At 37.6% G+C, this 115,461-nt stretch overlaps 2 protein-coding genes and 1 non-coding gene across 5 annotated transcripts; 2 read left to right on the top strand and 1 right to left on the bottom strand.

Moving 5' to 3' along the window:
* Nucleotides 1-12,367: 12,367 nt before the first annotated feature.
* RAD50 (RAD50 double strand break repair protein) lies at nucleotides 12,368-96,516 on the bottom strand. 3 transcript variants are annotated; one of them, XM_036224182.1, is made up of 25 exons: nucleotides 96,434-96,516; nucleotides 94,178-94,261; nucleotides 74,632-74,783; nucleotides 71,521-71,706; nucleotides 70,973-71,177; nucleotides 61,280-61,408; nucleotides 60,879-61,044; nucleotides 59,021-59,214; nucleotides 58,405-58,611; nucleotides 57,120-57,302; nucleotides 56,521-56,678; nucleotides 53,945-54,120; nucleotides 53,210-53,447; nucleotides 47,865-48,054; nucleotides 47,370-47,496; nucleotides 46,755-46,948; nucleotides 44,809-44,919; nucleotides 44,301-44,393; nucleotides 44,113-44,226; nucleotides 35,716-35,843; nucleotides 33,637-33,861; nucleotides 17,165-17,250; nucleotides 16,480-16,622; nucleotides 14,085-14,218; nucleotides 12,368-12,715 (listed from the first exon to the last, which is right to left on the bottom strand). In XM_036224182.1, exons 3-25 carry the CDS (start codon nucleotides 74,697-74,699, stop codon nucleotides 12,529-12,531), a joined length of 3,642 nt encoding a protein of 1,213 aa, XP_036080075.1. In that variant the 5' UTR covers nucleotides 74,700-74,783; nucleotides 94,178-94,261; nucleotides 96,434-96,516; the 3' UTR covers nucleotides 12,368-12,528. The 3 variants fall into 3 exon arrangements, with proteins under 3 accessions (XP_036080075.1, XP_015973886.2, XP_036080076.1); XM_016118400.2 differs by having other exon boundaries at nucleotides 96,064-96,444; XM_036224183.1 differs by lacking the exons at nucleotides 70,973-71,177; nucleotides 71,521-71,706; nucleotides 74,632-74,783; nucleotides 94,178-94,261; nucleotides 96,434-96,516 and adding an exon at nucleotides 63,224-63,244.
* On the top strand, nucleotides 59,274-59,413 carry LOC118605876. Its single transcript, XR_004952274.1, has one exon. It is a non-coding gene; the product is annotated as a small nucleolar RNA SNORA42/SNORA80 family (small nucleolar RNA).
* Nucleotides 96,517-102,872: 6,356 nt separating the features above from the next.
* Nucleotides 102,873-106,669, top strand: IL5 (interleukin 5). Its single transcript, XM_036225068.1, is given in 7 exon segments — nucleotides 102,873-102,880; nucleotides 104,882-104,967; nucleotides 104,970-105,029; nucleotides 105,032-105,240; nucleotides 105,439-105,471; nucleotides 106,336-106,464; nucleotides 106,571-106,669. Coding segments are annotated over 7 exon segments (624 nt in total).
* Nucleotides 106,670-115,461: the final 8,792 nt, after the last annotated feature.

A 115,461-nucleotide genomic window follows, 5' to 3' on the forward strand; every position in this document is an offset into this window, starting at 1 on the left:
CTGAGCGTTAGCCCAGGTCAGAGAGTGTGACTGTTCCCAGTGCCACTGAGACCTGGGGGACCACGTTTGCCCATCAGTCTTCATGCGACCAACCCCTGCCCTCAAGTTCCCCTTCTCCAGAATGAGGGCCTGCTCTGAGTCCCCCATGAGCAGCCCACCCTCTGCAGGGACTCTGGCAGGTAGCCATTTTCCTGCTCTTCCTTCATTTCTCTAGAAGCCTTCCAGAAACTTCCACAACAGAGGCTGCCGCATTTGCCTGTTGGGTGCTGAGGTCAAGCCGTCTCCCTCTCTGCTTCCTCCCCTAGCCCTAAGCTACCTGCCCTTCCAGCCCCCCTGCCACCTGCTCACTTAGGCTCCTTTGTCACCCTCTATGGAGCTCAGCCTCCAAAAAGGGTCTTCCAAGAGGTGCTGGAGCTGTCCCTCCTTCTTAGAAGCCTCACAGCCTTTGGGCCCTTTCCTCCCACCCATTGCATAACCCCCCACTTCTCTTCTGTCCAAACCCCAAGCTTCCCACCCAATTGCCGGCCCTGATTGCGGAAGCCAGCCCCTGCGTGGCCCCTCCGTGCTGCCGCTTTGTGGGCCTCAGTATCCTCGTCTGTAGAATAGGGCCAGTGGCATCTCATGTGGGGTCTCAGTGATGGGGAAAGGAGTGGGGAACCACCATGGGCTGCGCAAGTCCCAGAGGCCTGCTCTAGGGTGAGTCAACGCCTCCCCACTCCCCAGGACAAGCAAAACCCAGGCGGGGAGCTGTGGGAGGGGCGCCCCCGCGCGTGGGAGAAGGCGCCCTGGCCCAGCGGTCGCAGCGATGCCCCGCGGAGATAGGGGCGCGGCTTTATGTAACGGGAGATGGGGCCGATATGCCGGCTTGCGCTCGGCCCTCCTCCGCGGCCTCGGGCGGTGGCCGGTGCCGGATGGAGTGCTGAGGGCGCAAACCCGCTCTCGGCAAAGCTGCTCGGCGCCGGCCCCACAGGTCGAAGGCCGGGCGAGGGGGCGGAGATGGGCCCGGCTGTGCACGCGGGCCCTGTGGGCCCAGAGCGCACCGGCGGGGGCGTGGCGCAGGTTCAGGTGCCCGCACCTGGGACGGGGTCCCCCGGGGCCGATGACCCTGCTGGGGACGCAGCCGAGCTGCGCCGCCCCTCTTCCTGCCCTGTCACCGAGGGCGCCCGGGCCGCGCCTTCGACGGTGGCTCGAGAGACCCTGCGGGCCCTCAGCCACAGGACGAGCCCTGCTGGTCACGTCAACCCGTCTGTGTTGCTATTTCTGGATTTTCTGCGAGGCTCCATTCACCCTCGATAATTGGGATCAACACAAACTACAGAAGGGTTGCTCCAGCACTCGACACCTGTGGCTCGCAACTCCCCCACGGCCCGCAGCGTGGACCATCGGGTCTGGGTCTGACAGGTGCAGACCTGGCGCTCAGCACCCTTGGAGGAGCCTGGCCCCGGGCGCGCTGCGCTGCCCCAAAATGGGTGGGGTGGGGCGTGGGCACCCCTGGGGCTGGGACCGCCCTTCCTGTGGACAAGCCCGCCCTGCGCAAAGTTTACGAAAGCGTCTTTCTCCAATTTTCTCCAACTTTGGGTCCCTATTGGAAAGAAAATACGTCCATTCCTTAGGAGTAGGGCTGGGGGAGTTGTTTCAATAATTTAAAATATCCAACTTATTAGATTTTTATTTTTATGGACATTTTAAGTGCATGTAAAATTTTTAAATCAAATAATTAAGGAGGTCGATAATGAAAAACAGCAGTTTCGAAAATCGGTTCTGCATGGTCTCGCATTTCGGCGCATCTCGTGAGTGGGGCACTGCTGCCCTACTTTGTTTCCTACTATCTTTCTGGATAAGTCTGTTTAGCTAATGGCCTGACGGAAAAGGCAGGCAGACTTACTGACCATTATTAACAATTCAGGTTCTCTACGCTCCGGCTTCATTTTCTGGCTCTCTTGGCACTACTTTGTGAGGACTGGGGTTCAGGGAACAAAGTAAAAAAGCTAATATTCTAATATTACTGACGTGAATAATAAACTGTTCTTTGTCTCAGATCCAAGAGTCTTGTGTGTCTTCTGCCATCATCCACGAAAATTGTGAGCAACTAACTTGTTAGCATGCAAGCAGGGTAAAATCTCAGCGTTCATTGTTGACAGCAGCCCCCGACTCTTAACCTCTTCTCCAGAGGAACCTCCTCCTCATTTCTAAATTTCTTGACCGTAGCCCTCGTCTGTGGTCTACGATGGATATTTACTTCTCTTGAGTCCTTGCCATTCTCCCACTTTAATCCTTCCTTTTCCCCATCCTACCAATATACAGAGGTCATAATTTGGGTCAGTCAAAAGCCTTATTTACCATTTACATAATTATATTAATATACTCACAGCCAAAGCACTACGATTATTTTTATTTTCTCTCAAAACTTTTTCCCTCTGGATTTAATAATTGTCTTGTTTTTCCATTTGCTTAGTTTTCTATGCCGATCTCAGTGATTTAACCCTAAATTCTCGGCCACTTATATAATCTCTTCTCAAGAGATTTGGGTAAATAAGATTTTCTCACAATTTCATCTCCCTAAGAAAGTCTTCCCTGGAGGCCGCTGACCTGCTGTGATATGGACTGCTGCCCGTTGACCGCCCCCCTCTCTATGCAGTGGTTACCCTGATGTCGTCTGTCACCACTGCCCTGGAATTCCTTGGCCTCTGTCCTATGTGACACTCCTGTTTTTTGTGTCCCAGGTCTTCCTCTTCCTTGAGGGGACACATCCTAATGAACACAGAATTCTGGGCAGGAAATAATTTCCTTTCAGAATCTTGAATGCCTCCTGTCTTCCAATATTGCCGTTTAGAAGTCAGAAAGCTTTTTTGAATCCAGAACTTTCCTCTGTCTCAGGAAATCTGTAGACAATTTTCCTGGTTCCCACGTTCCAAATTTTACAATTATGTACCTTGGTGTCGTTCTGTTTTCATCTATGATAACGCAAACACAGTGAGCCCTTTCGAAGTGAAGACATGTTATTAAATTCTGGAAAATTGTCTTTTAAAAAATAAAAATTTCTGTTTTCATTTATTAAATTTTGTAAAGTCATTAATTTTAAAACTTGGTTTTGTTTTTTAGAGTTTTAGATTCGCAGCAAAATTACAGAGAGTTTTCGTATACTCAAGGCAGATACTCGAGGTCCCCACGCAGGCACAGCTTCCCTCGTTATCGCCGTCCCCCCACAGGGTGGTACATGTGGTACAAATGATGACCCTTCACTGACACATCGTTATCACCCAGAGTCCATAGTCACATTAGATGTACCTTCTGTGGATTCTAACAAGTGTATAAGGACATATCCATTGTTCTAGAGTCATGAGTAGTTTCACTGCCCTAAACATCCTCCATGCTCCACCTATTCATCTCTCTCTTCCTCTTTAACTCCAGACAATCACTGATCTGTTTACGGTTGCCATGATTTCGCCTTTTCCAGAATGTCATATAGTTGGAATCATACGCTATTTGGCCTTTACAGATTGGCTTCTCCCACTTAGTAATATGCCTTTAAAGCTCTTCTGTGTCTTTTTATGGCTTGATAGCTTATTTCTCTTTATCACTGAATAGTATTTCATTGTCTGGATGTATGGTGGTTTATTCATTCACTTACTATTGAAGGACACCTTGATTGCTTCTAACTATTGATAATTGTTAATAAAGTGCTATAAATATCCATGTGCACGCTTTGTGTGGATGTGTTTTCTGTTGGTTTGCATAGAGTATGTTTAGTTTTCGTAAGTGGAGGTACCATTTTACATTCCTACCAGTAATGACTGAGAGTTCTTGTTGCTTTGCATCCTCATGAGCACTTAGTATTGTCAGTGTTTTGGGTTTTGGCCTTTCGAAGAGGTATCTCACTCTTGTTTTAATTTGCATTTCCCCGATGACATATGATGCTGAGCATCTTTTCATATGCTTACTTGCCATCTTTATATTTTTTCTGGTGAGATATCTATTAAGGTCTTTGGCCCTTTTAAAATGTGGGCTGTTTGTTTTCTTATTGTTGAGTTTTAAGGGTTCTTTGTATGTATTGGATAACAGTCCTTTATCTGACAGGTCTTTCCCCATTATTTTCTCCCAGTTTGTGATGTGTCTTTATTCTCTTGACAGTGTCTTTTTAAGAGCAAAATTTTTAAATTTTAATGAAGTCCAGCTTATCACTGATTCCTTTCATGGATTGTGTTGCATGTAAAAAGTCATTGCCAACCCAAAGTCATCTACAGTTTTTCCTATGTTATCTTCTAGGAGTTTTATAGTTATGTGTTTTACAGTTAGGTCTGTGATCCATCCATTTGAGTTACCTTTTATGAAGGGTGTAAGATCTGTGTTTAGATTTTTTCTTTTACATGTGGATATCCAGTTGTTCTAGTACCATTTGTTGAAAAGATTATCCGTTGTGTTATTTTTGCTACTCTGTCAAAGATCAGTTTATAATATTCATGTGGGTCTATTTCTGAGCTCTCTATTCTGTTCCACTGATCTATTTGTCTCTTCATTTTCCAATGCCATGCTGCCTGATTACTGTAACTTTATAGTGAGTCTTATGTCAGGTAGTGTCAGTCCTCCAACTTTATTTTTCTCCTTCAATATTTTGTTGGCTATTATTTTGCCTGTACATCTTTCTCTACCCATTTGCTTTTATTCTGTTTTATATTTAAAGCAGGTTTACATTTGGGTTTCACTTCTTGATCTACTATGACAATCTGTAATTAATTGGTGCATTTAGGTTCTGATGTTCAAAGTGATTATCGACAGTTAATATCTGCCATAATTGTCACTGTTTTCTATTTGTTGCCCTTGTTCTTTGTTCCTATTTTTGTTTTCTATTTTTTTCTGCCTTTTTTTTGTTTTAATTGAGCATTTTATATGATTCAATTTTCTCTTCTTAATTAGTTAGCTATACTTCTTTTTGACTTTTTTTTAGTGGTTACCCTAGAGTTGGCAATATATATTCACAACTAAACCAAGTTCATTTGCAAATAACACTGTACCACTTCATGGGTAGTGTATCTTATAATAACAAAATAATCCTAATTCCTCCCTCTCATCCTTTGTTTCATTATTGTCATTCATTCACTTTACATAAGCATGTATGCTTATGTATGCATATATTTATATAAAGTATATAATTAGACACATTGTTGCTATTACTCTTTTGAACAAATTGTTAGATCAATTAAGAATAAGAAAAATAAATGTTTATTTTACTTTCACTTATTGCTTCTCTGATGCTCTTCCTTCCTTTATGTAGATCTGAGTTTTATCACTTTTCTTCTCTCTAAAGAATTTCTTATATCATTTCTTGCAAGGCAAGTCTATTATTAGCTGATTGCCTCAATTTTTATTTGAGAAAGCCTTTATTTCTCCCTCAGTTTTGAAGGATAATTTTGCAGCCAATGGCCGTTTGTCGAATTGGGGGGCCGCCCGTGCCAGCTTCTCTAAGTCATTTCTGGCAGGTGGGGCAGTTTCCCCAGAGAAGATCCACCCTGTCTCAACCTGGCTGCCAGCACTTTGGCAGCCAAGGGCTGGTAGAAGGCTGGGAGCAGAGGTATCAGCATCTGCTAATTGTTCACTTATCACCCTGATTTCAGCACAGCGAGGCTGCCCTCAACTGTGCCTAGAGTCCTTGGTCCAGATATGCTCTCCAGAGGAAAATACATCCATCTTTTGCTGGAGTAGGGTCACTCAACTTTGAAGACTGGAAATTAGGATCTGCTTCTTAAACCAAGTTTCAACTTATCATCATTCCCCATCCAGAGGTACTTGGTCTTCTGCCAATTCCTGAGCATTTGGGGCCATCTGTGCATCAGAATAAGTCTTTGTGGCTTCTCTGTGGCTGGTTTTGGATTCAGTTTTCTTGGGTCTACCAAGGAGTCTGCCTGCTGACAATCTGCTTTCTACCTTTCAACATGCTATTGCTATTGTCCCTTTCTCCCATTTTGGTGGATTTAAACCTTATAAAAATTCAGTTGGTGTCATTTTAGTGGATTATCAAGTGGGAGTTTATGTGTTTGTTCCACTGTTTTTCCTTGGAATATATGTTTTTAGTGTAGAGAATTTATGAAAGAAACAAGCAATGAGAAGCAAACACTAATCTCACACCCCTTTGATCTGGCACTGGTAAACTTCAGTATCCTTAATAGCCCTTTTACTATGTACATTCATATTCTATTACAAAAATGGGATAATACATTACATAACTTTTACTATCTTTTTTCACTTAAACAAAGGGCATCCTCTAGTTAGTATTCTGCATTTAAAAAATTATACAAAAAATGTCATTGCATTAAGTGCAGATATGCAAATAAAGACACCCCCCCCCCGCCAAATTCCAGCTACTGGAGATAATAATCCCTGTAATATTTTATCTTTCATTCTAGTCGAGGGATGTGTATATGATAAGTATTTTATTTCCAAACTAAAACTGAACTCTTTGCCTTTGTAAATATTCAGCCTAGTGTAGAAGATATGTTTTAAATGAATGATTACAAATAATTCACAGAACAATTACAAGTTAATTTATTCATTCAGTAAACATTTATTAATTGCTTGCTACGTGCCAGGCACTAAACGAAACAGCACAGTCCTTCCTTCTTGAAGATACATTCCAGCAGGAATCAAGTCACTAATTTTTAATTTGTTTTCTGTTCAGATTTGCTGTTGGGCTCCTTGAATTTTTATTTCAGTTATTGTATTCTTCAACTCCCTAATTTCTATTTAGTTCTTTTTTAAAAATATAATTTCTATCTCATTAGTGATAGTCTTTGATGAGCCATCATTATCATACTTTAATTGTTTAGACATGGTTTCCTTTGGTTCCTCGAACATATAATTGCTGACTAAAGTCTTTATCTGGACTTTCTCAGGGAGTTTCTATTGACTGATTGTTTGGGCTGTGTATGGGCCATATATTTGTTTCTTTGCATGTCTAGTAATTTTTTGTTGAAAACCAGAAATAATGTGTCAACTCTGAAAATCAAATTACCCCTTTCTCAAGGTTTGTAATTGTTTGTAGCTGATTGTAATTGTTGCTGGTTGTTATTGCTACTTATTGACTTTCCTGGACTAATTATGTAAAATAAAATTGTATTCTTTGTCATATGTGGTCACTGAAGTTTCTATTCAGCTTTGGCGGTAAATTAATGATTGGATAGAGATTTCTTTTTATAGTCTTGAACTAGTAAGTTTCTAAGCTTTTGTTGAAGGTGTGTGTGTGAGAGAGAGATGACTGATTGATTGATTGATTGGTCATGTTTTCAATGCTCCAACAGTCAATTTACAACTGTACCTTAGCCTTCATTTCTTGGATGAGTAGTGTCAAGAATAACCAGGTCAAAGCTTAGGGACAAAGCTCTGACACACATATGAACTTCTAGATTCTCGTGAATGTGTTCAAGCTTGTCAAAGACTGCATGGATATCTCCTTCCCCGATTTTTCCTTTCAGGTTTTTCCTTACTCTCATGTTGGCCCCAACTAATAATGCTGGCTCAGGCAGCTGCAGTGTTAACCAATTACCACTGATTGCCTACAGCAGGTAGGACTGTGTGGCGTGAGCCTGCGGTCAGGTCAAATAAAGACAGGTAGTGAGGATAGAGAGTTTAAGGGAGCTGCCGAAATGTCAAATTGCGGCAGTTCTCTGGGGCTGAAGATTGTCGGGAACTCCAAATCCATCCTGCTTCCTCCAGCAGCTGTTGGTTTCCACAGGTACTATAGTTATGTTGGTTTTCAAAGCTGCTACAGAGACAGGGATAGGGGAACAGGATTAGGGCAGGTTAAAATTCACTGGCTTTTTTCAGCTGTTTTCCTTAAATAAACACTTCTTGGTTTGTTGCAAGCCTTTAGTTAATTTCCAAAGTTCTAAAAAGTTTATCTTGACAGTTTTTGCTAGTGTTCTCATTGCTTTTGTGGAGAAGATTTTTGGCAATCCTTACTCTTCCCTTATGGAAATAGAAATCCTTAAAACCATTTACACTGATGCTTTGGATTCAGCTCAACACTGTGCGTTCTTTACATAGCCTTTCACCATTCTGGATATGCAAACATCTTTCTCAACAGTGAGAAACTTGGTTCTTATTATATACATGTGTTTGATTTTGATATATAAAGGGTTTTCAGAATTGCTAACCCACACTCTAGTGAGAAATATTTAAAAAGATGACTAGAAACTATGTTGAGAACAAACTGTAGGGGCAGGACCAAATCACTCAGAGCCATTAGGTGGTTACTTATTCAGATTAGAGATGGTGGTGGCTTGGACGAGAGCAGTGGTGGTTTAGATGGTAAGGCATGGTCAGATTCAGGATGTATTTTGAAAGCTGAACCCATGGTATTAAATTATGGGTTGGATGTGGGATATAAGATTAATAGAAGAACGAGGGATGATGCCGACATTTTTGCCTGAGCAATTGGAAGAATGGAGTTGCCATTAATTGAAAGCCTATGGGAGGTGCAGTTTCCGGGGCGGGGGGGGGGAGGAAACCACTTTCAGTTATTTTAAGTTTCAGATGTCTATTAGATATCCAAGTGCAAGTAGATGTCCAGTAGGCAGTTTAATGAGAGTCAGGAGTTTGGAGATCTGAACTAGAGACTAATTCGAGGAGCAGCATCCAAGTGATTATTAAAGTTGCTGTCAGGGCCCTGCCTCTATCCTAAGAATTTCTAGTGTGCTCCAGTCCACTTCTGCTTCTAGCTCTATCTCTGCCAAAAGGCTTTTCTTTTTTCTTTTTACTTGTGGAAGGCATCTCTGCTGGTGTGTATAGCAAGCCAGTAGCTAACTTGCCTGGAATAGCCCTCAGCGACTCTCAGGATTGGTATACACATACCCAGCTCTCTTGCCTCTCAGATGACATAATTCCAAGGCATGTATTTTGCCAGATTTCCTAGCATCTCTCTCTGTGGGATTAAGCCACAGTCGCCTAATATAATGGCTGGCTTAAGAACACACTCTTCGCTGGCTGTCTTCTCTCCGTAGTTCCTACAGTCTCCTACTGCTTACTCTAACTCAAATCGTTTCAGATTCTGCTTCTGGGAGAACCCAAATGGAGACAATAATTTTAAGGCTGAGACTGGGTGAGATCACCAAGTGAGACGAAAAGAGGTGCAGGCTCAGACTGAGCACTACAGCACTGCTACATCTGAAGGTTAGGGGAATGGGGGACCAGCAAAGGAAACTGTGGTGCTGGGAGGAGGCTGGGGGTTGTCAGGAATGTTTGAGAATAGAGAGGGGCAAGACAGTTGAGGGTCTATGCAAGACAGCGATGTACTGATGAACTGCAGGATTTAAGGTACACAAGGAAAGAAGGCATGAGGAACAAGTGGTTGAATCGATGAATTGAAATCCCGGTGGGCTAAAAGAATTGCTGGGTTGAAGACCTTAGGAGTGCATTGTGAAGTACCAGGGGGCTGCCAGGGACTGAGGTGCTTCACAATGAGGCTGTGGAGGGTTGCAGTTAGTCTTTAAAAGAGTTGGACCCTGGATTAAGACCGTGGAGTGTTTTCTCACTGGAGGAAAGAACAAGGAGCTGAGAGGCCATGGGGTGGAATATCATTTGGATACTGAAATCACCAATGACTATGAAATTAGAATTGGAGAATGACAGCGATCTGGGAGCTGAAACTGTCAGTGAATAAGGGGGAGTGACTAGGCTGTGGGCTAAAGATAGCTGCCAACAAGAAAAAGTACACTGAAGATATGAAATTTTTCTTGGACACACCATACTATGTTCCATGCTGTTTCTAAGTAGTTTATAGTCATTTAATCCTCATGACCACCCTACAAGATAGGTACCGTTTTTACTACTTTTACAGATAAAGCAGCAGAAGCAACAGGATAAATGACTTGCCCAAGGTCCTAAAGCTAGTGAGTGGTGTAACATTTGAGCCCAAGTAGTCTGATTCATATTCATAACCTCCATCATGTAAAGCCCATTCATTCCACATGTGAATGGGGGGGGGTATTAAATGGAGAAGCAAAGATAACAATGATCTAGAAGCATCAATGAAAAGCAAGAAGGGCACCTGCCCCACCTACATGCCCTGTGATACAAGGGGAACAGGAGGGAAAAGAGCCCTGGGTAAGCTGCAACCTTAGGGGAAAACCTGACTCAAATTTGGGAAGTCTGTTTTGATTTATAAATGCCTTTATTTATGTTGTATTGCCTTTGTCATTCCTTATTGCAATGGCTAGACCTTTCGGAAACACGTTGATAGAAGGTAACTGGTTTTAGTATTTAATGGAAATGTTTCATTTTTTGCTGTTGACATGAATTTTGAATTGATGGCAAATGACATTAAGAAAACATCCTTTTATTCTTTGCAATATTATCGGTTTGCCAAAGCTAGATGTTGAATTTTATCAAGTAATGGTCAGTGTTAGGTGTCTTATCAGAATTTTTTCCCCTTTGGCTTTATTAATGATGATTTTTGTATGAACAGATATCTCATTTTCTGGAAGTCTTGTGCTCTTGGGATAAAAACACCTTGGTTATTTATATGTTTACTATATGACTAGGACTGGTTTGCTCTTCCTTGTGAATTCCTGTATCTGTGCTGAGAGTTGGTCTGTCATTTTTTTCTTGATACCTTTGTCAAGATCTTGCTAGCCTGGTAAATTTCAAAGCTAACTAGGGTGACTGAACACTGACTGTCATGAGAAGGGGCTTTGGACAGAAAGTAGGTGGCTGAATGGCAGCTGTGCTGCTTGGCCCATTCATCCAGGGATTGGGCGAGGGTCTGGCCCAGACTCTTTCAACAAGGGTTTTCATATGAACCACAGAACACAGGAAATTATTTAAGTCACTATTTCAGTTTGCTCAAGGACAGTAATAACTAGTATCATCTTAGAAGCACAGATATTGACTACACACAGTGATACTGTATTAGTTTCCTACTGCTGCTGTAACAGATGAGCAAAATTTAGCAGCTTAAAAAAACCACAAATTTATTCTCTTATAGTCCCAGAGGTCAAAAGCCCAGAAGCAGATTTACTGCGCTAAAAGTTAAGGTATCAGCAAGGCTGGGGAGGATAAAATTGGTTTCTTTACCTTATGTTAGCTTCTAGTGGTCGCCTGTATTTCCTGGCTTACAACCCTTCCTCCATCTTCAAAGTGCATGGCTTCAGTCTGCCATCTGCCAACACGGTTCCTTTCCCTCTTCTGCAGTCATCTCTCTGCCTCTTTCTTATCAGGATACTATGATTACATTTAGGACCCAACAGGATAGGCCTCCATCACACCTGCAAAGCTCCTTGTGCCATGTAAGGTCACATCCACAGGTTCCAGAGATTAGGACCTGGATCTCTTCAGAAGCCATTATTCAGCCAACCACAGGTACCTCAGGATTTTAGAGCTTAATTATCTTCTAGACCCTGGCTGAGAAAGGCTGTCTAGACCATATCCTCATTAGGTCTGCAGATGGCCCAGAACTGTGACACATGACTGACAAACTCTGAATGATAAAACCCCACAAAGTCTAATTCAAAAGGATGTGACTTGGTAGCATTCTTTGTGCAATGCTTGTAAAAGGCTTACAGATGTCAGCTGGAAACTCCAAGAAAAGTGTGATTGGTCTTTTATTAGAAATGAAATTTGGAGTGAAAATGAGAGGCCTGCTCTTCCAGATCTGGTTGGACTCCACAGGGAGCAGGTCATGACTTCGCAAATGAGCTCTGCTTGCATTCCACCCTGGAGCACACTCAGCAATCAGGTTTGATGGTAAGGCTGAGATGATACACACACAGTACAGACATACAAGAGAGTTAAAGCCTTCTTCATGATGGCAGACCAGACCCCAAGTGAAGAGAGGCCTTGCTCTTGGTCAGAGTTTTCCAAAGGTGGATGTGCACAGTGGGGAACTTCCTCTCTCTAGAGAGAGCCCCGAGTCTGGATGACTACCTACAGGGGTATGTGGGGAGGGAAGATGGTGAATATTTATCTTGGTTACTTAAGGTTCCCGCCCCCATTCAACTATTTAAAATTTAAGTTTGGGAAACTGAGGCCCACGAGAGTGGTTACTTGGTTGGGTTTATAAAGGGCAGAGCCATATATTAAAATCTCATCATTTATGATCATATTCAGAGTCAATGATAATTCAGTTTAAAACAATTTCCAAGGAAATAAATTATTTGGTAATACACAACCCTGATTCCTTTTAATACCCAGACCATAAACTATCACGGCAGTGAGAACCTACTTCTCAATAGTGCTTTTAAGAAGTGAAAGATAGTAGCTCCGGTGCCAGGGAAGCACACGTTTATCCCTGGAGAGAAGAGAAGCTGAGTCTGACTGTGCTGCTCTTGAACCCTGCAGGTCTATCAGGGAGGGGATGAAGTTCAAGAATCAGCCCAAATTTCATGTGAAACAATTTTAATCATTTTAGAACCTCTCAGACATTCAAAATCCTAGACACAAGGCTCCTTTTAAATAATGTATTTTCTGACTTAGTTGATACCAGAAATAAGTAGTTGCCTGAAGACCTGTGTTTCTAAGGCATTTAAATCCTGAATATTTTTAATGAACATAAGATACCAGGGAGTTGACATTGCATTTCACAATCTCTGAGCACTGATCAATGTTCTTCTTAATCCTGTAGAATTTTTCCACATATTCAGACCGCCCTAACAGCTCCACAAAATCTTCGTCATGAGTGATTACGAGAAGCTGGAAGTTACGTTGCTGTGAGCGACTTTTTATTATCCTGAAACAATATATTTAGAACATTTTATTACTCAAGAGCATAAATAACCCTTTTCTTTATTTGAAAAAGCCACCGAGAACCTTGTCCAACACAAGACCGTGTGCTATGTGATGACCAGGCTTTTCCTGTGCTGTTAGTGTCAGAGCCTCTGAGAGCCCTGCAGGAAGTCAGAGCAGGTATGGGGCAGGAGACCCAGGCCTCCAGCCCAGTCAGGTTGGAGTCCCACCTCTTCCCCAGTGGGGATGCATGGCTGGACTCTTCACCTAGGTCTGGCTTACAGAGGGTAAGAATACATGATTTAGTTTCCTCCAGAATACAAAGTTCTTAACTATAACAAGTGGAAATGTTTTACTTAGTTTTTCTTTATATCTATACTGCTCGACTTCAGGAGTCTGATTTAGTCCTTTGCCTGGGGGTTTCTTGACCTGTGACTAGTTTTCTCTGGAATAAAATAAAAATTTTGTTAAGAAGACAGACTACAAGCAAGGGGAATAACATATGTTGCCTTCTTAGGAGCTGGGTCTACTTAGAATTCTGCCACTACCAGTCACTAGATGCATCATTAGTATGACACACAGGGGGCCTGAGTGGGTGTACTGAGAACCTTTGTGTTAATTATCTACATGTTGAGGCAACTAGCTATGAAACTGAGACCTGAAAGACTTTTTCTTTTAATTAACCACTTATTTATCCCTTGCCTGGAGGGATGCACTTAGGTTTCAAAAGCACTAGCGCTTACTTGCTGGTCACACAGGACTCTTGGGAGATGGCTGGAGAGAGATGGCCCTGTGGCCCAATCCCTATCAGACAGAAAATGTTATCTCTGCCAGCACAGTCTTTAAGCAAGGGCTGCCCACTTCTGGAGACTGCCCACCACAGGTTAATGTAGTAAAAGGTGAGTGCGATTTTGCCCTTTCTGGATTCTATGTAACCACTAATATACTTTTTGAATAAGAGCTTTCATTCCTTGTAGATGTCTGATGCATGTGAAAAGCTGAGAGACAGTCCAAAACCACTATTACCACCTAGAAACGGTCTAGCAAATCATGCTACCCTGTCATGACATGTGAGTCCTCCTAGTGGGTTTACAGGAAAGCCAAACCAAGCCAGAAAACCCTCACCACAAGCTTCCCCATATACACCTTGGAGAGCTGCATGATGTGTCTAGAGCTGCATGATGTGTCTGGAGCTGCTGTTCACCATCTAATTCTTTTTAAAAATCTGATGAATTATCAAAAGGTAAGGCCTAAGGTCTGGCACAGACCAGCTTCCCCAAGGAAGACACATCTAGAAAGGGGTTTCACTACAGAACTTCCTTAATCAAACTTGGAAAGATATCATAACCAGTCCCCAAATTTGAGAAACTTACTCAACCAGAGCATGTGCAAGAGATTCAATGTTTTCTCGGTCCAGATTTGTTGTTGGCTCATCCAAGGCAAGAATGCCACAGTTTAAGCAGAACGTCTCAGCCAGGGCCAGGCGAATAATGAGCGATGCTAACACCTGGAAAATACCAAAGCTGAGCTGCACCGCACAGACCCTTTCCTCATTCACAGTGGGAAAGCAAACACATCTGGCTTAATCTCTTTAGACGGGAAAGGTCATAGGGTCACTCACTGCTTTTATTTGGGAGAGCCTGGCCCTATGACCAGATTTAAGCCTTTCCAGAAGGTGAACCATCAGGTGCATTATCTCAGCCTATCATTTGCAATAAAATAAAATGCTAAAGGCAATGCTGATCCCCTGGCCCCACCCAAATCACATCGACTATAACAAAACTTGAAATCACAGGTGTGAATCAGAAAATGCATTACCATTTAGCTGAAACTAATAATTTAATAATGGCATAAAATTAATCACCTTAAAAATTCATGACCTATTTTATTTTCCTGATGAGATTTGTTAGAAAACTTGGACACATTACATTTTCCAGAACCTCAGAGACCTTTTCTCTCATAGTCTTCCTTAAATCTCTATGTTCTATAGTCCAAAAAAGGCATCTAACCCACATCATACTTTAACCTACACATATGTTTGTACATATAATTTTGAGAGAGAGAATGAATTCCTGGGTCAAAAGGAATTCTGCATCAGGAGTATAGAATCGTAGTTTATTTAAGCTTACTTACAGGAAATCTAAGCAATCAAAACAGGCACTTTCAAGGTTAACAGAAATCTAATACTAAATTCCTCAGACGCAGCTGAAACCTTCTGAGGATACAATGGACACAGAATTAAGAGTGAAGGACTATTCTAGGAAGTCTAACCTATCTTTATGTGAGGTGTAAATCCCCTCTCCCTCTGAATTTGTGAGTGAAGGAGCTTCAGTGAGTGAGCTTCTCTTTGATGCCCTGGGCAGGCTGGCAGACTGCAGAGGCCAGGGCCATATCTTGGCCCTTTGGGCAGACACTTCCTTCCTGTATTTGAATCCCACTGCTGCCACCTCCACCACCACCTACTCAGGGTGGAGTCTAATGGAGCTCCTGGCCCATCTACCAAAACATTTGCCTGTCTTCTCTCCCAACACCAAAGAAACATTTATAGCTAATTAGTTTTCATAATTTAGAATAGCTACAGCAAATCTTTTGTTCAGAAATTATTTTTGAAAGTATTTTTAATTCAAAGAGATGTTTCAAACTATATTTTCTTATTCATTAATATCACTAAAAATCACCAAAATAGAGGATACTGACTATAGATCAAAATTTGTCATTTTTTGCAGACTACGATTAAGATAATAATCTGCAGATGTCTTAAATTACCAGTTGTCTGGGCTGACAACAAAATACATGCATAGAGTATCTTTAGGCAAAAACTGAAAACTACTTATAAAAACAACTCAGACAATATGAGCATCTATTTCTAGAATTTTAAAAATTTGCTAAGAAAATCAGGGCTCCAAAGATGTTATCAAGTGTAATCTTTTGCCAGTCTGAAAGGAGAAAGCTCAAGAATCTGTGACATCTTGGGTACAAACCTGTGCACAGTGAAAGGACTCAAGCTTGTTTTCCAAGGATGTGGGTCCTACTTTCCCAACTTTTAAAAGCTTCATTCCTCTTCCTGATTTGCTCTGTGCACCATATCCAACCAGAGCCTCATGTAGAGCCAGGTGGCCTGGCCCAGCAGCTGAATCTGTGTGTGCGTGTGGTGGTGGGAACAGAGGCACCCGTGGGTATCCCGGCCTTCTTTTAGATGGTCTGCACAACCCAAGACTAGGCTGGGCATGGTGGTGGGGGACTCAGTCCTGTAATGGGGCTGCTTTCTCAGTGAGACTCTCTCATATACTGTAATGCCTCATTTGGCTCAACCTAGGATCTGGATTGCTAATACCGTATGTCACTGATTCTAAATCACTCCACACCCTGCCTTGGCTTTTCTGAAATCAGGATGCATCTCACAATTACACTTGTATTTTTCTTTCTTGGTGGCACATAAAATAATTGTCTTAAAATGACACAGTAGCCTTATTCTCATAAGTAGGGCTGTGAAACAATGAATGGTCTTCAGCTCCTTGTTCTACATTTAGCCTATCCTGTAAGAATGTTTCAGGCCGTTCTCCCAAGAGCTTACTTTACATAAAGTTGAAGGAAATTCTGGTAGAACTGGGAGAATGTAAGAAGGTAGCTGAGCCTGAGTCACTGTGAATGGCGGTCAGAAGCACTGTAAGGAGCCTCCCACCATTCAAGGGTGGTTCTACCACAATGACATTTGTGTCTGTCAGTTTTCTGGGTAAAGGTGGCTCCCTAGGTTCTTGTGATACCTGCCTTTTGTCCAGCACTGCATCGTCCTCGCATATCCAAGGCTGTGTCTCCTTTCAGCATCACTACTCTGTAGTTGTAATTCCGTCTTTTATCAGAAGCTGATATGTTTTCATCGGCATCAGAGCGAATTTCTATATATTCGATATCTGACACAGGAAGAAAAAGATTTTAGAAGAACCTACACTCTGTAGCCTTTTGTCATTTGCAAACATCAAGTAAGCCTAAGAGTGACGTATGAGGTTGACATCACAGGGGAAAACCCTGGCTGGTTTGGAACCTTTTTCTCTGGCTGAGGATTCATGAGGATTCCTGGGCTAGAAGCAATCCAGGTACCCCAACCCACGGTCTCAGCTCTTCCCTTCTTAGTTCCTCTATTAAGAATTTCCTCCTGATGGTGTTCTTCTTATCACATTTTGGCTTATCCTATCTATACTTCAACAGAACCTATTATGTCATCAGCTAAATATAATGTGCACCATAGCCAAATATGTAAAACCTATCAGGCTTTGGAATAGAAACCTTCGCATTTTTTTTTTTTTTTTTTTGCTATGAGATGTTGTCAAGATAAGAATTCTTAGAAAACCTCAAAGAGATGTTCAGTAAAAGGTCCAGGCATGATGAGAAGTGTGGGGCAAGAGCTGGTGACAGGGCTTTGGAAAAAGCACTCGTCCTACATCATGTTAATTACCTTGTCCACGATAGGTACTTCGCCAAAGGTCACGAATGATTTTATTGATTTCTTCCATTTTCATACTGTGAAATTTCATTATTGCTCTGGAGAAAAAAGCCATTGGTACTTTAATGGAATAATAATACGGTTATATACCATTACATGTATAAGAATTTATTTAAAATATACAATAATGTATATAATAATAATGTAACACCATAACAATAACTTGCCCAATATTTTCAGTGATAAAAGTAGGACATAGTAAGAGCCAGAAAAAATGGGACCGAAACCTTGCTGTTTGGCTAGTCCCGAAAACTGCCAGGCATATTTCCAGTGCTTCAGGGTTGTTATGCTACCCTTCTCCATTTTTACTCTCTCTGATATGACAAAGACCCCCTTACATTTTCTTAGGCTTATTGAAAAGGCTGTTTCCACTGATGCCTACTGGTTACAGGAGGACCTACTGAATGGATGAGAGTGAGTTAAAGGGGGGAGGGATACAGGGTCCCTCAATCTGTGGGAAATAGGCAAAAGACTTTGGAACTGCCTTTTCCCCCTTCTATTACTCTTAAGGTTTACCATATTCAGCCTCTCAAGCTGATTTTATTTCTCAGATCTGTGAACTTTTTATCAATTAGAAGCTTTGGTCCAGAAAGAGTGATTTAAAGGCTTAAGCTGAGCTGAACCTTAAAACTTTGACTTTCCCTTCCGAGTAGAAGATTCAGAAATCCTAATTCCAAATATGAGCACCCACCCTGTCCCCGTACAACACTCTTAAAAAAACTAGTAGTTTCTGAACACTAAAAAGAAGGAAAGAAATGTAAAAACAAAAGTAGCTTGTCAAAATCTAACATTGTTTTTACTATAGTCACCTTTCATCAAAAAGCCCTTAGGTTCTTTGGAAGTGGGTTTATGAACTAATAAATGTTGCACCAGTGACAAAAAGGCAAACATCACTGCCATTACCATACAAAGGATGTGAGGTGGCTTTACTTCCATTTGCAAGGCTCTTATCTGATATATACAAAAAAAGAAACTGAACGTAATGCTATTGCTTCTGCATAATCATTTCATGATCTCCTAGTTCACCAGCAAAAGAGAAAGAAATGACTCAACATAAATACATTTTAAATATCAGATGAAGGATTTTGAATAAAGACTAGAAAAAACCATATTCTGCTTGTTGATGAGGATGCAACAAGCCTCCATTTTCTACTTTATACATCTAACTCAGCATAACATTTTATACTTTCATATTTGCTAACAAAACAAAACAAAACAAAACCTTAGAGAATTTATAATCCATAGCTTTATACATTACAACCCTGATTTTTCAAATGACTTTTTAAAACGGCACCTTTCCATTCAAGTTAAAAATCTTCCATAAATAACATAAACATTCCCAATGTGGGTAACAAGTTCTAGCTGGGAGACAGGTATCCAAGGTACAAACACTGAGCCACTGCTGTGGCTCCCCCTGTACAAAAAAGGTGGTGCATCCTAGCCCATGGGTAGGTCTGCTGCGACAACAACTGCAGGCAAAAGCTCTAGTCCTGAAAAAGCTCCAGACTCACTAAGGGGTGTGCAGACAGAGTCGATGCCTATTGCTGTTGGCTGAACCATTGCTTATCTCTGTATCCTCTCAGTCTGTCCAGTGTGGACTTTACGCTTCACTGTGCAACAGCAGGGGATGATTCAGGTAACAACATTAATCCACTTAAGGGAGTAACAATGATAACAGTGATTATTATTGATGAGCATTACCTTCTATGAGGCACAATTATGCTAAACAATCATATCTCATTTAATCCTTACGACAAAACTGGGGGTTAGGTCTGGTTATTCCTATTTTACCATTAAGAAAAGTAATATTTGATGAAGTTAATAACTAGCTCAAGATCAGAGAAAAGTAGCCAGGAAATCAACAGTCCTTGAATATGATATTTAAATAGGCAATCAAAATGCCACCCTTAAAGCCACCAAGCTCAGATAGTTTTATGAGTAAATGTTATCAAATCTTCAAGGTACACTTAGCTCCTGAGTACACTGTTACACAGCAATGAGAAATATAAACAAAAATTAAAAAAAAGTATAAGCCTATTTTGCTTCTGAATATAGATACTAAAATTCTAAATAAAATCAAATTTAGTAGTGAGGGTATGAAAAAGAACATATCATTATCAAGTAGTATATCTCAAGAAAGCACGAATAGTACAACAGGAAAAAATTTAAGATGACTAATTGAATTAATGAATTAAAAGAAAAAAATTGATTATCCCAAGGGCTGTCAAAGTATTTGTTATAATACTAAGTTTTGATTAAAATCCTCAGAGAAAAATAAAATTTCTTAATTTGACAAAATGACCCTATCAGATATCCACAGCAGCATCAAATTTCATGTTAAATTATACAGAAGGGTTCCTCCTAAAGCTAAGAACAAGAGATAGAGCACTCGTATTATGGTCACTCTAAAATAATGTCCTGGAGATCCCTAACAATTCAGCAAAAACAATAAAAAGAAATAAAGAATAAATGAGGGGAAAACAGCCCCTAAAACTTGTCACTGTTTCTGCAAGTGATATAATTGTACATTTAAAAAATCTAAGAAAGCATCTGAAAAGCTATTAACACTAATCGGGTGGTCAGGAATAAAATAAACAAAAATAGTTTTAGTTTCTAGTAAAAAATAGTTTTAGTATCTAGTAGCAAAATCCAAATGCAAATAATAATAATAATAAAAAAGGATCCTATTGACAGTGGCAGTAAAAACTATGAAATACCTAGGAAGAAATCTAACAAAAAGGTATAGGATCTAAAGGAAAAAGCTATAAAGCTTTACAAAAGGACAAAAAGAACTGATTAAATAAGACAGACATACTATGGGGGTCCAAAATGAGATTTTCAATATAGCAAAGTGTCCAGTCTCTACAGTAATCCATAAAGTAAATGCAATCCAAACAAAACTCTCAATAGGATTAAAAACATTATTTAAATGAAATCCATAGGTGACTAAAGTTTATATTTCAAAAGAATAAAGTCAAAAGATACAAAAAGAATAAAATAACAGTACTAGAACAGGAATAAAAATGAAATAAAATCAAAAACACATAGAACTTCAGTTTATAAATGACATTTTAAATCAATAGGAAAGGTTTTAATAGTGTTAGAGGAAAATTTTAAAATTTATTATCTATCCATTATCAAACCTCGACTAAATCCAAATGAATTAAAAGATTAAAAGTTAAAACTATCAGAAGAAAAACATTTTTATAATCTTAAAATTGGGAATCCCTTCTAATTAAAAAGCCATAAAAAAAAAAATACCAAAGATTTGCCTACCTAAAAATTAAGTCACAGATAATACCACAGAGAAAGTCAAAGGACAAATGATAAAGTAGGAATAACTACCTACAATATATATGAAAAGGATTAATACCCAAAATACTTTTAAAAAGTGGTATAGGGAAGGGGGGGAAATGGCACAGATGACAGAGGCTCTGTACATCCCTCTGGTGACCAAATCAAAGTTGTGATGGAAACAAAGAACCAGCAGCAAGGAAAAATCGCCTGGGATCTAGATGAACAAGCCATACAACTAGGGAGAAATCCAATAAATTACCCTGCAATGGCAGAAGGCAGGATGTGGCAAGGACGAGGGGCTGCTGGGTCCCAAGTGGCTGAGTGAGACAGAGGCTGTGGCAGCAGCAGATGCCTCTCAAAGGGGCCGCGTCCACGAGTGGATTTTCACAGTCCACGAGTGGATTTTCACAGTGACGGACCTGCTCGCTCTGAGCACCAGTGCTGATCTGGCTGTGCACAGGGGCACCAGGGACTTACAGGGAGACATTGTCGGAGTGAATGCCCAGGTGACACACGTTCTGAACAGAAGTGCCAGCAGTATCCACTGTTCCCTGTTGAGCACCCCTGCTCTCCCAGTGCGCGGACACAGCGCCACTATAGATGAGAGGTCATCAAACTGGATAACAGAGGTTGCTTTACCCCAGAGGATTCCTTGAAACCCCACCTCCCCCAACTCACAGCCCCACCTAAGCCACATCCAGGTGTATCCTCAGCGAGTCAGGTACTCCTTGCTGGGCAATGCCTAGACTCACACTCTAGGCAGCTGGCCTCAGTTTCTGATGTGGCCTTTTGAGATAACTATAAGCACAGAATCTGTGGATTGCTTGTTGAATCTTAACAGGTGGCCCTGGAGGGGCAGAGGCTTGGGCTAAGTTTGGCCTGTAGCTGAACCCCTCTCACGAGTGTGCCACTGGACACTTACTTCACAAATCCACACTAATAAGAAGCAGAAACCATACAAGAGAAGAGAACAGAGATCCAGATACAATGGAGTCAAGTAATCTAACAGATGCAGAGTTCAAAACACTGGTTATAAAGATGCTCAATGAACTTTCAGGAAGTGTAGATAAATTCAGTGAGAACTTCAACAAAGAGATAAAAAACATAAAAATTGAAATGAAGAACACATTATCTGAGATGAGAAGTATATCAGTGGAATAAACAAAGGAATAAATAAAGTGAAAGATCAAATGCCCTAACTAGAGGATGGGAAAGCCAACGACACTCAATCAGAATGGCAAAAGATGCCAAGACTATAAAAATAATTTAAGGAGCACACGGGACACTAATAAGGGTCCAAATATCTGTCTGATCAGCATATCCGAAGGAAAACAAGATGTTGAACAGCTGTTTGAAGAAATAATGATGGAAAACTTCCCTAACTTAGTGAAGGAAATGGACATAAAATCCCAGGGAGCTCAGAGAATCCCAAAAAACAGGGATCCAAAGAGGCCCACACCAAGACACATCATAATGAAAATGCCAAAGGTTAAATACGAAGAAAGAATATTAAAAGCAGCAAGAGAAAAGCAGATAGTTCCTATAAGGGAACACTCATAAGACTGGCAGCTGATTTCTCAAAAGAAACTATGTAGGATAGAAGAGCTTGGCACAAAATATTTGACGTAATTAAGACCCAGGATCTACAACCAAGGATACTTTCTCCAGCAAAGCTATCATTTAGAGTTGAATGATAGATAGAGAGCTTCCCAGACAAAAATAAACTAAAGGAATTTATCACCACCAAGCCAGTATACAGGAAATGTTGGAGGGAATTCTTTAAGAAGAAAAAACATGTATTAAAAACAAGAATAAATAATGGTAACAACTACATTCTTATCCACAAGTACTTCAAATAGAAAAGAATTAAGTGCTCCAACTAAAAGATAGAGTGGCTGAAAGGATGAGAAAACAAGACCCCTACATATGAAAAGGAAGGAGATGGAAAAAGATATTGCTTTGATGAACCTAGAAGGTATATAAGTCAGACAGAGAAAGATAAACACTATATCATTTCACTTACATGTGGAATCTAAGGAAGAAAAAGAACAAACTAATCAAAAACAGACTCACAATTACAGTGGACAATTTGGTGATGGACAAAGGGGAAGGGAGATGGGGGATGAGAGAATGGAGTGAAGGGTTAAAGAAGTAAATTAGTTGCTGAAGGATTGTCACAGGAATGAGGAGCACAGCATAGGGAATGTAGTTAGCATTAATATGTTGGCTAGGTGGAGGGTGGGGAGGGAGGGAGCAGTTGGGGGAATCGTTTTATGAACTATATAGATATCTAACCAATGTATTGTATACCTGAAACTAATTAAAATAAATTAAAGAAAAAAGTGGTACAAATCACTAAGAAAAAGACAACCAAATAGAAAAACTGGCAAAGAGATACAAATAGGCAATTCCTGGAGAAGAAATACAAACAGCCAATGTATGAAAAGAGGTTTAACTTCACTAGTAAACAGGGAAATGCAAAATAAAGTGAGCATTTTTTGTGCAGCAGATTGGCCAAAAAAGGGTGATAACATGAAATGCAGACGTTGACAAACGGTTACTTACATATATGAACATAAGAGATTTTCATCACACTAACATTTATGAGTGACCTTGAAGGTCCATGACCTTCATTCTGTAATGATCATTCTGCTGAGGCAAGGATGTGAATTTCATTGACTGGCAACTATTGTGAGTGGTCATCTAAGTTGTTCCAGCCCTACCATGTGCTTAGAGTGTGCATGTCACTCAGATGAATGCATACGTTAACTTGTATGAAATGCTATGTTTTGTGAAAACTGATTCCCAAAGAATGTGAAAAGGCCTAAAGTCTAAGAATATCGTGGTTTATAAATTATTTGTCTTATATTTAGATACTCAAGAATCTGAAAGACTTCCTTAAAAATTTCAGTAATAATCTATGGCATTTTGAGAGTAAGTGATGGCTTTATTATTATTGATAAATTTTAGTGATCCATGAAAGTCTTAGGATGTGATCCTTACAAATAATAAGGGCCTACTAATTTCCTGTTTGAAAGAGGGCACTGTCAGGCCAGAAGGACAAAAAAGACAGAGTGAAACTTTTCTATATGATACTATAATGGTAGATACATGTCATTATACATTTATCCAAACCTACAGAATGTACAACACTAAGAGTGAACTCTAATGTAAATTACAGACTAGATGATTATGACATCTCAATGTAGGTCATCAAATGTACCACTCTGGTGAAGGATGTTGATAGTGGGGGTGACTATGGTTGCTGGGTGGGGGGAAGTATACAGGAAATCTCTGTTCTTTCTGTTCAATTTTGTTGTGAACAAAACTGCTCTAAAAATAGTCTATTAAAAAAGAGAGAAACAGAAAAAAACACATGCCAATGTAATGTGTGAAGCTGTCTCTATCCATCTCCATCTTCTTTCTTTTCACAGACATCCTCTTTAAATGCTAGGCTGAGTGTACTGTCCTTTAGCATCTCTCTGCACCATGGCTTCTGTCCCAGCAATGAGATGATTTTCCTTTTTGTTCTAAGCTGTCCAACTGTCTTCCACCCTCAGACATTTAATGAAAAGTTTATGCAACCTTCTGAGTTATCTTCTTCCTAAGTATACAAGTATTCTAGCTTGATGTCACAAATGAAGCATGTTAGGCCTCCCCAGGACAGTAGTTGCTGCTGCTCTCAGGCCACTTTTTAAAGCATTTTCGGACTTTGCCATTAAAAGAACTGAATGCTGGAAATAGAGTCATTAGAGAGCTGGTATCTAAGGGGTTGAAAAAATATCTCAATAGACCAAAAGCCTCGTCTGCCAGGAAGAGATCTTTCCAGGTCTTGCTTCTTTCATTATTTAAACCATCTCTGGGACTCAAGATAATAAGGAAGGTTAGCTACCATTTTGTAAAATCTGAACTGCTGCTCAATCAAAAATGCACATACAATACTCAAATTAGAAGTGCACATGAAATGGTAAATCCTGACTGGATTTCCATAGTCTCAAGCTATTTCATTGCATAAAATATTGATTAAAAGAGCCAAATACAAATATGACTTGTTAATAAAAAATATTAATTTGTAAGTATGAAGAAACTAGTAAGTCACTGAAAATTAAAGAGGTTGAAAAAAAGCACAAAAGAATATACGTACAAAGGACATTTTCCGACATCATCTTCATCCTTGTATTTAAAACTGTATCAACTTTGAGATATACAAGTTGCTAAAGAATTGGCTATGACCACTGCTATTCATTATCATATTAGATATCCTTCCTATTGCACTGGTACTACTGTGAGAACTTCCTGTCTCCCTACATTAGGTCAGCAGAAGCCCTCTCGTATAAGGGAAATGGTATCATGAGTATCATGTTCTACTGAGTTTCATATTCCAAACTAATAAAGATTTTCATTACCGAGCGAAACTCGAAATTCCTAAATTGCCACACTTACATTGCACATTTAAAAGAAAAATGACCTTTTTCGATAAAACTCTTTAGATTATTAAACTAAATTCTTAAAACCCTTAAAACTATTGAACTAATTTCCTTTAGCCAGACTCCCCAAAATTCAGCTTTTTAAAACTTAGACAATGGTTCAACCACTATTGCAAGATAAACATTTGGTTAAAAAAAAAAAAAAAACTGCAGTGAGTCTGAAAAGCTGCTGGCTATCTTTTGGTTTTACAATCTGCCCACTTGATGCTACAAGGGCTGCTGATGTAAAACTGTACCCATGGTTAGGAGGAAAATGGTTGGACATGAGAAGTGAGCCCTGCCTGGCTAAGTCCTCTGAGCTTGCAAGGAGCCAGGGTCTGAACAAATTTACAGAGAACTGGCTGCCTTGGCTGCAAAACTGTAAAAGTTACAAGTTTCCACTGAGTCTCAGAAGTGTGGCTTAATATGTAACATTCCATGTTTGGTGAAGAATGACAGTGTGACATTGGGCATAGAAAAGTGATATATTCTAAAGTCATTTGATTCTAATGGATGTATTCTGTTAAGGGAGCAAGGAGTAATACATCCTAAATGATGGATATTTTCTCTCATCTGGTGTAAGTGTATCTGACCATGACAATGCTTATAATCAGTGATGTTTTTAGATGATTACTAATAACAGATGGTAATCAGCTTTTCTTGAAAATGCATTGCTAATTTCCTGTGTTACCTTAAATAGACAGCTGAATGCAACAATTACACTGACTGCATGCATCATTCTAAGAGGTGAAACAATGAGGGAAATTTTGGACCTCACTTTCTTCTATGTGAGAAGGCAAAGCTAAAAAGGCTCACAGTATGAACCTTCAGAAGGCCTTTTTTGTAAGAAGCAGCCCACAAAGACTCAATTTGGGGGAAATAGGTACCACTTCTTTTCTTCTCATTTAGTAGAATCCATCTGGTTACTAGATAATGGAAATGAGTAAACAGCTTGGCTTTGTTCTTTAAGTAAGCCTAAATTGCTGTAAAACAGCCCTGTACCTCTCCACCTCCACAAGCCCCTGACTGGCCACATCAAGGCCCCCTCGCACACCCTCATTCCTCTCAGTGTGATGCCCCTGTGGCTGAGGCACTTTACTGAAATGCCCTTCCTTCATTATTTAAGGCCAAGGTCAAACACTCCCATTGGACTGTTACCAGTTTGCAAGAGGGCAGAGTAGGATATCTCTGTCTTCCCAGAACCTGATGAGAGGACAGAACAGGGATTTTGGAACAAACGGGTGCCTTATTGCGGGAATTCTCTTTTTCCTGCTGTCACTGGCTCTCAGGGTCTGGCGGGATAGTTGCAGGGCAGGCTCCTAGCTGTAGTTTCTTATTCAGTTAATATATCGAAACCCAGAATTCCCTGTCAACGTACTAATAAGTGGAAGAGCTACCTTGTATCAGAATAAGTGCAAGTAAAATTTAAACCAAAACCAACCTACCTACCTAACTAGGCCTCTCATTCCCCTCTATCACCACATTTTTCTGCTCCCTTTCACAGAACTTTTTGTATGAATTACCTATACTCATTTTCTCCAGTTCTTAACTACACGTCATCCTTTCTTCATCCAATTTCAAGGCTTCAGTTCCAGCCAGGCCATTGAGATTGCTCCTGAAACTCATTAACCATCTCCACTGTCATATTCAAGGGTCAGGTCATTTTTTTTTTTAATTACAGTATTTCTGATTTTTAAAGAAATTATCTAAAATTATAGTCAACATACAATATTACTTTAGTTTCAAGTGTACAACATAGGGATTAAAAATTTATATACCTTACAATGCGATCCCCCCTATAAGTCTAGTACCCATCTGGCACCATATTGTTATTACAATAATGTTTTGTTTTGTTTTTTAGAATCCATGCATAGTGAAATCATATGGTATTTGTCTTTCTCTGACTTATTTCACTTAGCAAAATACCCTTTACATTCCTCTATGTTGTTGCAATGGCAAGTTTTTATTCTTTTCCATGGCTGGGTAATATTACATTGTGTGTATGCATCACAGCCTCTATCCATTCGCCTAGGTGTCTTCCATGTATTAGTCATTGTAAATAATGCTGTAATGCACATAGGGGGGCATATATATTTCTGAATTAGTGTTTTTGAGTTCTTTGGATAATACCCAGAAGTAGGATTGCTGGGTCACATGAGTTTTTTTTTTTTTTTTTGGGACACCAGTTTACAATCTCACCAGTAGTACATGAGGGTTCCTTTATCTCCATATCCTCACATTCACTTCCTTTGTCCTTTGATAACAGCCTTTCTGACAGGTGTGCGGTGATATTTCATTGTGGTTTTGATTTGCATTTTTCTAATGATGAGTGACACTGAGCATCTCTTCATGTGCCTGTTGGCCATCTGTGTGTCTTCTTTGAAGGAATGTCTGTCTGTTCAGGTCCTCTGCCCATTTTTCAATTGGATTTTTTTTTTTTTGATGTTGAATTGTATAAGTTCTTTATATATTTTGGATATTAACCCCTTATTAGATATATCATTCGTGAAGATCTCCCATTCAGTAGGTTGTCTTTTTGTTTTGTTCATGATTTCCTTTGCTGGGCAAAGGTTTTTTTAGTTTGATGTAGTCCCATTTATTTTTGCTTTTATTGTCACTGCCCTAGGACGCATATGCATAAATAAATAAACAAGTAAGATCAATGTCAAAGAGTTTATTCCCAATGTTTCCTTCTATGAGTTTTATGGTTTCAGGTCTTACATTTAAGTCTTTATTCCATTTCAAATTTATTTTTGTATATGTTGTTAAGAAAGTTGTTTAGTTTTTTTGTTTTTTGTTTTGCCTATCTGTCCAATTTTTCCAGTGCCATTGTTTGAAGAGACTATCTTCCCCCCCCCCCATTGTATATTCTTGTCTCCTCTGTCATAGAGCATTCATATAGGTGTGGGTTTCTGTTCCATTCATCTATGTGTGTTTTTGTGGCTGCACTGCACTCTTTTGTTTACTATAGCTCTGTAGTATAGTTTGAGGTCAGGTAGTGTGATACCACCAGCTATATTCTTTCTCAAAATTGCTATGGCTATTCAGGGTCTTCTGTGAGTCCATATAAACTTTACAATTATTTGTTCTAGTTCTGTGAAAAATGCTATTGGTATTTTGATAAAGATTTCATTGAATCTGAAGATTGCTTTGGGTAGTATGGACATTTTACCGATATTAATTCTTCCAATCTATGAGCATGGTATATCCTTCCATTTATTGGTGTCTTTTCTTTTTTTCTCAATATCTGATTGCTCGCACAGATCTTTTACTTCCTTAAATTTATTCGTAGGTATTTTATTACTTTTGATGCAATTGTGATTATTTTCTTAATTTCTTTTTCATAGTTCATTATTAGTATAAAAACAGAACTGATTTCTGAATATTGAGTTTGTATCCTGAAATTTTGCTGAATTCATTATTAGTTCGAATAGCTTTTTGGTGGAATCTTTAGGGTTTTCTATATATAGTTATGTCATCTGCAAATTGTGACAGTTTTTACTCTTACTTTCTGATTTGGAGGCCTCATTTTATTATTTTCCTGTCTACCTGCTGTGGCTAAAACTTCCAATACTATGTTGAATAAAAGAGAATTGTCATCCCTGTCTTATTCCTGATCTTAAAGAAAGGGTTTTAGGGTTTTACTATTGAGTATAACATCAGCTGCAAGTTTATCGTATATGGCCTTTATTATATTGGGGTATCTACCCTCTATAACAACTTTGCTGAGCTTCTATCATAAATAGATGTTGAATTTTTCAAAAGCCTTTCTTGGATCTATTGATATAATCATATGGTTTTAATCTTTCATTATGTTTATGTGGTATATCATATTAATTGATCTGCGGATAATGAACCAAACTTGTATGCCTGGAATAAATCCCACCTGATCATGGTGTATCTTTTTACTGCTGGATTTGGTCTGCTAATATTTTGTTGAGGATTTTTACATCTATGTTCATCAAGGGTATTAGCCTGTAATTTTCTATTATATAGTTCTTTTTCTGGTTTTGTTATCAGAATAATGCTGATATTGAAGAATGAATTTAAGAGCTTTCCCGCCTATTCAATCTTTTGGAATAGTTTGAGAAAAGTTATTCTTTCTTGAATTCTTCCTCCTCTTTCATTTCTGATTTATTTGGGCTCTGTTTTTCTTGATGAGTCTGGCTAAAGTTTTATTAATTTTCTTTACCCTTTAAAGAACCAGCTCTTGAGTTTTTTTCTGTTATTTTTTTACATTCTATTTTTCATTTATTCCTTCTCTGATCTTTATTCTTTCCTTTCTTCTATTCGCTTTTGGCTTTGTTTGTTCTGTTTCTAGTTTCTTTAGGTGTAACACTGAGATTTTTCCTGTTTTCTAAGGTAGACCTGTATTGCTATGAATTTCCCTCTTAGAACTGCTTTTGCCGAGTCTCACAGATTTGAATTGTGTTTCCATTTTCATTTATTGCAAGATATCTTCTGATTTCTTACCTAATTTCATTAACCCACTGATTGGTTAGTTGTTCATGCCACATTTGTTTTTTTTTCTAGTTTTCTCCTTGTAATTGATTTCTAGTTTTCATACTGTTGTGATGGGGGAACTGTTTAACAATTTCAAACTTCTTAAATTTGTCAATCTCTCCTTTTATGTCTATTAACATTTGCTTTATATTTTTAGGTGCTCCTATGTTGGGTAATTATATCCACTTGTTGATCTCTTTATTACTACGTAATACTCGTCTATGTCTCTTGTTACAGCTTTTGTTTTAAAGTCTATTTTGTCTGATGTAAGGCTTGCCACCCCTGATTTTTTCCATTTTCATTAAATTTATTTTTCCATCCCTTCACTTTCATTCTGTATGTCTTCTGATTTCCAGTTGAATCTTTTGTAGGCAGCTTATGTCTTCTTTTTAAAAAAATCCAATCAGCCACCCTATGCCTTGAAAGTAATTAAAAATAATGATAAATTACTGATAGGTATGTAATTACTGCCATTTTAGTTTTCAACTTATTTTTATGGTTCTTCTCTGTTCTTCTACTCTCTTGTACATTGATGACTTTCTATAATAGTTTGTATTCCTTTTTCTATTTTTGTGTATTATTACATATTACAGGTTTTTGGTTTGGGGTTAGCATGAGAGTCACATACACCAAGATATGTTTGTAGCAGTCTATTTTCAGTTTATGGTTGCTTAAAAACCCTTGAATGCATTCTAAAAGCACTACATTTTGACTCACCCTCATTTATGTTTCTGTCGTCTATTTTACATCTTTTGTGTATGTAATTTATTATTGCAGTTATACACATCTTATTTTGTATTTTAACCTTCATACTAGCTTTATCATTGGCTGATTCACTACTTTTAGTGTTTGCTTTTATCAATTAGATTTTTTTCCTTTCTATAATATTTAGTTTTGGCCTTTTCCACTTAAAGAAAGTCTCTTTAATATGTCTTATAATGATGGTTTAGTGGTGATGAACTCCTTTAGTTTTTGTCTGGGAAACTCCTTATCTATTGTTCAATTATGAATAATAATCTTGCTGGGCAGAGTATTCCCCCCTTTTCATCACTTTGAATATATCGTGCCATTCCCTTCTGGACTACAAAATTTCTGTTAAAAATCAGCTAGTGGTCTGATGGTGGCTCCCTTGTACATATCTCACTGCTTGTCTCTTATTTTTAAGATTCTCTTTTTATCTCTAACTTTTCGCATTTTAATTATGATGTGTCTTGGTGTGGGCCTGAGTTATTTTGTCTAAGACTTTCGGCACTTCCTGGACTTGTATGTCTACTTCTGTCACCAGGTTAGGGACGTTTACTTCATATGTTTTCTATCTCTTTCTTTCTCTTTTTCTTTTTCTTGGACTCCTATGATGAAAACATTTATATACTTGATGTCTAAGAGGTCCCTCATTAAGATATTTTTTTCTTTTGGCTGTTTCAATTCGGTGATTTATGCTACCTTGTCCTCCAGATTCCTGATTCATTTTTTGCATCATCTAATCTGCTATTGATTTCTTCTGGTGTAGTTTTCATTTTAGCTATTGTATCACTCAGTCCTGGTTGGCTTCTATATTTTTTGTCTCTTCGTTGAAGTTCTCACTGAGTTCTCTCAAATTTTTCAGAATCTTTATAGCCATTGTTTTGAACTATTATCTGGTAGAATGCTTGTCTGTTTCATTTAGTTCTTTTTCTGGAGTTTGTCTTGTTCTTTCATTTGAAATATACTTCTTTGTCTCCTTGTTCTGGCCATCTCTGTGTTTGTTTCTATGTGTTAGATAGATCTGCTACGTCTCCCAATCTTGAAAGAGTGGCCTTATGTGAGGCCCAGTGGCAGAATCCCCCCGCTGGAGTCGCTGAAAGAGACTCTGGCCAGGTGAACAAGTTAGGTGGTTGGGCAAGGTCTCAGGGAGACCCTGGGACAGGGCAAACAGTGATAGCCAGGTTAATGAAGAGTGACGGATTTTGTGTCCACTTATCTGGGGCCTGTTAGGTGCAAGGAAGAGCTCAACAAAGGAACAATGGCACCCACCAGTGCTTCTGTCTCCTGAGAGAGTTCCCACTGATTCCTGGCCTTCCAGTCTCATCATAAAGTTAGTTGTTTTAATTCCTCCGCATATGACCCAAGCACTTCTTGAACTGCTGCCTCTGTGATAGAGCTTTGAGCTAATGAGTTTGTGTGCAAACCCTTTAAGAAGGATATTTCAGTCTCCTACTGCCCTTCAACTCCCTAGGATATTCCTGGTAGTGTTCAAAGCCAGATGTTATAGGGACTCCTCAGCACAAGTGCATCAGCTAGGGAGCCCAGTGTGGGGCTCAGACCCCTTGTTCCCCAGGGGGAATCTTCAAAGCTGAGCTATGTTTATTAATCTCCACAGTGTGGGTGTGGGACTTCATCTCTGCCTGTCACACCTGTCTAACAAGTTCCAAGGTAATACTGATAATGCTGCTCCAGAACTGCTTTGAGAATCAATGCTTTTGATTTTAAAATATGCATGTTAAAGATTTAAAGGTAAACACCTAAATAACTAAAGCAGAATATGTCATTTACAATCTAAAGAAGGGAAAAAGGAGGAATAATGAAAAATCAATCTCACAGAAGGCAGGAATGTGGGGAAAAAAAGAGAAAAAAATACAACTCTGTAATCAATCACAAATTGAAAGGATCAAATCACTAGTTAAAAGACCATATAGACTGAATGAAACACAAAGTTCTGTTATATGCAGAATATATTACGGAGTTGTAGTAATTAAGACAGTTTCAACAGTAGTATAAAATGACCAATGAAACAGAATGGAAAACTCAGAACTGACCCATACACATATGAAATTCTGATATATGACTTAAGTGACACTGCAGATCATTAAGAAAAGGACAGACTACTCAATAAACAGAGCCAGGATAGTTGGTTATCCAAAAGGAAAAAATGAAATTGAATTCCTATCTCTTGCTGTCCATAAAATTCAATTTAAGAGTTAATACCTAAATGTACTAAAATGTGAAAAGCAAAACTTCAAAACTTTTAGAAGAAAATATAGGAGTAGAGAAGGATTCCTTAAACAAGACACAAAAAGAGCTAACCAGAGAAGACTGCTAAATTCGACTACTTTAAAATCTAATCTGTTCATTAAAAGACAGTATCACTGAAAAGATAAACATAAAAAGCTCGAGAATTTATTTGCAATTCACATAACTGAAAAAAGAACTAAAACATAGAGGAGATAAAGAACACTGCAAGTCAATAAGATGACCAATAAGACATTAAAAATGGGTAAAACATATAAACAAATGTTTCAAAGAAACGAAATGATCAAATATGAAAATATGTTCAGCAATATTAGAAATCAGGGACTGCAAATGAAGACCACAATGATTTATCATTTTAAACCTCTTAGATTAGTAAAAAATAAAGAAACTGATAAAAATCAATGTCAGAAGATTTATCGAAAAATGCTTATATTCTGCTAGTGGTGTCAGTTAGTGAAACTACTTTGGCAAAAAATTTAACATCATTTTATAAAACTCAGCATACCCTACAACCCTGAAATTTTCCTCCCACATATACTCAAGGGAATCTCTTACACTTTTGCTTCAAAAGACATGACAAGAACGCTCCTAGTAGCAAGGGTAAAGATCTGAAAACAACTGAATGTCCATCTACTGGAGAATGGATATACAATGGTGTATTCCCACAACAGAATTCTGTACATTGGTGAAGATGAATGAACTACAGCTATAAGCAACATGAGTATATAAAAATAAAACATGTGAAAAAGCAAATCCTAGAAGGATACATAGAATATATTTTTTAAAAGCTCGAAAAAACCCCCAACGTACATATGATAAAACTATTTTTTTAAAAAAGCATAGAAAGCAGTGGTTACCAGGAGTGGGAATGACAGAAGGTTGAGATAAGGAGGAGTATTTAAGTGGATGTCAGTTAGTGATAACAGTAGAGTTCTTGGATTGGGTGTGTGTATGAGGGTGGTATCGTTGAGTATTTCTGAATATGTTTTACAACTTACCTTCATAACTTCAGCATGTGTGTGTATATTCACATATTTTTTCCATTCTTTGTTATGTATAAAATATAATTAAAAAGAAAGGAGAATATGACAAAAATATGCTAGTTGCTAATCACTGCAATGAGAACCAAATTCCCAGTCCAATACTTACTGGTCAAGAGTCTTATAATAAATGTCCAGATCCTTGTTCACAAGCTCTGTTGTTCTCATAACAATCATCATTTCTCTATACTTTTCCTCAGCATCTCGAAATTGAGGGTCTCGAAGCTCTTTCTTAAAATGAATAATTTCTTCTTCATAACCCTTCTGTCGCCCTATTGCCAAACTGTGATTTCTTTTTATACTTTCTATTTTTTCTTCCAACTTTTGATGGTCACTGTAAAAGGAAAAATGACACATGACGGATATTCTTAGCTTTTAGCAGCCTGAAGTGGTCTCTTTAGAGAGATAAGTATCATTTATCATTCTCATTTGCAATCAGCATATAACAGCCTCTTCTTGCTTTTTAAGCTTCTCAAGCATCCAGTTTTCTAAACAGCTGACTTCTGTGTGCTGAACAAAGAACTCTCATAACATGTGAGCAATGAGAAAGTTTCTGACTTGTATTCATAGATTAACCTAAGTAAAGCACTCTTGATTAACATTACAAATTCACAAACTTCTGATTGTGAACTGAGAATATACAATTACCAATACGGAGAAGTTACTGAATAACAGGTGTCAAAATGTAGTTCACAATATGTTAAAACAAATATAATTTTACATCAATTAAACTATTAACTTTTACAATAAAGTTCATAGTCCTCTATAAAAACAAACTTTCCCTTGCACAAGTATGCAAAAAAGCATTAACACTGACCAAAAAAGTAAATTATCCAAACTTTTCTGATAAATTGGTAGATAATACAGGTATTAACGTATGCTTTAAAAATCTTCATTCACCTAACAATGACTTTTTAGGCACTGTCTTATGTGCCAGGCACTGCTTTCAAGTTTATGAATATCCTTAAAGAACTGGCTTGATTATCTGTTTTATTGATATTTCTGTTGTGTCCTGATTGAAAAAAGGTTTTAAAAAGAACAGTTATACTCAGTAATCTGAATAAATAAATAAAAAAAAAAAGCACTGGTATGTACTGATCACAGAAGAAATCATAAAAATATCTGTTTTTGGTCTTTGGTAGCAAAGACTAAATTATTACTTTTAAAGTTTCTTCTAAAAAGCTTTACTTTTTCCAACTTGCCATTGAGAGCACCAACAGAATAGCATTAAAGAGTTGAGGCTTGGAAGTTAGGAAATCTGGGTCACGTTCCTGGCTTTCATCATAATTTCCTATGATTCTTTTAGGGTCTCAGTGTCCTAATGCCTAAAAAATGAAGATGCTGAAGATGGAGAACTATTCCAGTTGTAAAATCTGATTTCCTTATTATATCAAAGTGATTTTAAATAGCTAAACTATGAGTTCTTACAATAACAAAGGATTAACCATTTGTTAGGTTTTATGAATTAAATTAAAATTTCAATTTACTATATCCCTTAGAAAAACTTAAGCATTCTTTGGTTCAGGTTTGTTTATAAAGTTAAGAAGACAAATGAAAAATCTACAAGAAATGGCTAAATGAATGAGAAACCTATATTTAACCTGCTGAGGTGGTTCAAAAATCTACTTGATGAGCACAATCTTTTATACTAATCTAGTGCCTTAGCATCAACAGGGTTCTTATGAAATTCTTAAGGCAACTCTAAGGCAAAGAAGGCAAGAACAAAATCTTCTCTGTTGCACTAGGAAGACAGCAACTACAATTAAGTACCAAGAAAACCAGATGAGAGAAGAATTAGGTGAATCTTAAAAAAAAAAGAAAGAAAAAGAAAAAAACCCCTGCCCTAGTTGGCATACAACTGGGACAATCTAAAATGGGTCTACAATGGCAAATCACTTTGGGAATTACTCTACTGGCAATATTAGAAACTGCACAAGCTCTGACCTAGGCAGGGTCTATAGGCTATTTTTGCTCAGCAACATTATCTTGTGAAGCAGGCTAGTAGAAATCTGGGGGCATGGCATTTTAAACCTGCCCATCACTGCAGTATGACTATACATTCTACATCACTTCTTCAGGAATTTAATTCGCAAAGCCATGAAATATATTTGTATAAAAATCCTGTCCACCTTCCTTTAAGTTTCAAGGGACATTTAGGCTAAAGTCTTAATCCTTTTTAAAAGCATACTTTTTCATTTGTAAAACCTGCATTTGACCCATTTCCTTCAAATGTTGTTTTCTTTCTTCTTCAACTTCTTTTAGTTCTTCATTTCTTTTTCTTAATGTGAGGTTATCCTGCAGCCATCTTTCTTGTATCTAAATGTAAATATTAAATCAGTTAACAAAAATAATCAAGTAACCTACATGTGATTCATAACAGGAAACTGCTGACAGGGAGAGCTAATTCTACCTTACTTAGAATCATGTTAAATGCAACAGAGTGGAGAGTAAGCCAGTGTGAGGGGATCTGCAGAACCAGACTAATCTGGATGACACGCATACACGCAAAACAAATTTAATTAATGAAATAAATAACTATATGTTTAAATAGTTTATACCTATATCCCACTAAATCATCTTGCATAGGAACCCTACAATGGAGCTTACTGATCTAAAAGATCACTTTTATCAGAGGTTTCTCTCAATTTATTTACCTGGTTGTATTTGTCTCCTAATATGTGACAATACTTAGATACTGTTAAGTATATCAGATAAGACCTTTACATTCAAGCTGACATATAATAATCATACAAAGTAGTAAGAAATGCCACAGAAATAGTATATATCTATGTACTTGATGACACTTTTCTGGCCTTTGAATTGAACTGAAAACTTAAAAAGTTGGCTGTTCTTACTGAATAGTTTTGACCTTAAAAAAGAGACCTAATCACTTAGCAGCAGCAGGAACACCAACAGAATATTTCAGTAGTTTTGCTGGTGATAACAGACTTATGTTAAGAAACAAACATTGGTAAAAAAATTTTAAGTTGACTCCTCTTTGAAATTTGAAATTTAGAGAAATAAATTTCCTGCAGACACAATGTTGGTTAACAGAGCCTGATTATAGAAAACGCATTGCAAGTTCAAAGCCAGGACTTCTCAAAGAGGGAGCAGGAGCCTCCTTCAGTAACCCTTGCAGGCGAGGTAAAATCAGTGTAGGAAGAAGGAGAAAGAGGTAGATCTTTGATATATCTTGTTGCCAACAGTAATGGTGCAGAGTCACTAGGGAAAAAGGATCTGGGAGGTGGGAGAGGAGGGCAGCCAAGAACTTCTCTCACATGCTTATTTGTTCATATCCAACCTTGCCCATCTTTGAATCCCTATTTTGAGGTTTTCTTTTTCTTTTTTTAATTAACTATCATTAAGGCTTCCTTCAGTTTTCCTGGAAATAATAACATAAACATATACACATCTATTAAAGGCATCTTACAAGCAGTGAAAGGAGATTAAATCATATGGTTGCAAATATTCTTTTGTTGCCAAGGCAACCTCATGTACAACTGCAGCTGCTATGACTCTAAAATTCTTCCATGGGAGACTATCCTTGTACTTTTTCCTTATTAGGAACAAGACAATGTGCTATTGCTTGTTTTCATCATTACGTAACACTGGAATTTGCTTTAATGGCCACAGGAAATAACTTTTTTCTTTTGTAAATTATTTCTCAGTTCCAGCTGTTTCAGGTGTACAACATAGTGATTAGACATTTATGTAAATTATGAACTGATTCCTCCCCAATAAGTCTAGGACCCATCAGATACCAATTATTATTATTGATTATATTCCCTGTGCTGTACTGTATATCACTGTGACTGGTTTTTAACTACCAATTAGTATTTCTTAATATTCACTTTTTTCATTCATCACCCAACTCCCCTCTGAATTGGTAATCATCAATTTTTTCTCTTCGGGGTTTGTTTGTTCATTTCTCTTGTTTTTTAGATTCCACATGCAAGTGAAGTCATATGATATTTGTCTTTCTTGTTTGACTTATTTCACCTACCATTAATACCCTCTAGGTCCATCCACGTTGTCGCAAATGGCAAGATTTCATTCATTTTAGGGCTGAGTGATAGTCTAGTGTGTGTGTGTGTACACAACTTAATTTTTTTATTGATGGACACTTAGGTAGTTTCCGTTATCTTGACTATTGTAAATGCTGCTGCAATGAACACGAAGTGCAGGTATCTCTTCAAATTAATGCTTTAGATTTCTTTGGATAAATATCCAGAAGTGAAATTGCTAAATCATATGGAAGTTCTATTTTTAATTTTTTGAGGACCCTCCATACTGTCTTCCATAGTGGCTGCACAAATTTACAATCCCAACAGTACACAAAGGATCCTTTTTCTCCACATCCTTATCGTACTTGTTATTAATTGATGACAGCCATTCTGACAGGTGTGAGGTGATATCTCACTGCGATTTTAATTTGCATTTCCCTGATGATTAGTGATGTTTTCATATTTTTATTGGTCGTCTCTATGTACTCTTTGCATAAATGTTGATTCAGGCTCTCTATCCATTTTTTAATCATATTATTTATTTGATGATCAGCTATTTGAGTTCATTATATACTTTGAATATAAGGTACATCCTTATTGGATGTATCATTGCCAAACATCTATTCCCTTTCAGTACGATGCCTTTTTGTTTTGTTCATGGTTTCTTTTGCAGTGCAAAACTTTTTAATGTAATCCCATTTGTTTATTTTTGCTTTTGTTTTCCTTTCTGGGAGACATATCCAAAAAAAATATTACTAAGAGCTATATCAAAGAGTTTATTGCCTATGTTTTCTTCTAAAAGTTTTATGGTTTGGGGACTTACATTTAAGTCTTTCATCCATTTTGAGTTTATTCTTGTATATGGTATAAGAAAGTGGTCTAGCATAATTTTTTTGCATGTAACTGTCCAGTTTTGCCAGTATCATTTAATGGTCTTAACCTCATTGTATGTTGTTGCCTTTGTCATAGATTAATTGACCACACAGGCATGGGTTTATTTGTGGACTCTCTATTCTCTTCAATCGACCTATGTTTGTTTTTATGCCAGTACCATGCTATTTTGATTACGATACCTTTGTAGTATAGTCTGTTATCAGGTAGTGTGATACCAACTTCTTTCTACAAATTGCTTTGGCTATTTGAGGTCTTTTGTGGTTCCATATAAATTTTAGGAATATTTGTTTAGTTCTGTGAAAAATGTCATTAGTGTATTGATAGAGCTTGCACTGAAGCTACAGAGTGTGTTGGATAATATGGACATTTTAATGATATTCTTCCAATATACAAGCACAGTGTATGTTCTCATTTATTTGTATCTTCTTGAAGTTATTTTAATGTCTTATGGTTTTCAGAGTACAGATCTTTACCTCCTTGGTTAAATTTATTCCCAGGTATTTTATGCAATTGTAAATGGGCTTCTTAATTTCTTTCTGATATTGCCTTATTGGTGTATAAAATGCAACTATTTTCTAAATATTAATTTTGCATCCTGCTACTTAATTCATTTATAGGTTATAATAGTTTTTGGTGGGCTCTAGGATTCTCTCTAAATAGTATTATGTCATTGGCAAATAGTGATGCTTTTACTCTTCCTTTCCTATTTGGATGCCTTTTATTTATTTTTATTGTATGAGTGCTGTGGCTAGGGCTTCCAATACTATGTCAAATAAAAGTGATGAAAGTGGACATCCCTGTATTGTTCTTAATCTTAAAAAAAAAAAAAAAGCTTTTAGGTTTTCACCATTGAATATGATGTTAGCTCTGAGTTTGTCATATATGGCCTTTATTATGTTGAAGAGTGCAACCTCTATATCCACTTAGTTATCATAAATGGATGCTGGATTTTATCCATTGCTTTTTGTGCATCTATTGATATGATTATATGATTTTTATCCTTCATTTTGTTTATGTGATTTATCATGTTAATTGATGGATATTGAACCAAGCTTGCATCTCAGGAATAAAACCCACTTGATCATAGCGTATGACTTTTTTAATGTATTGCTGGATTCGGTTTGCTAATATTTGAGAACTTTTGCATCTATGCTCATCAGGGATATTAGCCTGTAATTTTCTATTTTATAGTTTCTTTCTCTGGTTTTGGTATCAGGATAATGCTGGCATCGAAGAATGAGTTTGGGAGCTTTTCTTCCTCTTCAATTATTGGGATGCCTTGAGAAGGATAGGTATTAATGCTTCTTTGAATGTTTGGTAAAATTCACCTGTGAAGCCATCTGGTCTAGGACTTCTGTTGGGAGATTTTTGATAACTGATTCAATTTTGTTAGTAGTTTTCAGTTTGTTCAGATTTTGTTTCTTCCTGATTCAGTTTTGGAAGGTTTTATATTTCTAGGAATTTATCCATTTCTTCCAGGTTGTCCAATTTGTTGGCATATTACTGTTCACAGTATTTTCTTATAATCCTATGTGTATCTCTGGTGTTTTTTCTCAATTCTCTTTCATTTCTGATTTTATTTGGGTCCTCTCAATTTTTCTTGATGAATCTGATTAAAGGTTTATCAGATTGTTTATCTTTTCAAAAAACCAGCTCTTGGTTTCATTGATCTTTTCTATTATTTATTTTTTTTAAATTCTAATCTTTATTTCCTTCCTTCTACTCACTTTCGGCTTCATTTGTCTTTCTTTTCCTAGTTCCTTTAGGTGTAAGGTTAGAACGAGATTTTTTTTTTCTTGAAATAGGCCTGTATTGCTACGAACTTCCCTATTAGGAATGCTTTCAATGTGTCCCATAGATTTTGACTATTTTCATTTTCATTTGTCTCAAGATATCTTTTGATTTCTTCCTCGATCTTTATTAACCCATTCGTTGTTTAGCAGCATGTTATTTAGCCTCCACATGTTTGTTTTTTTCAGTTTTATTTGTTATTAATTTCTAGTTTCATAAAACTGATCAGAGAAGATGCTTGATATGATTTCAGTATGCTTAATTAGGTCTCTAAGAGCATGTTGCCTTTCTCAGACACAATCTCCTCTGGTTTTCACAACCAGATGTTATGGGAACTTCTCTTCCCAGCCCTGGTGCCCCAGGCTGGGAAGCCCGGTGTGAGGCTGGGAAGCCTGGTGTGAGGCTGGGACTCCTTGATCCTCAGGGGAACCTCTGTAGCTATTTTCTCTGTGGCTATAGCCCATTCCACATCTCTGCCTCTCCTACCAGTCTCGATGTGACTTCTTTATATCCTTGGTTGTAAGCATTCTATCCATCTAGTCCTCACGTGGTTCTCAGTGATAGTTGCTCTACAATTCAGTTGTAATTTTGATGCCGTCATTGGAGGAGGCAAACACTGTTCATGTACTCCGCCATCTTGACTGGAAGTCAGCATGAAAGAACAATTTAAAGGCAATTTTATTTTTTGGTGAGATTGATTTTTGGCATGAAATACTGTGTCTGGTCTGTTTCCCTGCATAGTCATCAGAAAGGCAGGCATTTCTCTCTTTTAGGTTAGATTTTATTGCCCTTACTTTCATTTTGAAAGAGTATATAGCACATTAAAGAGTACAGGTATCTCTAGGCTCAAATCTCAGTGTTACAACTTTCAGACTGGATGACTGGGAAAATTAAATTCTCTGAGCCTAGGTTTAACTGTAACATGGTGATAATAACACCACTTATTATATAGAGCAATTGTCGAGATTACCTCACATACATTAACTCATTTAACCAACTCAGTGTCTGGCTCAATAATTGTTAGTGAAATGCCTTTTGGGTCAAATCTGTCCTTGTACTTTAAGCAGTGAGAATTCCAATTATAGTCTACAAAATATAAAGTATCGGAGAAAGGCAGGAACAAATACCAGATGCAGTTATAGTACACCAGAATTATTTTTCTATAATACTAGCAATTTGACAATGCAGGGTGAAGTTCTACCTCTGTTACTATTTTTTTGACCTTGGGTAAGTTAGATCACTTTCATTCCCCTTCATACAAAAAATGAGGGAGATTACTAATAAATCTATGGACTAAATTTAGTAGAGTTCAATCATGTAAATAAGCTACTATTGGGCTTTTCGACTCTTAAATATTAACCCATATCACCCAGCTCAGATGATAGTAAATGTATGCAGCTGGCCACTTAAAGGAAACAAAAATTAGGACAGTAGTCTTTTCCTGACGTCAGACTCAAACTAAAACCTTGGCTCTTCTTTGGCCTGTTGACTTTCCTAGTTCTTAGGACCTCTGACTGACAGGAACTATAACATCAGTTCACATGAGTTTCCAGGTGCCAACTACATACAGATCTTGGAATTATATATATAATATACTTATATTCATTCACCCACCTTTACCTTGTTGGTTGTTTCTTTAGAGAACCCTAATACATATGCATATACCACAATTTGTTAGTCTATTCATCAGTTAATGACCTTTGGATGGTTTCCATATTTTGACTATTATAAATAATGCTGCTGTGAACAGAGTTTTATGTAAACATATGTTTTAAATTTTCTGGGTTAAATACCCAGGAGTGGAAAAATATAGATGTTCTTGATGGATGCCCCTAACCCCTAGTTGTTCTCTGAGCACTAACATTTATTTTAGGCTTCAATTATACCACCCTCTATGGAACATCATCAAGGGATGATAAAGATGCTAAAACACACTTAAAAAAATAGCCCCATGAAGTTTGTTGAAGACATGCTTCTTATTACTCTCCATGGTATCTTCCTTTCTGTGAATGCCTACGGAGACATATTTCTCTGGTCTCAGCACAGGAACTGGTTTCCTTTTAGTTTTGAGACAATGTGAATCTTAACTAATCTTAACTTCCTCTCTTCGTGTGACTACTAGAATCTTTACAAAGCACATCGGATTTCATGACCTACATTTTATACACAGTAAGTCCTTGTTTAACATCATCACTAGGTTCTGCAACTTTAAGTGAAATGATATATATCACAACATCAATTTTATGATAGGCTAATTGATATAAACACGAGTTAAGTTCCTAGGTTTCTCATCAACATTATAACAAAACAATAATATAATGTGCTTCTCTCCTGATTTCATTAACTTCTTGTCCCTTATTTCCACATTCTCATTTCCCATTAATTTAAATTATTTGGCATTGCTCTATGTATATAACTTAGTAAATAATTTCTCAAATAAGGTAGGTTACAGAACTAATAGATCCACTAAATTTTCACCATCAACTTGAAAAGGGTCACAGATTGGTAAATCTTACTCATCTTAGTATATGTGTATGGAGAGATATTACTGATTTAGAGATTGTGATTTTAAATAGGCAATCCATATATTTGCTAGTGATAACTAAGTATTTTGTCATATATGCATCATAAATTTCTACAGTAATTCAGCATATGTTAGATGGCAGAGATTCAATTTACCTTTGGCTGACATTCATATATTTGAAATTCCTGGCACTATAGTAAGAAACCTTGCAGAAACCTGATGTGGCTAATCTTCAAAGAGATGTTTGACAGCCAATTATAACCAAATGATTAAAGCATTAAAACAGCAAATTTTGTTTAAAACGGTAAGAACAGAGAAATGGTATACAAGTTGACCCTTAAACAATAGGAGTTTGAACTGTGCAGGTCCACTTAAATGTGGATTTTTTTTTCCAATAAACACCTGATTACCTGTACTGTTTTCAATTCATGGCTGGCAGCAGATGCAGAGGGTAAACTGTATGCACTGATTTACACCATTTTATACAAGGGACTTGAACATCCTCGGATTTTGGTTATCGGCAGGAGGTCCCGGGACCAATCCTCCAAAGATACTGAGGGGCAACTAAGTTTTGGGGGAGTCAAAAGTCATACTTAAATTTTTGACTGCACAGGGGGTTGGCACCCCTAAGTCCAGTATTGTCCAAAGATTAGCTGTAGTTTTTAAAGGTATATTAACTACCTTGCTTCCAAAAGGCATGAAGACAGTTTCTCAATGTGATTTTAATTATATTATGGAAATAAGTTTTAGTAGAGAAAATAAATGACATAGGAATCACCTAACAGATGGTTTAATATTTAGATATTTTACTTACAGACTTTAAAAAATATGTTATTACACCTCAATCCCGTTTTGTGTAATTTAATGAAAATATATTAGAATAAGAAAAAAAACATATATGAAGGATATTTATTGCCATAGTTTTGCGAGAAGGAAGAAAGTAGTCAAGTTATGGCACATATACAAAATGGAATATTTTATATCCATTAAAAAATATTATGAATCTGTGAGTTGAGTTGATATGTAAGATCAAATTGCATTAAGTGAAAAAAAGGTATAGAATGAGTGGTATATGCTCTTATCTGTAACTTCTTTAAGAACAAACAAACAGCTATTAACAGTAATGACATCTAGGAGTGAGAATGATAATTAGCAGAAGGGAGGGAGACTTTTATTTTAGGCTTTTATGTTTAAATTTTTACCAAGTGGACCTTTTATTAAAAATAATCATTAAAAAAAATGTTATTAGAATTGATTATCTCTACTTTTTGCATTTCTACTTAATAGACCTACTGTAAATAAAAGTAAAAAATAAAGAAAAAAATGTTATTGGTAAAAGTGATACCATAAGCAATAAGCAAAAAGAACCTACCTTCTGTGTATCAATATCTTGTCTCATGATTCCCATTTCCTTGTTTATATTTTCTTTGCATTTCTCGCATTCGCTTAGTTGAGCTACTACTTTATCAAGTTCAGTTTCTTTTTGCTACAAAAAAGAAAATTCTTTAAGCTCAAGAAGTAAAAATATAAACAAATAAATAATTTTAAGTTTTAAATTACCTTCTTATAGTCATCTTTCCCATCCTGAATATAATTCTCAATGTTTTTCATATAACCATGAATATTTTTAACCTTCTCTTTGATATCATTCATCTGTGGAAAAATATTAAGTATACACTGGTTGAGGACCAAGGCATTTAAGATTTATTTTCATGGAAATATCTTATACTAAGGTAACAAAAAATTTAAAAAACACAGTGAAACATTGGCTTGGAAATTAGAAGTCTTGGGTTCTAATTTTCATCACCAGCAAATTTTATGATCTTGGACAATGAGATTGAATTAAATAGTCTCAATTTTCAACTTCTATTTTAGACCAAGAAGCAAATTAATTTGTTTAATCCTTACTCTAACAAGAATTTTTAACATCAATATTATGTAAAAATCTGAAAATACAATTTATCTTATGTTTTTAATTTCATGTAAAATAATAGTGTCCAACACGTGCTCTGAACATAATAATATTTAATGTATATATTTGTAAACAAACATATAAATGAAATCTTACTTTATCCTGTGTTATTTTGCTGCTTGTATTTTTTTTGTAGATTAATTCTTCTTTTTCCTGTTGGAACTTTTCCAATGCTGTTTCCAAAGGGCTTATCTGCTCTTTAGCATCCTAAGAATATAAAAACTAAGTTTACATACATTCCATTACCTTATTTCAGGTGTCAGACTTTATAGACTTCAAAAATCAACTCATTTGCTCCTTCCAACAACCCTTTGAGGAAGGTGCCATTATTTCCAACACTTATTTCAGATGAGTAAACAGGCAAAGAAATGGTTTGTCCAGGGTCACAAGAGCCAGTAAATAAAGGATCCAGGATTCAAATTCCATACAGTTCCAGTCTCTCTCTGAGCCACTATGCTATAGTGCTTCAGCTGCTGTCTTGAGTTATGATCTACACCATGTGCTCCCAATTATATGAACATATGACTTCAGGTTTAAGTTTTTGTGAGTTTGCAAGGGCCCCTGTCAGCTCTGTGTGACAAAGAATAGGAAAAGCTCATTCACTCCAGGTCTCTTTTATAGATGGAAATATGATTATAAAGAACACTTCTGTCCTGAAGCTTAGTTTGCTAAGACTCAGTAGGTATTCTATGGTAATAAAATGTACTGGTGCACACTCATATTAATGTGTCCACAACTATTTTGGAAAGAAAGGGGTTTTCAGGTAACAAACTAGTTTACTCAACAGAATTCTGCATTATGTGCCTTTTAACATCTCTACAGCATAATTATATGATAACCACTGTTTGAAACAATGATCTTTAAGCATTTTAAGAACCTGAAAAATCTAAAGAATACACTAAGGTAGAAATGGTTACTTGGTATTATTTCAATGCAGGTATATTCTTTCATACCGGGAAGTGGTATGGGACAGTGGGAAGTCAAATGTCTTCGATTTCAGGAGACCTAACATCTGAAATTAACCCAGTCTCTTACTAGCTGTGTGAACTTGGACAAGTCATGGGACACCTAAAAATCTCAATTTCTTTTTCTATAAAAAGGGATTTAGTCACATATTTTAATGGAGTTACTGAGATACTAAATGGCTATTGTCAAAGCACTCTATAAAAACTAACTATACAAATGCAAGACAGTACTGTTTTATATCATACTCTAAGCCTCTGATAATTTGTAAGTCAAAAATACTTTAGAAACACCTATACTAACTATAAATTCAATAATATATTTAGTGCTTACTCAATGTGTATGTATAATTATGAAAACATAAATAAGGTTATTATTTCTAAAACTGTTCAAAACTTAATTGGTTGGGTCTTAGATTTGATTAATCTAGATGAGGAATTCCAAATGAGTTCCATTCCATGTGGCAACTCAGTGCCTATTCATTATTTTGGGAAGGATTCTAAGACTACGTCTGGAATCAAACAGAGAAAGTGCTATGACTGAGAGGTAGTATCTGCCACAGATACAGACTCTGTAGATAGGAAAAATCTCCCATATAGGCAGGAACTACTTATATGGAGTTAGCTAGCCACCATCTGACCACCTCCAATAACAGGAAGTTCACTATTAAAAGGGCAGCCAGTTCTTCCTTATTATAACCAAAATCCTTCTCCCAAAAATTTTTACCAAGTTCTGTCACATAGGAGCCACATAGAATCATTATACCATTTTCATTTTATCCTCACAATAACCATAATTCTAAACACTACGGCACTGGTCCCCAACCTTTTTGGCACCAGGGACCGGTGCCTGTATGAGAATCTAATGCCTGATGATCTGAGATGGAGCTGAGGCGGTGATGCTAATGCTAGAGACTGCAGATACAGAGGAAGCTTTGCTTGCTCGCCCGCTGCTCACCTCCTGCTGTGCGGCCTAGTCCCCTAACAGGCCACGGACTGGTATCATACTGTAGCCTGGGCGTTGGGGACCCCAGCACTACACCAGTAATTTAAAAGACAAACACATATGAATGTCTTTACCTTTATCTCTCTGTATAAAGACTGAACTTCAGTGGAGAATTCTACAGTCTGCTCCTCTAGTTGCTGACGACGCTGTAAATTAGTGGATATCTGAAGTTTCTCTGATTTAAGTTCATTTGTTATACTTTTGAGGTATTGAATCTGTTCCTGTTGGTCCTGTATAAGCTTACGATTCAATTCGATCTTACTGGAAACTGCATGAAAAGATTGACACAATGATTAATGTAAGGGTACAGAAAATGCTATGAGCAACATCCTTCCGGTTTTACAGGTCTATGGAATTCACAAGGTCGGGTTTCTTTGAGCCCACACACTGCAACAAAAATGCCACAAGTACCTCTCCAGCCCCAAAACCAGCTTTCTGTCCCCTCCTGGCCACTTAACAGGTGAGGTTGAGAAAGAGTACAACCCAAATGATACTCGTCATTCAAAATCTGTTGTGCAAAGTGAGGAAACAGAGAAGTGATACTTTTGAGAAAAAAGAGTGAATATACTGTGGACTGGAAGGAAGAAAAACAGTTCCTTGTCCACATAACAGGTGTAAAATTTATGGTAAAAAGCAGATGCTGGGAATGTTGAAGTCTTTAAAGGGTACATGAGGAAACACTATATTACCTGTATCTAATTTGTGTTGTTTTTCTTGTTTTTCCTGGTTTACTTGTTGAACAGTTCTATCCAAGTCCAGTCCTTGTAGCTTAGCTGCTTGTTGTGCAATTTTTCTTTCAACATCTTTAAGTTCCATCTTAAGAATGAAACGGTTCTCATTTAAGAAACTTACTGCATTATCATTATTGAAAAATCTTTAAAAACTGCTATTTTTAATCTAAATTTACAACTGCTTTCGGATATTGTAAAATTTAAAAGGATGAAAACGAAGTTAATTTTTAATGATTTCTAATAATTTCAATGACATAAGCCATACAAAGCAGACTAAAAATAAAAACAAACAGGACTACTACTAATTTCTTATAATTTATGAATAATTCAGGATGAAGACCTCTAAACACAATCTGTACCTGAATACCAGCTATTGTTTTTAACACTCTCACACTTAATGTTTGAATCACCATGAAACAAGTTTTCTTCTGCCTCAAATGACAACACACTTACCTGCAACCTCTCCATAATTGTAACATCTGTCAGACACTGTTTAGCACTTTCTTCTTCAGGCATTATTGTACCCAAGAGTGTTTCCTGTTCTTCTATGTCATTCTTTAGGCGCTGCATGTCTCTATTGACATTCTGCAGTTTGTTTCTTAATTCTGGTATTTCCTTTTCTTTCAAATCAATTATGCTTTGCCTTAACAGAAAACACACAATTAAAAATAAGCTATCTAATATTTTCTCATAATGAGACTGAAGTTATGTATTTTTCACAATGTTATAGAAGTCATATTATAACCTCAGGGCATCATATCAATGGGTACATGATGTCAGTATGTCTTATTATTGGAGATGTTATTCACTTAATTAGGATGGTGTCAGCCAGATACATCCATTGTAAAGTTACTATTTTTCTTTTCATTATTAGTATCTTAAGAGAAATACATTAAGACTATGTAAATATTCTGTTTCTCTTCAAATTTGTGCCCACTGATTTTAGTATCCTTTGGTAGATGTTGCTTGCAACAATTATTATTGTGCGGTTTGTGGCCACATTCTACAAGTTAACTGACCATACTCATCAAAAGAAAAAGATCATCAAAGACAAAGACTGAAGAACTGTTACAGACTTCAGGAGCCTAAGGAGAAATAATAACTAGATGCAGTGTGGGATCCTGCGTAGAGTCCTGAAACAGAAAAAGGACATTAATAGAAAGACTGCCAAAACTCAAATATGGTTTGTAGTTTAGTTTAGAGCATTAAACCAATGTTTACTTCTTGGTAACTGTATTATGGTCACATTAAGTTTGGATCATCAGGAAAAGCTAGGTGAAGGGTATATGTACTATTTTTGTAGTTTTTTTGTCTTAAAAAATTTTCAAGATCAAAAGTTAAAAAATGATGGAAAGAAGGAAGAAAATCATTCAGCCAAGTGCCAAATGGGTTTACAGTACAAAAGCTGTTAACCCAGTTTACTGCTATTGTTCCAGTTAATGTGTCAGGTACTGGCCCCATACATATGCATATATTTTTTGCCATTATATTATTAAATCCTTTATGGTTAAGTTCAGAAGTAATTAAAGTAGACAAAATTCACACTGAAAATTATGGGTACATTTGTTTTAAATCTTGGTAGCCCGGAAGGGCTAACTAGGGAGTTTTTCCATTTAATATTCAAGATGTCTGTAATGATCTGATTAATGGAAAGGAGCTATTCCCTAGTCTTGGGACACTGTCCTGCCCTGGAAACTTATCAAATCCCACCCAATCTTCAAGGCAGTCTAGTCCCTCTTCCTAGGACATCTCCTCTCAGAACTAGTTTTTACTTGTCTCTCCCTTTCTGAATGTCTATATCTATTTCATTACCACCCAACTTCGTTCTTAAAGCACTGCCTTTCTCATATAGTTTCTTTTTTTCCTGGTTTAGTGTCTTTAAAAATTTTTTTTTTCAATTACAGTTGACATACAGTATTATATTAGTTTCAGGTATATGACCTAGTGTTAAACATTTATATAATTTATAATGTTGCTGATACCTCTAAAATAATTAAACTTGTATTTTACCTTTTAAGAAAGCTATTAAGTTTATTTTGGAAAATTCCAAATTCTTATTTAAAATTAAAGTAGCACAATAAATTAAATTGGCTTTTAATGGGAATCTTATAGTAAACTAAAAGAGAAACTAGAAACTCAAGGGTTAGCTCTCGAATACTGCTATTACCTAATGATTTTAAGAAGTCCACAGAATGACTAAGAAATGCCAACCTGAAGTGATTTGTTGCAATAGAATATCTATAATTTTTTATACTAAAAAAAGGAAAAAATTCTGAGTAAATATGAAGCTATGCAGATTATGAGTAATTTCATGCTCACATTACTTCCTAAATATTGTAGTCACAAGTCATAGGTTGGTCTTAAATTATGTGCCCAGTCCCTAAAAAGTGACACAGCTATGAAAGTCAAGCATTCACCTGACTTGGGGACATCTTTGTGGAGATCTACAGGCATCTGTCCATAATTTTAACTCATTTTTAAATGTTCACATGCACATCAAAAACCCTTATCAATGTGGTCCAAGTTTTGGTGTCTTCTTTTCTGATGATTACCTAAGATGCTAAAATTAAGTATTCTAAGAAAAAGTAAAGATATTTCCTGAGAAAATGGGCTACTGAGATCTACTAGGTTCTCTGTTTTTTTTTTTTTAATTTTCAGAAAACTCAATTCACCTATTTTTGTGACAGTATCTCTTTTCCAAGGGGATTTTATGTAAAAGGGACCAACACAGACATGGTACTGAAAAAAACCTTTGGAAGAAATGGGAGAAATTTTAGTTGTGTTTTTATTTGAATGAAGTGTTATAATAAATGAACCTGAGTCATTACTAAGCAAAATGAACAAGTATATTTTCATCTGACATTTTACTCATGATGGGTGTCTTATATTAAGTATTGGTAAGTTTGGAGCTTTAAATGAAAATATTATTTTCTTCAAAGAGGATAAGCAAAATTTGGCTCTTACTACCTCTCTGAGCTCATCTTCAACCACTGTCTCTTTTGGCCTTCAGGTCAAACAGTCCTCAGGAATTTTGTAGTGCCTGGAATGCTCTTCTAGACACCTGCAGGGCTGGCTCCCTCAGTTCTCTTACATCTCTGCTCAAATATACTACCTTCATCAGCTACTCCCCTCTGAGCCTCCACCTGTCAGGTACTCTCTATTATCTTATCCTGCTGTATTTTTCTCCGCAGCACTGATCATCACCTAACAGAGTACATATTCAATTTTTTAGCTTCAGGTTATCTTATGTGTAGTGACCAGAACAGTACATAGGTGCCACTCCAGATACTGGGATACTAACTGGATTAAAGTTGGCCACAAATACTCTGCCACTTCTCCCATCAAAAGGTGAAATCTGGGTCTTGTTGAATCCTGACAGGTTCTGTGACTGCTCTGACCAACACAAAACAGCAGAAGAGACACTGTACCGGTTTCTGGGCACAGATCTTGAGACTTACAGCTTCTCTTTCTTGTCTCTTGGCATACTTGCTCTTAGGATATTTCCTTTGGTAACTCAGCCACTATGCTGCTGAAAGTCCATGACACACGTGGAGGCCATGTGAAGACATTCAGTTTGACAGCCCCAGCAGGGCTCCCAGACAACAGTCAGCCATATCAATTGGTCATCTTCAATGTCTAGCCCAGGAGAGCCCTGAGATGGCTGCAGACAACATCTAACTCAACCATGTGAAAGACCCCAACTAAGAACCACCCACCAAAGCCCAATCATTCTACAGAACCACGAAAAACCATAATAAATTTTTGCCGTGAGGCACTAAGTCTTGAGGAGGTTTGTTACACTACAATAAATAACCAGAACAGATACTGCAGTTCTCGTTCATTCAGTAGATAGTTACCAAAGTAACAGTACACAAAGAATAATGGAGGTACAATGATGAATAAGGCGGCAGGCGCCTTACTCTGAGAAGGGAAACTGTAATGGCGAGTGTCCCAAAATATAATACAATGTTGATTTCTACTATTTATAATGTATCAGTATGACACAGAACTAAGCTCACATTTCCTTGACATGCACTTTCTACAAATGTTCAAGTTTAACTTTTATTTGACCTTTTTAAGATACTGTCTTATTCTTCTTCCTTTTTATTCTCATAGTACAGCTTTTGTCTTATCACATTCTCTCTGTACCCCCCAATAATCTAGTTTTCACCTTGGATGATTATGTTATCTCTACTGTTGCATAACAAAATAGTCCAAAACCTAGCAGCTTAAAACAGCACTTATCCCTTACAGATATGAGAATCAAGAAGAGCTATTTGGGTACTTCTGACTTAGGTGTCTTGCTGAAGTTGCAGTCAAGCTGACGGCTAGAGTTACAGTCACCTAAAGCCTCATTGCTACAAATGGTACTCATTCGCATGGCTGTTCAAAGACCCCAGGTCCTCACCGAGTGGCTCCCTCCACAGGGCTACTCACAACATGGCAGGTGGCTTCCTCCCAGATCCAAGAGAGAGCAAAGGAGAGCAGAAAGTCTTAGTGCCTTACATAACCTAATCCTGGAAGGGACATGCTATCATTTCTGTTGTATTTTATCAGTTACACAGACCAGTCCTGGAACATGAGGTAAGGCTATACAAGACTGAACACCAGGAGGCATGGGTCACTGGGACCATCTTGGAGGCTGGCTCCCACAAAGCACATCTTCTTAGACCTTTCCTACTTTTCCTGAAACTCCTCATTGGTTTTCCAGGAAAACATACCCTCTTGGTTTTTCTGTTTCGAGTTTTTCTTACTCTCATCCACCTAATACATTAATATTAATTTTCCTAAAACACATCATTGATTAAATCGCTCAGAATGGCTCCTTATCACCTATCAGAGAGTTGTACCTAGCTAGGACTGAACATAATATAGTCCTACCTTCCCAACTTATGGGAACCAATGCCTACAAATAGCTCTCCCAACTCCAGATAACATTTCTTTTGCAGCACAGTCCATACGCTCCTTCCCTCTATATACACTATTCTTGTCTCCCTCTCCCCTTTCCTTCTCTTGAGTTGAACTGACTTCCCTGTGATTTACATTCCCCTTCTTACCTTGCTCTCAAAATTCAATTCTTATTTTGTAGTCCACTGGCTTCTCTGTTCTTGAATAATGCATCTATTTAAATCAATTAAGCACTTTATTAAGCCTAGCTTTCTAAATATCTAATTCTGAGAGTCTGTCTCCGTTCTTAGACTATCAGCTCCTTGAATGTCATGCCTTATTGGTCTTTGTGACCGGCTCTGTGCTCTGTTCTGGGAGACACCAAGGCAATTATCATTTACTTCCTGATTTTATTTTATTTACAAATAGACCATCATTTGAATTTCTTATAAAAGTGAGGGAAAACTAAACAAGAGAAATCCTCTATAATCAATTCTTTTTGGAAGTGGGAAAGACATATATAATTTAAAATCTGTCTCCTAGAAGAGCTTTTCAGTACTTTAACTCTTTTACTGGATTTTTAGAAAGTTATATCCACAAACAGTTCTAAGTATGTCAAAATATTCTGCCCTCCAGCCAAGTCTCAGGATTTACACACACACACACACACACACACACACACGTTCTGCCCTGTGACTAGATTAAGAGGCAAATTAACCTTTAAATAAAATAATTATTTCTTCTTACCATATAAACAACATGAGTTGAGGCATACTGGCTTAGAATCCTGACTTTAATTTTTATTCATTCAAGACATGCTTACTGAGTCGCTACCATATGCCAGGTCTTGGACTGGTACCTTTTATAGTGCTGCCGCTGCATGTATGGTAAAGGTAAATCCCTATTCTCACCTCATGGGCACAAGCCCCAGCATTTCATCACGCCGCTTTTCTTTTTTCTTTAGTTCTGATTCTGTTGACTTGAGTTTATCTGGAGCAAGCCGCAGCTTAGACTGCAAATCACTGATGACATCTTGTAATTCAGCTTCTGTATGAAAAATTCTCTGACATACAGGGCAACAGGCCTGGTTTTCATCTGTTAGCTGAGTAATGAATTGGGAGTAAACTGCTGTGGCTCCAGCCAGCATTGCTATTTTAAAAAATAAATAAATACCAAGTGAAAATATAAAATATGATTTTGTCAATATGATTACATCCTCTTCTGTAAATATGATTCTTCTTGCTTTATCAACACATTATGAAAGAAATTAAAATTCTCTGATATTTAAATATTGTCCATTCAGATTTGTATAAATTACTCTCTGGTAAAACAAAAAGTATAACAAAATTTTAGAGCTTATTATGTGTCAGAAACTGTTCTAATAGCTTTACACCCATAATCTCATTTATCCCTCCTTAATAGCCTAGGTGGTAAGTAATTATGTCCTCAGACTCAGCATGTGAAGTACAGGAAGGTTTCAATAATTTGCACAAAGTAGCACAGCAAATGAGTTGTAGAACCAGGACTAAACCTTAAGCTATCTGGCTCCAGAACCAAGTTTTTAAATCTCCCATCCTTAATAGCTACCTGTCACTGAAAATTAAGAAGTGTCACAGTGCCTTGATAACATAAAGCAGGTAACTTACCTCGTTGTTTTGAGGATTTTTCAATTTCTTCTTTAAGCCTGTCTAAATCACTTTCAAAATCCTGGCTACCACAAACATCAAAAAGCTTGTCTTCATAACTGGACAACTGCTCTTCCTTCCTTTTTAGCTCATTATTCATATGATTTTTATTTTGCTCAGCTGAAGCTAGTTCCTTGCTAAAATAAGAATAAGTATGGATTACAATTTTAGAATATGAGAAGAGAGTTTGAAAAGTTTTGAGTAGGTAAATATAAGACAAATTCTGCCAACGAATATTACAAAGGTTTGTTGTGACCAAGTACTCTTTTTTTTAAGAAGTCATGGCAATCGTCACTTCTGCCTGAGCTCTCTCCCAGAACACAGTCTCAGTTGCCAACAGTGATCATGGGCCTGCTCCAAGAAAAATGTGTAGTGCAGGGAAAATTCTGCCTGGTTTCTGGGGTCCATGGTCTTAGATCTTGGGTTAATAGCCGCAGTAAGAATATGCTTGCTAGATCTTCTGGAGGGAGAGAAGAGAGGGGAATATTCCAATTCCCTTTGGACCCTTTCACAACATTATTTCCTTTCCCTCCTGTAAAAACTTTTCTTGCATCCCCTCCTTGCTGTTATCTATGTCCTGATCATTCATTCTCTCAAACATCAAAGACTTTGATTACTAGTACAATTTACCTCCATTCCAACTCTTAAACATCATCTTAGCCAACCTCCACTGTTTGAGTCATGGAAAAACTTGGAAAAAAACACTCTATCCACTGGGCACTGCTCATCAAGGCCACCATCCTAGCAGCACCAAACACTGTTGATCCTCTCCTTAAAGGTCTATTTTCTCAAGGCATCCCAGATACTTGTTTGGCCCTTACTCTGGCTCCCTGGGCATGTCCCAGTCACCTTCACTTGCTCATCTTCCTTTGCCTGCCGACAGTTTAAATGCTGGTGTTTCCCAGGAGTCTGACTGTAACTTCTCTTCTCTTTGCACAACTCCTTCAAGGTGACATGGCCTATACTAATGACTGTAATTATCATTTACAAAGCAACAATTTCCAATCTTCTGAATTTCAAACTCCAATATTCTATTCCATAACAGACATTTCCACAATAAATTCAAATTTAACATGGCCAAATCCACTATCTTCTTCAAAAATCTGCAAAAATGAACCCTCTTATCCAACCACTATTCAAGGTGACATCTGAAAAAAGTAATCACTTTTTTTTTTTTAGTAAAAAACATATAACATAAAACTTATCACCTTAACCATTTTTAAGTGTACGATAGTGTTAACCATATGTACATTATTTTGCAACAACTTAACAGATGAAAACTTTGTCTTGCCCAACTGAAACTCTATACCCACTGAACAATAACTCTCTCTTCCCCCAGCTCCTGGAGACCATTTTACTTTCTGTTTCTTAGAGTCTGACTACTTTGGGTACCTTATGTAAGTGGAATCATACAGTATTTGTCTTTTCACAACTAGCTTATTTTGCTTAGCATAATATTCTTAAGCTTCATCCAAGTTGTAGCGTATGACAGGATTTCCTTCTTTTTAAAAGTTGAATAATATTCCATTACATGTGTGTGTATGGGTATACACCAAATTTTTTTTATTTATTCATCTATCAATGGAGACTTAGGTTGCTTCCACCTCTAGGCTATTGAGAATAATGCTGCAATAAACATGAATTTGCAAATATCTCTTCAAGATTATGTTTTCAATTCTTTTAAATATATACTCAGAAGTAGAACTGCTGGATCATCTGGTAATTTTTTAAACTTTTTGAAGAACCTCTAGACTGCTTTCTATAGTGGCTGCACCATTTTATATTCCCACTAACAATGCACAAGGGTTTCAATTTCTCAACATTCTCATCAACACTTGTTATTTTCTGTGTTTTTGATAGTGGCCATCCTAACTGGTGTGAAGTGATATATCTCTGTGGTTTTGATTTGCATTTTCATGATAATTAGTGATGTTGAGCATCTTTTCATATATTCGTTGGCCATTTGTATATCTTCTTTGGAGAAATATCTATTCAAGTCCATTGCCCATTTTTAAATCTAGTTATTTAGGTTTTTTTAATTGTTGAATTACATATTCTGGATATACATATCTGGATATTAACCCCTTATCAAATACATGGTTTGCAAATATTGTCTCCCATCCTGTAGGCTTCCTTTTCCCTCTGTTTACTGTTTCTTTTTGCTTTGCAGATGTTTTTAAGTTCGATGTAGTCCCACTTGTCTATTTTTGCTTTTGCTGCCTATGTTTTTGGTGTCATATCCAAGATATTATAGCGAATTTCAATATAATAAAGCTTTCACTCTATGTTTTCTTCTAGGAGTTTTATAGTTTTAGGTGGTATTTTTATAAAGAAGTTTAATCTTCTTAGTTTTACAAACTTTCAAGGAACAAGAGGCCCCAAATTACTGCTACCATTTTACTTAATTCATAAAATACAGGAGAACTAAAGTCAATTATCAAGACATACCATTTCATGACAATATGGTTTTAAACAATTAGAAATGAAAGAATGAACTAAGAGATTTCTATTATGTCCCAACTGTTACAACTACTTACTTCAATTTGGCAAGTCTGTCCCTGGTCTGATTAATTTCTTTTGATTTACTATGAAGCCAGTCTTCAAGCTGTTTTTTGTTGGGAAAATACCCTAACAATGAATTTAATTCATCACTGTGCCTAGATTTTATTTTTCTGATTTGTTCATCTTTGTCAGCCTATAAAGAAAAAAAAAATCTTTTAAAAATAAAGCTCAATATCTCTACATTATATCAGGAACAAAAATAAATTCTAGATTAATTATATTTCTAGGCTTAAAAAAGTAAAATTATAGAAATACAAGAAAATATAAAATTTTAGTCTCAGAGTAGGGATAGCTTTGCTAAGCCATAAAAGAGTAACAAGTCTAATGATATAAAAATTAAACTTCTGTATGATAAAAATTAACAGCAATGTACACAATACTTCTGTATTCTTAATTTTCTATAATTAGAAAATAATTTCTAAGCTTGAAAGTCTATTTTACAGAATATTAAGCTCACTTAGACCCTAAAATATAAAGCAAACACCGACTAAGTACCTCATACTCTATCGACTATAAATATAAGACAAGCTATTTCAAATATCAGAAAGTATAATTAGAAGAAAAAAGGTCATACTTTGTCTTTGGTCAACATCTCCATCTGGGTGCGCGTTGTTGTATGATGGTTTAACTGCTCCATCTCCTGGTCCAGTTTACGCAGGGTCCTGTCTAGGTCTGCTTTCTCATTTTGAAGGCTTATTACTTCTGTTTTTAGAGTTTCTATATTGCTATTTTTCTCAGCCTTGCTTAGCTCACGTTCCTTACAAATAATTCAAACAAATGCACAAGTTTACATAGTTTGTATTAAAATAATGACAAAGAGTATTAGAAATTAACTACTCAAAAAAAAAAAAATAAAGAAATTCACTACTCGGAATGGTCAAAATATTACTGTTTGTTTTTATCCAACAGAGAAAAAAACAAGGAATAATAATTTTAAGGAAAATCTTATAAAGTTGTATTACTATGTTATAATGCTAGAGAATTAATAAATAAATCTAAAAGGGTTACACAGGGGGGTGGAAATGAGAATAAGTGCAAAATTAAGAGAAATGTATCTACGTATACAGTTTAGTGACTCCTCAGTCAAAACAGTATTTATCGAGTACCCATGTAACTCACTACATTGCCTGGCATGGAGAAACTATAAAAACAGCATAATGCAGTCCCTGACCAGTGCCTCCCTGTTACAAGATGGTATTGTGATAAAGTACTATACCGATATTAAATGTACACTAGATGTTAATTAGGGAGCAAAAAGAAATGTTTATTTAAATTATCAAGATGGGACCTGAGAGGGGAATTCGTGAAGCTTGAGGATGCTTGCTTTGGTGGTGGAGATGTGAAGGAAAAGATTAGAAACAAGGAAGAAAATCTGAAAATTCATCAAAAGAAGAGACTGGCTAAGAAAGTTTCCACCACAGAAAAAGTGATAACATGATAATAATTTTGTAAAATTATTATGTGGAACCTAGAGGAAAATACTTGCTTTTTCTTTTTAACTTAGTTAAGTGGTTCTTAACCAAGGTACTCATAAGAATTACATAGTTTTGTTTTTAATGCACATTTCCATGCTCTACCCTTAGAGATTTTGATTTGGAAGGTCTGAAGTAAAGTCTAAGAGTATTTTTAAAACGCATCCTAGGTGCATCTAATGTTTAATCCACTAAGTTCTATAACAAAACAATTGAATTGTTAAGATACTCAGATGAGTTCATTTTAAATGAGATTGTTAGACAAAGTTGATATTTTTATTAACATGCCATAATCTTAGGATCGATGACAGATAAAAATATTTCAGAATGCAAGGATCTAAATGTCTTACATCTTAAAATTATTAGATTACTCAAATAATATCTTACAGCTTTTGTGAGCTCCTGGTCCAGTTCAAGAATCCTGTCTGAAGATCCTTCCAATTGCTGTAGTTCAAACTTCACATTTTTCAGTTCATTCTGCTTCTTACTTAGGATTTCTGATTTTAGCTCAATTATTCTTCCCAGTCCAATTTTCTTATCCCTTATTTCATCTATCTGTTTTTGTTTCAGAGTCTCTTTTTCTGCAAAGTCATTCTAAATAAGAATAAGCATTAACAATTTTTTTCACTAAATAATTCATTAACCAAGTTTCTTCATTGTAAAAGTATCACATGCACACTGAGGAAAATATAGAAAAGTATAAAAACATGAGATGGCCATCACTCAGAGAGAATCATTAATACTTCTGAGCAAACTTTTTCTTTACCATTAGCTTTAAAAAGAAATTTTACTTAAAATCAAATAAAAAATGTAGAACTGTATTTTGTTCACATTTTTATCCTTATACACATTAAAAAATTTGCTTCCATAAAGGTTTATTCTACCTTGTAGCAGATTCTATCCTAACACTAATTTTAAAATATCATAAAGTAAGGTCCATCCAAAAATTAAAACAATTCAATGAGAGAATGTGACACAAACAAAAGAAAATAACAGTATTTACCATCAGTTGGTTGGCAGTTTCTGCTTCCTTTTCTTGTCTCTCTCTCACAAGTTTGTGAAAATTTTTAATCTGTCTTTCACTGAATGGTCCACGCTCAAAGCCATCCAATTCTAGCTGTGTTGCCAAAGACTGAATTAATGAATCTCTAGCTCGGATATTTTCTTGATGGCGATCTGCCTGTAGCTGTAGACGACCTTTAAAAAACCATAACAACTCTTTTTTTCCAGCTGATTTAAAAAAAATTTGAGATAACGTATCGGTTTGGATTTATGGCAGGCCCATCCCCCAGGGCCCCTCATAGTGCCCCATGCCAGAGCAAACTGTGGCCCTGAACCACTACCTGGCTTCTGTGCCTGCCTGTAGGCTGCAGGTACTGAGGTGGGTTACACAGTGGGAAAAAAAAAAATATTGAGATAATTGTACATTCACATGCAGTTGTAAAAAAGTACAGCAAGATCTCTTACATCCTTGCCCAGTTTCCTCAAACATAATATAATGATAAATACATATTTGGTCTTTGTCCCTAGTTTCCAGCACAGAGCTCCTAAAACTCTTAGAATTTTTTGAGTGATAAGGGTGAGAGGATTATCTTTTGTTATTCATTGTAAGTCCCTTTCAACCATACTTGAGTTCATTCAAATGAGCCTTGGAGGATGGGAGCTAGTTATCAGAGGAACCAACTATGTGATTAGAGAGCAGGAATTTTCTCTACTCTGGGGAAGGGCTGAAGACTGAGTTCAGTCACTGATGGCCAATAATTTAATCAATCATGCCTACACAATGGAACTTCCATAAGACTCCTAACCAGCAAGGTTTAGAGAATTTCTTCCAGGTTGGTGAACACACAGAGGTGCTGGGAGAGTGCCATGTTCCTTCCCCATATCTTGCCCTATGTATCTCTTGCATTTGGCTGTTCCCAAGCTGTATCATCTACTATAAACTGGTAACAATGTTTCCCTGGATTCTATGAGCTGTTACAGCAAATTACTGAACCTGAGGAAGGGGTTGTGGGAATGCCTGATTTATAGCTAGTTAGTCAGAAGTACAGGTGACAGACAACCTGGACCTTTTGATTGGCATTGGAAGTGGGAGGCAGTCTCATGGAATTGGGCCCTGTGTAGAGTCTGTGCTAATTCCAGACAGTATCAGAACTGAATTAAATTACGGGACACCCAGATGCTGAGAATTAGAGAACTGCTTGAGATGGAAAAAATCCACACATCCAGTGTTGGAATTATTGAGTATAAAAACTTTTTTTTTTTTTTTTTTTTGCAAACAAAACTATACACTTAATGTCATGGATAGGTTCTGCAACTTCAAGCAAAATGACATATAATGAAACCATATTTACCACAGGCTAATTGACATAAACAAGAGTTAAGTTCCTATGCATCTCAAAAACATTGTAATGAAACAATGATATTCGAGGACCTGCTGTAGCATATAATATCAGCCAGGATACAGGCACTGATACAATCCACCAATCTTATTCAGATTTCCCCACTTTTACTTGTGCTCATTTGTGGGCGCATATTAAGTTCTATATAATTTTATCACCTGTGTTAGCTGATATATTTACATGACAGTCAAGATAATGAACAGTTGCAATACCACAAGAATCCCTCTTGTTGCTTTTATAGCCATAACCACACTAACCTTTTTTCCACCCCTCCTCCTACTTAGTAACCCTAGCAACCTCTAATCTGTCCTCCATTTCTAAAATTTTGGCATTTCAAAAATGTTATGTAAATGGAAATATACTGTATATAATCTTTTGAGACTGGCTTTTTTCACCATTCACGCAGAAAATGCATAATCGTACAATAAGAAAAAAGACCAAGTAAACACTTTGTCCTACCCTGTTCAACAAGTAGTTCTGACTTTTCTTGATTGAGAAGCCTAGATTCTTTATTTAATTTTTCCAGTTCACGCTGACAGTCTACCAATTTCCTTTCTTTCTCTCTTACTGTTCTCTGGTGATTGTGATATAAATCATTTAGTTGTTCATCAGTCCCTTGAAAAACCTACGCAGAACCAAAATAAAGAGCTTAAGTGAATAAACATATGAAGATATTGGTCTGAAGTACAAAATATAAACCGAAGCTTATTCAATACCCTTCTTTTTTACATGTACATAGAAGACAAAGATCATAATTTGTATGTTTTTTTTCAAAACATGAGTGGCAAAAGGGATTCAAATGAGGTTCACTACAATAATCTTAAATTTTTGAAGTAGAACAAAATTCTACTACTACAAACCTTTTCCATTTTCTGTTCTAGTTCACTATTATCTTTCTCCATTTGCTTCTTTCGGCTTTCCAAGGCTTTAATTTCATTGTCAAGTTTCATTATTTTAGCAAGATTTTGTTCAATTTCTTTTAGACGATTCTGAAAATTGTAAACAAACACTCTACATAAATAAAATTCACCATAGTTTATACTTCAGATGTATGAAGAGAAATAAGATGTGCTAGAGCCAGGCACTTGGTAAAAGAGATCTCATTTAATGCTAACAATGCTGTAAAGCAGCACAGAGAAACAGGATCAAAGACATTAAGTAACCTGCCCAGCGTCTCATAGCTAACAAAGAAAAGCAGGAATTAAACTCCAATTTTAACTCCAAAGCCCACGTCCTACTTTCAATGCCTCCCACAAGTCATTCATTCATTGGGTACTTATAGCCACATTATGTGAAGTTCCACATTTTAAGACTTTAATCTTCAAACAGCTGAGTATTTAATTTACTAAAAAAACAAAAACATTAGAACTGCTGAGTGGGCTAGAAACTCTTGGTGAGTCACCAGTGCATTCTGAGTCTATAGGTAAATTTACACGGAAGACTATAAAGTTTGTTCAAGCAGAAGACTTTGAACAAGTGAAGTGTGAAAAATGATCCCTATGCCCTGCTTCCAAGGACAGCTGGCTGCCTCATCTCCTAGGAATATGTGTGACTTGGCTCAGAGAATTCTCCCCTTAGATGATGCTGGGTACACTCTTCCACTGTTTGCTACTACATTCCAAGGCTGACCAATTTCTCTTCTAAGACATTTGCAGAACCTAATTTTTAAACTAACAGATTACTAGAGTGCTTAAATATTAATTGTAAACTTTCAAAGTTGCACCAAAATGCATCCTCAACTTTAATGTCACTTAATAAAATTATACTAATAACATATCTTGTGATCTGTATAGTAATGAGTAGCATGTAATCACCATAAAGATGGGAACTTTGTTTACTTTGTTCACTAATGTATTACCAGCATATGTGATACTTGTTTAGAATGTTAGCAGAATGAAAGAATGAGATTTGAAAAAAGTAATTTTACAATAATAACCATAGCTATATTGATTGAATGCCTATTATATTGCAGACATTATAGTAGGTGCTGCTATAATTTCCTTTAACCCTATGAGACTATATGTGCTAAGCAGGAGAGTTGGAGACTTGTATAAAGCCACATATTCAACAATAAAAGATTAGGAAGCAGGGTCGTAAAATGGTTAAGACAGTAGGTTCTGTGTTCTGGAACTGCACATCTGTATGCAAAAAAAATCCCTCAACCTAACTTTGCACCATATTTAAAAATTAACTCGAAATGGAGCATATATGTACATGTAGGAATTCAAACTATAAAACTTCAAGAAGAAATCACAGAAGAAAATCTTTGTGACCGTGGGTCAAAGATTTCCTAGATAGGAAACAAAAATCACAAACTACAGGAAAAAAAAACTGATAAAGTAGACTTCATCGAAATTAAAAAACCCTCGCCTTTTGAAAAGCAGTTAAGAAAATATCATATTTGCAAAATATATATCTGATAAGGGCTTGTATCCAGAATAAAGAATTCTTAATATTCAGCTCAAAAAGCAGAAAAAAATACATTGAAATTAGGCAAAAGAGTTGAATGGACACTTTACCAAAGACAATATTTAAATGGCAAATAAACACATAAAAAGGATGCTCAACATCTACACACATTAGGAAAATGAAAATTAAAACCACGATGAAAAAAAAAATGCTCAGTGATAAATCACACATCTCTTAGAGTGGCTAAAATAAAAAAAAAAAAACAACTAATACTAAGTACTGACAAGGATGCAGAGCAACTGCCCTCTTATATGTATGCTGTTGGTTGAACTATGAAATGGTACAGCCACTTTGAAAGACAGTTTGATAGCTCATACATTTAAACATACGCTTACCATTCAAACTAGCAGCCACATTCCTAGGGAGTTACCAAAGAGAGATGAAACATACTCCAAAACCTGTACACAAAAGTTTAAAGCATATTATTTGTAATAGCTAAAAGCTGGAAACAACTGAATGTCCATCAACCAGGGAACCGATGAACACATTCTGTAATATATCCATACAATGGAACACTCTCGGCAATAAAAAGGAATGAACTATTCATATATGCAACAACGTAAGTTAATTAAAATCAACATGCTAAGAAGCCAGACACAAAAGACTATATAATCTATCATTTCATTCATGTGACATTCTACAAAAGGCAAAACTGTAATGACAGAAAATAAATCAGTGGTTACCAAACACTGGGAGTGGAAGGAGGGGATTAAATACAAAAAGACTTGAAAGAATGTTTTGCAGTGACAGAAATGTTCCATATCTTAACTGTAGTGATGGTTATGCTAACTATATGCATTTGCCCAAACTCATTAAATTACACACTTTTTAAAAAGTAGATTTTACTATATGCAAGTTAAACTTCAATAAATCTGAGTTTAAATGTATGGGCTTAGGAATCAGAGTGGCCTGGACTCAAATCTTGGCCTTACCCCTTACGTCTAATATGAACACCTGTGCCTTAGTTTTCTTGCCTATTAAACCTCACAGGGTTAATATCAGGCTTACATAATACATTTTAAAGCACTTTGATCAATTAGTGCCAATAGCTGGCCCTCAACGGATGGGACCATTCACATCACTTGTAAAAAAATTCTCTGTTCAGAAAATACCTTTTGAACAAAGAACTAGATCGATTCTTCAGAGCACTAAATAAAGGCATACCTCATCTTATTGCACTTTAAATGTTATTTTGTTTGTTTGGTTTTACAAATTTAAGGAAAGACTCTCCAGCAGCAAAAAGATTATCACTCATTTTATTGTGGTGGTCTGGAACTGAACCTGCACTATCTTCAAGGTATACCTCTGTCAACGCCTCAGCTAGGTATGGTGCACCTCAAACTTCTTGGCTTCTCTCTTACTAGTGTTTTCACTGCCTCTTGGTGACATTAACATTATCTAGACTTGAATCTTTTGTGACATATCTAGCTATTTCATTTTTTAAATCCAGTGAGTAACCAGATTCTGTAGATTCCTTCCTTCTTTGATATGTGTTTTGGCTCTATCCCCAGAGCACATATCCTAATAAAAGGAGCTAAGACAAATTTGCAAACAATGAAAAATATAGCAGGTTGTTTAAAGCTTAGGCTCTAGTGTGAATAGAGACAAACAAATGGGCTGTTGTGCTATCACGCATACAAGGACTGTGAACTTATATATGGAATGTTCAGAAAATAAATAAGAGGGACAGAGGGTGTATTTGAAAACAAGTTTCTCAAGCAGTTTCCCCTGAAGGCAAGAAAGGAAAAAAGGGGACAAAGGGCCAAAGTCAGGATAAAATGGGGTGGGATAGGAATAAAGTAGTTTATGAGAGAGTTATAGATAGAGGGAATCGGTAAAAATGGGGAAGCATGAATTATAGTGTGAAATTGTCTCTGGAGGGCTGCTGGGAAGGTGATTTGACTCAAACTTTACACTGAGTTCTATGAAGGGAATTCTCATATATGAGAACTAAAAAAAAGACTTTGGAAATTACCCACTTAATAAATATCTACTGAACCACCTGCTATGTGCCAGGCACTTATCTAGGCTCTGAGGATATACAGAGTAAGATTAAACCCTTGGAGAACTAGTCAAAATTAAATACAAATAAAGAAATTTACAAACACCTCAATGTCTGCTACAGTCTTAGAATCCTGGCACCACTCAATAAATATCAGGTATTATCACAGCCCTATCTTGACATCATTTCCTATACTAATGCTCCATTTCAACTATATAACTTTCCTTAATAGTGTTCAGACAGCTTGCATTTTACTGTTCCTGTGTCTCTAATTACCTATCCATTTATGGTCAAAAAATCCTACCCCAAATTCAGTCCCATAAAGTTCTCTCTGGCCTCCTCAGAGCTCTTTCAGCTCTTTTCTTTTTCTGACTTATGTGTGTTTGTCATCTTTCTAACCAGGATGCTTCTGAAGAAAATTAAATGTGTTCAAACATCTTGGTAATTACTGTAGTACCTACACACAGTTATCAAGACAGCTCATCTTAAGATACAGCATACTTTGTCATTTTTTATGATCTGACCACAATTCTTATCTCTTACTCCTCTTACCCTGATATACTTAACCCAGGCTGTTTCTCACACAATACTGTTTTAATAAGCTTGTATGTATGTATGTGTGTAAATACATGTGAATGTATACACACACACGCAAAAAAAGCTGCTAGTAGGATATATCTGGGGTCAGAGATGACAAGTGAGAAGAACAGCTCTTACTTTTCAATATTCTATAATTTTTTTCATTGTGAGCATGTATTACCTTTAAAAGAGAAAGTGCAAAATAAATACAAACATACATAAAATGCCTCTAGTTTGTCAATCTGATTTCCCCCCATTTTTTAAGGTGTAGCTCAGCCATGCCTTCTCTATGAAGGCTTTGTGATAGATTTCTATTCAATGCCATGTTTGTTTGTTTTTTTTAACAACGCTATTAAGATATAACTCACATATCATACAACTCATCTGTTTAAAATGTACAGTTCAATCTTCTTTAGTATATTCAGAGTTGTATAACCATCAACATAATCTAATCTTATGACATTTTCAACTTCCAAAAAGAAATTCTGTACTCATTTGCAGTCACTATTCATTCCTCTCTACCACTTACCCTATGCAACCTCAAATCTCTCTATAGATTCGCCTATTCTGGGCATTTCAAATAAATAGAATCACATAATATGTGGTCTTTTGTGATTGGCTTCTTTCACTTGGCATGTTTTTGAGGTTCTTGCATGTTGTAGCATCTACGAGAACATCATTCCTTTTATGGCTAAACAATATTCTAATATATGGATATGTAACATTTTACTGATCAGTTAATGGACATGAGTTGTTTTCATTTCTTGGCTATTATGAATAATGCTGCCCTGAATAGACATATAAAAGTTTTTGTGCAGATGTATGTTTTAACTTCTCTTGGGTATAAGATACTTCAGAGTAAAACTGTTGGGTCATATGGTAACTTTATGTTTAACATTCTGAGGAACTTACTATTTTCCAAAGTGGCTGCACCATTTCACATTCCCACCAGCATGTATGAGGGTTCCAAATTCTCTACATCCTCATCAACGCTTACATCTTTTTGATTTATAGTTATTTAGCAGGTGTGAAGTGGCATCTCATTGTGGTTTTGATTTGCATTCATCACACCTGATAAATACTGTCCTCAAGCATCTTTTCATATACTCATTGGACACATATATATCTACTTCAGAGAAGTATCTATTCAGACCCTGTGCCCATTTTCAAATTGTTATTCATTTTTTTATTACTGAATTATGTGTTTTTATGTCCCAGATACAAGTCCCTTATCAGATATATAACTTGCAAATATCTTCTCCCATTTTGTGGGTTGTCTTTTTGCTTTCTTGATGGTATAGTTTGAAGAGCAGAGGTTTATTTTATTTTGATGTAGTCCAATTTATGTTTTTTTTCCCCCTTTTCTCACTTATGCCGTAGTCACCATTTTTAGCTACTAGAGAACCTACATTCCAAACTATGTCATTTGTGTACCTCTTCAATTTATTCTTTGTAATCCGATCTTTTAAAAGAGTTTCCCTGTTTCTCCAATTAGATTTTAAGTTCTTTAAAAGCAAAGTTCCAGTCTTTGGCTTCCTTATCCCAAAGAGCACCTGTCACAGTGCTATGCATAAAACAATATTTACTAAAGCATGCATTAATATCAATGGGCATTAAGACAGAAACGAAACTAGCTTTCTTAGTTTACAATTCAAAAGATCTATACTAGTATTTACAGGTGAGTTTAAAAAAACCAAATCAACAATTTTTAAACTGTCTTTCAAAAAAATTTTTTTTCTATATCTGTAACCTAGAAAATAGCCATTTTCAAGAATGCTCTTACTTAGACTAGGGATACCTTAAGGGCAAAGATGCTATTGTAGTCTTCATTACACCTGTAGCCCCAACCATAGTATATCCTTACACACAGGATACACTCAATAAATGATTGTGAAATGAATGATTGGGATTTGCTTAAGGTGTTTTTTATAAACCAGAGAGTTTGGAAAGCTATACACATCTGCAATTACAGTCATGCATTGCTTAATGATGGTATGTTCTGAGAATGCATTAAGTGATTTTGTCATTGTGCAAACATCATAGAGTGCACTTCACACAGACTTAGATGGCATAGCCTATTACATACTTAGGCTATATGGTACAGACTATTGCTTCTAGACTACAAACCTATACAGCATGTTACTGTACTGAATACTGTAGGAAACTGTAACACAACGGTATTTTAGTGTATCTAAACACAGAATAGGTACAGTACAGTTGACCCTTGAACAACACAGGTTTGAACTGTGTAAGTTCACTTACGTACTCTTACTATGAATGGAGTTTGCAGGGAAGGAAATTGCTCTGGGAAAGTCAGTGAGTGAGTGGTAAATGAATGAGAAGGCCTATACATTACTATACACCACTGTAAACATTATAAATACTGTACACTTAGGCTACACTAAATCGATAAAAAAATATTTTTCTTTCTTCAGTAATAAGTTAACCTTAGCTTACTATAACTTTTACTTTTGTAAACCTGAAATTTTAACTTTTCATCTCCTCCATAATAACATTTATCTTAAAACACAAACACACTGTATGACTGTACAAAAACAGTTCTTCTTTAGATCCTTTACTATAATCCTTTTTCAATTTTTGTTGTTGTTGAAACCTAAACACACACATTAGCATTGGCCTACATAGGGTCAGGATCATCAATATCCATCTTCATATCTCATCCCACTGAAGGGTTTTCAGGAGCAATACCACCCATGGAGCTGTCACCACCTATGATAGCAATACCTTCTTCTGGAATACCTGTTGAGACCTGCCTGGAGATCTTAAGTAGGTGTCACTCTTTTAAGAAATATGACCATGGGGGTTTGTTTGGTTTGCTTCTTTTTCTCATCATAGACTTGCTTGTAAGCAGATAATGCACTATGAACATTCTTCTCTATTATTAATGAAAACCTTTCCGTGTTGAGGTATATGTTACCAAACATTTTAAAGAGTTCGTTGAAGTCTGAAAAAGCTTCTGCTAGACTTCACAATAAATTTTCTCGGGAGTTCTTTTTCTTCTGCAATTTTCTTTTCTCTTGCCTCTTCTTCAGCTATGCATTCTTGTTTCAGTCCTAACAATTCCTCATTAGTCAATTCCTCAGGAACCACCCCTGTGAGTTCCTCTATGCCATCCTCAACCACATCCAGATTAAAGTTGTTTGCCATCTTAACCATAGTCTTTTCGATTTTTCCAACCTCCTCATCCTGGTAAATCCTTGAAAGTCATGGATGAATGAACCTCTTAAGTGTCTTCTTCCAGATGCCATTCAAACGGTCCTTAGTGACATCAACCCTAAGCTCAAAAAGGTTCTTAATGCAGTCATACATTTGTAATCCTTCCAGAATTGCATCATTATCTTCTCAGTGTCTTTCTCAATTACAGCAATAGGTAAACGTCCTCCTGAGAGAGTAGGCCTTAATTGGTAGTCAGAAAATAGTCACGGGGATGTAAACACATAAAGGGAATATAGTCAATAATACTGTAATATCTATGACTAGTGCCCGGTGGGTACTAGACTAACAAGAGGGATTATAGTGTACATTATACAAATGTCTAACCACTATGTTGTATACCTGAAACTAATATAACTCCTTGATCCAATGCATTGGTTAGACCAAAGAGATGGTGTTTGGAGGGCGAAACACCACTTTGATATGTGAACATCACCAATAAAAGGAGGACATCCAGGAGTATTATCTACAATAAGCAAAATCTTGACAGGTACCTATTTTCCAAACAATACTTCTCCACTTTGTCGGCATAAAAACCCAGGAGGATATCTTAGAAGGGGAGCGGGGTCATCCAGTACTTCTTATAGCTCCTGTAGTACACTGGCAATATGTGCTTACCGACAGGCTTGAAGGCCCTGAGGTTTTCACTGTGTCAGATCACAAAGGGTTTCAATTTGCAGCATGTAACACTGCCCCCAAACAAGATTATTATTCTGTCTTTAAAAGCCCTGAAACCTGGCACTGACTTGGTCTCCTTATGGATGAAAGTCCTTTCAGGCATCAATTTCCAGAATAGGAAGGTTTCATCCATATTAAATATTTGCTCTGGTAAGTGATTTTCCTCCAAAATCAACTTCTCTAGAGTTTCCAAAAAGTCTTCAACTGATTTACATCAGCACTCCCAGACTCACCACTTATTTTTACATTATGTAATGAATAACAATTCTTGAATAGTTTTAAACTGTGGGTTTAAACCACCTATAGCCAGCAGTAAATTCAACATAGTAGGAGGGTCCAGCCTTTTCTTTCAACATTGCAAACAAACTTTGTTTTGGCCGTGATCATCATGCTGCTGAGAGGAATACACTTCTGTGTCTGGTCTTCAATCCAGATTAGAAGTTTCTCCATATCTGATACAGGCCCTTCTTGAATTTTTGTTAGTCTTGTTTTTGTCAGTGAAAAGGTTCCTTTAATAGTTTCCATTACTTTGCTCTGGTACTTCAAGACTGTAACTATTGGTGGAATGGGATGTGCCTTGACTGGTGAGCAATAATGATCACTGATTTTCTACCTTCATAGACTTTAATCTGTTTCATTTTGTTTCCAGGTCACTCATTCAATAAGATCTCTAACTAGCAACATTAGCAGTGGATTCTGTACATGCAGGGGCCATGATGAACAAAATAATGTGAGATTAAATCAAGCACAAGAGAAAAAGATGCATTCAAGAGACATGGTAAACATGAGATGTATGAAGTTGCTGCCAGCATAATGGGGCATAATGTTTTACAGCAAACTTTTGTTGGTATGCAAACAGAATATGCTATAAAGTAATGATAAAAAGTACAGTAGAGTTAATGTATAAAACAGAAACATTTATTGTCATTATCAAGTAATATGTGCTGTACATAGCTGTCATGTGCTATACTTTCATCTGACTGGTAGCACAGGTTTGTTTCTAACGGCATCACCACAAATCCATGTGTACCAACCGCACTACAACTTAGGATGACTACAAAGTCAATAGTTGATGGGAATATTTCAGCTCCATTATAATCTTATGAGACCACTATCATATATATGGTTTGTTGTTGACTGAAATGTCATTATGTGGTGTATGACTATATATCAACGTGCTATGCATCAATTCCAAAATTTGTGCAATGTCAAGAACATTCTGCAAATTACAAAAATTCCCTAAAAAGATTTATCCATTAAAAAACTCCTTAAGACCAGAACAGTACAGTTGGGTCATTACACTCATATTTAACAACTAGGGATCTACATTACTGATTTAGTATCATGCTATAAATTTTTTACTCTCAAATCCAAGGTCTCGGCAATTTTAAGACTAACCATGTTAAAAAAAAAAAAAGACTAATCGTCTAATGGAGACTTAAAACGTTAAACTATAACATTATATAGTCTGATAATTTTTTCAAGAAATATGTACACAATTGAAATTCATGTAAAAATAAAGTGCTTTTAGGGGTGAGTGCTACCATGGTAAAAGGTGACTTTCTCTTAATCATACAAGAAATCAAATTACCTTCAATGGATCAAGTTCATTCTCATAGGCTTTGACAATTTCCTTTGAAGATGTTAACTGGTCTTCTTTACTAGAAATCTGATTGCGAATCTCATAAGCTTTTTCTTTATTTTGCTTTAGATATTTTAGCTCTGTTTGACATTCTTTTACTTTCTGACCTTGTGTCTGACGTACCTGCCGGATTGTTTCCAAGGCTTTAATGTACCTTTGAAGATATTAAATAAAAATCAAATTTCTAGCTAAGTAAACAATAGTATATTCATACAGTGGAATATTATGTAGTCATTAAAAGTTTTTAATAACTTAGAAAATGCTTATGACATAATGGTAAGTGAAAGATATACACTGCCAACTAGATAAAAAAAATATGCACAGAAAAATAAACTGAAAGGAAATATGGCCACTGGTTGCCACTAAGTGAAAGACTAAATAACTAAAGACTTTTTTGCTTTTAAAATTTTATGGCTTTTTTTTTTTTTAAAGCATCCAAATTGGAACAATGGGTCAATAACTTAAGGGGCTACAAAGTCTTATTAAAGATTACGAACCTTGTTGCTGAAAAAATCTCATCAAATTTTTGCTTCAAAGCCTTTCCTTCACTTAAAGGCCAGTTAGAATCTTCTTGATGACAGAAAATGACATTATTTAGCACAGACTTGGAAACCCCAAGAGAACTTATCATTTCTCGGTCAATTTCTGCACACTTAGAGCTGAGACTGACCTTTTCACCATGCCTGTGGAAAATGAAAATCAAGAATTTACGTAAAATAACCTCCAAATGCACCCATTCTATTGCTTAATCAAGCTTTTATGCTGTACTTATAAAAAAGAAAAGTCCCTTCATTCATCCTATTACAATAAAAAGTATTCTGAAATGATTCAGCATTTCACCGATGAAAAAGTACATAAAACAGGGTAGTATAGAAAAAAGTCAGCATTTTTTTTTTACATATTTGGACTTTTAAATATACTAATTTAAAATATTTGTAGATAATATATATATATATAAAGGACTATCTCCCATCCCTAGAAACTTAAAAATAAGGAAAATAAGAGACTTAGAATAAAAGTATGATGATCCACAGCAGACAGGCAAGGGTGCCTTAAAAACTTCTAAAGATTATGTAGGTCAAATAAGGGGTTGTTCAGAAACAGACATATGGATGGCAAATGGAGAGTAAAGGCAAACCTTAGTGGTGCCCATCTAAGCAAATCCAGGGAGGATTCTTCATTCTCAGACCTCAAGTTCTAGGGTTCCATTGACAAAGCAATCCAATAGAGAGAACTGCCTCGAGGTCTTTTAAATTGAGTTCCCTACATCATTATACCCAGAGCCAGAAGAATCCCTGCCCTGGGGTTCTAGGAGATCTCTATCTTTCAGCAGAAGGACAAATCCACCATTTTCTTTCATATCTTCTGTCCATATCTGTTAACAACTAGATTAAGTGGGCAGAGGCAGTGTCTGTCTTTACTGTCGTTTATATATTGCAGTATTTATGTTTAAAATATTACACTGAATAAATTGAATATGTTTTGTAGGGGGATAGAATGGACACAGGTTATCACGTTGGTCCAGGAAAAGATAATGGTAGCCTGAACTACAACGGTTGTTGTAGAAATGGAGAGAAATAAACTCAAAAGACATTTAGGGTAAATCCACAGGACTTGGTAATGGACTGAATATGCAAGGAAAGTATCAAGATAGACTTAGGTTTTTGGCTTGTGTCACTGGATGGATGGTGGTGCCATTCACTGAGAGGAGGAACACTGTAAGAGGACCAAGGTGTGGGAGATTTTTTAAGGGGAGTCAAGGAAAAAGGATAATGAACTTGGTATAGTTGAATCTGAGGTATCTTTGAAACAACTGGTACAAAATGAGGAAGGCAGGCGGATACATGAGTCTGGAAACAGGTCTGGCCTGAAGACATAAATTTGTGAGTCACCTATGAATATGCAGTAATTTTAGCAATATGAATGAGATTATCTAGGAAGAGAATATAGAGCACAAACAAAAGAGGATCTAGGAGTGAACCTGTAGAACTCTAACCTTTATTGGCTATAAGGGAGAGAAAGGGGGAACAGTGTTTGACATGAAAGTCTAAAAAAATACTCAAGCTAGAAGTAACTAACAGCTACCACTACTGAGCTGTAGTACACAGAGCAATAACCCTCCAAAGGTATTTATATTCTAATTCCTAGGATTTGCTTATATGTTAGGTTACTGTCAAAGGGGAATTAAGGTTGTAGATGAAATCAAGGTTGGCCATCATCTGACTTTAAAATAGATTATCCTAGGTTATCTAGGTGGGGCCAAGGTAATCACAAGGGTCCTTAAATGTGGGAGAGGGAGGCAGAAAAGGAGGTCAGAGTGATGCAATGTGAGAACTCTGCCCACTGTTGCTGGCTTTGAAGATGGAACAAGAACCATAAGCCAGATGGCAAGAGCAAATAAACAGGTTTTTCCTTACAGTCTCCAAAAAGGAACATAGCCCTGCTAACACCTTGATTTTAGGCCTGTGAGAGCCAACTCAAACTTCTAAATTACATAACTGAGAGATAATAAATTTGTGTTGTTTTAAGTCAATAAGTTTGTGGCTTCTTATAGCAGTCATAGAAAACTAATACATGAGCTCTTGTTACATATTAAGCATTTTATGTGCATTAGTTTAATCCTTACAACATCTTTCTTTATATGCACAGTGATAATAAACCCCTATTTTACAAATGAAAAAAAAAAAAACAGAGGCTTGCTGGCTACGAAGTCTATTTTGTATAGCAACAGCATTATTTTAATTAATATATAAGTTAATAGTGTCCTTAGTGGGAGCTGTTTCAGTAGAGGAACAGGGCTAGAGAAGGAGTAAAAAAATAGAAACAGTATCAACTCTTGAGAAGATTAGCTGTAAATAGGGAAAGATGGAAACAGTAACTAAAGCGAAATGAAATCCAAGGTTATGGGAGAGACCTGAGTGTGTTTAAAAACCAATGAAAAGAAGCTACTTGAGAAGCCAGTGTCTCTAGCACATAACAGCTGGTAAACACTATTAGTTAAATATAGAAATTATTTAATTAGTTTAACAAACACATAAATAAATGAAATGTAAGGGTAAGGTGATAGTTAAGTAATTTGCTCAACAAAGATAAAGCTTTGAACTCAGGGTGGCCTAATTCCAAAATCCATACTCACTACAAGATGACACCTGCTCTAAGAAGAATGTTAACAGTTGAAAGGGACAAATTATTACTCTTTCCTACTTGTCTACTTCTCATCTTACCCATCTCTAAACTAGCAGTTTTCATTCATTCAATCTATATTTGAGTGATTATGTACCTTCAATTCAGCAACTCTTCATAAATTACGAAAAGGAATGGAGCATTACCACTAAATCTTTAATGAGATCATTCTATTTAACTGATAAATAATAATAAAATAAAAAATTAAATGGTGATAGTGGGTGAGGCTGTGCGTGTGTAAGGGCAGGGAATATGCTGGAACTCTACTTTCTGCTCAATTTTTCTGAGAAGCTAAAAATGCTCTAAAAAATAAAGTCTGTTAAAAAAATTATTATACTCCCTGAAATAAAATTGTAGGGAAAAAAACATAAAGAAATTAAAAGATAGAAAATAAACAAATGTTCAAATATAAAACAAACACCTACTTTGTTCTAGTAATGACTCCTTCCAGGGTTTTAAACTCTGTCTTTTTGCTTTTCTGAGTACACACCATAGATCTCTGCACAGCTACAAGTTCTCCATTGACATCACGAAACTGTAGACGAATCTGGGCTCTAACATCTGTTTCTTGAGCAATCTTTGAAGGTAAAATAGAAAAAAATTATGCTACCTTAGTTTGCATCAAAACGTTAGTTCTGAAAGGATATAAGCGATCTTACCAAAAATAAATTAATTTTACTATTTAACTGATTTACTAAAATTGTATTATACATTTCCTTCTATTATTCAGCATCGTTAAGATATCAGATATGTGATTTTTCAAATAAATGAATTTTATCTTTTTAAGTACCAAAAGGGTCTTTTAAAATATTTTTTAAACAATCACAAAGTTACAGAAAAGTAGAACTACAGTATACATAACTTTTTTCCCCAAATCACTTGAGAGTACATTGCTGATCTGCTGTCCCATTACCAATGATTCTTACAAAACAAAGGCATTTCCAACCACAAAAATCAGGAAATTGATACTGATACATTAATACCATATAATTCTCAGATCCCATTAAAGTGTTGCCAACTGTTTCAATACATATTTAGCAACAACAAAATCCAGCTCAGAATTACACATTGTGTTACACACACTGTTCTGAACTATACATTGTTGCCATGTCTCTTTAGTTTATTTCAGTCTGAATGCTTCCTCAGATTTTCCTTGACTTTCATGACTGATAATTTTGAAGAAAAAAAAACAAAACAGAATGTCTCCCAAAATTTGGGTTTGTCTATTATTTCTTTATGACTACAAGTAGATGATGCATTGTGGCAGCCTGACCCTGCCTGGCTATTTCCTGCTCAAACAAGTTCATTCCTGATTGTCCTCCCCCCGCTTCAAGGTCTCTCTGGTTAACAACAGTTTCTCATAGCTTGCCAACCAATAAATGTTCTTCCTTATATCTGTAGCTGTGTAAAAATGATAAGACTGTATAAAACTGCCTGTTATATTACAATTGGGGCTCAGCCTCTGGATAAGAATCCGGAGAGCTGGTGCCAGCATCAATAAATGCTGCTTCATGCTTATAGCCTCGGTGTCTTGTCTCTCTCTTCGAGAATCCTGCAACATTTCTGCGGGCTCGTCCAGGATCCGGAGGCGGCAGTTTTTCGTCTCCCTTATCTTTGGGTCTGGCCCCCAGGATGCGTGGAGACACAGACTCTGCTTGCCCGCAAAGGGAGTGACTTCTCTTCCAGTGACCTTGGGTGGTCACCCTAGAAGCACAACGGAACCTGGAGAGGCACAGGAACAAGTTCAGGAGAACCGCCCGACTGAGTGGTAAGGACCTGGGTTCCAGGAACAGCCTGTCTGCTAGAGGACAGAAGGGGAGTCTGATTAACTCCCGAGGTTACCCGAGTACTCTGTATTTGTTAGAGGAAACCGTGACCTCTCAGGTACATAAGGCGGAGGGTGGAGTGTGTTTGGTGTATGATTTGAGATGTGGCCTTGCTATGAAGCGAGAATTGAGCCCCCCTATCCACAGTTCCATGGTGAATCTCATATGGCTTAGGGTGGTGTCACTGGATCTCCGTGAGTAGTCTACTCCAGTGATCCGAGTCAGGGGTTTATACCAACCCACCAATTGCTAAGAGGTGCCTGAAAGATCCCCACAAGGGGAGTGGCCAGAGATGGGCGAAGAGAATCTCTGCATGTTCAATACCAACCATGGGTGGAAGGATGGGTGGACAACAGAGTAAACAGACGCCTTTAGGTTATATTACTGCTTAAGAATTTCAAAAAGGATTATTCAGGAAATTATGGAGTTAAACTCACAACCAAAACACTCTGCACCCTTTGTGAGCTTGACTGACCCTCTTTTGGCATTGGGTGACCAGCAGAGGGAGCTCTTGAAAGGGAAGTCATTGCAAAGATTTCTCGTCTTTACTAGTCAACTTGGCCACCCAGACCGATTCCCTTACATTGATTCTTGGGAGGCAATAGTTTTTACTTGACACCCTTGGCTGAGAGGAGAACTGTAGGGTCCTCCTAGCCCAATCCCTGGCACCCTCCCAAGGTTAGCTGAAAGAAAAGAAGCTTGTGTTGCCAGCACTTGGCCTGACCGGGCTCATTCTGCTAGGCCCCCAGGAGCCTACAGTCCAAATGATAGTCAGGGGCCAACCTAGTGACTTTATGGTTTACACCAGAGCTGAACACTCAGTTGTAACTCGGCTTGTGGGCCCCCTTTCTCAAAGACAAGCTACCATTATGGGAGCAAACGGGGGATGAGTCTGTCACCCCTTCCTGAAGCCCCGCCAGTGCAACCTAGGAGGATGAGAAGTTGTCCATGAATTCCTGTATCTGCCCGATGGCCTCATGGCACTGATGGGACAAAATCGTTTAGGAAAACTATAGGCTCTTATTACCTTTGACACACATGGCCAAGCAGCCCTAACCTTGGGGAGGCCAGCGGCAAGGATCATGTTGCTCACGGTTCCCTAAGAAGAGTGGTGACTCTACAGTCTCACTGAAGAGTCCAAACAGAGACCCAAGTTCCCCTTCAAGGTGCTCAGAGTGTGGGCTGAAGACAACCTTCCAGGACTGGCCCGACACATTCCTCCAGTGATGATAGAGTTAAAATCAGGAGCTGAGCCAGCCTGCCAAAAACAGTATTTTATCCCCCCTAAGGCACAAGCGGGGATCCAAAAACATTTAGAGAGACTTCTGAAGTATGGAATTCTCTATCCCTGCCAATCATCCTGCAAAATGCTCCTCCTGCTGGTTCAGAAGCCAGGGACCAATGAATACTGGCCAGTCCAAGATTTATGAGCAGTCATCTAGGTGACTGTCATCCTGCACCCTGTTGTCCTCAACCTATATACCTTCCTATGTCTCACCCCTGCTAAGGCCGCTTATTTCACCTGTCTGGACCTCAAGGACGCCTTCTTCTGCATTCGCCTGGGTCCTCGGATTCAACCAATCTTTGCCTTCCAATGGGAAAGCCCTAAAAGCGGAGAAAAGGGCCAGTTGACATGGACACGACTGCCTCAGGGTTCAAACACTCCATGACCATATTTGGGACCGCTCTAGCCTCACATTTAAAGGACTTCCCAGCAAACCAACAAACCTGTACATTATTACTCCAGTATGTAGATAAACTCCTCCTAGCAGGAAAGACCTATAAGGAATGCATGGAAGGAACACATCTACTCCTCAGTGTCTTTTGGGAAGCGGGTTACAAGGTCTCTAAAAGGAAGGCTCAAATCTGCAAAGAAAGAGTCAAATACCTCGGCTTCCACCTGCCTCAGGGGCAACGTCAACTTGGCCCAAAAAGGAAACAAATGGTCTGCTGGATCCCTGTCCCTACCACCTGACAACAAATCTGTGAATTCCTCAGAGCAGCTGGCTTCTGCAGAATCTGGATACTTAATTTCTCCATCCTGGCCAAATCCCTCTTTAAAGGCCTTCTGTTGTGTAGATTCCTAGAGAAGGCCTCACATTTAAAGGACTTCCCAGCAAACCAACAAACCTGTACATTACTCCAGTATGTAGATAAACTCCTCCTAGCAGGAAAGACCTATAAGGAATGCATGGAAGGAACACATCTCCATCCTAGAGAAGGAATCTACACAACAGAAGGCCTTTAAAGAAATCAAGTGGGCACTCACTAATGCCACCAGACTAGGACTAGGACTCCAAGACTTAACCAAATCGTTCTTTCTGTACATACAGGAGTACACGGGTGTCACAGTAGGGGTCTTAACCCAACTGCTATGATCTTGGCACTGTCCCGTGGCTTATCTCACCAAATAGCTTGACTCTGTCGCCCAGGGCTAGCCACTCCACTTGCAAGCACTAGCAGGCATGGCCTTCCTTGTGTCAGAGGCCGACGAACTGACTATGGGGCAAGAACTGACAGTTCGAGTACCACATTCAGTAATAACATTACTGGAGTACAAGGGACAATACTGGCTAACTAATGCCTATATGGTCTGAAACCAAGGAATGCTGTGTGAGAATCTATGCATCCGCCTAGAGGTAATGTGAACCTTTTATCCAGCCACCTTGCTACCTACTGGGCCTGGCCAGCAAGACCACAATTGCATTGAAATCATGGATGAAATGTTTTCCAATCGACCCAACTTGACAGAGCACCCCCTCAAGGACCTTGATGTAAAATATTACAACACTGACAGTAGCAGCTTTGTGAGGGGAGGAGAATGACTTGCAGGATATGCTATGGTGACCCCTACATTCTACCATTGAGACAAAACCTCTGCCTAGGGGAACTTCAGCACAAAAGGCAGAGCTTATCACCTTGATTCACACCCTTCAGCTGGCAGCAGGAGTGTGTGCTAACATATACAATGAATCGAGAATGCCTTCACCACCCTCCATGTACATGAAGCCCTGTACAAAGAGAAAGGTCTAATCGATTCAGGGGAAAAAGACAAAAACATGAAAAGGAAAATCTAGAACTCTTAGATGCTGTGTTGGACCCCAAGAAAATAGCAGTCATGCACTGCAGAGAACATCAAAAAGGGGACATCATAATGGCCTCGGGCAACTGCAGGGCAGACCATGTTGCCAAACTGGCAGCGGCCAAGGAAAGAGCCTGCCCTACAGCTCTGTTTCCCTGTTTCCCAGTCCCTTAGCCAAAGGGGATCCCAGGTACTTGCCTCAAGAAGCCTGGTTTAAGGCTGAAGAGGGGGAGCCTCCTCCCCAGTGGATGGTGGAAGTTTAAGGTTAGACGAATTATAGTCCTTGGGACCCTACCCCCAGCTTTTGTCAAGCAGTTTCACCAAAGGACTCATCTTGGTCACACTGCCCTAGAAACCACTTCGGGCCAAAACTCCTATGTCTCCCAGCTCTCTAGCATCTCCCGAGCGGTGTGTGAATGGTGCGAAGTCTGTGCCTGCAACAACCCCAGGCAAGTGCCATGTGCCCCACCGGGGGTCCGAAGTGTCAGTGGCATCCTCTTTGAGGGACTCAAAGTAGACTTCACTGAAATGCCTCGATCATGGGGCCTCAAGTATCTCTTGGGTTTTGTATGCACCTATATCTAGTTGGGTAGAGGCTTACCCCACCCGGACTGAGAAGGCCCGAAAAGTAGCCAGACTGCTCCTCTGAGAAATTGTTCCACGATTTGGCCTTCCAAGTACCACTGGCTTAGATAATAGGTCAGCCTTTGTAGCAGAAATAGTGTAGCTACTAGCCAAGAATTTAAATATTAAATGGAAATTACATACTGCCTATCGACCACAAAGTTCAGGACAGGTGGAACACATCAACAGGACCCTTAAGACTCAGTTGGGAAAACGACGTCAGGAGACACATCTTTAGGATAAAGTCCTCCATGGTACTATTAAGAATCAGGTTGGCCCCAATCAAGAAGATTGGGTTCTCCCCCTCTGAGATCCTGTGTGGGCAGACACCACTACTCGTCAAAGGACTATAAAGAGACCTCAAGGAAATACGTGAATTGACTCTGAGACACCAGCTTCAGGCCCTCGGGACCACCTTCCAGACTCTCAGACAATGGGTTAGGGAAAGGCTTCCTGTCAATTTAACCACTGAAGTTCATTCCTTTAAACCAGAAGACTCTGGGTAAAAGAGTAGTATATCCAGCTCTTAAAACCCCTGTGGAGATCCCCCTTTACTGTCATTTTGTCTACCCCCACTGCAGTTAAGGTTGCTGAAATAACACCCTGGATACATCACGGCAGACTTAAACCCACAGCTGCAGAGTGGGAATGCGTTCCAGACTCTTCAGAGCCCCTAAAGGGAACTCTACAGAAGAAAATTCTGACTCTGACGACAGACCAAGGGTAAGCCATTGGCCCTGCTTTGCTCACTCCAGAAGTTTACCAATCTACGCTTGGCAGAAGCCTGAGGATGACATCTTGTCAGGATGGCACCCCTAAAGACTCTTTTCCTTCTTCTTCTACTCCGCCACGTGTGTGGCGACAGTCTCCCCACTTCTTCTTCCCCTTGTACCCGTTGCATGCAAAGATACAGCATAGGGTCCAACACTGCCACTAGCTTCACTTCCATAACCAGCCTACCTGAAGGGTGTGCCCTAAACGTCAACACTCTGCACTCATTAGGGTTTCTGATATTGGATGGGGTACATAAAGGTTAAGTCTGAGAGTAGCCAATCATGCCAAGAACCTGAAAAATTAGGGGAAACTTGGGCATGTTAGCGATGGACCTCAAGCAAGGGAAAGGTCCAAAACAATGCAGAGGACCCAGCAGTTGGAGAAATTGTCCAATGGATGCATAATTCAACCACATCTAAGCCTACACTTTCTCCTAGGCCCCAAAGCCCACAAATGTATGATCAGTTAAAGGCCGTGTTGGGCTAAAACCTTGACTTCCCAACCCCAGGGAAGAACCTCTTTGTTGACCCCGCTGAGAGGATAGCCCATGAACTTGGTGTCACTAAATGATGGGTTTGTGGAAGAGCACTCATGAGTAAACATTGCCCTTGGACGGGAACTAGCCTAGACGTCTTTTACCTCCTCCAGTGGAACTACACAGTGGCTCACTGTGAAGAGGGTTGACCCCAGAGTCAGGTCCTCTCTTCAGAAGTGGTAAAAGTAAAATGTCTTGGCTGGATGGGTCCAGGATACACTCAGTGGGTTGGAGAAACCCCATGTAAAAGAATGCTATTTTTAAATCACACAGACCTAAACTGATGGCCCAAGGCCCCTTCGTGGTATTGGACCAATAAAATTGCAGCAAATGCCCTCATGCTATGGAGGTACCAGCCTCTAAACCAAAAGTTAGAAGAAGATGATGCTCTCTGACCCAGTTCTGGGTCCAAGCATCAAAGCGGGGAATGTGGCAGCCTGATGCTGCCTGGCCATTTCCTGCTCAAAAGAGTTCGTTCCTGACTGCCCTCTCCCCACTTCAAGGACTCTCAGGCTAACATCAGTTTTCTCACAGCTTTCCAACCAATAAATGTTCTTCCTTATATCTATAGCTGTGTAGGAATGACAAGACTGTATAAAACTTCCTGTTGTTACAATCGGGGCTCAGCCTTTGGATAAGAATCCGCTGAGCTGGTGCCGGCATCAATAAATGCTGCTTCCTGCTTAAAGCCTTGGTGTCCCCTCTCTCCGTTCAAGAATCCTGCAACAGCATCTTTGGCAGGCATATTAGAGAAGTAATGATGTGTTCCTTTTCTTGCATCTTATCCCTTGGAACAGTGATTTCGATTTATCTCAATACTGGGGATATTAATATCAATCTCTTGATAAAGGTGGTATCCGCCAGGCTTCTGCACCATCAAGTTATTTCTTCTACTTTGCTATTAATAAATATTTGGGGGAGAGATATACCAAGACCATGTAAATATCTCATAGCTTATCAAGCTTTCCTCCACTAGTTTTAGCATCTAGTGTTTCCTACATAAATGATTATGACTTAGATAGTTATCAAATAGTAATTTTCTAGTGCCATTATTCCTCCTACATTTATTAGTTCAGATTCTATGAACTTCCAGTCAGGATGGCAGAGTAGCTAAAAGCTACACTCCCATTACCACATTAAAATTACAACTAAATTATAGAACAACTGTGATTGAGAACTACCTGAAGACCAGCTGAACAGAAGTCCTATAAGTAAGGATATAAAGAAGAAGCAAGATCGGATTCGTAGGAGGGGCAAAGACGTGGAAAGGGCAAGTCCCACACCCATGGTGTGGTATTTAAGAGTCAGGAGGGATAACACAGCTGTGGAGGTCCCCACTGAAGAGCAAGGGTTCCTAGCCCCACATTGGGGTCCCCAGCCCAGGGCACCAGTAACAGGAAGAGGAGTTTCCATTACATATGGCTGTGAAAAGCAACAGGGACTACGTCCAAATGAGAAAGAGGGGTGCTGGAGATTAAGTTTCCCTCTTAAATAGCCTGCACAGAGACTTGCTTCCTCACAAACCCACTCACTCGGCTCCAGCATAGGGCCAGCAGCTTCGAAGGTGCCAGGGACATATGGAGGTGAGGGGAACTAAACCGACTAGCTTCAAGGCAAGGGATGAAGGGGCACGGTTCTGGGCATCTCTCCCTGGGAATGGAAGCACTGGCAGGTGTCATTGTTCCTTCGTTGAACTCTCCTCCTACTCAGCCAGAAGACACAGGTGAGCACCAAGTCTGAGCTCTGCATTAACCTGGCTAACACTATACACCCCACCCTGGTGGTTCCAGTGCCTGCTTGTGTGGACAAGTGCCCTGCCTCAGCTCACACAACAGACCTTCCTAAAATCTCTCAAAGGTTCACAGTGTGCCCCGTACCTCTCGCCAAGCACCCTTAAGCCCAGCATGTGAGGTAACCAGTCTCAACTTGCATTATAAATCCCATCAGGTGGCCCCAAGCCTTGCATAATTGGTGGCCAATCTTGGCTTGAAATGTAGCTTCAACAAGTGGCCACAAGCCCAGCACAAATTAGAGATGGCCTCAGTTCACACCATGACATCTCCCAAGCGCCTCCAAGCCCAGCACAAGCAGCAACTAACCACAGATCACACTGTAGCTTCTACCAGACCACCTCAAGCCTGGCACAAGCAGCAGCTGACCTTGGCCTGCACTGGAGCCCATCTCAGGAGGCTCCAGAACAACACACCCAGTGGCTGGCTTTAGACCACACCAAAGCACCACCCAACCAGCTGCACAAACGATACAACCAAAGACTTGGTTGGTACCAGAGCCCTGATAAAGTGACTCCTACTCTGGGTGGGAGGGGTCAGCCTCCACACAATAGCTCATCCACTGTAGTAATAGTCAGCACTCACAGCCAGTCAGCCTGAGGGTCAACCATATCCACTGATGTACCAACAGCAATGAAGGCTCAACTGCAACAGGAGGGCACACACAACCCACACAAGGGACATCCCTGCAACACCTGGCTCAAATGACCAGACAGACTATCCCACTGGGCCCCACAGAACATGTACTACATAAGGCCATTCTGCCAAGACCAGGATATGTAGCAGATCTACTTAATACATGGAAACAAACCCACAGAGACAGCTAAAATGAGGAGACAAAGAAACATGTCTCAGATGAAAGGACAGGACAAAACTTTAGAAAAAGAACAAAATGAAATGTAGACAAGCAACCTACCAAATACAGAGTTCAAAACACTGGTTGTAAGGATGCTCGATGAACTTATAAAAACAGATGAACTCAGTGAGAACTTCAACAAAGAGATAGAAAACAAAAAAGAAAGTCAGAAATGAGGATTACAATAACTGAAATGAAGAACGCTATAAAGGGAATCAACAACAAACTATATAAAGCAGAGGATCAAAACAGCGATTTGCAAGGAAAGGTAGGGTAAAATATCCCATTGGAATAGCAAAAACAAAAAAGAATTTTTAAAAATGAGAATAGTTTAAGAGACCTCTGGAACAACATCAAACATACCAACATTCACATCATGGGGTACCAGAAGGAGGAAAAAGATATTGAAAACCTGTTTGAAGAAATAATGACCAAAAAAAAAAAAAAAAAAACTTTCCTAACCTGGTGAAGGAAACAGACACACAAATCCGGAAAGCACAGAGTCCCAAACAAGATCAAACCAAAGAAGACCACACTAAATTACATCATAACATCGTAATTAAAATGTCAAAAGCTAAAGACCTATAAAGGTATAAATCTGAAAAACACACACATGTGGAGGCTAAATAACATGTTGCTAAACAATGAATGAGTTAACAAAGAGATCAAGTAAAAAATCAAGAGATACCTCAAGACAAATGAAAATGAAAACACAATGATCTAACATCTATGGGGCACAGCCAAATCAGTACTAAGAAGGAAATTCATAGAAACATAGGCCTACTTCAAGAAATAAGAAAAATTTCAAATAAAAATCTAATCTTATACTTAAAAGAACTAGAAAAAGAACAAAGCCCAAAGTGAGTAGAAGAAAATAAAGATCAGAGTAGAAACAAAGTCTTTAAAAAACAACAACAACAATAGAAAAGATCAACGAAACAACAATAATAGAAAAGATCAATGAAACCAAGAGCTGGTTCTTTGAATAAACAAGATCGATAAACCTTTTTAGTCAGACTCATCAAGAGAGGGTGCAAATAAATAAAAAACAAAAAAGAAGTACAAGACAACCAACAGTACAAGAATACAAAGGACTTTAAGTAATACAACAAACAAGTACATGCCAACAAACTGAACAACCTGGAATGGATAAATACCTAGAAATATACAATCTTCCATGACTGAATCAAGAAGAAAAAGAAAATCTAAACAGATTGATTACTACTCACGAAATTGAATCAGTAATCAAAAAATTCCCAACAAAAATCCTGGGCCAGATGATTTCACAGGTGAATTTTACCAAAAGAATGAACTGAAAGAATTAACATCTATCCTTTTCAACCTATCCCAAAAAACTGAAAAGGAAGGCTGTCAAGTTCATGTTACGAGGCCAGCATTAGCCTGATTCCAAAACCAAATAAAGATATTAAGAAAAAGGAAAACTATAGGCCAATATCCCCAATTAAAATGGATGCAAAAATCCTCAACAAAATATTAGCGAATCAAATTAAATATACCAAACAGATCATACACATAAACAACAGGATGGATAAGAATCATATGATCATATCCATAAATGCAGAAAAAGCATTAGACAAAATATAGCATCCATTTATGATAAAACTCTCAGCAGAGTGGGAATACAGGGAACATATCTCAAAATAGTAAAAGCCATGAGTGACGAACCACAGCTAACATCATACTCAGCAGTGAAAAACTAAAAGCATTTTCCTTAAGATCAGAAACAAGACAAGGATGTTCACTAACACTATTTTCATTTATCATGGTAATGGAAGTCCTAACCACAGCAACCAGACTAGAAAAACAAAGGGCATACAAATTGGAAAGGAAGAAGTAAAATTGTCAGTATTTGCAGAACATATTATATTATAAAGAGAGAACCTTAAGAATTCACCCTAAAAGTATCAGAATAAATGAATTCAGTAAAGTAGCAGGATACAAAATTAATATTCAGAAATTGGTTGCATTTTTATATATCAATAACGAACTATCAGAAAGAGAAATTAAGAAAACAATCCCATTTAAAACTGCATCAAAAAGAACTAAATACCAAGGAATAAATGTAACAAAAGAGGTGAAAGACTTCTACTTGGAAAATTTTAAGACATTAAAGAAATTGAAAAAGATACAAACAAATGGAAGCACATACCATGCTCATGGATAGGAAGAATTATCATCGTTCAACAATCTACAGATTCTATGCAACTCCTATCAAAACACCAATGGCATTTTTACAGAACTAGAATCAATAATCTTAAAATTTATATGGAGCCACAAAAAACCTTGAATAGCCAAAGCAATCTTGAGAAAGAAGAACATAGTTGGAGGTATCAAGCTTCCTGATATCAAACTATACTACAAAGTTATAGTAATCAGCACAGCATGGTACTGGCATAAAAACAGACACAAAGATCAATGGAACAAAGAGCCCATATATAAATCCATGCCTATTTGATCAGTTCATCTATGACAAAGAAGACAAGACTATATAATGGGGTAAAGATAGTCTTTTCAATAAATACTGTTGGCAAAACTAGACAGCAATATGCAAAAAGAAAAAAATGATGCGAGACCATTTTCTCACACCATGTATAAGAATAAACTCAAAATTGATTAAAGACTTCAATGTAAGACCTGAAATAACAGAATTCCTAGAAGAAAATATAGGCTGTAAACTTTCTGCCGTCACTCTTAGCAGTGGTTTTTTGTTGTTGTTGTTTGTTTTGATATGTCTCTTTAGGCAAGGGAAACAAAAGGAAAAAAAAAACGGGACTATACCATACTAAAGAGTTTTTGCATAGCAAAAGATATCATTAATAAAAGGAAGAGATAACCTACTGAATGGGAGAAGATATTTGCAAATGTTATATCCAATAAAGGGTTAATATCCAAACCACATAAGGAACTCATACGACATCGAAAAAACCCTCAAATAATCCAATTAAAAAATGGGCAGAGGACATGAATAGATGTCTCCAAAAAGGACAGATAGCCAATGTATATATGCAAAGATGTCCAACATCACTAATCATCAGGGAAATGCAAATTAAAACCACAATGAGATATCACCTCACACCTGTCAGAATGGCTGTCATCAATAAATCAAAGAACAACAAATGTTGGTGAGGATGTGGAGAAAAGAGAAGCTGGTACACTGTTATGCATTTATGTACCAAAAACAAGTTAATTTGTTTACAATGTGCCTAACAGGCCAAACATATTTGCTCTCCATGGCATCTACCTTTGTAGCACTTAGCTACCTGGCAAGTATTAAAATAGTAAATGGAATTCAAGCAAAGAGTACCTTATAGCATTTCATCACAATATTGTTATTGATGCTCTAAAAGTTGCTTTAAAAAGTAATTTAGATTGAGTTAATTTATTAAGGGACAGAAATACATATATTATACTTTAGAACAATTTCTATTCAAAAGAATAAAACAATAAAAAATAAGCCCTTTCTTTTCCAAACAATCTAGTCATAAAACCATTAGAATGGGCAGAAAAAGGATATTGGCAAGAGGTGGAGGGCCCTGGTAGCTCTCAGCCTAGAGCAAGATAACTGGAGAAGGTAGACAAGAGTATCCACATGGGAAGACAGCGTGGCACAGAGTTTCAAGAGTCCATGGATGTCAAAGTTCAAGCTAGATAAAAAGGGCATCTATGCATAGGGATGATGGCCCAGCTCAGGAGAATAAGGGTGTCCACACTGAGGGAAAGCATGATGTGGGGATTCAGAGCCCGAAAACACTGAGGAGGTAATCCATGCGAGGGGGAAGTCAGCTGGGGGAAATTGGATCCCAGATTAGAAAGGGCATCCCTATAAAAAGCCACCAGGTAAAGAGTATCAGAGACTCAGAAAGGTAAGGTGTCCATGAGTGGGGAATGAGGAGGGATCTAGCATGGGCACTCAGAGCCAAGCAGGGTGAGGAGGGCTGGCATAAGGGGCACAAGAGTCAGTCCGGCATGGGGTGTTGGAGCTCTAGTGCCTGGGAGATACAACCATGACCTGTCTTCCTACAAATTTTCATCTACAAACCTCAAGTGACCCCCTGACACTGTCATGTAACCCTGTAACACTACCATAATCAATTTACTCTCTGGGATAAAAACTACTTTACACTTTTTCTAGCTTCCATCAACCCCTTCTCCTACCCTCAGCCAATGATTTCACTTCTCTTTTCCATTGAGAACACAGAAATGATCAAGAGAGAACTTAATCATTCTTTCACCACTATATTTACGAATTATATACTCTGCTGTCATCCTCTTGCAATGGATAAACAGAGAATGCTTATGTTAACTTCTTCAGCTGAGCAATGGATCTTATCTCTTCCTGCCTACTCAAGGATTTTGCTCTGCAATTATCTTCTCTCCTGCATCAATTTTTCCCTCTATCCAGGGTCATCCCTATCAGTTTATAATTGCTCTAGTATCTCCCACTTTTAAAAATATGACATATAGGATAAAGAAACATCTGAGCAAATAAGCATCTACATAATTTACAGTATCAGCCAGAAGCAAATCAAAACTGATGAGATGCAGACAATAGAAAAATGAGCTTCTGAATGTACAAGTCAGCTGAGGAGATGTAAATGAGGTCAGAGTAAGAATGGGAATAACTGAGGTAAGCGAAAGTTTGAAAGTAGAAGGGTGCGATGGTGGGGAATGAGGGGGTAGTAAATTAGGCAAATAGAGCAACATAGAAATCAAAATTCCTAAGTAGATAGAAACAACTGAAGACAGGTGAGAAAGATTGGTGAGGAGCACCAGAAAAATTCAGGTGTTTATAAGACAAAGTAAACAGTATTACATGCAGAGACATATCAAAATAGGTAAAAGGAAAGACAAGAGAAGCTGAAGATATAAGAAAGTGAGAGGAACTGAAATGATTGGGAAAATTGAGGGGATGTGGGCAATTCGGGTGAGGGGAATGGCTCAACCCACAGAAGCAGGTATGAAGACTTAGGAGAGAAGAGCTGATGAACAAAACAGTGTGGGTGGGAGCTCAGAACTGGGAAATAAGAGTAGCTGAACAGTGGGTAGCAAGTGAAAAGAGCTAAACCACCAAGGCCATAAGAACCACAGGGAGGACATGAGCAGGTAGCTGTGAAAAACAACTCCTGAAAGATGAAAGCATTTGGAAAGGGGAGTGGGTGAAAAATTGAGATTGGACAGAGATACCAGAGCATCAGTCAACATGGAAACATCAAATGAATGAATGAATTAAAAAAATATAAACAAGAACAACAACCAACAAAATTCCCCTTGATCCTGCAAACCTTTTCAGCTACTGTCCTATCTCTCTTTCCACTGACAGCAAAACTCATAAAACAATTTTGTGTGTTTCACTTCCTTACCTCTTGTTTTTTAGATTAAAACTGGTTTTGTCAAGATCACCAATGGCTTCCTCTTATTTCAGCTTCAACGTATTTGACAAGGTTGATGACTCCTCTTTTCTTGTAACATTTTATTCTCAGGTCTTCCAAGACAGGACTCTCTTAGTTTTCCTTACTTTACCTACTTACTACTAGTTCTTTTAACATCTTTTGCTGGCTCCTCCTCCTCATTCCTATTCCTAAGTGCTCATGTGCTCTAGGTTCAGGTCTTGGACCTCATCTCTATATTTGCTCCCTATGATACCATCAGGCTTTACTAATTATATGTAACTAACTATATATATCGTGATTCCTAATTGTCTTTCTCTAGCCCAAATCTCTTCCATGTACGTACTTCTGTCTGCCTACTGGACATCTCCTTTGAATATCCAACAGACATCCCAAATTTACATGTTTAAACCACAGACACCCAAATCTCTTTTTTACAGAGTTTTCCCATTACAATAAATGACAACACTGTATTTAGTTGTTCAAGTCAAAATACTTGATGATTCTATCTCTTTCATATACCATCATCTAAATCGTTAGCTAATATGTTGATTCTTCCTGTAAAATACATCCCCAATCCCCAGGACATGGAAGCAGCTGACGTGTCCTACAATAGATAATTGGATAAAGAAGCTGTGGTACATATATACAATGGAATATTACTCAGCCATAAGAAGAGATGAAATACTGCCATTTGCGACTACATAGATGGACCTCAAGATATTCATGCTAAGCGAAATAAACCAGAAAGAAAAAGTTGAAAATCACATGATATCACTTATATGTGGGATATAAACCTAAAAACAACAAATGAACAGGACAAACAGAGACTCATGGTCATGGACAACAGACTAGTAGTTACAAGAGGATAGGGAGGAGGGGGAGGCAGACAGGTAAAGGGGGTCAAATATGTGGTGACGGAAAGAAATCTAACTATGGGAGGTGAACACACAGTGTAAACATACATATGCCTTACTGTCAAAGTGTACAGCTGAAACTTACTAAATTTGGTTAACCAATATCACCATTAAAATATTTTTTAATTAATTAAAAAGAAAAAAAATCCCCAATCCAAGCATTTCTCACCATTTCTACCACTACTACCTTAATCAAACCACCAATATATCGCACTTGGATGATCATAAAATCCCCTTTATTAGTCTCGGCCTTTCCATCCTTGCCATATACAGAGTCTTCCCTCAGTAGCCAGACTGATTGCTTTAAGATGCCCTTTTCTTGCTTAAAATCTTCCAACAGATTCCTAATTAACTAAGAATAGAACCCAAGGTCCTAAGGATGTATTACCTTCTACCTCTCTGACTTAATTTTCTACCAGTCTTTCCCTTGTCATTTTTCTACTCCTTGTGATTCCAATTTTGCAATTTGTAGTAACACTGACTGAAGTGTTCTTCCTCCAGATTCTGAGTAACTCACTCCCTCGTGAATGAATGAATGAGTGAATGAATATTTAAAAGATAACTCTAGTTGCTATGTGAAAAAGAGAACTTCAAGAATGAAGGCAGAGACTTACAACAAACAAGATAAGACTACACAATGGGGTAGAGACAGTCTCTTCAATAAATGGTGTTGGCAAAAATGGACAGATACATACAAAAAAATGAATTAGACCATTTTTTATACCATGTACAATTATAAACTCGAAATGGATTAAAGACTTAAATTTAAGAACTGAAACAATAAAGCTCCTAGAAGAAAACATGGGCAATAAACTCTTTGACATTGGTCTTAGCAATGTTTTTTGGCTCTACCTCCTACAGCAAAGCAAAAAAAGCAAAAATAAACAAATATGACCACATTGAACTAAAAAGCTTTTGCACCACAAAAGAAATCATCAACAAAACAAAAAGGCAATGTACCAAATGGGAGAAGATATCTGCAAATGGTATATCCAATAAGAGGTTAACATCCAAAAAATACAAAGAACGCATACAGCTCAACATCAAAAAAATAAAATACAATTTAAAAATGGGCAGAGAACATGAACACATTTCTCCAAAGAGGTCATACAGATGGGCAACACACAAAAAGAGATGCAGACATAATTCATTATTAGGAAAATGCAAATCAAAACCACTATGAGCTATCACCTCACACCTGTCAGAATGACTATCATCAATAAATAAACAAACAAATGTTGGCAAGGATGTGAAGAAAAGTGAACCCTCATGCACTGTTGATAGGATTGTAAATTTGTGCAGTCACTATGGAAAATAGTATGGAGGTTCCTTAAGAAATTAAAAATAGAACTAGCATATGATCTAGCAATTCTATTTCTGGGTATTTATCCAAAGAAACCCAAAACACTAATCCAAAAAGATATATACACCCCATCTTCGCTGCAGCATTATTTACAATAGCCAAGATATAGAAGCAACCTAAGTGTCCATCAAGAGACAAATGGATAAAGAAGTGGGGTGTGTGTGTGTGTAAAACAATATTACTCAGCTAAAGAAAAGAATAAAATCTTTCAATTTGTGACAACATAGATGGACTTAAATGGTATTATGCTAAGTAAATAAATCAGAGAAACACAAATACCATGTGATTTTATTTATATGTGAAATCCAAAAAACAAAATAAACGAATAAACAGAAACAAACTCATTGATACAGAGAACAAACTTATAGTCACCAGATAGAAGGGGGGTTGGGAAAGATGGGCAAAAACGGCAAAAGATATTAAGAAATACAAATTACCAGTTATAAAAATAGTAATGGGGAGGAGAAGAACAGCATAGGGAACAAAGTCAATAATACTGTAATAACGATGTAAGATGCCAGATTGGTACTAGATTATCCGGCAGCCACTTTGTAAGGTATATGTCTAATCACTATGTTGTATACCTGAAACTAATATTGTATGTCAACTATAATTGAAAAATGAATTTAAAAAAGAATGAGAACAGGAAAATAAGTTTGTAGACTATTAGAATAGTTCACAGGAAAGAAGATGGTGGCTCGGACCAAGAAAGGAGCAATGCAGATGGGATAAAGGGACAAATTCTGGACATGTATTAGAAGAGTTGCTAAGAATTGCCTATGAATTAGAAACAGAATTAGATCAAAGAATCAAAGGATGACACTCAGGTTTTGGCACAAGCAAATGTGTGAATATATTAAACTGCAGAGTACTGAGATACTAACAGGCCTGAGAATGTGAGAGGGGTAAGGAGACAAGGAACTAAAAGTTCTGTTTTGAACATGTTAAATTTGAGATGCCCATTAAATATTCAAACAGCTAGACACATATGTCTAGAGTTTAGAAAAGAAGTTAGGGCTAAATATGTTAAGTTTGGGAGACACCAGCATATAACCAGTACATAAAGCGAGGAGCCGAAATGAGATCACCTAAGAAGAGTCAAGCAAAAGTAGACTCAGCAAAGATTACAGTGTGGCCTGTGAAAAGGGACTTAATAAGATTATACCCTGGAACCCAAGAGAGCGATGTTTTTTAAAAAGGGCATAACCAATTATATCAAATCTGAGAAGTTACTTAGAATTAGAAAATGACCACTTTATCTGGCAACATGGGTATTACTGGTGACCTACCAAAAGCAGTGTTTGTGGGGGGGAAAAAAATAAAGAATGAATTCTAAACAGAGTAGGCTGAAGAGAAAAGAGGAAGCAATGAAGACAATGAGTACATATAAATCCTGTGAATTTTGCTATAAACTAGAAAGGACAAGAGGTAGTAGCCAGAGGGTGATTTGGAATAAAGGGACAGTTTTTTGTGTTTGTAGGCTGGAGCTACCAGAGCATGTTTACATGCTAATGTGAATGATCCAATAAAGAGAGAAAAACTGCTAATGAAAGAGCAAGAAGGAACAACTGAAAAGCAAAATGTCTGAGATGACAAAAGGGATTGGATCCAGCCTCCAAGAGCTGATCCAAGAAGGTACGAATAGTTACTGTAAAGAGGGCTCAGTAAATGTACTAAGTGATATTTCTAAGAAAATTAGTAAATAATTATTAGTTATCTTTAGTCATATAAAGTGGAAACAACTTAAATGACTATCAATGGGGGCCATTAAATAAACTACAGAATATAAACTCAATGGAATACTATTTAGTAAAACAATGAAATAAAAGTGTGTGTGTGTGTATGTATATATAAACAAAACCTATGCAGTACAACACTAAATATTTTATTTGTACGGTGGTATAATAAAATTACTACCTATGTGTTAAAATACGTGTGTGAATGTATATATGTATAAGTGAGTATATTTATATATGCACACAGATGTTTTCATGAACACAGAAAAAAAGCCTAAAACAAATATACAATAAACTTTTTGAGGGGTATTGAAAGAGGTGTATGACTCCACTACAGTATATGAAGCAAGAAAAATCTTGTTGTTAGGCCAAAATATGTATAGAAAATTCTATGTCCTTTACACAAACTAACGGTATAAATCCCATAATTCAAATAAATTCATATGCAAAGACTTTCATCACAGTACATTTTCACAAAAAAACTAATAGCAATTAAATGTAAAAGAATTATGTAGTTATGAAAAATGTTCATAAAAGGTCATGTGTTTGAAGGAAGAAATATTTCGGATATACAAACAAGTATAAAGATTAAAAGAAACAACCACGTACCAAACACTCATATAAAGAATTTAATATATTAATATTATAATAACTATGTATATTGCCAGGTGGGTACTAGACTAACCACTATGCTGTATACCTGAAACTAATATAAAATAATATTGAATGTCAACTGTAATTGAAAATAAATTAAACATAAAAAGAATTTAATATGGTTTTTAATATAAAATGCTAAGGAACTTTATGATAATGTTAAATGGAAAAAAACTCAGAATACAAAATTTGAGTATGACTTCAGCTATGTAAAACTGTATGTAAAGGAGAAAATACATGAAAATGTCAACAATGGTTTTCACTGGGTACTGAGAAGACTGCATGTGGGTGATTTTCATATCTCTTTACACTTTTCCACTTCCAGGTTTTCTACAATGAGTTGTTATCACTTTTATAAATGTAAAAATTTTACTTTAAAAGTACAAAATTTTACTAGTACCATTACCTTGGGATCATGAACAAAAGTATTCCCTTTGGTTCCAGGAGGGAAATCTCCAGTGCAAATATATTTTAGACATTCGATGATTGTCTAAAGAAAGATAAGTTATATTATTTAGTTATAAGAGAGTCACATAAATTTATCATAAAATGTTAATTAATTATAAAAGTATTTACCAAAGAAACTATAAAGGATACATTCTAATAAAATTTGACATAAACCCGTAATGTAGATACGGTTAAGTGTTAAAGAATAATTGCTATTAAGTTCCTAGAAAAGCTATATAATAAAGGAAGTATACTAAAATAAAATAAGCAACCTTTATTTGAAAAAAAAATTTCTATTTCCGATTAAAACCCTTTAAAGTAATTCAACAGTAACAATAGCTAATGCATGGTAACATGGTTACCATAGCTGATAACACTGTGTTGGATGTGTTAATTAACTAGATAGGGGAAATCCTTTCACAATACATAGGTATAGCAAATCACCAGGATGTATACTTTAAAAATCTTACAATTTTTTATGTCAATTATACCTCAATAAAGCTGAAATACTTAAAAAAGTTAAAAAAAAAAAAAAAAACGAAACTCAAAACCGATGGCTAAAAGTTGTGTAGATCTTATTATGTGCCAGGTATTGTACTAACCACTTTTACTTACATTAACCATTTAATTCTGACATTAATCCTAAGCTGTAGATTTTTATCTTCATTTTATGAATGAGAAGACTAAGGAACAGCATTTAGGTCACTCTTGCCCACAGTCACACAGCTAATAAATGATGAAGCAAAAGATTTGTATTCAGGGAGCCAGTGGTCATAAACACTATACTACTCTTCTTCACAGTAGTGCACTTAATACAATACTAGGTACATAATAGGCATTCGATAAATAATGATATGTTTACATAAACAAAAGTAGACAAGAGTCAGGCTTTCAACTCTCAATACTAAACCTTATCTCCTTAACACTTTTCACAAAATTGCATTTACTTTTCCTGTTACACACAGATATCTTTTTGCTTTATCTGAAGCTACCTTTCCAGGCCACACAGCCTCTTGGCTATTTTCTGTAATTACTTGCCATTCCGCGCCCAACTCATATTTCTGAGTGTTCCCAGTGCTTTAAAAAGTCACAGTAAATAAGTTGTGCTCAATTTTTTTTAACTAGGTAAAAACATCCCAACAACAAAATATAAGTATACCTCGGAGATATTGCAGATTTGGTTCCAGACCACAAAAAAGTAAGTCCTAATCTTTTTGCTGGTGAAGGGGCTTGTCTTCAGTATGTAAAAAATAATGCAACATCTGTGAGGCGTGCACTAAAACTAGGTATGTCTGCAGTTTTCTAATTTAAGACCCATCGTATGTTTCATTTTAAAATTAAGCCATTTTCTTTCCCATTTATTATGCTTAGACAGTTGGCATACTTGGAAACTCACATATTTATATTTTATAACTTTTATAGAAATTCCTGCATTAGGACAACTACCAGAAGTGAGTGCTATGCTTTGGGACCACAGTGTTAAAAAAAAAAAAAAAAAAAAATCGATACAAATACTTCTTGTAGAACTGTGAGCTCTGGAGGCGGTAGCTCCAGGTCTCTTGAGATCCTCAAGTCAACCTCGACCACTAGACAGGCTTGGACACCCTTAGGGTGCTGGGTCTGGTCGACTCCTAAAGTCGCTAAGGCCTAAAGGCCACGCCCCGGAGCCGGAGAGTCCACCCGGAGCCATAGGCATTTTCTGGGCCCCAAAAGCCGAGCCGCGGAGACGCAGGGATGCCTCTCGACCTAATCGACGTTCCTAACTCTTCACATATTTTATATTTCATTCTCCAGACTCCTAAGATGTGGCGACCCAAAACCTGAAGGCGGCTACTTAAGACTTACCGTCTTCCCCGCCCCATTGGGTCCAACCAAAATCGTGAGGGGACTGAAGAAAGTGATAATTTGCTTATCTTTGTCCTCTATTCCAAAACTCCGCACGCCCAGAATGCTCATCTTTTCGATCCGGGACATGTTTGTGTTTCTTATCTGAACACCAGGGGGCTGGAGCCCAGCAAGGTTTAGCACTGAGACCACAGCAGGGCGAGCGCGGGCCGGAAGGCTCCCGACGGGGACGAAGACTGTGACTAGAATCCTTCCTCTCACACCTGGTTCTTTCCCGACTGGCGGGCGAGAGCGGGTGGGGGCCGGCCAGGGGATGCCCGAGGGAAACGCAGAACACAGGCCGAAGGACACCGCAACCCGGCCCACTCACAGTTTCCCGCCTCGGCTTCCCTGCAGGTCACATGAGCAGCTCCGACTCGCGCGCATTTACGCCATACGCCCGGGGCACGCCGGGAAGCGGGAGGCCAGGGGTGCGCGCGCAGCTTCGGCTTCCGGGCGCTGCACCGCCCAAAGGGGTTGGGCCTCAGGTCTTTTTAAGGAGGCGGGGATGATGTAGGCTCCTTGATGGGGGCTCGGACGCCCCTGAGAGACAGTTTAAGGGACGATAAAGACTTGTGACGGACAGCGATTCTCAGAAGTCTCGGCGATCCTGGGACGCTCTATGGGTGTGTGTGTAGTGTCCACTAATGTTAAAACGATTTTTTTAACAATACGCAGACGTTATTTGCCGTTTTCACTCATTCCCTCCCTAATGTGATCACATGACGTGCGGTGACTGATGAAATGTGTGCTTAAAAAAATTTTCAATTTTAATTTCCAATTGAGTAAATATTGATAGTTATAACTCACATAAAAGCTCTTTGGGGACGTAGGATAAGCACCGGGAATATAGTCAATAATATTTTAATAACCTTGCACGGTGACAGATGGCTACTAGACTTAATGTGATAGCATCATAAGGTATGTAAATGTACACCTGAAACTAATGTTGTGTGCCAATTGTAATATAAAATTTTTTTAGAAAGCTTTTTGGGTTCCTCGGTCATTTTTAAGAATAGAGAGATGTTAAAGAGCAAAAGCCAAATGCTGTTATAAAACTAAAATATTACGCAAATATGAAGGAAATCCACTGGCATGAGTACTGATACAAAATAGGAATAGACAGGCGCCTTTCAACTAAGAAAGTGTCAGTTATGCAAGATGAATAATAAGAGATCTGTATACCATAGTGCAAACAGTTAACAATACAGTATTGTATACTTAAAAATATTTGCTGAGGGTAGATCTTATTTAGTGTTCTTACAAAACAAATAAAGAAGGTGAGAAGAAACTTTTGGAGGTGATGGCTATGCTAATGGCATTGATTGTGGTGTTGGTTACACTGGAGTACACTTTAAAGTATCAGGTATACATTAAGTATGTACAACTTTTTGTCAAAAAAAAATCGAAGTAAATAAGGGAAAGAAATTACCTTTCTCAAAAATGAGAATATTGCTTTTTGGAAACCAACTTGAGGGATATCACATGCAAAGACATTAGGAAAAATTACAAAAACAATAGTGGAAGACACTAAAATTAAACAAAAACTTTGGATTACTAAGATAGGAAAATGCAGGAAACACTCTCCAATCACACACTCCCAAAACAATCATTTATAGAACTTAATACATAAACTTTAAAATTCACATGTCAAAGGATGCAAGTGGTGAAGCCCAGTGAGTTGTGACTTGATATACCAAGTAAGAAAATATGAAAGTTATTACAGTACATATTTTAAATTACCAATGACAAAACATTGAATTATACAGTAATAACTTATGTGACCCACCAAATGTAATAAAACAATGATAAAAGATTAAAGCCAATTTTTTATTTTAAAAATTTTAATAAAAAATTACTGCAGAAGACAATTCAAAACTGACTTTATTGGTGAGGTTATTATTTTCATACCTATTTTCTGTGGTTGATTGAAAGGAGATTCTCATACTAGGACTCCAGACATGTAAACTGAGGAAACTTGAAAGACTGATTTATGCATGCTCTTGCTCAGTAGTATGGCCTTAACAAAGTGAAAGCCCATTTTTAAAGTCAGGTTTACTGATGCATAAGTTACATATGGTAAAACTCACCCTTTCAGGTGTAGTTTCATGAGTTTTGACAAGTGTAAACAGAAGCGTAATCACCAAGACCGTCCCCCGCCCCACACACACACCATTTAAATAAATACTTGGATACCTGTTATTTTGACATGAAGTATCCGACATCACCTCTTAGGCAGTTTTGTTTTTTAAAAAAAGTTAAATTTACCAGAGGGGAGTGGGGGGATATACAGGATACAAGAGGTCAAATATGTAGTAACAGAAAGAAATTAACTATGGAAGGTAAACACACAGTGTAAATATATATATATATATTCCTTATTGTTAAAATGTACAGCTGAAACTTGGATTTCGTTAACCAATATCACCATAAAAATAATTAATTTTTAAAAAGTTAAACTTGAAATCTAATCACACCTTTAAATTTAACTTATAGTTCACAAGAAATAAGGATTACGTTAATACTATCACGAAAATGGAAAAGGCAAGTCTGGAAGGTGGGATGTGTTACAGGATACTTGCCCAGGCTATCGTTGTCATTAAAACGACTGTTGCAGATTATAAAAGACTTCGAAAAACAAACAAACAAACAAACAGTATCATTGCAAATAGAGACTTGAGTTATATGTCACCCAGATGCAACACATGATCCTGAATTGGATCCTGGTTTGGACATAGAGATGTGGAGGGAGTTGCAGGGGGGATACACGCGGAAACTTTTTCTGAATGTAGACTGGAAATCAAATGCTAAAATAGAATTATTGTTAATTTCTTTATATTAGATGTAATAATATTTTGCTATGTAAGAAAACAAGCATTTTTGAAGTGCAAATGGAAGTGTTAATTGATAGTGTCATGCTTTCTATAATTTAAAATACTTCAGAAAAATTATGAGTTGAAGGGAAAAAAGGACATGACAAGGTAGCCAGATTCTATTACAAAAATTTCCAACTTTGTAACAATAGGAAACTACAAAACTAAGAGAACTCTAGAAGGGTGGAAAAGATTTACAATAAAAATGATTAAGCTCCCAAAACAAAAAGAGCTAAAAAGGCAAATCAGTCAAGTTCTCAATAAACTACTACTGAAAAATGTTTCGTTTTGCTTATATCATACTTAGTGAAATGGAAAATAAAACTACCATGAGATACGATCTTATACCTGTTAGTGAATCTCTTATCCTTATAATACTATCGCACATAAATTCTTTTTCTGACATTGGTATTGGTACATCAGCTTTCTTTTGATTAGTATTTGTCTAGTCTGTTTCTTGATTTTCAACTCTTTAATGTCATGTTTTCATGATGTGTATTCTCGAAAAAAGCTGATGATTTTTTATACAATTTTGTAGTATCTTCTTTTTAATATGTGAGTTTAATCTGTTTTCATTTGCTGTGATTCTTGATAAATTTGGATGTGTGTCTCATATCTTTTTCCTTGCTTTTTCTTTTCTTCTTTTTCCTCTTTTCCTTGTTTCTGGATTGATTGAGCTTCCTTTATTCCCATGTTTTATTCCACTGGTTTGGGAGTTGCACACTCTAGTTCTGACATTTCAGTGGTTAGGCTTAAATTTTTTACATGCCTTTTTTGAAGTCTAAAGTTAATATTTTTAGCATACTTTCAAATGATATAAGAACCATAAAATGCTCCAACTCTGATTACTTCTTCCATCTCCTATATTTTCATTGTTTAGTATGTTTTTCCTTATTGTCTTGAAATCCCCCAAATAAGACATTTTTTAACCAGCATTATTCATTTAGGTTTACCAACATATTTTGATCTCTTTGATTACCACTGCTTTTTGCATCTTACTTTCCTTTGAGGTTCATTTCACTCATTACATTAACAAAACTTTTAAATCCTACTACTAAAGAACGTTCAGGGAAAGAAATCTATCCCACAATGCTGATTTCAGGATTAAGCAAAGTTATTTTTGTGAAAGTACTTTATAAGTTTCAAAACTGTAAAAATATGATTTATTTTTGTGTATTGAATATTTTCAGAGGAGTGATCTGGTGAAGTGTAACAAAAACTATAAAAATGATAACACAAGTCCTTTAGCATAAGAAAATATTTTTAAAAATTATACAGAGGTTTCTAGTAGCATTGTTTATGATTGTGGAATACTAGAAATCAACCAAATGGTGAAGTAAATTGTGGAACATCAATTTCATATTATAGGAGGTAACCTTTAAAATAACAAGTAGATATGGGAGGTGAACACAATGTAAATACATATATGTCTTACTGTTACAATATATGGCTGAAACTTAACAGATTTTGTTAACCAACATCACCATAAAATAAATAAATAAAAATTTAAAAATAACAAGTAGATACATGAATGAGAAGTATTAATAAACAAAAAAGATAAACACAAATTGTACATATTTATTGATTACAACTCTGTAAAGTTGTCTATGTGTTAGTAAAGATTGGAAGAAGTCATCAAAAAACTGATAGTCACTAGGCCAAGAGGAAAAAGCTCTATGTTAATTTTTAAATAATGTTATTTATTCAATAAAAAATATCTTAAAGACACGCTTGAGGATTGAAAGGATAGAAGTTAATATAGGGTCAAGAAAAGAAAGAGATGCTATCATTTTATATTTAGTCACTATGAAAAATTTGCAGCGTCATGCTAGTTGATAGATTAGAATCAGTTCATTGGAAAGTCATTTGACCTTAAATGACTATAGTTAGTAAAAACCAGAGTTATAAGTTTTTAAAAATAGGTTGCCAATTTGGAAGCCACTAATAGAGATAAAGATTTTTGGCAAAAGGATGTTACCTATTAATGCAACTTGTTAACACTATTCAAAATCCTTTTTCTAAATTATGTAATTACTAATAATCCTTTAAAATTCTGAATACTGGTTGCTAATTTCTTTCTGTTCTCCTAAAATAAGGTGGGTTTTTAAAAATACTGTATTAGTTCACATTGGCTTGGTCTCTATAGCTTAGCCTTAATGTTTTGCTCTTTTTTTTTTTTTTTAGGAGTCTCATCAAAGTTGTTTCTATTGCTGCTGCAGACTCCTTGAGTTTCCACAGTATTCATATAGATTTGCTCAACTAATATAACCAAGGGCCTACTTATTCATTCAGTTATTTATTCAACAAACATGAGTCGAGTGCCTACAATAGTCTGGTCCTGGACAATGAAGACATCAATTAAATAAAATCCGTATTCTCAAGGAGCTCACAGTCTTGTGAAGTAAAAAGGTCCCCAGTGCATGGCATTTATGGGATATAAAGTCTCTTTAATAATAATAGTAAAAGCAATCATTAACTATTTCAACTTGTAATGTTATTTTTAATAAACTTTTTATTTTAAATCATTTTAGATTTGCAGAAAAGTTACAAGAATGTTATAGAGAGTTTACTTGCACCCAGTTATCTCTGTTGTTCACACTAGTAGGCCACATTTGTTACAACTGAGGAACCCACATTGGCGCATTACTAGACTCCACAGGTTTTTTTTTTGGGGGGGGGGGAAGCCCCTAGTTTTACCTACTATCCTTTTTCTATTCCTGGATCTCATCCAGGATACCACATTACATTTAGTCATCATGTCTCCTTAGGCTCCTCTGAGCTGTGATAATTTCTCAGACAATGCTTGTTTTTGATGACCTTGACAGTTTTAAGGTGTATTGGTCAGATATTTCATCCTTCAATTTTGGTATGTGTTATGTTTTTTCTCATGGTTAAACAGAGCTTCTGGGTTTGGGGGAGGAAGAGCACAGAGATAAAATGCCATTCTTACTACATCGTATTAATAGTACAGGCTATTAACATGATTTACCGTGTTAATGTTGATCTTGATCACTTGGCTGAGGCTTGACAGATTTTTCCATTGCAAAGTTACTCCTCTTATAATCTCCTTTCCATGTTGTACTCTTTAAAATGAAGTCATGGTGTATCCCCCACTTAAGGAGGGTTATGCTTTACTTCTCTGCGGGTGGAATAAATTACTTGGGATCCTCTTGTACAAAAGAATTAACTTAAACATTAACTTTTATTTGGAGTGTTACAGTCGTCAAGTTCTTTCAAATATTTTATGGTCCCTGCTCTGGGAGAGTTTGCAATCAGGTTGGAGAAATCAGACTCAAAGGAAAAGTCAATGACAACAGTATAAGAAATATAATTTTGCACACCTCTCTTCACAGTAGGCTTATTCACAATAGCCCAAAGCCAGAAGCAATCCAAATGTCTACTGAGGGATGAATAGATAAACAAAATGTAGTATATTCAGACAAACAAATACTACTCCACCTTAAAAATGAAGGAAATTCTGTCACATGGATGAAACTTAAAAACATTATGCTAAGTGAAATAAGGCAGTAACAAAAAGCCATGTACTCTGTGATTCCACTAATGTAAGCTACCTAGAAGAGTCTAATTCATAGAGACAGAAAGTAGAAATGTAGTTTTCAGGGATAGGGGAAGGAGGCAATGGGAGTCGTTGTTTAATGGGCACAGAGTTTCGGTTTGCAAGATAAAAAGTACTCTGGAGATGGATTGCACCACACTGTGCACTTAATGCCACTGAACAGTATACTTAAAATGGTTAAGATGTTAAATTTATGTTATATGTACTTCACAATAGTTCAACAAAGTTAAAAGAAAATATAATTTTGAATAGGCTTTTTAAAAAAATAACTAGCCCTCTGATAGGAGCTCACAGTTATATTGTAAATCAGAGGCTGCAAAATGGTACGGTACCCTGTATGATTTTTAAAAATATGAACTGCTAATATTTGAAAATCAGGAGATCACACATAATAATTAGGATTTCTGGCTTCTCTGGAAAATTGGATGATCTGGTAACATAAGCCCAAGGGTGTCACATGGCCACAATCAGCTGGAGCTGAGCAGCACCTGCCACCTTTGGACAGGTCATACTGCCTGCAGTTTACTGTGGCCCCACCACCTTTGTCGTGTTCTGCCTCACTCGTTTCACTCCTTTTCACAGCCAGCCAGTATAACTCTCCTAAAAATCAGGAGTGGTTGGTGAGTTTTCTTCTGCTTAGTGAAGGGTGGTGCAGTGGTATCTCAATCCCCTGCCACTTAGATTACCCATGCAGCCGTACAATAGACGTCAACAACCCAGAACTTTGTATGCTTGAGGTACTAAAATAATAGGTCACTTGACAATTCCTCCGAAACCTTCATCTAAGCCCACACTTCCTCAGATTAGCCCAATGGAGTCTGAGGAGAACCAGAGCAAACACTGTCACAGGAAATTCGTTGGGGAGGGAAGGCTCTTGCCAGAACCTAGCTTTGGTTCTAAGAGTGCCATTTTAAGAACAACTTGATCAAGTCTACTGTGATTCCACCTTGACTCCTGAAGTGAACCAGTATTTCTCCTGCAGTCTCAAGGAAAAGAACTTTCAAGTGTTCCAATAAGATGTGTCTAACCAAGAGTCTAAAGCTTCAGGAAAACAAAACCAGACATGGTGCAGGAAAGCTGCGGCTGGAGTCCTACACTCTTTATCCTACCTGTGCAGAGCTGTGAGTCCATGCATGTAAAAGGGATGTCTACCTCCCAGCTACCTCCGCCTCTTCTGCAAAACTCTAGCCAGCCTTGGAAAAAGGATTCTAGGTAGCAATTTGTGCTTGGTACCATCTGCCCTAGATCGTCCTAAAATCGGCCTTCCAGGCTACCAACACAGAACCACTTTGGGGCACTCACTGGAGCCCTCCATTAAACTCAAATGGCTTACAGCTCCACTATGTGTGCTCAGGCCAGGGAAGAAAGTATGTGGTTTAGAAGGGGGTCTCATTTGCCCCCTTCTGGGATTGTAAGGTCTGAGTCTTAGGAACACAAAGGCTGATTCCCCTAATCACATATATCAGGGTACGAAAGGATACCCCCACTCTTGTCAGACTTGAAGGAAAGGCCATGCTTGCATGTTGTATGGTCATGATGGATACTTATTGGTCACCTTACAAACATCCATGTCCCTCTTATCTAGGACCCCAAATTTCTCAGGTATGCCACTTGGATGGGATGAAGCCCACCTCTAGCTCCAGGGAGAGAGAGACAATCAGTATATACCATACCCCTGGCCACCATTCAAAGGTGAACATGTGATCCCTCATCACAAGGAGGCTGAATTCCAGGACTTTTGATTGAGCAATCAGAAAAGGACAGTTTGCTTTCTTCCATTGCTCATGAACGGGACCCACACAGATTCAGGAGTTTGAACATCATCTTGGGAACACATTGGGAGAGCTGCCTGAGAATGGAGTCAAGAAGAGCCACAAGGAAAACAAGACACGAAGGCACCTTTACACTGGCCCATTTGGTTATATGAGCTAATAAATTCCCTGTTTGGCTTTAGCCAGTTTGGCTTTGGTTTTTGGTCACTGACAACAGAAAGGATCCTAACTGAAACCCCAGTGAATACAACTTGACTTCGTTAAGTTTCGATAGTTTCTGCTCTAATCACTATCTTCTTGCCAGTATTTTTTAATTCCCTTTAAGATAGCTCAATCTAGCTATGACCATTATAGAAATTAGTAGAACTAAAAAAAAAAAAAAAAATTCTAATATTTATATGTTTTAGCATAAATTTCTATTTAGTGGTTTACATTATACTTCTCTTTTTTACATACGTCTTTTAAGAGGAAATTCGATCTTCTGACTTTAAGAAATGCAAATGTGGGGGAATGATGTATCAACCTAAAGATTGTCTTTCGTAACAAAATGCTTTGAGGGGGAGAGAATAGGGATTTTTGTTATTAAAAGATAAACATAAAATTATTTTTTTTAACATACAGGGCATTGGAAACATTTGACATTCTCTATTAGACATTCTCTATCTGATTGTTAGAAATTATTCATTTCCTCAAAGAGAGAGAATAAATTGGGTATACAATCTTGTATGATACACTGTCTTTGCCTAACGCGAACGCTGAACGTTTCAGAGCAATGAGAATGCTTCTGCATTTGAGTTTCCTAGCTCTTGGGGCTGCCTACATTTGTGCCATTGCTGTAGAAAGTCCCATGAATAGACTGGTGGCAGAGACCTTGACACTGCTCTCCACTCATCAGACTCTGCTGATAGGCGATGGGGTAACTTTCTTTTTTGAGTCCTACAGTCTTTAAAGGGCATAGGTAATCATTCATGGTGGTTAATTTCTAACAAAATTTTATTAATAATGTAGTTATGAGTGTTAGTAATAGATAATTGATAACCATATCATAAGTGTTTATTAAAAGTTATGAATGCTAGAGTGCTTTAAAAATGAATGTATTTCCTTTTCTTTTCAGAACCTGATGATTCCTACTCCTGAACATAAAAATGTAAGTTAAACTATGATTTGATAAAATGATTTCGTGAATAAGTAAACTGCATATTTTAAGCTATACAGCATTATTTACCATTGGAACTATTTAATGTTCTGTAGTTTGTATTTATGTGTGAGGGTGTAAATGTATTTACTTATAAATATTAGGAATGACTTTACAACAAATAGAATCCATTAGACAAGTGGATCGGGCCTTTAAGGGACGTTGTCAGTTTTCCATCTTAAAGAGCCTCAAGTCAGGCATTCTTTCCAGAAAATTCCACCCTGGGTGACAGGTACCTCTTAGTCTCCATTCAACCCTGATTATCTACTGCTTTCTCCACTTTAATGTCTTTTTGAAAGTATTAGCAACTTAGGGTTATATTTTTATGATCACGGTCAGTAGACACGTAAATATATAACAAATGCCCTATATTAATAATCATTTCCACATACTTAAATGATTGTGACATATAATGGAATTGTATACATTTAGAGCATGCTGTGGTGATATTAAAATGTAAAATATAGGATTTATTAGTCTAAATAGAATCAAATTATCAGCTAGAACTGGTAATTTCTAGCTGGTAACTGATATAAGATCAGTAATGTCATTGCGTTACACTTCCTAAACATTTTATTTTTGATCTAGTACTTAATTTATATCATTTGTAAAGCTCCTCAGTAATTATATAAACCTCACCTCCTTTTGAAAATTACAACTCACTATGAATTGGTTTGCCACCTAGAAAAGGAGCAAGTAAGAAACCCTTTGGAGAAGAGAACACGTGTAAATGCCACAAAACAAAGTCTGACTTTTTGGACCCGATTTTTATACCTTGATTCAATTACTTATATTTTTTAAATCTTCCCCATTTAGCACCAGTTATGTATTGAAGAAGTCTTTCAGGGGATAGACACATTGAAGAATCAAACTGCACAAGGGGATGCTGTGGAAAAACTATTCCAAAACTTGTCTTTAATAAAAGAATACATAGACCGCCAAAAAGTAAGTTAAAAATATGTAGTGGAAACTTTAGCGTATTTGTCTGCTGTGTCTATTTTTACAGGAATGACAGTTTCCTACAATACCTTTTGTCTGTTCTTTTTCACAGAAAAAGTGTGGAGGAGAACGATGGAGAGTAAAAAAATTCTTAGACTACCTGCAAGTGTTTCTTGGTGTAATAAATACTGAATGGACAATGGAAAGTTGAGACTAAACTAGTTGCTTGTAGCAAATGATTCTGGATAAGGAGAAGAATGTTTTATTGCAATGTGAATGAAGCCCAACTACGGGTAGTCACTTCATGTTCAGTGTAATTAAACTTGCGAGGCAAAGTAGCAATTATTTCAGGCATACTGCTATTGACTACCTCATACAGGCAGAAAGCATAAAAATAAAGTATCTGAGAAATATTTCAGATTTCAGAATCATTGAAGTATTTTCCTCCAGTTTGCTCTAGGCAAAGTAGATACTTTTATTTAACATAACATCCTGTAAAATGTTAACTTAATGTTATTTATGAAATGGTTAAGAATTTGATACATTAATATTTATTTTGTGTTAGGCTATGTCTCAATAAAACAAAAATAAGAAACTGGTTCAATTTGTTGCTGGTCTTTGTCTTAATCCTGAAATGAGTGCAGTCTGTGTGAGAACAGGCTGAGTTTTGCAGAGGGTCTGCGTGTGTATTCACTGAGCACTGCCATCTCCCTGGTGGCAGAAGTCGCAGGGTGGCTGGGCACACCACAGGTGGAAATGGCCCAGCAGGACTTAGTGGGGATGGGGGCAGCAACAACACGGGCAGAGGCTAAGACTAGTTTCCTCTCCATAGTATACCCAGAACCCAGGATGGTGCTGGTTAAATGGTAGATGATGAATGAATGAATGAATGAATAGGCCTTCCAGGACTGGCCATAAAATTAAAATGAGTTTCTAGGCTTCCCCTGGGAGGAGGGGGAGTGTAGGAGTCTGTAACTAGGTCTTGTCTCAACCTAGGAGAAGAATTTGGCAGACCAATCTCACTGCTGTTTGGCGGAAGGAGTCAGGAATCCTCTGTGGAGCCCAGAGCCCTGTGGCCTGGGCGAGTTCTTCTTCACTTTGCCTGACATTGTGGCATAACGAAAGGGGCAGAGAAGGACTGGTGGGCAGTTATACTGGGAAGGCTGGATTCTACAGGTCCCCACTATCCTGTGTTCTCAAGGGCAGAGAGGCATCAGGCAGAACAACACTCCATCTGCCTGCTCATGCTTCTTAGTACTATAATTGGAGGTCCCTCTGCTTGAGAAAATTTCTCAAGGATCCAGAAAATATGTTCTTTACAATATATTTCAAAGCTGAGACTTGGAGGAGAGACCCAGTAACAATATTCGGCTATGTCGCTGAGTTATTCATTCGTTTACTGATCACAGGCTCCATTCTGCACACTGGGGTACAGTTGCGGGTGTGTGCTGGAGGTCCTCACAGATGGTGCCATCATCCTGGGTATTTTCTGCATGGACTGTTTCTGAGAAGTAACCACTCCTACTGTTTCTGAGCATGGGAGAGAGCAGTTAACATAGATTCCCAGGACAAAGGATGCAAGTCTTTCTGCATAACAAAAGGTGTTTTCCTTCCTGTGCACACCCAAGCATGGTGCTCAGCACACTGCCTTGGCCCCGGCCCCCAACCTGTGCACCCACCAAGGCCCCAAGAGCTGGGCCGATGAAGAGGAAGATGGGTCAGCATGCCACCGTGCTGACTGCTCTAGAAACTGACAGGAAACAGGAAACTTGATTTGTAAAGAGACTGAAAGTCAAGTTCAGTTAATTTAGTAAATATTTATTGAGCTCCCAAATATTTGAGGACTATCCAGGGACTAGGATCCATCAGTGAATGCAACAGACAAAATTCTCTGCCCTTGTAGATTTATAGTCTTTTTCAGAAAAGGTAATTTTTCCACTTTTTTATCAAGGTCCAATATAGTTAATGTGGATTTAGGACCGGAAGTTCCTAGATGTACCAACAATTTTTAAGGCAGCAACTATGATTCTCCAGCTGATTCGACCTTCCCTGTAGAAACGAAGCCAGCCTGATGGCCCCTGGCCAGATGGAATAGAGTTTCTGCATGTCACATCACCTACTCCCTCACTCAGACCTGACTATTGTGGGGTTCCAGAACTCAGAGCATCAGGGGAGAGGGATTTGGCAGGCTATGGGTTACAGGGTTGCTTTCATGAATCTTACTTTTCCTTTCAAAAGTGTGTCCCAATAGCAGAGCATCTATTTTCACCCTGTCTTAGTGATGACACTATTATCATCCAGTGGGAGGAGCCAGTGGGATCTATTAGGCTGGTGTTTGGAGGAAGCTTCCCAAGAACACCTCAACATAGTGCATCCGAAGCCAAAGTCACTCTTTGCCCACCATCTCCATTCCTTGCAACATCCCAGAATGTGTCTGCCTTATGGTGCTGCCACATCCGCACTTGCTTTTGTGATTCCCTTGGTGGATGACAAGAGTCACGGGTAATCACACACCCATTCTTAAATACTTCCACTCATACCTCATTGGTTAGCGCATGTCTCACTGCCATGAGTAACTTCAAGAGGCAGGGGAAATACCATTCCCCCATGTGCCCAGAAAAAGAGGACAATCAGAAATATCGAAGAGTAGCCCCAATATCTAACACGATAGACTCTCTCAACAGATGTTCCCAGTGTTCCAGTGCTTTGCTGAGCAAACCACCACTTACTGACCACCTACTCTGGGTTAGGACTTTCTTAGACACTTTATATCACTATCTCAGTTCATTCTAATCACAAGACAATCAGAGATACTATTATTCCTCTTTTATGATATGGAAGCAAAGGCTCAGGGAGTTCAAATTATTGGCCAAGGTCACACAGTTAATGAAATCAGGAAAGCAGACAAGATGACTGACCAGCACATTCAAGTTGACTACCTGTGGTCATAAGCAGTTAGTGGTACCCTTCAGCGTCTGCAAGAGGAGGAAAGTAGGAGAGAGCAAGGGTGGAGGAAGACCGAGGACACGTCATTGTAGAATTCTCTCTCTGCTGCCTGTTTTTCCATCCTACGTGGGTTAGAGGAGGCACAGGCACATTTCTTTGGTTTTGACCTTATCTATCAGTTCACTAGATCATGAGTTCTGTTTTCTGCCAAATTGTCCACCTGACCCGGTGAGTAAGAAGAGAAGGCGATACCTGGAACTAATATGATATTGAATGTCAACTATAATTGAAAATTTTTTTTTAATTAAAAAAAGAGGAGGCTAAACCAGATCCATAAGATTAGACTGGCAGAGATAGGAAAATCATTCAATTCAGCTGTAGTCACTGCCCTCATATTTTACTTAGCGCTGTAGCCCGTGCTATGGTGGTTACTAGGAAACCAAGGAGGCTTGCTTTCGGTGAGAACAGACCCTACCCTTTCTGAAATAAGCCAGTGACAGCCAACATAATAACAACTTCAATGTGAAATGCTCAGGGCTGAGGCCAACACACTGACAATAAATTGGACCATTCCTATGTCATCCCATAAATCTCGATCATCCCAAATCAACAGCCAAATGATACACACAGTCAGCCTGGGCAGGTACTTGTTAAGCAATCCTTGTCCAAACACTTTTGCCCAGAGTCAAGTACAGAAGCCAAAAATTTCCATGTGACTAGCTACCTCTGAGCAGACGAGTCAATGCTCAGAGCCGGGAAACGGCCCCACTCCCTTCCTTCCTCTCAGTACAATGCAAGATTTGCTTCTAGACAAGATCAGCTCAGCCCCTGGCAACCATGCACCAGGGGGAAATGGCTCAGGTGCCTCTGAAATCTGAACAAATACTCAGAGGGAGCCATCTGACTTGGCCACTACACGAGGGAAAGATCTCATCCCTCACCACTATTGTATAACTCCAAAACTTCCTGCAGAGCCTTCAAAGAGCAAATTTCCCCCAGCCCAGTCCAGTCCTGCTCTGCTGACAAACTAGCGGGGTGATATAAAGGTTGAAGTACATGAGACAAAGTGAGTTCAGGGTCTTTCAAAGTGGCCGCACCATTTTTGCAGTCCTATCAGCAATGAACGAGAGTTCCTGCTGGTCCACTTCCTTGTCAGCATTTGGTGTTGTCAGTATTTCGGATTTGGGCCATTATAATTCCCTAATGACATATGGTGTGGAGTATCTTTTCATATGCTTATTTGCCATCTGTATATCTTCTTTGGTGAGTCATCTGTTCATGTCTTTTGCCCATTTTCTAATCAGATAAAACCATTTTAAGATGAATAAAAAACTGAGAGAGTTCATTACCAATAAACTCTCACTAAAAGGGCTTTGATAGATTGTACTTCTGGAAGGAGAAAAATCATTTCAGAAGGAATGCAAGAAGGAATTATACGGTTGCTGTTTTATATAGGATGATGTTACCTTCCTCCAGAAATGATTTACTTTACTTCTAGTAAGCAATTAGAGTAAGAGCAGATCATCTTAATATAGTCTGAGATATAGTTGATGAAAAGCTGGCTTTTGGTTTTGAAAGACTGCTCTATTTTGAGTTGGTTCTTACTCTTAGAGTAGAACTCTTCAGGAGCCCCACTGGAAAGCCTGGAAGCAATTATAGAAACCCCTCCTGGTTGGCGGCCCTGAACTCCAATTTTTGTTCCTTCGTACCCATGAGATGTCTCCAAACTCTGCTTTATCTGCAGTCCTTCAGCCACAGCTTTTCTCTCCACGTCTCTATTGCTCAGCTTCTCAACCTCTAGACCACAACTCAATGTCTCAAGGCTAAAAGCTATGCCAACTGTCAGGATAGCGTCTAAGTGTTCCTTCTAAGAACTTGGTCTCTTAAGTCTTCATTGCCATGTTAGCTCTCTGAGTCTTTCAAAGAGATTTTAAAACAATTTTACAAAGCTTTCCTAATTGACATTAGCTAGAGAGCTAGTCTGTACAAGCTAGTTTGTGATAGCCCAAATTGAAACTCTGCTTCTGGTTTTTGCAAAGGCCAGAGAAATAAATGAATGGGAGTGTGAGAGGGGCCACTGTTCCTGCATGTTCAAGTCTTTCATGGTGGCAATCATCCAGGAATACAGCAGTGCCTTCGATTTACTATCTTGACCAGGGTCAAGGGAGTTTCAAGGCCTTCCACTTGACCCTTACCTCATAGATCAGTGAACCCATATGACGATTCTCCCAGATGTTAGGAATGTTTATACTATTTATAAAGAACTAGAAAAATAATCAGAGGGTATAAAAAAGATTTATGCCACAGCTCCTTTTATCTCTTACCCTATATACGTTTTATTCTAACCAGAAAATCATGGTGGCATTTGGGTTTGCCAGGTGTCAGTGACAGCTCAGACTTCATATACACCAATCTTTGAAAGTCCGAGAATTTCCTTTACCAGTGCTTGGTTATTCTGATGATGGCTCCAGTCCTCTTCAGTAAAGAATTGAAGAAAGTTTACTGTACGTTGGTGCACTGGGATTGTAGGGTCCTCTTGTTTAATGAATGGACACTGGGTTTATAAACTGCCTTAGATCTGAAAAATGAGCAAAGGACCTGATTTTTTTATTGTGGTGGTTGATATCAGACCTCTGCCCACGAGCTCTTGATTCTATCTGACTACACGTACCTTGAATAGCATGTTGATTGGTTATCTACCTCTCTTGCTTCTAGGAACCCTTTAATGTATTAACCACCACAAGGTAACCCTGAAGGTCAAAGATCAAGGCACCCTGAGTGCTACTAGAACCTTGCTGCTCATCGTAGTCATTATGCCCACCCTGCCTCTAATGGTAAAGTACTGCCGACCTGGCTGCTGCCATTCTAGGGTTCCCACCTTGCCCAGTTGGCATTAGGGAGCCATGCCAATGGCAGCATTCCCCACCTTTAATGCAGCTCACAGCTTTATAATGATGATGGTTTCGTCTAACAAGTGCATCTCTCACTGTATTAAAGAAAGGAGTGTTCTCTGTGCCACCCAGGGAACGTAGTCAGATAATGGGTTCTCGGACTACACTCAATAAATTGATTTAGTATTTCTACTTCTCAGAACTATCTACTCCCTTCTTTAACTATATAAAGGAAGTTCTGGCATCTCATTTCATATTCTGTAGGCCAACATCAGGGTCAGGCTTCAAAGAGCCATTCCAGCAAACAGTTAGGATCAGCTGTAGGTGTTGCTGCCAAAACATTAAGTCCTGAGTCAGTGAACAGCTCCATATTAGTGAATTCGACTCTATTCAACTCTATATTCTTCTGAACTAACTGCCTCAGCATCCACTCTGCCATGGATTCTGACAGGACATATTAGAGAGCTCCTACAGGCCCCATTCTTCTCTGCCAGTACCATATGTCAGTTACAAAGCTATTGCCTCCCGGCTTTAAACCCACCTTTTTTTATTTTTTGGTCCCTCCAGCTTGTGGGTCACTGCCTCTGGGGCAGGGTCCTGGTTAGGTCTGTCTCTGCCTATCCTTTCCCTTCTCGGTGCATCTCTCTTGTCTTTTGTTGTGGACATGTTGCTCCCCTAGTCCCCAGATCCTTTTCAGAGGAAGATTACTCCATAGGCACCTGGAAACTTGTTTTGTTCCTGGGAAGAGGCGAGTTCAGGGTCTTCTATGCCATCATCTTGAACCCCCGCAATCCAACAACCCATTTTCCATACTCTGCTGGAGCTGGATTCTTAAGACCAATTTCTCCACTGGCAGGTGATGCTCTGTTAGGTTCTGCCAACAGGAGGTGCTAGACTAGGAGGCTGGAGGAAGGGGAAAGGACTTGCCCTTTCCTGTTTGCTTCCTCCTCCTTGTTTTCATTTCCTATTCCTGCCTTTTATGTCCCTATCGCTAACCATAACATTAACCCCGACAGCAGCAGTTAGTTCCAGGAGCAGCAGTTGATCACAGTTTGCACTTTCCCCCAACATCCGTGGAACCAACCTTTGCATACCTCATTCCCCTCTGAGACTCTAACACCAGCTGACCAGCACCCCCTCAGAGATCTGAACTCCAATCAGTCAATGTCTCAAGCCAAAAAGTTATGCCAACTGTCAGGATCACATCTAAGCAGAGCAGTGGCCACTCCAAAGAGGTCTGAGTTTCACAAGTCCCTTCCTCCAAGTTTCTAAGTTTTAATAATTCCGACCTTTCCCTTTGATCCCCAGCCATAGGGGCGGTAGCTGCTTTTTAGAGTTGCCACTTTCATAATACCTATTGTTCCCTTTTTGCCTTTCAAGTTTTTCAATACCTACTTAACAATTATTTATATTCAATTCTCTTTGTTAAAATAACTGGTAAAGTTTCAGTCTCCTGACTGGGCCCTAATTGATATAAATGTTCTGAAATGTGACTCAGACTATTGGCTTGGAGGCAAGGAAGGGTGTCCAGGGAGGGTCACGAGCAAACAAATGTCATCTTGTGAAGCATGTGTTTCAAGAGAAATAATTATTCTGCCTCTAAGCAAGAAGGTACTCTACTTTGGCAAGGGAAGAGTGCTGCTTCTGCCAGTTAAGGATAGCTTGGAAAAATGTGCAGTTTCAAGAGTTTCAGGTTTTTACACTCAAATGTCCCTATCCTGGGTCTCATGGCCCTACCCTTTCCCTATAAGGGCCTCGACTAGGACATAGGAGAGTGATAAAGGTGCACCACTAATCTCCTTTGAAGTTCTACGAAGGCCAGCACAGCGAGGAGACCCTGAGCCCAGTATTCAGCTCAGTCTCTCTGTGGCTGCAAGAGATTAGGGTCTCCTGTAAAGTTACCACGGAAATCTTATAGCGCTCAGAGAGAACCTTACATTGGAATCAGACTGCCCTGAGCCTATCATTCACTTTTGGTGAGATCTCCGGTGCTGTCAGAAGAGTCACTGCACTCTGCAGGCCTTGTAATTAATGTGGTCCTTATATATCCCAGCTACTTCATCTTCCTTTGCCTTGCTCTTCATCTGCCTTTCATCCAAAATAACCTGGGTTAAAAGCTTAAGAAATGGAAAAGCCACTAAATGCCAGAAGTTACTGGCAATCTACTATTCTCAGCCATAGGTTCCTATTACTTCGGAGAGGTGATCAATCCAACTACAAAATTTCATCCCAAGGGTTTGTTATACCTGATACCAATTATCATAGCCAAGTTCTCTTCATAAAGCTGAGCCTGAGGCAAGGATTAAAGTACTAACACTTTATTGGAGCATTACTAGCCTAGGTCGATGAGTTTGAGGAGAAGAAGGAAGTGAGGCCAGAAAGATGTCCAGCAATGTGATGTGACACATCAATACGATGTGGACGCAGCTTCACACCGAGGTATGAGAAACATAGCAAGTCTCTCAGCAGATATGTTAGTTCGTTATATGGAAGTGTTGAAAATGAAAAGTCTACCTTAAGATGCAGAGAAAGAACAAAGGAGAGGGTAACTTACATGTCAGCCTCCCTTTTCTCTCTCAGATTTCATTGGTCAAGGTTTAATCCGTAGGAGCTTACTTCCTGAACTTCCAAACTGTATCATCTGGTCATTGGCAGCCACATAAGAAACCAGACCCCATTTCACACAGTGTGGCATTTCATCTATATTCAGAAGTGAAGGGGTGACTTTGTGTAGGTGGGGTGCTAACCAAAAGAGAGACAGAGAGAAGGAATCGAAAGAAATCTGAGAAAGCAGATTGTGGCAATACACATAAATATGTGACCAGTATAAATATAAATTACAAAAACTGATGTAAGAAGACAGGGTTTTATCACCAGTAAAGAAATGGAATTGATTGTTAAAATAAATCTTCCCATGAAGAATACAAAGGTCAGACAATTTTATAGGTGAATCCTCCCAAACTTTCAAGTAACCAATAATTCCAAATATATACAAACTTACAGAAAACAAACAAAATGTATATTTCTCAGTTCGTTTTGTAAAGTTAACATATATTATAGTAAAATCAGAGGAGGATGGTGTAAGAAAATTATGAACTTATATTCACTCATGAACATAGACATAAAAATTGTAAACAAAATGTTATCAATTCAAAACCAGCAAGTA

This window comes from Rousettus aegyptiacus, unplaced genomic scaffold (assembly GCF_014176215.1).
Source record: "Rousettus aegyptiacus isolate mRouAeg1 unplaced genomic scaffold, mRouAeg1.p scaffold_m13_p_7, whole genome shotgun sequence".
Taxonomy (NCBI): Eukaryota; Metazoa; Chordata; class Mammalia; order Chiroptera; family Pteropodidae; genus Rousettus; species Rousettus aegyptiacus.

Bases quoted from the DNA above. Each gene is read 5' to 3' on its own strand.
- RAD50 (XM_016118400.2), bottom strand. From the start codon at position 96,192: ATGTCCCGGATCGAAAAGATGAGCATTCTGGGCGTGCGGAGTTTTGGA. The intron at 57,303-58,404 runs GTAAGATATTAT...ATTATTTGTAAG, and splicing joins ACCAGGAGCTCACAAAAGCT to GAACGTGAGCTAAGCAAGGC. The intron at 44,920-46,754 runs GTAAAGACATTC...TTATATTCTTAG, and splicing joins CTTTATACAGAGAGATAAAG to GATGCTAAAGAGCAGATAAG.